The sequence below is a fragment of the Schistocerca nitens genome, chromosome 1 (genome assembly GCF_023898315.1).
Source record: "Schistocerca nitens isolate TAMUIC-IGC-003100 chromosome 1, iqSchNite1.1, whole genome shotgun sequence".
NCBI lineage: Eukaryota > Metazoa > Arthropoda > Insecta > Orthoptera > Acrididae > Schistocerca > Schistocerca nitens.
The window spans coordinates 338,306,910-338,451,088 of NC_064614.1; the positions used below are offsets into that span (position 1 = coordinate 338,306,910).

General features: G+C 40.0%; 1 protein-coding gene, 1 long non-coding RNA gene and 1 pseudogene across 7 annotated transcripts; 2 read left to right on the forward strand and 1 right to left on the reverse strand.

Annotated features, from left to right (window-relative positions):
* Positions 1 to 3,983: 3,983 nt before the first annotated feature.
* On the forward strand, positions 3,984 to 4,704 carry LOC126235598 (uncharacterized). The gene is made up of 3 exons (XR_007544797.1): positions 3,984 to 4,101; positions 4,260 to 4,366; positions 4,543 to 4,704. It is a non-coding gene; the product is annotated as an uncharacterized LOC126235598 (long non-coding RNA).
* A 1,888-nt stretch (positions 4,705 to 6,592) lies between these two features.
* LOC126248576 (ester hydrolase C11orf54 homolog) lies at positions 6,593 to 116,929 on the forward strand. 6 transcript variants are annotated; one of them, XM_049949720.1, is made up of 8 exons: positions 6,593 to 6,731; positions 12,504 to 12,612; positions 53,886 to 53,984; positions 90,486 to 90,661; positions 95,783 to 95,947; positions 102,489 to 102,585; positions 106,625 to 106,791; positions 116,385 to 116,929. In XM_049949720.1, exons 2-8 carry the CDS (start codon positions 12,531 to 12,533, stop codon positions 116,556 to 116,558), a joined length of 960 nt encoding a protein of 319 aa, XP_049805677.1. In that variant the 5' UTR covers positions 6,593 to 6,731; positions 12,504 to 12,530; the 3' UTR covers positions 116,559 to 116,929. The 6 variants fall into 6 exon arrangements, with proteins under 6 accessions (XP_049805677.1, XP_049805650.1, XP_049805658.1 ...); XM_049949693.1 differs by lacking the exon at positions 6,593 to 6,731 and adding an exon at positions 6,787 to 6,975; XM_049949701.1 differs by lacking the exon at positions 6,593 to 6,731 and adding an exon at positions 6,787 to 6,947.
* A 24,768-nt stretch (positions 116,930 to 141,697) lies between these two features.
* Positions 141,698 to 141,847, reverse strand: LOC126205012 (U2 spliceosomal RNA; annotated as a pseudogene).
* Positions 141,848 to 144,179: the final 2,332 nt, after the last annotated feature.

Here is a 144,179-nt window from a genome sequence, read left to right on the forward strand (position 1 = left end):
TAAAGGTAAACATGGTCTTTTTTTCATAAGATGTTCTCATCTGCTATTCAATATCCATTTTCTACTCCTAAAACAGAACATTAATCATCAATATACATGTGGTTTGCAAGCGAATACTGACGATACAGTTTAATGACATGATGGTATATACCTCTCAGGGTCCTTACGAAACTTAAAAAAAGACAAATGCGGTATCTTTTTCTCGTTCTTGCTGCAATTTATTGCGCTACGCTACGTTACCATGTGTAAAAACCATTGTACAAACCAAAATAAACAACTACTATTCGCTTTCGTTTTCACAATCGCGCCGAACTCAACAGTTTAACTTACTGGCCGCTTGGCGCGCTGCCCACACAGTGGTGAACAGAATCGAGGTTTATGTTAGACTGTGGTACTGCGGAGAATGGCAGGAATGCGTTTGCTTGGCGCAGTGCTTCCTGTGCTTCATCTGTTTCTCTTTGTTGTTGACAAGATTTGCGTGAACGCTGGAATGGGCAATAGACAATGCAATATTGCATATAAAAGAATATAGATATGATATGGTTTTGGGATCCAAGAGAGCGACCGCTTCGTTCACAGGTTCGAATCCTGCCTCGGGCATGGATGTGTGTGATGTCCTTAGGTTAGTTAGGTTTAAGTAGTTCTAAGTTCTAGGGGACTGATGACCTCAGAAGTTAAGTCCCATAGTGCTCAGAGCCATTTGATCCAAGAGATCCGCAGCACAAATGGCAAAAGAAAAGAAATATTACTGGTAAAAAATTGGCGAAGTACTCAAAGGTCCTACTGAGGACGTGAGAAACAGGAATGTACCTACAGCTTTTGCATGGGGAGGGGGGGGGGTCCAACACTATCATTTAGGAAGGTAAACCGGTCTTCATCCACCACATAAAAGGGTTTTGCTGTTAGCGCCAATAGAGTCAATCAAGCAGAAATGATAAAACCCACAAATACGTTAGCATCCATATTAAATGCGGGTAAAACTGTAGAGAAACACTAATTGATCGAAGTGTCTTTAAATAAAACCTATGTATTGTAGCTGTTAAGGTATTTATTTATGAAAAAGCAACTAACTGTAAGCTAACATTGGAGGCAATTATATATTTTTGAATATCATTATTAATCATTTATATCAAGCAATAATATTATTATATTAGTCTTTGTATTTAAATTGTGACACTTTGGCATTTTGCCGTAACTTCAGGTCATAAGTTAATTTAAAAATAAACATTAATTACTTTAACTTAAAGTATTATATTTAGCCTTTTACGTCTTGCTGCTAATAATTTCTTCACAATCTAGTTGCGCCAGCAGGGGTGCAAAATTTTTTTATCTGCCACTGTTTGTCACATTTACTTTTCAGCCAATGAACAGTCACCATTTTTGCTGGCTAAAAGATGCTACTTCAACATGGACAAAGTTGCAACCATTATTCAATATTAAACTTCATAAAATTATATCGCACTGTACAGTCTCAGTGATCGTAGTTTCAAGATTAGATATCACAGAAAGAGAGCTCCAAAACAATCACATGCTTTCTATGTTTATATTGGCCATGGAAAACTTATTTTAGAAAAATTATAAGAAACTATTAATAAGTGGTTGAATAATTCTGTAAGTTGAGATTTACACTGCCAATACGTGTGCCTGTAACCACATGAAATTTCATTAACATCAGACTAACACGTTTCAAGAGTTTTGAAGTGAGTAGTTCCTAGGGAAAACGCCCATAATCCGGGCAATTGTTACTATAAATGCAAATAGAAAATATTTATTAAAAATTATAACTACATTCCCTCATATAATAGCCTAACGCAGAGTTAAACTAGAAAACATTGGTATAATGTATTTTGCGATAGGCTTATTTGTTCACTTGTAATTAAATGTTAAACTAGAAGTATCTTCTTTATTTTTTTACAAAACTGCGGCTCAAAATCATATAATCCTTTTTATAATGGTAAATAGGAGACTCTCCCTTCTTTGCTTCATCCTCAGTTTTCCTGGATGGTCCCACTTCTTCATGCTGGGATTCCGCACCACATGGTGACATGCCACTCTCTTTCGAAACAAGTGCATCAGAATTCTGTGTCTCTATTTTAGAAAAAAAACCAGAAGGGATTCTGTCTTGACCATTTCATAGTTTTTTTTCAAACACGACTCTTTTTTAGCAACTAAACACACACACACACGCACAGTTTAAGCTGGCTTAACACACGACGCGCGAAACTACGTCACTCTAATTGTGACTGCTCAAGGGGAAGCAACAGAACAAACTGGATTGGTTCCGTTCAGTGTTGCCAGCTAAAAATAAGTTAATTCCGCTACGAGCACATCCATATTCCACTACAGTTTCAAATGTAATTTATGATATAGTCTACATAATTCCTGACGACATACAGGCTAAATAAATAATTTAATCTATAAACAAATATATTCCATATCTTTCCAGCTGGGCCATTTAACGACCAGCGACAGCTAGGACGACAGTGTCCAGTGATGGATCTGAATATCGTGCTTCATTCAAATAGTTGCTGTTAATATAGTAATTGTAGTTTGATGCGACAGGTGATTTTCCTCTTTATATGTAATCTGAGCTGGATAAGGCGTAATGAGTTAATTTTCAAGTTTTTTTTTAGCATTTTGTGTTTCAATGTTTATTAAAATCACAGGAAATGTATGAATTTGTTGATGCAGTAATATTTTGATCACCTTCAGTTCTCAGATAATAATTGATACGTTTTTCAAAGTTACGGAAATGTTCCTCCGTAATTGTGTACGAAATATAATAATGATCAATAACGGTTCTTGTTTTGGATGTCTAGTCATACTTTCAACAAGTCACTTAACGTTTCTGCAAGTAGCTAAATAAGTCTTTTAGTTTTAATGTCTATCATCATGGAGTAGTACTTGGCAGTGAAAATTGACGAAGGTTTTACATTTCGCCAAAGAAAGTTGAATTCCGCTACATTTTTAACAATTTCAGAATTTTGCCGCTACGCCACGAAGGCCAAAAATCTCCAATATGCGTAGCGGAATTCCACTACGGTTGACAAGATTGCACTCACTTCCGTTGCACACATAGTGAGGGTGGGGTGGACACCCCGCCGCAGGGCACAGCTATTTTTTGCAGACTCATTCACTACGCCAACCAAGCGCAGTGCGCGACTTCTTGTGGCACGGGGTTTCAAAAGCGGGTATTCTTCTAACATTGGCGTTTTTTGTGTAAAAGAGGGGGACCTCCTGGACCCCGCCCCCCTTATATAAGTCCGTGGTGCTAAAGGTGATAAATTTGGAGTGAATAAGCACAAGCTTCATAATTCTTTTTATTACAAATGAAAAGTGCAATAAACATCCTTGAAACCAAAGAAGTGCAAACATGTGTGTATTATGTTGATTAAAATTAAAAATATACGAAAGACCTGATCATTTCTTTGCTTATGTTCATGGTATCCGTAATTCACGGCTGATGTGGCAGTGTTAGTTACAGGTTTTTGATGTATAAAAAATAGTTTACCTTAGATCACGCTATCTGTTATCTAAGCCATTAGTTGCCCTGTTCGGCAGGCCATATGTGCTATTCACATTTCATTAATCACGTTTTATTGACATTATCTTCCTTAAAAATACTCTGATAAAATCCTTGAAATGCTTGCCGTATGTCACTACAGCCAACATAAATTACGGCACATGACGCAGTAAAAGAATGCAAAGTTCGTGCATGCGCACTGCTCGAGATGCCTGAGTACTACCACAGTCTAATATGTTAGACTGTGGTGTAGTGATGGGCTAAACTGCGATTTTCCGATATCAGTGATTTCTGTGAATGCTACTTTTCAGTATCTGTTATTCTTAACTGTGATTTGTCGCAGTTAAGAGTCGCAGTTAAGGAACCTAAGTCGCGTATCCCTCCGCCACTGCTATTTCTGCTACTTCCGCGATTTCTGCGACTTCTGCTACTTCTGCGACTTCTGCTACTTCCGCGATTTCTGCTACTTCTGCTACTTCTGCGATTTCTGTGACTCCTGCGATTTCTGCGACGTACCACCGTATGAAAAAGTTACATCTGTCCACACAGAAAATTGCATCTCAACAAACCTGTCATTGGTAAGTACGTTTTACGTTTATTCTTCCGTTGGCTTTAATTTTGTATTAAAGAAACAACTGTGAAGATATTAATAGTGTAATTAATATGTAAGTAGCCGCACAGTACCGTAATAGTTCGTGTTTAGAAAATGAATTCTAACATATTGTTATGTTCATAGGTACCTGAACTACATTTCAGTCACTCAGTAAAGTGATAATTCAAAATATCATTGTCAACAGATCTGAAGAAATTGCCAGTCTTTAGACCGTTTTCGTCAGACGAGAGGTTAGTTTCTAAGCGTTTTGATGGACTTAATTACTTAAGTGAGATCGTTCTTGCGAATGTGATACAGCAAATATTAGCAAATGTGATATAGCAAATATTAGCAATCTACTCTGTCAATTATATTGCTAGTAATTAGTGACAGCAAAAATTGTTTAATAATCCTTGTGTTTTTGCAGACGCAGTTCTGACTGATTACTGGTTGCTGTACATATCTATCCACATCAAGGCTGTTGAGAGAGACTCGTGAAGATTCAAGACAGCTCTTAGAGGATTTGCAGTTTAAAAGTGAAATAATTATGAAATAAGTGTGTGGCTGATTAAAGTGTTTTATTGAAGTTGTTGTGCGATTTTAAAGGAATAATAAATGTTAAATACATTGAGTGAATAATAAAAATCTCATTTTCCACATGTTAAGCCGTCCTATACCCGTAATTTTCCGCCACTTATTTATTGGTAAACACTTGTTGGATACCGACGTGCCGCCCCCCCCCCCCCCTTTCTCCACAATCTTGGTGTGACACTGACCTGTAACATATCCCGAAGTCTACAATATGCATTTTGAGGCTGTTGATATGAAAGTGGGAAGTACAGATCTTCCAGTTAAATCAGGAATAGCTTAAGTGCATTACTTGAAAGTGACACAGGAAAAGCTTACTTATGTAGGTGGTAGTAGTGCCGGCAAAAAGTTCTTGTGTGTGAAGTTGCCATGTAGAACACCAGGTGTAAAACTTTTCTCCCGAGTCTTGAACTGTGTCGGAACAAAAGTGAGGCATTCATATGACTGTTTTCATTTCTCTACACTTATACAAATGTCTGAGTTCTGCTGTGTTAACATTGCAAAGTCCTGTAGGCATGTGGAGTATTAACCAAAACTGTCATATTGGAAGCAGAATCAAACACATTTGTTACGTTACTTGATATTTTCAGGAGAAAAAGGCAATGTTGCTTCTTATTAATATAATACATTCAGAGTCACAGCAGTATTTGACCAGCCATAACTGATGCTGAATGTGCATGTCGTCATATAATATGAAAGGCTTATTTCAATAGTGGTACAAGTCCATTACCTACACTCTTCTGTCTATAATGCTTCTGAAATTAGTGATCCAAACAAACATAAATAAAGGTTCATCTCTAGCAAGAAGCCATATGTTTGAATATTTCTGGTATCTCAACTGCAGATTTTTCAGCGCTCATTTAACTTTACGACTCTATATCTCAAAATTAACAAAAATGGACTTGTACCACTATTGAAATAAGCCCTTCATATGCACACACAGCACATCGATCTCGTGAGGCACAAGGCTCTCATAACGAAGTACGTACGTCGGTCGACAGATGACACTAGGAAAAGTATGTTAACTGCGCTTTTTAGTTGCTACTTGCGACTCTTAGTTGCGATTTGTCACAGAAATCGCAGTTTGAATCGGTAGCGAATAGCGTAGTATGAACTTTGCTCAACAGATGGCAGTGCTAACTGCGCTTTTTAGTTGCTACTTGCGACTCTTAGTTGCGACTTGTCACGGAAATCGCAGTTAGACTCCATAGCGTACCGCAGAGATGGGCGTAGTACGAACTTTGACCCACAGATGGCACTGTTAACCGCGCTTTCTAGTTGCTACTTGCGACTCTTAGTTGCGACTTGTCACGGAAATCGCAGTTAGACTCCATAGCGTACCGCAGAGATGGACGTAGTACGAACTTTGGCCAACAGATGCCACTGTTAACCGCGCTTTTTAGTTGCTACTTGCGACTCTTAGTTGCGACTTGTCACGGAAATCGCAATTAGTCTCCATAGCGTACCGCAGAGATGGACGTAGTACGAACTTCGGCCAACAGATGCCACTGTTAACCGCGCTTTTTAGTTGCTACTTGCGACTCTTATTTGCGACTTGTCACTGAAATCGCAGAAAGCAGTGCTAAATTCGACCAATAGATGGCTCATGTCTTTGAATGTGAAATACTACTTGCGACTGCTAACTGTGACTGAAATCGCAGTTAGACTCTGTAAAGTTGCTACTGTGATATCTGTGACTTCTCAGTCACGGTGATTTCTAACATACGCGATTTCCTGCCCACCACTACTGTGGTGCTACTCTACTGCTGTAACACAAACAACGCCATCCGAAAGTCGCATGATAATCCCTGATTAATGTTGAGAACATACTCTACTCTAAAAATATTCATTCCTTCATGCGAACGCTGCAATTTTTTTTAGTAAATATCCTATGCGTGAGCCAATAAAGTGCAATTCCTGAGTTCACTTCCACAACTGGCAACAGGCTCCAGTCTACTGCAACGTCAACCTCTCGTATACGCTTTACGGGAAATTTTTGCTTGTTTACGTGACTGGTGGAGTAACGCGGTGAGCGTTTGCTTTCGTTTGAATAGCAATTTTGTCAATTGGGTTATTGGTGAAAACGTGAAACACTATTCTTAAAATTTGATAAGGGATATTTCGTGAGAAGACAAGACTGTAGAAAGTATTGCTTTAAAGTATTTGTCAGCGTTAGGTAATGTTGCAATAGCACCCGGAAGAGCGTTGAATGTATGACACGTGGTTTTCTACTGTGAGAATACGGTTGGTGTTTATTTCTCTACGAATGAACGTACGTAAGTGGTAATAGGATTTCAATGACGTTATACAATTTGAAATGTACAAAATAATGGTTTTCCACAGTAAATAAGAAAATGTAATCCAACATCGTCATTATGTAACCAACTGTCATTTCGTAGAAAATTAACACAGTAAGAAAGCTTTCAATCAATAGGAAATAGCAGTGTACTGCTTGTAACATTTCTTTCAGATGACAGGTAGATCTCCATTTTTCCTTTTCAAACACTAAATGAAGTTGAATGCTATATAAATTGTAATTGCTGTTGGTTTGAGATGGGTAACTGTTCAAGACCTAGGCTCATGTGTTATTGAAAACAAAAAGTCTTAAGTGCAGCGATGTATGATCAATATTGGAATACAGTGTTAGCTAGCTATAATAAGTGCAGCAACAAAATTGAGTTTATGTGTATGAATGTTTCGATTGTATAGGAACGAAAACAAAATACTTGGTGTTGAATAAAGGATAAATGCTATCATTGTTGTTATTACTGTTATTTGGCAGATTGCAGAGACCAGTGTAAGGATGCTTCAGTATTTAGAGCATAGTCACCTGATAATAGATTAAGGTATGAATGGACACTCCATATATTGACAGCCCTCATGATTGTCTCTGTACTTAGTAATTTATTTGTCAAAGGACAATTATTAAATATTATAGACTTCGTCAGCATAAAACGATAAAACCATAAGATGCGTATATTAGATATATGAACACACACAAGTTGAAAGAACAGTACAGTTAGTTGACCGTGGCCTTATTGGAGGAACTATTCTGCTATTTGTAAGAAGTGATTTATAAAAACATAGGAAAAGCTAAATCAGGATGGCCAGACTGAGCACAAGTTTTCATCCTTCCAAATCTGATACCTGTGTTGTAACAAGTGCACTATCTCAATTGGTTATATCTAACAGACAGTTCTCTTACATTTTCACATTCTTGGAACAAGTTAGCATGTTAACAAAAAGATAATTAAACACTGTTTAGTCTTCAACCATTTGCACTACACACAATTCAATACACTTCAGGACCATGACCATGCTACCATGCTTGTACTACACATACAGCATCCCCTTGTGATGAGTGAAATGTTGAACTTTGAAAAATTTTTTTGAGATGTTATTAGCCTTAAGCTGAGGTAATATGTTAGTATTATGCAGTAGCAGTCAAATTTTTATTATGAAAGCCTATTCAGAATCGTTTAAATAGTTGTAATCTGTGTAATACTTAAGAGGTATGCTTTGACTTCCTTTTTGAATAATTATTTTCTAGTTATCATCTTGGGCAAATTATTATGCAGTTTTAATGTCTGATAGAAACTGCTGTTTTTTTGTTTGCCTTCATTGGCTAATGCAGCTTGGCCCATTTCCTATGAGCCTACTGCCACTAACATACACACACACATCCTATAAGGACCGTGAAGGTGCGAAAAGAAAATCCAGAGGCATATGGAAGCATATAGAGTGTCATTTTCCCGTGCTCTGTTTGTGAGTAGAGCAGGAAAGGGAATGACTAGCAATAGTACAAGATATCCTCTGCCATTCATCATATGGTGAATTGCGGAGTATGTTTGTAGGTGTATATTGTGTACAGAACTATGTGTGAGACATATTGTATGCTTTATATGATATTAAGTGTATGTGTGTGCTAAATAAGAGAAAAATTTGGTTAGAAGTGTTCAGATTCAAACATAAATGGATGGATACACAAACAAAAATCAGTTATTCAGGAGAAAAATTCAATTCACGATGGTACATGTAACTAAGAAATACTTGTGGACAACACAGACATCTAAAAGAAAAATAGACGTTTGCACTTTGTGCAAATAAGACATACTTACAAACCTGGACACTCAAAAATTTGTTACATTGTCATCTGTGCATTGTTAATTAGTCTGGAACTTCCTTCCTAATATAACAGAGAGGAATGTTTCTTAGTGACAATCGTAATAACTTTAATTTGTTAAAGAGGTTCACATTTAAATTAAAGGTATATTTGCTCATGTGAGAAGGTATAAAGGAATTAATGAATTATCTATTGAAGAAAGATATTAAAATTACTGCATATATGATTATGGAGAGAGCTGGTAGAATGGAAATAATTTAGGTGTAAAGGTAATGCATCACCTAACAGTAGAAGTATTGAGCCATTGACAGGAACATAAATGAGACTGAAAACTTTGCAAGTTTTTAGACAAATTGTTTTTTGAGCTAGAATAAAAGTGCACAAATACATATATATGTACATTTACAAACACACCTCTGTACAGCTATAATTTGCCAGGTGAATACACTATGCCAGGAATGCAGTTTTACTGGAGTGTGGGGTTATGTTGTGTGGAGTGAGCCAGGGGATATAGGTGTGAGGAAGGGCCACAAGACAGTGTCTGAAGGCTGGGAGAGAGTCTGCAGGTGCACAGGATAGCAGCACAGGAGGGAGAGGGAGCAGATAAATGGGATAAGAATGCAAGATGGCTCTGGCACATCTGAATTCATGAGTGCATGGTAACAGTGAAGTGGAGTGGAAGGGGTGACAGAATAGAGCAAGGAGAGAGTGGGGAAGAGGGTATGAGTGCAGGAATGACTGAAATCAGGTCCGGGGTAGGTTGTATTGGGTGTGGGACAGGGGGCTAGTGAACAAAGGATGTGTTGCAAAGGTGATTCCCATCGAAATAGTTCAGAAAGAGCTGGTGTTGGGGGGAGGGGGGGGGGTGGCAGAGGAAACAACAATCTAAATTTCCTGGTTTGCAAAGCAGTCATTGAACTTGAGCTTGTTGTGCTCAGCAGCATGTTTTGCCATTAAATGCTCAACTCTGCTCTTGGGCACAGTTTGGAGGTGGCCATTCGCTACATGGGCAGCTAGTTTGTGGTCGTGTCCACATAAAATGCAGTGCAGAAATTGCAGCGGACCTGATACGTTACAGGCCTGCGTACACATGGAGAGGGAGCAATAGTATGAGCCTGTGGAGTAGGATATGCTATGTGGGTGTATCAGAGAGGTATTGCATGTGAGTCTTCCTTAATGAAGTACCTCTAATCTGAAACTTCCTGGCAGATTGAAACTGTGTGCCCGACCGAGACTCGATCTGTTTATCACCCACAAGTGCAAGGCTGCAAAGGAGTTAGTTATATGTTCCACAGATAATTTGACTGATTTTTTTATTGAAAGAGTGTGGAGTCACTTTACGGGATAAGTATAAATGCTTAGTTTTTACATTAATGAACACATTCTTTTTTAGCCCTACTCATGCAACTGCAGTTGAAAAAATAGTTTAAAAAAACTGGCTACCAGTTTTTAAATAAAAGTGTAATAGCAGTAATTGTTCAGAAGAAATGAATTTAACTTGCTTCACTACCTGTCAGACATTTTATATTACTGGACAAATTATCAAAGATTTTTGTGGTGCTAACTAAACCTCTTTCTGAACTGTTGGTAGTTTTAGTAGTGGGAAGTAAAAGGCATTTATCCTCCTAGTGTTGTAGGTGTAGTTCCACAGTATGAGTGAGTTATGTGGAATATAAATTACACTGGGTACTAAGTACACGTGATACTGTATTTCTCGTTAATATACAGGATACAAAGAACATTCAACATGTTAACAAGCTAAACACTGACTGCCACAGCCAAAGCGTTGACATCACTGGGTGTTTCTGAGGTCAACAATATGACTGTGGCCTCTGGGTAGTTATACAGTTCATTGAGCCCCCACATAGGCATGCACATCACTGTTCTTTTCAAATTGTGATGGATTATTTATGATGAACTTTGTTATCAAATATGTATATATTTTGAAAGTGCAGTTGAAATGCCAGACTCCTTGAAGAAGTATGTACGAGGATGACTATAAGTCAAAACCACATATTAATCTTATCGTTCACTTTTGTGCTGTCAGTACTTTCTTTACACTAAGTGTTGAGTTACACCAGAAAATTTTGCCATAAGGCATTTTTAAATGGAAATATTCAAAATTTGTTAGGAGGCTGATTCATTTGCCTCCAAGATTAGCATTTATATGAAGAGCAAAAGTAGCTGCACTTAATTGTTTGAGCAGCTCAGTAATATGCTTCTTCCAGTTCGAGTTTTCATTAGTACGAACAGCCAAAATTTGGAGCATTCTATGCTCTTTACTGACTCCTGTTCCTGTAAGAGCATTCTATTCCGTTTACTGACTCCTGTTCCTGTACTGTGTCAGTTGATGTATGACTTTTATTTGTTGTCAGAACTGAACGTAATATATTTTCTGAAAATTTAAGGAATTCCCATTTTCAGAGAAAAATTTAGTAATTTTTGAAAAGCATCATTAACAGTTTCTTCAGTTGGTTCTCTCTAACTGACTGACAATCTAACCATATGTGAAATTAACAAGAAATTAACAATGAACAAAGTTATTCCTGGAACTTTCGGTATTGCAGCTGGAGAACAGCGACTTCTTGCCATGATATTTCAGCTGACAAACTTTCAGCCATCTTCCAGTGAGTGTTTTGCTCTAGAGGTTGTTAATTCATGTCACTACCTTTATACCAAAAATAGGCATGAAGATGCATGTGCGGAGGCAGCTGCTACATGGGCAACCTCTGTCAAGTTATGCCCTCTCTTCAAAAACTGCTCCATCTACAGTGTGCAGGTCCATGCGTAATGTGATAATGCATGCTCTCTGTCGGAATGCAAAATCACGAAATTTAGATTCAGATGTCAAAATTAATAAAATTAAGTGTCACTAGACACATCATTGAACGTAAAATATTTTCTTTTTGAAGAAATTATAGAAATGACTGGGTCCCATGCCTCTTCCTGTCAAAAGCCAATCATGATTGATAAGATTTTGCGCTAAATATATTTCCAGTGATTTCTTAATAATTGAATCTCAGAAAGATCTCGTTGAGGCCAAGATTCCTGTGGCAGAATAATCTATGGGATGTTCTGGGGAGATACAATTCTCCACTATGGCTGACTTAATGGGCTATGAAACATTTTATGACCAATGGCACTTCTAATGAATTAATAATGATGATAAATGTAAGTCTCAGATATAATAAGTGTCCAAGTCCAACATGTTCAGAAATTCAGAATGTGTGAAGCTGGCTTGGTAATATGGCACATTCAGCCACTCAGTCAAGTAATTCATAGAGCTCTTGTTTACATCCAAGTTTAAAATTGGAAATAATACAGCTAGATATCTCTGGACTGTTGACTGAAGATGCCCTGTGTCAAGGTCAGTGGAATATCTCAGTACATGGTGATAAGATAAAAGCATGTTTAAATACAGATTATTATTATGTACATATTCATATTCAGTACCAGACTTCTAGCTGGAGCACAGATGTAAATATCTATGATGAACTGTATTTGTAAATGTTTTATTTTTGTTGTGTAGTTGCAGGAGTACATGTTTTTTTAGAACATTTCTAGAGGTGCAGCTACCTGATCTCACTAAAATGTTGCCATTCCTTACTTTAACCAATTGAAAGCTATGCAGTTATGGCTCATCAGGATTAATTGTGACTCTTATGTCCTATTTACAGCCACGTTTGTAAACAACTTGTTTCAAGATGTCTAAGACTGAAGTAATACAGAATCCACCAATTGAAAATAAGTCTCTTTATGTTCCTCCTCTGGAAGAACTGAAAAAAGGTAAATGTTTATTTTCAAAATTTTGTAGTGTTAATACTGGCTGCAGTTTTTGAGTACTGCAGAATGCAAACTGTATCAAAAGGAAAATTCACTTGGGGGGGGGGGGGGGGGGGAGAAGCTGTTATTCACAGGGAGACAAAATGGCAGACCAGTACATATCTTGAGGTGGTGAAATTCAAAGAAGGCCCTATACATAAGTATAAATGTCTCTCAAAGTATGTCTTATCAGCAGTATTTGGAAGTTTGTCTCCTGAATGTAAAATCTGTCAGAATACAAATTTGCAGTTACAGTAAAAGTTGGTATATGACAGTTATATTGCTTGCACAGGCATTGTTTCTACTCACATTGCACTTTAAACATAGAAACTAAATATAAAAATTTCTTTTAACATGTGGCCTGTTTTAAACACAGCCATCACCACAAATATCATCGATTCAATTACATGTTATACAGCAGTTACTGTCTTTATTGGTCTTTTATGGTTGATGCATTCTATTGATATACATATTTAATTGTTTTGATCTGTTAATGGTAAGATGAAAGATTTATTTAATTATTGCTTGAACAACAGTATGAATATGTCATGATATACAGTGCAAAAATTAATTGCTTATGAATGTAAAGAAAAATATAGTTGTATGAAGATAATATAAAACAATGCACATGCTATGAGGATGTGGAAATGAAATATCCTCAAAGGAACTATTCTGTTATTTGCTTCATCAGTTAGGAAAAAACCACACAGAAAAACGTAATTAGAATGGTTGGACAGGGATGTGAGGGCTACTTATACAAACTGTATTCACTGCCAGGCACTGCTTTGTGGAAAGCTGCAGCTCACATCAACATATATTACAATTAATGTTGTACTATGAGTGCCAACAACAGAAAGCGCAAATTTATTTCTCTGCTACCTGGCATCTTATTTTAATCCCCTTTCTTCTTCCATTGGCAGGGTCAGGTACTGCTGCAATTTGTCTGCTACAATGAATTTAAATTTAAGTATTCCATACAGGTGAACAGACAAATCAGAGTCAGAAGCTGCTTTAATTTAGCTTCGAAGTCAGGAAATTTGGTATTTCTTTTGTTGTGTAGGGGCTTATTGTAAAAAATACTGCCTGACCTATTAGGTCTTTAACCATTAGTTTTAAATGCTTACTTTCTACATGATGAAAATGGCACCAATTTTAAATATTGTTGAGCTGAAATTAAAATGATGTGTATTTTGCTCTTAAAATATATCATCTTTCCTTTTACACCAGAATGTACATCGGTAGCTATTTAACTACCTTTCATTCTTTTATTATGCCTTGATTAAAATACTTATTCCATGTGAGAATGACGATTAACCTTTATTACATGTAAGTACAAACTTCTGATTTGAACAATGACACTAAAAGCTGCATTGGTAGCTGTGTGCAGCACCTGCAGTAACATAGGGATGTTTTGTTGAGCTCCAGCCATTGCACGATATCAAGGAGTACCTCAAACAAATAATAAAATACAAAACAAATATTTGAACATACATAGGATATCATATGCATATCATGGAGAGGATGCTCACATTTGAATGACTGAGGCAGAAAATGTGAAATATATGTACTTTATCGCCTATTAGTAGTTCGTGGAAAAGATGTGTGCATACAATGGAAGCTCAGACCAAACTGTGATAAAAATAAGTCTGCAGCAGAGAGCTGTATTGCTGACCAAATTGCTGCTAAGTTGTCGTAAAGACAACCTCCCCACCCACTATCAGAGTGCGAAGCACTGTGTGGAGGGGGGAGGGGGAGTGGACAGTGCTGTTGTTGACCTCTTCTTGACACAGGTGTGCGTGACCAGCCATGCCACAGCTGGCTACCTAAGTGGGGCATGGGTGGATCATTTCTTGGCACATCAGTTGGTGCTTACTGCAAAAACTCGTTAACTACATTTAAGGATATATTTACAAAACTGATTTTTTTTAGTTTCTTTTTTAAGCCACAAATAATTGTGTAATCACAAGAATTGTTCCATTGCTGTAATTAACTAATGATGATTTGTAGAAAAGCTTAATGCATGAATGGATTACGTTTTAATAATTAAAATGCAAATATTGCTGCACTTATTTTGACAGGCTTCATTCAAATTATTTATCAACTTGAGTAAAGTTCTATTAAAAACACATCACTAAATAGTTGGAATCAATATAACCATTCATTTTATTAGAACAATAAATGATTATAAAACACTGAAGAAGTTATTTTTTCCTGCATTTTATACACCTGCATCACTACTGTCACTATGTTCTATACTAGTTCAGGAAATACGTCAGTGGCTGCAGTTGGAGTGAGAAGAGATTTATACCAAGTGTGAAATTCCTTGGAAATAACTCCCTTTGTGCATAACTGTATCAGGCACTTCTTTTTCTTTCCACTTATTGGCAGAATCTTAGGATGAAGATCTTGTAAGTCAGTACTTTTCATATTTAAAGGATGTCCTTTACCAAGTGAATGTATTTCCTTATAATCAGATGAGTGACTATACCAGTACTCTATCATTCCTAGCTTGCATTTTTGATGGTGAAAACATTTAATTGTTAGCTAGTTAACTTTATTTCCCAGACATCAGTATTTCTGTTTTTAATGATAGATGCAGAAAGTTTAGATAAGTCTTTGAATTCTTTATGTTTCAATTTGAGTACAGCATAAGGTGAACCTTCCTTGTTTCAAATCATTTTCAATCTTGAAACTTCCTGGCAGATTAAAACTGTGTGCCCGACCGAGACTCGAACTCGGGATCTTTGCCTTTCGCGGGCAAGTGCTCTACCAACTGAGCTACCGAAGCACGACTCACGCCCGGTACTCACAGCTTTACTTCTACCAGTACCTCGTCTCCTACCTTCCAAACTTTACAGAAGCTCTCCTGCGAACCATGCAGAACTAGCACTCCTGAAAGAAAGGATATTGTGGAGACATGGCTTAGCCACAGCCTGGGGGATGTTTCCAGAATGAGATTTTCACTCTGCAGCGGAGTGTGCGCTGATATGAAACTTCCTGGCAGATTAAAACTGTGTGCCCGACCGAGACTCGAACTCGGGACCTTTGCCCGCGAAAGGCAAAGGTCCCGAGTTCGAGTCTCGGTCGGGCACACAGTTTTAATCTGCCAGGAAGTTTCATATCAGCGCACACTCCGCTGCAGAGTGAAAATCTCATTCTGGAAACATCCCCCAGGCTGTGGCTAAGCCATGTCTCCGCAATATCCTTTCTTTCAGGAGTGCTAGTTCTGCATGGTTCGCAGGAGAGCTTCTGTAAAGTTTGGAAGGTAGGAGACAAGGTACTGGTAGAAGTAAAGCTGTGAGTACCGGGCGTGAGTCGTGCTTCGGTAGCTCAGTTGGTAGAGCACTTGCCCGCGAAAGGCAAAGGTCCCGAGTTCGAGTCTCGGTCGGGCACACAGTTTTAATCTGCCAGGAAGTTTCATATCAGCGCACACTCCGCTGCAGAGTGAAAATCTCATTCTGGAAACATCCCTCAGGCTGTGGCTAAGCCATGTCTCCGCAATATCCTTTCTTTCAGGAGTGCTAGTTCTGCTTGGTTCGCAGGAGAGCTTCTGTAATGTTTGGAAGGTAGGAGACGAGGTACTGGTAGAAGTAAAGCTGTGAGTACCGGGCGTGAGTCGTGCTTCGGTAGCTCAGTTGGTAGAGCACTTGCCCGCGAAAGGCAAAGGTCCGAGTTCGAGTCTCGGTCGGGCACACAGTTTTAATCTGCCAGGAAGTTTCATATCAGCGCACACTCCGCTGCAGAGTGAAAATCTCATTCTGGAAACATCCCCCAGGCTGTGGCTAAGCCATGTCTCCGCAATATCCTTTCTTTCAGGAGTGCTAGTTCTGCATGGTTCGCAGGAGAGCTTCTGTAAAGTTTGGAAGGTAGGAGACGAGGTACTGGTAGAAGTAAAGCTGTGAGTACCGGGCGTGAGTCGTGCTTCGGTAGCTCAGTTGGTAGAGCACTTGCCCGCGAAAGGCAAAGGTCCCGAGTTCGAGTCTCGGTCGGGCACACAGTTTTAATCTGCCAGGAAGTTTCATATCAGCGCACACTCCACTGCAGAGTGAAAATCTCATTCTGGAAACATCCCCCAGGCTGTGGCTAAGCCATGTCTCCGCAATATCCTTTCTTTCAGGAGTGCTAGTTCTGCATGGTTCGTAGGAGAGCTTCTGTAAAGTTTGGAAGGTAGGAGACGAGGTACTGGTAGAAGTAAAGCTGTGAGTACCGGGCGTGAGTCGTGCTTCGGTAGCTCAGTTGGTAGAGCACTTGCCCGCGAAAGGCAAAGGTCCCGAGTTCGAGTCTCGGTCGGGCACACAGTTTTAATCTGCCAGGAAGTTTCATATCAGCGCACACTCCGCTGCAGAGTGAAAATCTCATTCTGGAAACATCCCCCAGGCTGTGGCTAAGCCATGTCTCCGCAATATCCTTTCTTTCAGGAGTGCTAGTTCTGCATGGTTCGCAGGAGAGCTTCTGTAAAGTTTGGAAGGTAGGAGACGAGGTACTGGTAGAAGTAAAGCTGTGAGTACCGGGCGTGAGTCGTGCTTCGGTAGCTCAGTTGGTAGAGCACTTGCCCGCGAAAGGCAAAGGTCCCGAGTTCGAGTCTCGGTCGGGCACACAGTTTTAATCTGCCAGGAAGTTTCATATCAGCGCACACTCCGCTGCAGAGTGAAAATCTCATTCTGGAAACATCCCCCAGGCTGTGGCTAAGCCATGTCTCCACAATATCCTTTCTTTCAGGAGTGCTAGTTCTGCATGGTTCGCAGGAGAGCTTCTGTAAAGTTTGGAAGGTAGGAGACGAGGTACTGGTAGAAGTAAAGCTGTGAGTACCGGGCGTGAGTCGTGCTTCGGTAGCTCAGTTGGTAGAGCACTTGCCCGCGAAAGGCAAAGGTCCCGAGTTCGAGTCTCGGTCGGGCACACAGTTTTAATCTGCCAGGAAGTTTCATATCAGCGCACACTCCGCTGCAGAGTGAAAATCTCATTCTGGAAACATCCCCCAGGCTGTGGCTAAGCCATGTCTCCGCAGTATCCTTTCTTTCAGGAGTGCTAGTTCTGCATGGTTCGCAGGAGAGCTTCTGTAAAGTTTGGAAGGTAGGAGACGAGGTACTGGTAGAAGTAAAGCTGTGAGTACCGGGCGTGAGTCGTGCTTCGGTAGCTCAGTTGGTAGAGCACTTGCCCGCGAAAGGCAAAGGTCCCGAGTTCGAGTCTCGGTCGGGCACACAGTTTTAATCTGCCAGGAAGTTTCATATCAGCGCACACTCCGCTGCAGAGTGAAAATCTCATTCTGGAAACATCCCTCAGGCTGTGGCTAAGCCATGTCTCCGCAATATCCTTTCTTTCAGGAGTGCTAGTTCTGCTTGGTTCGCAGGAGAGCTTCTGTAATGTTTGGAAGGTAGGAGACGAGGTACTGGTAGAAGTAAAGCTGTGAGTACCGGGCGTGAGTCGTGCTTCGGTAGCTCAGTTGGTAGAGCACTTGCCCGCGAAAGGCAAAGGTCCGAGTTCGAGTCTCGGTCGGGCACACAGTTTTAATCTGCCAGGAAGTTTCATATCAGCGCACACTCCGCTGCAGAGTGAAAATCTCATTCTGGAAACATCCCCCAGGCTGTGGCTAAGCCATGTCTCCGCAATATCCTTTCTTTCAGGAGTGCTAGTTCTGCATGGTTCGCAGGAGAGCTTCTGTAAAGTTTGGAAGGTAGGAGACGAGGTACTGGTAGAAGTAAAGCTGTGAGTACCGGGCGTGAGTCGTGCTTCGGTAGCTCAGTTGGTAGAGCACTTGCCCGCGAAAGGCAAAGGTCCCGAGTTCGAGTCTCGGTCGGGCACACAGTTTTAATCTGCCAGGAAGTTTCATATCAGCGCACACTCCACTGCAGAGTGAAAATCTCATTCTGGAAACATCCCCCAGGCTGTGGCTAAGCCATGTCTCCGCAATATCCTTTCTTTCAGGAGTGCTAGTTCTGCATGGTTCGTAGGAGAGCTTCTGTAAAGTTTGGAAGGTAGGAGACGAGGTACTGGTAGAAGTAAAGCTGTGAGTACCGGGCGTGAGTCGTGCTTCGGTAGCTCAGTTGGTAGAGCACTTGCCCGCGAAAGGCAAAGGTCCCGAGTTCGAGTCTCGGTCGGGCACACAGTTTTAATCTGCCAGGAAGTTTCATATCAGCGCACACTCCGCTGCAGAGTGAAAATCTCATTCTGGAAACATCCCCCAGGCTGTGGCTAAGCCATGTCTCCGCAATATCCTTTCTTTCAGGAGTGCTAGTTCTGCATGGTTCGCAGGAGAGCTTCTGTAAAGTTTGGAAGGTAGGAGACGAGGTACTGGTAGAAGTAAAGCTGTGAGTACCGGGCGTGAGTCGTGCTTCGGTAGCTCAGTTGGTAGAGCACTTGCCCGCGAAAGGCAAAGGTCCCGAGTTCGAGTCTCGGTCGGGCACACAGTTTTAATCTGCCAGGAAGTTTCATATCAGCGCACACTCCGCTGCAGAGTGAAAATCTCATTCTGGAAACATCCCCCAGGCTGTGGCTAAGCCATGTCTCCACAATATCCTTTCTTTCAGGAGTGCTAGTTCTGCATGGTTCGCAGGAGAGCTTCTGTAAAGTTTGGAAGGTAGGAGACGAGGTACTGGTAGAAGTAAAGCTGTGAGTACCGGGCGTGAGTCGTGCTTCGGTAGCTCAGTTGGTAGAGCACTTGCCCGCGAAAGGCAAAGGTCCCGAGTTCGAGTCTCGGTCGGGCACACAGTTTTAATCTGCCAGGAAGTTTCATATCAGCGCTCACTCCGCTGCAGAGTGAAAATCTCATTCTGGAATTTTCAATCTTGCTAGTCTGAATATGTTTAGCCAATCCTGGAGGATAAAACAGGTACATGTGTGACCAGATTCAAGTAATGTATAAATTTGTTGTCTGATCCAAGTATAGGAACAACACAGCTATGTTTTGATTCCTGTTCTGAACCTCACAAGTGTCAGAGAACAATGAAATGTGTTTTATATTTGCTGGAATCTGTTTAATGTATTTCATGATGGAGCTACTGATTTCTGAGCTACCTTTCTTTCCATTTAGCTCAGTCCAAGCATAGTAGAATGCATCACACGGCCCAGACAGTTCATAGATAGCGAAATTGTGTGCACAGATTTTCAGACTACAGTATATTTGACTGACTTCACTTGAAGATGTTTGCAAGACAGATTGTAAATCAAATGTGGAACTCACAAATGTCTTGTGTGCTTTACTTTTTTTCTTTATCAATAACTTTTGCTTTACGGCATTCATTTCTCCTTGCAGTATGCTTGTTATACTACGTTTCCAATGCTTTCTTTTCTCTATAACTCTTTACTTTCTCATAACTCATGCATTTTTGACATTGATCCTTTGTAGGTTTGTAGTAGGCGAGATTGTAGTTCTGACAAAATATTCTTCTTTAAGTTTCTTTTTTTTTCTGACTTGTCTGAAATCCACACATTCTTCTTTGTACAGACTTTACATTTTAGATATACTTAGTTTGTTGTCTAAGTACAGTCGTTTTGTGGATTTCATTGATTAGTGAGACTCCATTGTAGGAAACTTTTCTGTATGTTCTTTAACTTTGTGCACATCATCTAGTTTAGTTTTATTATGTGGAATTCTTTTGCCGCTCTTATCTCTTCCCGTTACATGCAGTATCAATGGCTTAAGCCGAAGTACATGAAGTTTCAGTAAAGAAGTTCTTACAGATTCTGATTTTTTTTATTGTCTTTATTTAAGTACTAAACCTTAGGAGCATTACATTGTTTCAGTGGCTGATCAGTATTTTGTCTTCGTGCTGGAGTTAGACTCACTGTGTTACCAAGAATAAAATCTTTCTGCCTTGCATAGTCACAGTCCCAGAAGCTTCTACAAAAGGAATACCTCATTTCATCTCAAAAATTTTTATTGCGGTTGTATATACATCTTTCACTGGGTTTAGTTCTTTAGATTCAATTTTATACTTTTTAATTATATTTTTCTTCCATCCTTTGGGATCACTTTAATTCCACCTTGATCGTTTACCACTGTTACTCTCTTTTACAGCATTGATATCTTTAATCATGAGATCTGTACTGTCTATATCACTAGAACCTGGATCATAGTCATGATCCTCATTGTCATGTGAGATCGTTGCTAGTTGCAACTGAGGTGGTAATTTCACAATCCTCAGTATTCTTAGGATGTGATCTGGTAACGAGAATGGCATCAGTTAATGTTTGGATGCATATCTAGAATTGAAGCGGTGTCTTAGTGTGTAGATGTTTGTCATAAATAACTTGGTGCAACTGGTGTTCTGTAGTCCTGGCTAATTGCTGGAGTATTACTGTCATCAGCATGCCATATTTATTGGTTGTTGTTGTTGTTGTTGTTGTTGTTGTAGTCTTCAGTCCTGAGACTGGTTTGATGCAGCTCTCCATGCTACTCTATCCTGTGCAAGCTTCTTCATCTCCCAGTACCTACTGCAACCTACATCCTTCTGAATCTGCTTGGTGTATTCATCTCTTGGTATCCCTCTACGATTTTTACCCTCCACGCTGCCCTCCAATGCTAAATTTGTGATCCCTTGATGCTCAAAACATGTCCTACCAACTGATCCCTTCTTCTAGTCAAGTTGTGCCACAAACTTCTCTTCTCCCCAATCCTATTCAATACCTCCTCATTAGTTACGTGATCTACCCACCTTATCTTCAGCATTGTTCTGTAGCACCACATTTCAAAAGCTTCTATTCTCTTCTTGTCCAAACTGGTTATCGTCCATGTATCACTTCCATACATGGCTACACTCCATACAAATACTTTCAGAAACGACTTCCTGATACTTAAATCTATACTCGATGTTAACAAATTTCTCTTCTTCAGAAACGCTTTCCTTGCCATTGCCAGTCTACATTTTATATCCTCTCTACTTCGACCATCATCAGTTATTTTACTCCCTAAATAGCAAAACTCCTTTACTACTTTAAGTGTCTCATTTCCTAATCTAATCCCCTCAGCATCACCCGATTTAATTTGACTACATTCCATTATCCTCATTTTGCTTTTGTTGATGTTCATCTTATATCCTCCTTTCAAGACACTGTCCATTCCGTTCAACTGCTCTTCCAAGTCCTTTGCTGTCTCTGACAGAATTACAATGTCATCGGCGAACCTCAAAGTTTTTACTTCTTCTCCATGGATTTTAATACCTATTCCGAACTTTTCTTTTGTTTCCTTCACTGCTTGCTCAATATACAGATTGAATAACATCGGGGATAGGCTACAGCCCTGTCTCACTCCCTTCCCAACCACTGCTTCCCTTTCATGCCCCTCGATTCTTATAACTGCCATCTGGTTTCTGTACAAATTGTAAATAGCCTCTCGCTCCCTGTATTTGACGCCTGCCACCTTCAAAATTTGAAAGAGAGTATTCCAATCAACATTGTCAAAAGCTTTTATTTATTGGTAGCCAGGAGTAATAGAATGATGTCACTAACGACATCGGTGTGCTTATGTAGAGGGCTCTGCAGTGTGACAAAATTGGAGCTGTCATTGAAATTGCCATGGTTGTAGAAAATACCCTTGGTGATAGTGAACCACTTAACGAGTTGTTCCAGGTGAAAGGATAGTAGCTTGGATTGGGAGCTGGACCTAAAAGAATTGTCATCAAAATTTTGGCATGTATGTGACGCCACAGCTTGTTAAAGAGCAATGGCAAATAAGCCCTTCTGCAGTGGCTGCGATACAAAAGAAATCTCGCAAAAGTGTTTGTGTGTGGCCTGACCCCTGGCGCTGCACATGACGATGCAAACGGGTTTGTCGGAACTGTACTCTGTGCAGTAGATGCAACAAAATACAAATAACATTTCAGTGTGTCTGTCTGTGACAGTCTGTTGAATAGCTTCTTGTTGGTGTGTGGGAACGGATTGCATTTGTACCAAAGTCACACAGAACATCGGTAGTTGGTGCACTTTGTTTGGATACATGGGGTCCTTGTTGACATCTACGGCACTGCCCAAAAAAGTCACTTTTGCATTTGACAAAAAGCAAAGGCTGATACAAAGCACTAAACTGAACGCTATATAAGTCGCACCCTTGCACTCGTTGTTCTTTTGCCGTGTAGTTGCAAGATGGTTCCATTGTTGTCAAGTATGAGATGGGACGAAGGATGCAGGATAATCCATAGAGAGTACTGAAGTTAGTCATGAGTCACCAATGTGGAGAGGATCCGGGGAAGGACACTCACAGTCAAAGATTGAGACAGGAAAAGTGAATACAACGAAAATTCAGACCAGACTGCCACAAATGTAATCCTGCAGCTAAGAGTTGTGCCATTGACCAAAGAGTTTTACTGTATTATTAACACAAACACTGCTGGGGTGCCACAACATAAATAACATCTTTTGGGTCTACTGTGGTCTTATTAAAGTATTATTAGAACTAAAAAAACTAATTTATATGATTGCTCATTTATAAGTGACAAGAGTACAAAAAATTTTGTAAGATCAAATTTCAGAATTCAATTCACCCGAATTCTGTAACTTCACACATGTCACGCCATTTAAATGAGTATGTGTGTTTGTGTATTCTAAATCATGAATTCCTCTAAGAAATACCATAAGAAGAATAATTTTTTTCCATTATACAGCAACTAACTGAGCATTAATCATGTTTGCCTTTTCATCTCATTTATTAATCTACTCAAAACATTCCTACCATTCATGATTTGCTTTTGAAAGCTAGTAATTCATAAGTTACATCAGGTTATGTTTTTTGCTTGATTATTCTTTATACCGGGTGATCAAAAAGTCAGTATAAATTTGAAAACTGAATAATAACACATATGCTTGGAATTACATGGGGTTTTATTAGAACCAAAAAAATACAAAAGTTCAAAAGATGTCCGACAGATGGCGCTTCATCTGATCAGAATAGCAATAATTAGCATAACAAAGTAAGACAAAGCAAAGATCATGTTCTTTACAGGAAATGCTCAATATGTCCACCAACATTCCTCAACAATAGCTGTAGTCGAGGAATAATGTTGTGAACAGCACTGTAAAGCATGTCCAGAGTTATGGTGAGGCATTGGTGTCAGATATTGTCTTTCAGCATCCCTAGAGATGTCGATCGATCACTATACACTTGCGACTTCAGGTAACCCCAAAGCCAATAATCACACAGACTGAGGTCTGGGGACCGGGGAGGCCAAACATGACGGAAATGATGGCTGAGCACACGATCATCACCAAATGACACGCGCACGAGATCTTTCACGCTTCTAGCATTACTTTTTTTTTTCCTAATAAAACCCCATGTTATTCCAAGCATGTGTGTCAATTTTTACCTCTCTAATCTACATTATTCCACGGTTTGTTAAGTTTTCAAATTTATACTGACTTTTTGATCACCTGGTACTCATATAATTATTACTGTCCTTATTTTTCTTTTGAAGTAAAAAACCCATGTGGACTTACACATCATACATTTTGCTAACACCATAATATCTCTATATAATCCTTTTAATTACCTTTTCTTTACAACTGAAATTTAATTATACTCCATGCAACTAGGTTCTACTTTGAGAGACCTATCACATCTGATGTACCACAATTTTCCACTTCTTAAAACAATGAGGTCCTCTTGACTTAGGCATATCACAATCTTCCACTTATCATCATGAGGGAATCAGGAAATCTATCTCCAAAACCATGATTTTCAGCTTTTTAAATATATATTCTTATGGTAATCGGTTGTATGTTGCATCAGAATTATGTATCTCTAGCTCTTCTCCCGGCAAGAATAATGTGCTGCCTGTGTCCAAGCCACAAGTGTATTTTAGAGACAGACATATTGGCACTTATGTTCTTGTGCCTCAGAGTAATGCATCTCAATTCTGGGATCAGCAAAATGTATCATCACTTACATTCTTCTTACTTTGTGATGAAAATTTGGAACTACATTTTAATCCAGCAGAAACCACTATCAGCTTGTTTTGCAAAATGTTTTCTTTCACTTGTGTGCTTCTTTCCTGTGTACAAAAAGAGAGAAGTATAGTAGCAAATAATAAATCGTACCACATCAGGTGGAAATGTTGTGTAATACCACACTACCGAATTGCTCATCTGGCCATCAATTTTTGGAACAGTTTATGTATGATATTTCAAGCTATTGCATTTTCTCAAAGAACATCAGCATGAAGAGAAATACTAGCCAAAACAATACTTGTCCTCTATATGCACTGTCAATGTGATCACAGTGCTTTCATTGTCATGTCACATTTTGTTTAGTTTTGTAAAGGATGCACTATGAAGGGGTTGATGTTAGCGTGCACCCCCGTTAGATATAAAATGACTTCAAAAGGAAGAAAAATGGTGTTCTAGTGATGAATCAAACTTACAGCAATGAAAGTCAACATCCAAGAAAGGCAAGTCATTTCTAATTATAAGAACCTAGGCAAGCTGACAGAGGAAATGAAGTTGAAATGGAAAATAAAATGAGCAAAATATGTAAGAACACAGACAAGTGGAGAAGGATATAAGATAAATGAGTAGGCAGTCAAGAAAACCATATACATCAACTGCTAAGGAAGATGTGCCAGCCAGAACATTCAAGAACAAGAATTGTTCCAAATGCACAAGAAAGTGTAGCGAGGTCATCAGCAAGACTAATGTGAAAGAGATGTTCTATTGATTCTAGATGATGAAAAATGTAGAAAAGCAGCAACAGTACTTAGTTCCACTTGTTAAGAAGATACTTGAACCAAGGTCATGTTCCTCAGGTGCACATTCTTGAAGAAATGTGGCAAAGAAGAACTTTCTCCTGAGAGCTGTTGGTGATGTTCAGACGTACATGGTTGACAGTTCATGCAGTAAATGTCTGTTTAAATACAGGTGTTAGAACTATTAAATATAAAACTGAATGAAGAGTCCCGTAGTCCACTGTAACTGTATTTATTCAAGTCAGTTATACTCCCACACAACTGGTTTTGCAACTATTGAAAATTATGTCATATGGTGTGGGGAGTAGTTACAGAATGCTGTAGAATAACAGTTGGTGTAGCTAGGCAAAGTTGTCAGCCCTCCTCATGATGAATGTCATGTCTGTGTTAAAATCATGAACTGTCATCACTTTACCGAGTAAAATGTATTCTTGTCAGCCCATGTCAAGCAACAGACCATGCCTCTCATAGATGTTATCCAGAGAATTACTGGGCCCAAAAGCCGACAAGCTCACATTTGTTTGTCACCGACATAGCAGCTGACAGAATTTCCGTCACTGTCTCAGTATCTGGAAGGCAACCACAGCACATGCCTCGACTCATTGCTTATGATGTCAGTTGATGTTGGTGACAAACACACATGAGCATGTCGGCTTTTGGGCCCAATGCTTCTCTTCTGGATAACATCTATTAGAGGCACGGTCTGCTGCTTCACATAGGCCGACAAGAACAGATTTTAATTGGTGAAGTGGTGACACTAGTGATATTAAAACACACCTAACATTCATCATTAATTATGGTTTTTTTATCAATTTATGATATTTTTTATCAATTTATGATATTTTTTAACAATTTATGATGGTTTTTTTATCAGTTGATGATGGTTTTTATCAATTGAGGAGGGCTGACAACTTTGCCTAGCCGCACCAACTGTTATTTTTCAGCATTCTGTAACTACTCCCCACACCAAATGACATAGCATTTATATACACCAGAAGATGCCGTGTAATAGTTGTGTGTGTGTGTAATCAACTTGAATAAATACAGCTGCAGTGGACTATTGGACTCGTCATTCAGTTTTATATTTAATAGTTTTAACATCTGTATTTAAACAACTGTCTACTGTATGAGTCGATGAATCGTGTACAACTATTTTAACTGTGGTTGCCCCAGTTTTAAAATTATCGTTTTTTCCTTAGCGCTTTTAATGCAACAGAAACATTTACACAATACATACAGAAGAAAAGAGACAGCAACAACATGATTTTGACTAGAGATTGAAATTACCGCTACAGTTGTAAGGTTCTTTTATTTAGGGCATGACTAGTTTCAGGCTCTTATAACGCCCATCTTCAGGTGTTAGAAGTTCATGCTGTGACCCTGAGTGCCGCATTGGACTCTGTGGCACTCTGGGTCACAGCACAAACTACTAATGCTTAAAGATGGACATATAAGAGCCCAAAACCAGTTGTGTTCTAAATAAAAGAACCTTATAACTGTAGTGATATTTTCAGCCTATGGTATAATGGTCAGTTGCGGATGTTCCTCCTACAGGATTTTTTGTATGATTTTTGACTGCCGACAAGAGAGGTTGTCATAATCCGAGTACAAGGAACTCTGATGAGGCAAGAGAGGGAATAAGGAACCATATAAAGTCATTTCCTACTGTTACATTGCATTTCTGCTGACAGAGCATTGTGTGACAGTTATTACCAGGAGAACTGAATATACAAATAGTACATAAATTATATAAGAAACTTTGTGGAGAGGAACACGTTACTTTTGAAAAATATTAGCTCTACAGAAAAATATTCAATACCAAAGTATAACCTAGGGATTGATGTATCTAGAAAAGATACAGGGCAGAAAAAGACCAGCACTCAGAACACCTAAATAGAAAAGAAAGAGGCAGCTAGAGAGAGAGAGAGAGAGAGAGAGAGAGAGAGAGAGAGAGAGAGAGAGAGAGAGAGAGACAGACACAGAGGTATATATATGGCTACAGTTGCCAGAGACTGCAGTCATGTGTGTGTGTGTGTGTGTGTGTGTGTGTGTGTGTGTTAGTATTTGTGTCTTTTCAATGAAAGGCTTGCTCCTTGCTGGCTGAAAGCTTATTTGTGTCAGTCTTTTTGATTTGCCTATGCGATTCAGCATCTCCGCTGTATGGTGAGTAGTAAATTTCCTTCCATAATATTGTTACATTCTATCTTGAATTTCTCATTGTTTGACACACACACACACACACACACACACACACACACACACAAAAATAGTGATACAAGAAAACCTGAAAATTACATATGGCATGAAGTTCTGGCTAAATGAGGATCAATTTGAATAGGATCATGTATATTTTAAGAACTCCAGAAGATTGCGGATGGCCACCTAGTTGTTTTGTTCTCTGAAACCTGCAGAGGACAAAATCCAAACGTCAGTATGGGCACCATATTTCTTCATGCTGTGCAAACTCTGACAATTCCTGTGATACAGCAATGCTTCTTTGAGCCTGACCATTCTTTCATGAAGTGTGATTCAGTCCGTGCCTGTATAAAGAGGGCTGCAAAAAATGATAGCATTTATAACTGCTTTAAAACAAAGGCCGTATGAAGTTGTGGAAATGGACCAGAAGGACTTCATAGATTTTGACAGGAGTGGTTGAAAAATACAACAATTAGCAATGAAGGAATCAAGTACTATGGCTTAAGGTGATGCACTTTCAGTACTGCAAAAGTGATGTTAATCACTTTTTCCCCTAACATTTCCGTAATCAACAATTCAAAAGTTTGCTAGTATCCAGAAAATCCTGAAATTCTGATATAGTTTCTGAGTTGTAACTGAAATATCGTGGTGCACTGAAACTTCAGGAAGAGAAAATAAAAGACCTCATGGCTCTTTGCTGTTCCAGCATTATGAAGGCACCATACCAGGCATTTTACAGAAGTTTTCAAGAAAAGGAAGCTGGAAATGTGGAATGCAGAAGCAGTGGTTTTCATGAAGTTAGTGAGAAAGAGTGAACATTCAGTTGTGACATTGGTAGCAAAGCTGCTAATAAGCTTTTATTTTAACTGGAGCTGATATAGAATGAAATTTTCATCCTGCAGTGGAGTGTGCGCTGACATGAAACTTCCTGGCACATTGAAACTGTGTGCTGGACCAAGACTCGAACTTGGGACCTTTGCCTTTTGCGGGCTAGTGCTCTACCATTGAGCTACCCAAGCATAAAACATTTACTCCATATTGGCAGACACAAGATATTTTAATATATTTTAATTTGAGGATGAATGTGATTTCGTATTTAGAAAAATGTTATGTTCTTTCTACTGCAGTACCAATTACCATAACTATCGTGACCGGAATCTGTTTGGACATTGCTTCAACTCTTGCAGACCTGTGAAAACATATTTTTAATGTACTGGAAAGTAAAGGGGTGCAGTCAATGGAATGTTTGAATATGAATACAGGGACTGTAGAATGGTACCCTCTTAGGTAAAATAAGAAAGGAAAAGGAAAATTAGGAGTGTTAGAACCAATAAAGAAAAGAGAAAGGTAGTCTTCCCACTCCCCTCCCCGATATCCCTCCCTGCGGGATACTGCAATGGTAGGTCAGAGTATGGAGGTGTGTGTTAGTCCTACAGAAAGGACACAGCTACTTTTCCACCACAGGCTCTGTAAGCTGTTCTAACACCCTACTGTAGAAAGCCTCTGGAGAGTGATGCAATGCAAATAGTAACTTCTCTTCAACATCTGATCCAGATTGTAAAGTGGACTGACTAACTAGTCACACATGCAGCTCCACTCTTAAATTCATTAGGTATGGTAAAATAAGAGCAATAGTGACTACCTATGCTATTCTGAAGCTAACTACTCTTAGAAAATTACACAAACTAAACCATATCATTCAGAAAATTCCAAACCGAAAGTTCCCTTTGTACAAAACCTATATCATTTTAATGTTACTACCCTGTGGAAAACAGTACAAATGCATACCAGATGTCATCATGTAATAAATCAAACCTACAAAATCCTAGTGAAAAAAATGATTATAGACCAGTAAACTTACTCTAGAAACTTGCCAGGGGATTTATGCTACCTTTAATTTAGAGCATGTTTCTCATTGTCGAACATTGCCAACACTAGCATTATAATTTCTGGTGGATTCTCTCATTTGAGCTAAATTCCAACCAGAAAATTAATATCTCATGTAACAAGGAAAAACAAAGATGATGTAACTTACCAAACGAAAGCGTTGGCTTGTTGATAGACACACAAACAAACACAAACACACACACAAAATTCAAGCTTTCGCAACCAACGGTTGCTTCATCAGGAAAGAGGGAAGGAGAGGGAAAGACGAAAGGATGTGGGTTCTAAGGGAGAGGATAAGGAGTCATTCCAATCCCGGGAGCAGAAAGACTTACCTTAGGGGGAAAAAAGGACAGGTATACACTCGCGCACACACACACACATATCCATCCGCACATATACAGACACAAGCAGACATTTGTAAAGGCAAAGAGTTTGGGCATAGATGTCAGTCGAGGCAGAAGTACAGAGGCAAAGATGTTGTTGAATGACAGGTGAGGTATGAGTGGCGGCAACTTGAAATTAGCGGAGGTTGAGGCCTGGTGGGTAACGGGAAGAGAGGATATACTGAAGGGCCAGTTCCCATCTCCGGAGTTCTGACAGGTTGGTGTTAGTGGGAAGTATCCAGATAACCCGGGCGGTGTAACACTGTGCCAAAATGTGCTGGCCGTGCACCAAGGCATGTTTAGCCACAGGGTGATCCTCATTACCAACAAACACTGTCTGCCTGTGTCCATTCATGTGAATGGACAGTTTGTTGCTGGTCATTCCCACATAGAAAGCTTCACAGTGTAGGCAGGTCAGTTGGTAAATCACGTGGGTACTTTCACACGTGGCTCTGCCTTTGATTGTGTACACCTTCCGGGTTACAGGACTGGAGTAGGTGGTGGTGGGAGGGTGCATGGGACAGGTTTTACACCGGGGGCGGTTACAAGGGTAGGAGCCAGAGGGTAGGGAAGGCGGTTTGGGGATTTCATAGGGATGAACCAAGAGGCTACGAAGGTTAGGTGGACGGCGGAAAGACACTCTTGGTGGAGTGGGGAGGATTTTATGAAGGATGGATCTCATTTCAGGGCAGGATTTGAGGAAGTCGTATCCCTGCTGGAGAGCCACATTCAGAGTCTGATCCAGTCCCCGGAAAGTATCCTGTCACAAGTGGGGCACTTTTGGGGTTCTTCTGTGGGAGGTTCTGGGTTTGGGGGGATGAGGAAGTGGCTCTGGTAATTTGCTTCTGTACCAGGTCGGGAGGGTAGTTGCGGGATGCGGAAGTTGTTTTCAGGTTGTTGGTGTAATGGTTCAGGGATTCCGGACTGGAGCAGATTCATTTGCCACGAAGACCTAGGCTGTAGGGAAGGGACCATTTGATGTGGAATGGGTGGCAACTGTCATAATGGAGGTACTGTTGCTTGTTGGTGGGTTTAATGTGGACGGATGTGTGAAGCTGGCCATTGGACAGATGGAGGTCAACGTCAAGGAAAGTGGCATGGGATTTGGAGTAGGACCAGGTGAATCTGATGGAAGCAAAGGAGTTGAGGTTGGAGAGGAAATTCTGGAGTTCTTCTTCACTGTAAGTCCAGATCATGAAGATGTCATCAATGAATCTGTACCAAACTTTGGGTTGGCAGGCCTGGGTAACCAAGAAGGCTTCCTCTAAGCGACCCATAAATAGGTTGGCGCACGAGGGGGCCATCCTGGTACCCATGGCTGTTCCCTTTAATTGTTGGTATGTCTGGCCTTCGAAAGTGAAGAAGTTGTGAGTCAGAATGAAGCTGGCTAAGGTAATGAGGAAAGAAGTTTTAGTTAGGGTGGCAGGTGATCGGTGTGAAAGGAAGTGCTTCATCGCAGTGAGGCCCTGGACATGCGGAATATTTGTGTATAAGGAAGTGGCATCAATGGTTACAAGGATGGCTTCCGGGGGCAACAGATTGGGTAAGGATTCCAGGCGTTGGTGTCTTTGATGAAGGATGGGAGACTGCATGTAATGGTTGAAGGTGTTGATCTACGTAGGCAGAGATACATTCTGTGGGGGGCTTGGTAACCAGCTACAAAGGGGCGGCCGGGATGATTGGGTTTGTGAATTTCAGGAAGTAGGTAGAAGGTAGGGGTGCTGGGTGTTGGTGGGGTCAGGATGTTGATGGAGTCAGGTGAAAGGTTTTTTAGGGGGCCTAAGGTTCTGAGGATTCCTTGAAACTCCACCTCGACATCAGGAATGGGATTACCCTGGCAAACTTTGTATGTAGTGTTGTCTGAAAGCTGACGCAGTCCCTCAGCCACATACTCCCGATGATCAAGTACCACGGTCGTGGAACCCTTGTCTGCCGGAAGAATGACGATGGATCGGTCAGCCTTCAGATCACGGATAGCCTGGGCTTCAGCAGTGGTGATGTTGGGTGTAGGATTAAGGTTTTTTAAGAAGGATTGAGATGCAAGGCTGGAAGTCAGAAATTCCTGGAAGGTTTGGAGAGGGTGATTTTGAGGAAGAGGAGGTGGGTCCCGCTGTGACGGAGGACGGAACTGTTCCAGGCAGGGTTCAATTTGGATGGTGTCTTGGGGAGTTGGATCATTAGGAGTAGGATTAGGATCATTTTTCTTCGTGGCAAAGTGATATTTCCAGCAGAGAGTACGGGTGTAGGACAGTAAATCTTTGACGAGGGCTGTTTGGTTGAATCTGGGAGTGGGGCTGAAGGTGAGGCCTTTGGATAGGACAGAGGTTTCGGATTGGGAGAGAGGTTTGGAGGAAAGGTTAACTACTGAATTAGGGTGTTGTGGTTCCAGATTGTGTTGAAAGGAATTTTGAGGTTTTGGAGGGAGTGGAGCTGGAAGTGGGAGATTGAGTAGATGGGAGAGACTGGGTTTGTGTGCAATGAGAGGTGGTTGAGGTTTGCTGGAAAGGTTGTGAAGGGTGAGTGAGTTGCCTTTCCGGAGGTGGGAAACCAGGAGATTGGATAGTTTTTTGAGGTGGAGGGTGGCATGCTGTTCTGATTTGCGGTTGGCCTGTAGGAGGATGCTCTGAACAGCCGGTGTGGATGTGGGAGAGGAAAGATTGAGGACTTTTATTAAGGATAGGAGTTGACGGGTGTGTTCATTGGCTGAGTTGATGTGTAGGTGAAGGATTAGGTGGGTGACGGCAATGGATTGTTCAGTTTGGAACTGGTATAGGGACTGATGGAAACAAGGGTTACAGCCAGAGATGGGAACTTTAAGTGTGAGGCCTTTGGGGGTAATGCCAAATGTCTGACAAGCCTGAGTAAATAAAATATGGGAGCGTAATCTGGCTAGGGCGAAGGCATGTTTACAGAGGGAATGTAAATAAAACTTAATGGGGTCGTTGTGGAGATGTTGTGAGGGTGACATGGTATTGGAAGGTGGAAAGTGTAACATGAGGCTGAATTCTCAAACCCAATCATCCCGGCCGCCCCACTGTAGCTGGTTACCAAGCCCCCACAGAACGTATCTCTGCCTACGTAGATCAACACCTTCAATCCACTACATGCAGTCTCCCATCCTTCTTCAAAGACACCAACGCCTGGAATCCTTACCCAATCTGTTGCCCCCGGAAGCCATCCTTTGAACTATTGATGCCACTTCCTTATACACAAATATTCAGCATGTCCAGGGCCTCGCTGCGATGGAGCACTTCCTTTCACGCCGATCACCTGCCACCCTACCTAAAACCTCTTTGCTCATTACCTTAGCCAGCTTCATCCTGACTCACAACTTCTTCACTTTCGAAGGCCAGACATACCAACAATTAAAGGGAACAGCCATGGGTACCAGGATGGCCCCCTCGTACGCCAACCCAAAGTTTGGTACAGATTTATTGATGACATCTTCGTGATCTGGACTCACAGGAAGAAGAACTCCAGAATTTCCTCTCCAACCCAAACTCCTTTGCTTCCATCAGATTCACCTGGTCCTACTCCAAATCCCATGCCACTTTCCTTGACGTTGACCTCCATCTGTCCAATGGCCAGCTTCACACATCCGTCCACATCAAACCCACCAACAAGCAACAGTACCTCCATTATGACAGCTGCCACCCATTCCACATCAAATGGTCCCTTCCCTACAGCCTAGGTCTTCGTGGTAAATGAATCTGCTCCAGTCCGGAATCCCTGTACCATTACACCAACAACCTGAAAACAGCTTTCGCATCCCGCAACTACCCTCCCGACCTGGTACAGAAGCAAATTACCAGAGCCACTTCCTCATCCCCCCAAACCCAGAACCTCCCACAGAAGAACCCCAAAAGTGCCCCACTTGTGACAGGATACTTTCCGGGGACTGGATCAGACTCTGAATGTGGCTCTCCAGCAGGGATACGACTTCCTCAAATCCTGCCCTGAAATGAGATCCATCCTTCATGAAATCCTCCCCACTCCACCAAGAGTGTCTTTCCGCCGTCCACCTAACCTTCGTAGCCTCTTGGTTCATCCCTATGAAATCCCCAAACCGCCTTCCCTACCCTCTGGCTCCTACCCTTGTAACCGCCCCCGGTGTAAAACCTGTCCCATGCACCCTCCCACCACCACCTACTCCAGTCCTGTAATCCGGAAGGTGTACACAATCAAAGACAGAGCCACGTGTGAAAGTACCCACGTGATTTACCAACTGACCTGCCTACACTGTGAAGCTTTCTATGTGGGAATGACCAGCAACAAACTGTCCATTCACATGAATGGACACAGGCAGACAGTGTTTGTTGGTAACGAGGATCACCCTGTGGCTAAACATGCCTTTGTGCACAGCTAGCACATCTTGGCACAGTGTTACACCGTCCGGGTTATCTGGATACTTCCCACTAACAACAACCTGTCAGAACTCCGGAGATGGGAACTTGCCCTTCAGTATATCCTCTCTTCCCGTTATCCACCAGGCCTCAACCTCCACTAATTTCAAGTTGCCACCACTCATACCTCACCTGTCATTCAACAACATCTTTGCCTCTATACTTCTGCCTCGACTGACATCTCTGCCCAAACTCTTTGCCTTTACAAATGTCTGCTTGTGTCTGAATATGTGCCGATGGATATGTGTGTGTGTGTGCTAGTGTATACCTGTCCTTTTTTCCCCCCTAAGGTAAGTCTTTCCACTCCCGGGATTGGAATGACTCCTTATCCTCTCCCTTAGAACCCACATCCTTTCGTCTTTCCCTCTCCTTCCCTCTTTCCTGATGAAGCAACCGTTGGTTGCGAAAGCTTGAATTTTGTTTGTGTGTTTGTGTGTCTATCAACAAGCCAACGCTTTCATTTGGTAAGTTACATCATCTTTGTTTTTAGATATACACTCCTGGAAATGGAAAAAAGAACACATTGACACCGGTGTGTCAGACCCACCATACTTGCTCCGGACACTACGAGAGGGCTGTACAAGCAATGATCACACGCACGGCACAGCGGACACACCAGGAACCGCGGTGTTGGCCGTCGAATGGCGCTAGCTGCGCAGCATTTGTGCACAGCCGCCGTCAGTGTCAGCCAGTTTGCTGTGGCATACGGAGCTCCATCGCAGTCTTTAACACTGGTAGCATGCCGCGACAGCGTGGACGTGAACCGTATGTGCAGTTGACGGACTTTGAGCGAGGGCGTATAGTGGGCATGCGGGAGGCCGGGTGGACGTACCGCCGAATTGCTCAACACGTGGGGCGTGAGGTCTCCACAGTACATCGATGTTGTCGCCAGTGGTCGGCGGAAGGTGCACGTGCCCGTCGACCTGGGACCGGACCGCAGCGACGCACGGATGCACGCCAAGACCGTAGGATCCTACGCAGTGCCGTAGGGGACCGCACCGCCACTTCCCAGCAAATTAGGGACACTGTTGCTCCTGGGGTATCGGCGAGGACCATTCGCAACCGTCTCCATGAAGCTGGGCTACGGTCCCGCACACCGTTAGGCCGTCTTCCGCTCACGCCCCAACATCGTGCAGCCCGAACCAGTGGTGTCGCGACAGGCGTGAATGGAGGGACGAATGGAGACGTGTCGTCTTCAGCGATGAGAGTCGCTTCTGCCTTGGTGCCAATTATGGTCGTGTGCGTGTTTTGCGCCGTGCAGGTGAGCGCCACAATCAGGACTGCATACGACCGAGGCACACAGGGCCAACACCCGGCATCATGGTGTGGGGAGCGATCTCCTACACTGGCCGTACACCACTGGTGATCGTCGAGGGGACACTGAATAGTGCACGGTACATCCAAACCGTCATCGAACCCATCGTTCTACCATTCCTAGACCGGCAACGGAACTTGCTGTTCCAACAGGACAATGCACGTCCGCATGTATCCCGTGCCACCCAACGTGCTCTAGAAGGTGTAAGTCAACTACCCTGGCCAGCAAGATCTCCGGATCTGTCCCCCATTGAGCATGTTTGGGACTGGATGAAGCGTCGTCTCACGCGGTCTGCACGTCCAGCACGAACGCTGGTCCAACTGAGGCGCCAGGTGGAAATGGCATGGCAAGCCGTTCCACAGGACTACATCCAGCATCTCTACGATCGTCTCCATGGGAGAATAGCAGCCTGCATTGCTGCGAAAGGTGGATATACACTGTACTAGTGCCGACATTGTGCATGCTCTGTTGCCTGTGTCTATGTGCCTGTGGTTCTGTCAGTGTGATCATGTGATGTATCTGACCCCAGGAATGTGTCAATAAAGTTTCCCCTTCCTGGGACAATGAATTCACGGTGTTCTTATTTCAATTTCCAGGAGTGTATTTTTCCCACGTGGAATATATATATATAACAGAGGGAAACATTCCACGTGGAAAAAATGTATCTAAAAAGAAAGATGATGAGACTTACCAAACAAAAGCGCTGGCAGGTCGATAGACACACAAACAAACACAAATATACACACAAAATTCAAGCTTTCGCAACAAACTGTTGCCTCATCAGGAAAGAGGGAAGGAGAGGGAAAGACGAAAGGATGTGGGTTTTAAGGGAGAGGGTAAGGAGTCATTCCAATCCCGGGAGCGGAAAGACTTACCTTAGGGGGAAAAAAGGACAGGTATACACTCGCACACACACACATATCCATCCACACATACAGACACAAGCAGACATATTTAAAGTTGCCCAAACTTTAAATATGTCTGCTTGTGTCTGTATGTGTGGATGGATATGTGTGTGTGTGCGAGTGTATACCTGTCCTTTTTTCCCCCTAAGGTAAGTCTTTCCGCTCCCGGGATTGGAATGACTCCTTACCCTCTCCCTTAAAACCCACATCCTTTCGTCTTTCCCTCTCCTTCCCTCTTTCCTGATGAGGCAACAGTTTGTTGCGAAAGCTTGAATTTTGTGTGTATATTTGTGTTTGTTTGTGTGTCTATCGACCTGCCAGCGCTTTTGTTTGGTAAGTCTCATCATCTTTCTTTTTATATATATATATATATATATATATATATATATATATATATATATATATATATATATATATATATATTGTGTGTGTGTGTGTGTGTGTGTGTGTGTGTGTGTGTGTGCAGCTGCTGACAGAGGACAGATGGTATAAAGATCACAGTAATTATTACCAGGAAATTGGTCCTTATGGGAGATTTTAATGAAAGAACAGGTCAGAGCTTGATGGTAAAACAGTAGGAAGGAATGGAGAGAATGCTGTAAATGAAAATGGGAAAAGATTATTAAATACATGCACTGCATGGGATTTAAAAGTTTTAAATTGTTTCTTTCTCCTTAAGTGAATACCTAAATACACATGGCAAGAGATTTGAAAACAGTCATAGATTAGCTTATATAAAAGAAAAATTGTAGATTTAGGGTGAGTGTCATAAGGGTATACAGAGGCTCAGAATGTGGCTCTGACCATTTTATGCTTGGATCAAATTTTGTCTTTTCAGTTTGAGGGAGAAAGGGTACATCAGAAAGATAGTGTTCCTATTAAAATTCTGGATGCTGATAAATATAATGTAAATACTCTCACAGATGAAAGTGTGAAATTTATTGATAAACTGAGACTAGCTAGCAAAGTTTTGATGGAGGTGAAATGCTGAAATAGAAGTATCAATAAACTAAAAGATGTGTTCATATGGCAGCATGTGAAGCACTGAGCCAACAAAGCAAAGAAAGAAAACAAAGTCCAGAGTGGTGGACACAGAACAAAGGGGGCAAAATAGGAGTGAGTAAGAAAATGTATAACAGTTGGCTGTGGGTGAGGGATGTTGAGTATAGAAAAAAGTATTTGAAAACAAACATGGAGGGTAAAAAAGAAGCCTGGGAAACTGTGAACAGTTTAAGGAGAGATGTGAAGGAAGGGACAAATATAATATTTATTGGCATTAGAGAATCATAAAATCATTTCAAGACATTCCTTACAGGAGAGAGAACTGACCACAAGGACATGAAAATGGATTTCAGGAATAAATTTTCTGTGGGGGGAAAAAGTGGACCAGAAAACTATAGTGGAAGTTAAAAGATCTGTGAAAGAAATGGAAAATCTCCCAGTGTAATTAATGAAGTATGGGCCGAGTTTGTATGGGAATGGGATTGTTTGAGTAAGTTGTTCAATACATACATGTTGGAGGGAGAAGAAGTGCCCAGGGAATGGCATTCAGCATTTCTAAGTCCTTAGAATAAGAAAGATAGTAAGAAGGTACATGAAAATAATTGTGGAGTCTGTGTTACACCCCCCAGGGGCTCAGCATTCATTTGCTGAGTACGGGCATGGCGACCCCGGGGTCCTGAGCTGGGGACTGGTCGGCGCCGCCGGTCTCCTGTCACCGTAACCCCCGGACATGCTTCAGCGACCACCGTATGGCGCGGCGGTGGAATGTTGTGTGCTGCGGGGAATGGTAATCTTGGCTTGACCGCCTGGATTGCGAGGAAGGCCACCCTCTATAAAAACCCCCCAATCTTACGGTGTGCTCCGCGCCTATGAGATGCATGGCTGTTGGGGTGGAACAGTCGCTAGCGGCCAACCTCTGGGGCACCTGCCGCACCCCAGTTGTATACGGCTTACTCAGGCACGCGGGGCTCTGTCTGAGCGGACCTTTAGTTCCCTAGCTGCTCGTGGGACCGCAATGGACCCTTCGACCTCTACATTTCCCCCAACCAGTGGCTTGGGTGAGCCACTGGTAGGAAAACACACCCCATCGAAGAAGCGACTTCGTGCTGCGAGTCCTCCAGCGCCTAGTGTTGATCGAGATTTATCAGACTGTTGTAACAGAGCACATGCTGATAATCAGAATGTGTTTTTGATTATTAAACGGAAGGAGGGTAGCTTTGAGAGGGTTTCTCCCTTTTACATCCACAAGGGTCTTGAGGGAATTGCAGGAACACTTAAATCTGTGAAGCGACTGCGCAATGGGACTCTGTTAGTTGAGACATCTAGTTCCCGTCAAGTCACTTCTCTTCGGAAGGCAGCCTGTCTCGGTGAGTACGCTATCGAGACCGAGCTCCACTCCACTCTGAACTACAGTAAGGGTGTTGTGACATGTCGGGACTTGGTGGATATCCCCACAGACGAGTTAAAATCTGAATGGGCTGATGAAGGTATTGTTGACGTGCAGCACATTATGAAACGAGTCGATGGGAACCTAGTCAAATCCGACTCGTTTATTCTCACGTTTAGTTGCCCACGACTCCCAGAGCATGTTAAAGCGGGGTTCTTACGTTTGCCAGTAAGGCCATATTTCCCCAACCCAATGTGCTGTTTTAAATGTCAGCGCTTTGGGCATACTACGTTGGGGTGCAATGGGATAGCCACTTGTGGTAAATGTGGTCAGCCTGCCCATGAAGGAGCCGATTGTTCATCGCCTGTGAAGTGCGTGAATTGCTCTGGGAGTCGCCCTGTCTGGAGCCGGGTCTGCCCCATCTATCTCGACGAACGGAAGATACAGGAGATTAAAACATCTAAGCGCATCCCCTATGGTGAGGCCAAGAAGCTCTTTAAGGCCATGCAACCTCCTGTGTTTACGACATCTTTCGCTTCCGCTCTGAAAAAACCGGTACAAATGGCCACTGTTGCTACGCAAACGGAGGTTGCTAGTGTTAGCACTAATACCTGCGTTTGCCAGTGCACTTGTGCTGCTGCGGTTGTTTTGAAACCTGCGGCTCTCCCCGCAACGTCGGACAAGGCCGTGGTTGCTGACATTGGGGTACTTCCTGCCTCTTCCCATATGGCGCCTTCTGCCCAGGCGGGTACAGCTCCACCTGCTGCCAAGGCTCTGCCTTCTAAGCCCCCCAAGACAAAGACGCTGAAAGTGAAGGTTTTGCCACCTGAGGAGACTGGTCAGGGTCGGTCCGATGACGAGGCCATCGTACTGTCTGACATCTCCCGTGGGTCGTCATCGGAGCTGATGGACATTGATGTCGACCGGGGGCGATCTTCTCGCCCCAGGAATAAATCTCCGGCCAGTACGGGCTCTCCTCCAAAACACAGAGGCAGGGTGAAAGTTCAGCCACCCTGATCACTGGCTCCCATATTACAGTGGAACCTGAATGGGTTCAGGACGCATGTGGCCGAATTACAACTCCTTGTACGAGAGTGCCCTTTGTGCTTATGTCTCCAAGAGACACATTTTCGGGCCACTGATGTTCCTTCTTTACGGGGCTATACCGTATATCGGAAAGATGATCTGACGGGGGAAAGGGCAAAAGGTGGTGTTGCGGTTTTTGTCCGTGACATGCACCCCTCATCTGAGCTCCCTCTCGTTACAGACTTGCAAGCAGTTGCAGTTGATCTTCTTGTGGGTCGGAGGCTCACTGTCTGTTCACTTTACTTACCACCTCAGGATGCGATAGACTCTGAGGCTCTCACAGACCTTATTAGCCAACTCCCCCGCCCATTTCTTCTTCTGGGGGACTTCAATGCTCATAATGTCTTATGGGGCTCTTCGACTACTTGCCCCAGGGGTCGCATTCTGGAAAACCTCATGATGTCTGAAGAACTGTGCATCCTCAACTCTGGTGCTCCCACCCATTTCTGTACTGCTTCTGGGTCGTCATCAGCTATTGACCTTTCCTTTTGCTCTCCAGCACTCACGGATTCTGCTCTGTGGGAGGTTGCTGCAGACCTCCATTCTAGTGACCACTTCCCCCTTTGGATTCACCTTCTGGATGAGGCTGAGGCATTACCAGTGCCGCCCCGGTGGCACCTCTGCAGAGCTGACTGGACACTTTTCAGCCAACTGGCTGTTTTGGAACACCTTGCCAGCGTCCACGAATGGGTTGACCATGTTACAGCCGTGATCTCCCATGCTGCTGAATTGTCAATCCCACGGTCATCCGGTCATCCAAAGAGGTGTCCTGTCCCTTGGTGGACCACTGAGTGCCGCTCAGCCATCTGAGTCCGCCGTGCAGCTCTGCGCGCCGCTTCAAGTGCAGTCCCTCCGCTGACAATCTTGCGGCCTTTCGGGTGGCAAGGGCCAAAGCGCGGCGAGTGATTAAAGAGAGCAAACGACGGTCATGGCAATCGTTCTTGAACTCCATCTCCCGTTCCACTAATTCTACGAAAGTATGGGAAGTCATCAGGAGGATTTCCGGGAAACTCGGCCAGCTACCTGTCACGGCATTGCTGCATGAGGGAAGTCTCCTCACGGCGCCGAGAGACATTGCCCAGACACTGGCTATGCATTTTGCGGAATCTACCGCTACTATTCACTGTGATCCAGCTTTCTGCCGCTACCGCACTGCCATCGAGAGGGGTCACTTGGACTTCCGGTCTCCAAATTCGGAACCCTACAATTGCCCCTTCACAATGTGGGAACTGGATTCGGCACTGTCTGAGGCTCATGATACTGCACCTGGCCATGATCAAATCCGGTACAGCATGCTGCAGCACTTGTTACTGCCTTCCAAGGAAGTTCTCCTGAATTTTTTTAATATGATATGGTTATCTGGCACGTACCCTGACTCATGGAGGGAGGCGATTTTGATACCCCTCCTCAAACCGGGGAAGGACCGAACGCATCCCAGTAGTTATCGGAGTATTGCTTTGACGAGCTGTGTCGGGAAGACGTTGGAACGCATGGTCAACCGTCGCCTGGTTTGGCTGCTCGAGACCAGGCAGCTCCTTAGCCCCTCTCAGTGTGGCTTTCGGAGATGTCGTTCCACTATCGACAACTTGACCCTGCTTGAGGCGGCCATCCAGCAGGCCTTCCTGCGTAACCAGCATTGTCTAGGTGTCTTCTTTGACATTCATAAGGCGTATGACACTACTTGGCGCCGCCATATCCTCAATAAACTCCATGAGTGGGGCTTTCGTGGCCGTCTCCCCATCTTCATTCGGTCCTTTCTTTCCCACCGCCTCTTTTGATATAGGGTTGGTAATGTGGTATCTGATTTGTATGTGCAGGAGAATGGTGTTCCTCAGGGAAGCGTTTTAAGTGTCACCCTCTTTGCCGTCGCCATTAACAGTATCACATCCACTGTCCAGAGTCCTGCCCAATGCTCGTTGTTTGTGGACGATTTTGCTGTTTTCTGTTCTTCCTCCAGTCTTGTCACTGCTAGTCGGCAGTTGCAGCTTACGATACAGCGATTAGAGGCATGGACTGCGAAGACGGGTTTTACCTTTTCTGCAGACAAATGTGTGTGTGTTCATTTTAATCGTTCTCGACGTCTTTTTACCTCCCCTGAATTGCGTCTGAGGGACACCATTCTTCCTTTTAGACACACTGTGAGGTTCCTGGGCCCCACTTTTGATTCCAAGTTGTCGTGGTTGCCTCACCTTAAAGACCTCAAGGTGCGGGCCCTGAAGGCGCTGAATATTTTGAAGTGTCTGAGCCATCGGTCCTGGGGAGCAGATCGGGCGCGTCTGCAGCAGTTTTATAGGGCTTTCGTCCGATCGCGTCTTGAGTATGGTTGCACCGTGTATGGGTCCGCACGGCCTTCGTATCTGAAGATCCTTGACGCAGTACACCATAAGGGTATCAGGCTGGCCACTGGTGCCTTCCGTACCAGTCCCATCCCCAGCCTGTGTGCTGAGGCAGGGGAACCGCCGCTTGCCATCCGGCGGAAACTCCTCATGGTGCGACGGGTGTGTCAATTCCTTGCCTGTCCTACCTCCCCTGCGTACCCTACCGTTGCCCGACCGCCTATGGAACGTCTCTTTTCCAGTCGTCCCAGGGCTACGAGACCATTTGGGATTCGTGCCAAGCATTTGCTTGAGTCCCTTGGTGTTGAGCGTGTGGCCCCCCAACGACAAGATTTTACTCGCCTGCCTCCCTGGTTGCTCCAGAGGCCCAGCGTCCTTTTAGACTTGTCGGAGTACCGGAGGAGCTGCACTCCTGCGTTTGTTTTTACCTCATTTTATGATATTTTAAACCAGCATCCCGACCATGTACCAGTATTTACAGATGGCTCTAAACAGGGGGACTCTGTTGGTTGTGCTGTTGTTTTCCCTGATCGAGTCGTCAAGTTACGGCTTCCTGCGGCGTTTACCATCTTTGATGCCGAATTGTTTGCGATCCTGCGGGCATTGGAGCAGATGAGATGTGTTCCCAGTCGTAAGTTCCTCATCTGTTCTGACTCCCTGAGTGCCCTTCAGACCATGCAACACTTGTACCCAGCGGATACGGTCGTCCAGAACATCCATGATGCCCTACTCCACCTGCAACGGCAGGGGAAGGAGGTTTCCTTCTGCTGGGTGCCGGGGCACGTGGGTATTAGAGGAAACGAACTGGCGGATGTGGCTGCCAAAGATGCGTGTTCCCTCCCTCACGTTGTTGCATGTGCCGTCCCCCTCCATGCTGTTACCTCCCTCCTGCGTTTTCGCGTTCTGCGTCAGTGGGAAGAGGAGTGGCTGGCAGTCGGTGAAAATAAGCTGCGTCTGGTCAAGGCCACCACGCGGCCATGGCGTACGTCCTACCAGTCATGCAGGCGGGATGAGGTTCTCCTCACTCGCCTCCGCATTGGGCACAGTCCCTTCACGCATGGTTTTTTACTCCGGCGGGAGGACCCCCCAATCTGCAGTGCCTGTGGCGTCCAGATTACTGTCCGCCACATTTTACTTGACTGTCTTTTATTCTCTGACCAGAGGGCGGCGGTTTCTTTGCCCCCGGATTTGCCCTCTATTTTACAAGATGACGCAACTGCTGTAGTTAAGGTCTTACGGTTTTGTGTCCTGTCCAATTTGTTGCCTCGGATTTTAGGGAGAGGGTTTTGATGTGCTGCTAGGTGACTGGCTCACTCAGGTTTTAGGTAAGAGGTCCGCCAGTCCCGATAACCTCTGTATGTGAGGATTTGAAACTGCGTCATATCTGTGTCTTTTAGCTGTTCTCCTTGTTCCCTGTCCGTCCCTTCACTGCATGTGTTCCTGTTTTTATGCGTTTGGGCGCTGATGACCCCGCTGTTTAGCGCCCGTAAACCTCAAACACACACACTCTGTGTTACAAATTCTATTGGTCAATTGTATGGTCGAGTCCTAAAAGACAGGATAAGAGAGGATGCTGATGGTTGCTGAAGAGTAAAGTTGATTCTGGAAGTGAAGATCTTCTAATGGCATTTTTGCTTTAAGATAGCTGATGGCAAAGAGGCTGGAAATAAATCTGAGTAGCTATTTAATGTTCATAGAATACAAGGAGGTGTGTGAGAGTTGGGAGAGAGTGATCAGTGTGTGGAATAAAATTTGTCACAGCCTTTGAGAATTACAAAAGGATAGAAGCAAGGATGCTGCTTGTCTGCTTTATTGTTTAAAATAACATGTATATCTAGAAAGTCCTAGATTTGTGCAGGAATGGACATTCAGATAACAAAGAATCAATGTTTGTTCACATTGATCTTCACAAATCATCAGATAGCGGCAGCCAATAAAGAGGTGCTTTATGTCAAGAACATTAAGAGAAGAATATATCTAAAAACAAAGATGATGTGACTTACCGAACGAAAGTGCTGGCAGGTCGATAGACACACAAACAAACACAAACATACACACAAAATTCAAGCTTTCGCAACAAACTGTTGCTTCATCAGGAAAGAGGGAAGGAGAGGGAAAGACGAAAGGACGTGGGTTTTAAGGGAGAGGGTAAGGAGTCATTCCAATCCCAGGAGCGGAAAGACTTACCTTAGGGGGAAAGAAGGGGTATACACTCGCACACACACACATATCCATCCGCACATACACAGACACAAGCTGTCTGCTTGTGTCTGTGTATGTGCGGATGGATATGTGTGTGTGTGTGTGAGTGTATACCTGTCCTTTTTTCTCCCAAGGTAAGTCTTTCCGCTCCCGGGATTGGAATGACTCCTTACCCTCTCACTTAAAACCCACATCCTTTCGTCTTTCCCTCTCCTTCCCTCTTTCCTGATGAGGCAACAGTTTGTTGTGAAAGCTTGAATTTCGTGTGTATGTTTGTGTTTGTTTGTGTGTCTATCGACCTGCCAGCACTTTCGTTCGGTAAGTCACATCATCTTTGTTTTTAGACAATACAAACATGTATTGATAAAATCAAACAAAGGTTATGCAGAAATGATGCAAACAGCAAAATATGGGAATTTATAATTTCAAATTGGCGGACAAGGTCTCACACAAAAATAAGCACGCACATTCCACAGATTTTTTACTTAGCTGATTCTGTGACAGCTTCTACACTGGTGGGCCAAAGATGAACACTACAGCACCAATTTACCTCAGTGAAAATTGCAAAAATGTGCAACACAAACAAAGCACATCTTCTGCCTGCAGCAGCTAACAATGCATATCCTCCACAGTGATCACTCAACATCTAATGCTATACATGCCTCTTATACTCTAGCAGTCTTGGGAACAACACTAAACATGAACAACACTAGTGCACTCTGGTGACTGTTCTAGCTGTCAGAGAGAACTGCAACTCTAACCATTTACACACCTGCTGATGGTGTGTAAGTGTATGAAGTTACAGTAAGATCTGGACATGTCTTCTGAGTGTTTCACTTTTCTTGTCAGGCAATGTGTATCAATGACTTTCCAAACAGAATAGGACATTGAGAAAAAGTTATCTTTGCTCAAAAGTAATGCCAAATAGTAATGACTCCAAATTTTTTATGTGAAAACTCTTAAAGCTTTTAAATAAAACAAATCTTATTAACATTCTACATCTTTGTTCTTCCTGTCTACATATTTGTAGCCCTCTGTTACTGGAAGGAGGGCTCCAAATTGTAGCATGTAACTTGGTGGTACGTAATGTAATTGTGTCACTATTTGAGAAACAGCATGTTACAATTGAGTTTTGAATTCAAAGAATTTATCCACACATGAAGCACTCTCTCCTTCAGCATGACAATGCCAGACCACTTATGTGTCCTGTGATATCTGCAACAATCTAATGCCTTGGGGTCACTGTCATTGATCATCCTCCATACAGTCCCTAAATGGCTCTATCCAATTTTCATCTGTTTCCAGAACTTAAAGAACATCTTCAATGACTCCACTTTGAGAGTGATGAAGTGGTGCAAGCAGAGATGAAGTTGTGGTGCCATCAACAAAGTCAATCATTCTACAAAGTGGTCTCTCACTGGGAGAGTATGTTGAGAGACTATATTGAGAAACAAATTAAAAAATGGAAAATCCACAATGGAATAAGAAATGTAACGAGAAATAAAACTGCAGGGAGGCAAGTTCCCCACCATGTAATTACTGAGATGGGTGACAGTGCTAAGTTGGATTATTAGTCTTGAATATGTGAATTCTTCATGGTGGCTTAATAAACACTTTTTTCCCATATGAAATCAATTTATCCACATTAAAACACAGTGATTTAATTTCTTCATATAGTCCATGTAAACCATGCATAATGCTCATAATATGGATCATTTTACGATAACTAACAACAAGACTTGTTGCTGCCTTCTTCGTATGTGCTGCAGCATTGTTGTTAACAGTAAAACATTGGCAAACTCCACACCATCTGGTCATAGAACTTGCACTGCTTCATTAAATAATCTTGCAACCATCACCTGATTCAGAGTAGTCATTTCTTTCTTCCTTGGCAGAAAACAGTTCTGAAAAATCACTTCATCATTTTTAATACCCCAACAACAACATTCCCAACTTTAATGCAAACAGAGTCTGGTGTTTTGTCTAACATGAGACAGATTTTCTCATTTTCACACACAGAATGAAGTAGTTGTAGAGTCTGTTACTAACACTTTGGCAGGTACTTTTTTCTCAATGTTGACTCTTCAGGAACGCCACAGCTGGAATATTTTGAGAGAAACCTCCTTAACATTGGATTATTTATCTTTGAAAGGGGTATGTCAACTGACACAAATGCACTACATAACTCTTCACAATAAACTGAAAATATATCAGGTCCTACTGTCACGGCCGTCAAATTTTATTAATGTAATGAAATGCAAGATGCATGTGACACAGGGCTGGTGCAAAGTAGAGTGAGCACAATTGTCAATACACAGAGGTGACAGGGGTGTGCTCACAACTAGTCACTGCAGGGGCAGTAACAAGTCTGTACACTACAGCAGTAGCAGCAACCAGACGGCAGAGGAGACATAAAAATATTAACAAGACCACTGTGTTTGAGAAAAATTTCAACTGAGGTGGGACATTTCCTTAATAAAAAACAGTCAGGGGGAAAAGAAGCTACAGGAGAAACTCATATAAGGGCCCTGAAAATCAGTTTATAAGCAGCAGTGTGAGTCAAAGGAGTCAGTCTTTGAGTTAGAAGAAGTGATTACCATGAAGCAGAGAGATGTGGTGCTAATGACCGTAGCAGTTTTGCGCCCTAAAACCATAACAAAAGGTAGATGCGGTAAAATAACTGAGTTGGTAGGAGCAGTCACTGTGGAGTGACACTTTGATGCTAATGCGTAAAAACTACAAGAAGTCTGTATGAATCTGATTGGGGACAGCTGAGTTTCTGAAGATTATTCAGCAACATTTATTCTCATGAGTTTTTTGCCTATAAGTAAAAAGCAAACTTTGTAGAGTTTGTCTCTAGCAGTAGCAATGAGTAATAGTTATTATTTTCCATGTGTTAGAATATAAAGAGGAACAAGCGCTGTCTCGAACGTGTCTCCTATTATGAATGGTAGCATACAGTTGCAAAAAGTAATAGGGGATATTTTCTGTATGTCAGAATATAAAGAGGAACAAGTGCTGTCTGTGAAACAGGCAAATTGTCCGCGTCGAAAATGGTCTGTACAGCGCCCACATCACACCACGCGTCTATTTGCGCACCAGCAGCGTGAGACACTTCAAAAGATTGAGCGATGCTGAGAACTTCTGACAACGACGGGTTTGGCAGTTGTAAGGCACATTGCCGAACTTCTTTATCAGGAGCAAGCCGTAGAATAGCGTCCCGAACCATTGAATCAGCATAAGACTCATGATGAGTGTCCGTGACAAACTAACATTTCCTACTCAGACCGTGTAGTTCCGCCGCCCAAGCCCGGTAAGATTGATGGGGCTGTTTACGACACCGGTAGAATGCCATGCGGGCGGCAACGACGTGGGTGCTTTTTCGGTAATAGTTAGACAATAATTCACACATTTCTTGGAAAGACAGAGAGGCAGGTTCCCACAGAGGGGCTAACTGAGATAGCAGCTGATAGATCCGTGGGGAAATCCAAGATAGAAATAACGACTTACACATAGGAGCGTCGACAACGCCGAAAGCCAAGAAGTGTTGCCGCAAACGCTTCTCATAATCCTCCCAGTCTTCAGTGGCCTCGTCGTAAGGAGGGAACGGAGGTGGAGAAGAGGAAGACAGACGATGAGTAAGGGACGTCGACAACGCCTGAATAGCAGCCGTCAGCTGTGTTTGTTGTGCCTGAATAGCAGCCGTCAGCTGTGTTTGTTGTTCAATGAGCGCTTGCATAAGCTGTTCCATGTCTGCCCCGACACGAACACCCAAGTCCACAACGCAGGAAAAAAAATATCCGACCTCGTCGCCAATATGTTGTAACCTTTAATCACTAATAAATTGCGTGGATCTGCAAAAGTAGAAACTCTAGCGGGTTACATACTACTAACTCCGTATCCGTCATTCGACTGCTGTGCCGTGACATGCGGCCGGCGCCGTTCATAGCCAGGTGGTGCTCCCGCGCTCGGCCGAGCTGCGGAGCGCCTCTATCGCCATGTTCGCATACTGACGTAGCGGCACTTTTAAATGTCGTGGCACTGTCACAACTCAGACCACATGGTGTCCATTTCAATCTCCAATATACCTGTAAGCTATCTTGCAGTGGTCATGAATCTGTGGCGGTTTGAGGCTCCGTGTTTCCCTGTGGACTTCGTATGCTTCACAATGCAGATGGCCATTTTGATGCTGCCCAATACAATCATGTTATGGGTAATGTTATGCTCCCTCAGTGTGACAACTATATCCTGGGGGATTAATCTGTTTGCAGTGAGATCAGTCTCCTATGCACATGTTAAGCAGGAGTGGTTTATGAAACACAGTGAGATTTCTATTCTCAACTGGACTCCTGTACCAAGTCTCAGCCCATTTAAAACATATGGTTGCATGTGAAACAGACCTTAAGGGAAACAGGCTTGACCATACATCAAGAACCTGTGATGACCTTTGGAAAGTTACCCTAGCTGTGTGGGAGGAAGTGGCAGAAAATGAGAGGTTTATTACTCACCTCATAAAATTCTTTCCTCACAGGGTGCAAGTGGTTACTGAAGTGTCTTTAGATGGAATATTAAGCAGTGAAAATACCAGATAGTGTATCCTGTTGAGGGTCTAAAAACCTTATTAAAAACTGTGAACTGTTTATCCAACTTCATTAATTTTGAGTTTTCTATAGATTAAAAAAATAATGCAGTAAAACAAAAAATAATTACCAGAAGTTTGATTCAGCCCAAATACTACCATTGCACAGTTGCTTATCAGTCTGTTGACTATGCCACCACAGTGCAAAGACACTATACATAGTGGTATGATATTCAGATATTTTTTACTATTGTAAAGTCCTTGACTCCACTTCAAGATTTCAGGTGCCAGGTATGTTTTTAGAGGGTCCTTGCTGAGTATCGGGAAGCCATAACTCCATCAGTTACATTCATAATTACAAGTGTCCACTACTTTCGTGAGCAGTACTCCACACTGTGTAATGTTATTGGCTTCTCTGTAAATGGTGGGTAACAATTCATATTCCTTTTGCACAATGAATACTTTGTCCCTAAATGAGAAGTTACCTCAACAGTACCCCATTTCTTCTGAATGAAAATATGTCCTTAAAGTCACCAGTTATTCTTATGGCACCAATAAGCATACATGAATGTTTTTGATGCCTAGTATATAGTTTTCCAGTTTGTTTTCATCAGTGTAATTACTTGAGAATGTAGAAACATCCATGTTTATCACCTTTTGTTGCCCCAGTAAATCAACATAATGTTGTCACCGTACATTAAACTTAGGACAGCCAAACTTGGAGCAATAATCTTCAGAATTTGATACCAATAGAAGCCAGCTGGCTGAGGAGACTTGGTCTTAGATTAGCAATATTATGCAAAGGAAAGTTGCCCCGCACTATATAGCGGAGGTGCTGAGTCACAGATAGGCAGATGCGACTCAACATCTTCGCTATATGGTGAGTGGCAACTTTCCTTTTCATAATATTGTTACATTCCATCCTGGAAGGTTGTATACATGGAAGAACCTTGGAGATACTAGAAGGTTTCAGATATATAATGGTAAGACAAAGATTTAGGAACCAGATTTTAAATTGTAAGACATTTCCAGGGGCAGATGTGGACTCTGACCACAATCTATTGGTTATGAACTGTAGATTAAAACTGAAGAAACTGCAAAAAGGTGGGAATTTAAGGAGATGGGACCTGGATAAACTGAAAGAACCAGAGGTTCTACAGTGTTTCAGGGAGGGCATAAGAGAACAACTGACAGGAATGGGGGAAAGAAATACAGTAGAAGAAGAATGAGTGGCTTTGAGGGATGAAATAGTGAAGGCAGCAGAGGATCAAGTAGGTAAAAAGACGAGGGTTAGTAGACATCCTTGGGTAACAGAAGAGATACTGAATTTAATTGATGAAAGGAGAAAATACAAAAATGCAGTAAGTGAAGCAGGCAAAAAGGAATACAAACGTCTCAAAAATGAGATCGACAGGAAGTGCAAAATGGCTAAGCAGGGATGGCTAGAGGACAAATGTAAGTATGTAGAGGCTTATCTCACTAGGGGGTAAGATAGATACTGCCTACAGGAAAATTAAAGAGACCTTTGGAGAAAAGAGAACCACTTGCATGAATATCAAGAGCTCAGATGGAAACCCAGTTCTAAGCAAAGAAGGGAAAGCAGAAAGGTGGAAGGAGTATATAGAGGGTCTATACAGGGGCGATGTTCTTGAGGACAATATTACGGAAATGGAAGAGGAGGTAGATGAAGATGAAATGGGAGGTATGATACTGTGTGGAGAGTTTGACAGAGCACTGAAAGACCTAAGTTGAAACAAGGCCCTGGGAGTAGACAACATTCCATTAGAACTACTGACAGCTTTGGGAGAGCCAGTCCTGACAAAACTCTATCATCTGGTGAGCAAGATGTATGAGACAGGCGAAATTCCCTCAGACTTCAAGAGGAATATAATAATTCCAATCCCAAAGAAAGCAGGTGTTGACAGATGTGAAAATTACCGAACTATCAGTTTAATTAATCACAGCTGCAAAATACTAACGTGAATTCTTTACAGACGAATGGAAAAACTGATAGAAGCCGACCTCGGGGAAGATCAGTTTGTATTCCATAGAAATGTTGGAACACGTGTGGCAATACTGACCCTACGACTTATCTTAGAAGAAAGATTAAGGAAAGGCAAACCCACGTTTCTAGCATTTATAGACTTACAGAAAGCTTTTGACAATGTTGACTGGAATACTCTCTTTCAAATTCTGAAGGTGGCAGGGGTCAAATACAGGGAGCGAAAGGCTATTTACAATTTGTACAGAAACCAGATGACAGTTATAAGAGTCGAGGGACATCAAAGGGAAGCAGTGGTTGGGAAGGGAGTGAGACAGGGTTGTAGTCTCTCCCCGATGCTATTCAATCTGTATATTGAGCAAGCAGTAAAGGAACCAAAAGAAAAGTTCGGAGTAGGTATTAAAATCCATGGAGAAGAAATAAAAACTTTGAGGTTTGCCGATGACATTGTAATTCTGTCAGAGACAGCAAAGGACTTGGAAGAGCAGTTGAACGGAATGGACAATGTCTTGAAAGAGGGTATAAGATGAACATCAACAAAAGCAAAATGAGGCTAATGGAATGTAGGGTGACGCTGAGGGAATTAGATTAGGAAATGAGACACTTAAAGTAGTAAAGGAGTTTTGCTATTTGGGGAGTAAAATAACTGATGGTGGTCGAAGTAGAGAGGATATAAAATGTAGACTGGCAATGGCAAGGAAAGCGTTTCTGAAGAAGAGAAATTTGTTACCATCGAGTATTGATTTAAGTGTCAGGAAGTCGTCGTCGAAAGTATTTGTGTGGAGTGTAGCCATGTATGGAAGTGAAACATGGATGATAAGTAGTTTAGACAAGAAGGGAATAGAAGCTTTCGAAATGTGGTGCTACAGAAGAATGCTGAAGATTAGATGGGTAGATCACATAACTAATGAGGAGGTATTGAATTGAATTGGGGAGAAGAGGAGTTTGTGGCACAACTTGACTAGAAGAAGGGATTGGTTGGTAGGACATGTTCTGAGGCATCAAGGGATCACCAATTTAGTACTGGAGGGCAGTGTGGAGGGTAAAAATCATAGAGGGAGACCAAGAGATGAATACACTAAGCAGATTCAGAAGGATGTAGGCTGCAGTAGGTACTGGGAGATGAAGAAGCTTGCACAGGATAGAGTAGCATGGAGAGCTGCATCAAACCAGTCTCAGGACTGAAGACCAAAACAACAACAACGACATCCTGGATTTTCCATTGTTTGATTTTTGGTCTGAGATTAGTTTAAATTAGGTTAGATGTGATTTTTATTCCAATTTATCCACAGTGAGGAGATCCTCTGGGATGGGGAACATGTCAGAAAATAAATATACAACAAGTATTTACAGAACAAGAGCAGATATGCTAATGTACCTTCCACAGATCCCGAATAAAATGGCCCTTGTTGATGTGGAAAAAACAATTAACAGGATATAAAACTTGTCAGTAAATATTAAATATTCAGTACACTTAGGTACATATGATAATTCTTAGGTTATTGTATCCATCCATCATCAATAAATAAATAAATAAAATTAAAAAAAGTTACAGTGCTCGCATTACTGCACAAAATTTGTACAGAAGTCAGATTGTTCTCAGTATTCACATTAAGTGATATTATTGATGACATACACGCATCTGTTGGTTCTGCAAAGAAATTCATCCACGGAGTCAAAGGTAGAAGTTGTTGGCCACAAATAAATCCTTTCGACTCTTCTCAAACTGATCTTTATTTTTAGTTAAATTTTTTTTATGGCTGCTGGCATGTTACTGAAAATATGTATTGCTGACTAGTGGACACCTTTCTGAACCAAAGTAATTGACTTTAAATTTTCAGCAGCTCTGTGGTATGTTCTTTCCAGTTAAATTTATTATCAAGCTGTAATGTGAAGAATTTAACACTATCAACTTCCTCTATCTGCTTGTCATAATATTTTAGTCATATACTGGCAGGAAACCTTTTACAAGATGTAAAATGCATATAGTATGTTTTTTCAATGTTTAGTGGCACAGAATTGGCTAGGGACCGTTTATTAATGTCCACGAAAAATTCATTAGCCAATCTTCTAAGGCCATACTTGATTTGCTATTCATTGCAATGTTTGTATCATCTGTAAACGAAAAAAACTTGGCACTGTTAATGTTACAGATGAAAGGTCTTTGATATGCACAAGAAAAAGTAAGGGTCTAGGATGGAACCTTGGTGGACGTAACATGTTATTGGTTCTCAGGTGGATGATGCCAAATAGCTTAATAGAAGTCTCTTTCCTGTTGGCAGCCTTTGTTTTCTGTCAGAGATATAGGGTTTGAACCATTTTGCAGCACTTCCTGTTACACCACACTATTCTAATTTACTTAAAAGGATAGTGTGATTTACACAGTAGAACGCCGTTGACAGATCACAAAATGTATCAAAAGCCTGTAATTTATTTTCTAATAAATTAAGTACATTTTCAGTGCATATGTAGATAGCCTTCTAAATATCAAAACCCTTTAGAAATCCAAATTGTGACAGGGATAATATTTTATTTGTGATGAGATGGTTAAAAAGGGTGACTCTATATTACCTTTTCTAAAATTTTTGAGAATGTGGGCAACTGGATGGAATTGATGGTGTTTCTTACATCATTTAGTATTCAAAGACTGAACTTCAGCATATTTGAACAATTGAGGAAAATTTCTACTGATAAAAGAATGATTAAACAAATAAGATAAAATGTCACTAAACTCAGAGGCATACTGTTTAATCAACTTTGTTAATAGATGATCATACATTAACAATGTAGCTCAAAAGTTTCAGTACAAAATTATTTTCTTACAATTAATTTTTGCATGCATTATCTCATTATAGTTGTAAAGCATCTTTGGATGTAACTTTTCAGTTCTTGGCAGTGGCCTCACAAGCAATTTTGCAGACGTCATTGTTGAAGTCGTGGACTGTCCTGATTTAACACAGCAACCTTTTACCTTGGCATGCAAGGGTAAGTCTTGGCATAATGTCGCGTTATCATTATATCATTCAGAAAGGAGTGGCACATTAAAGACTTGGTATATTCACTGGAAAGTCTTCAGAAACAACATTTGTGGTGCAACAAGATTGAGATAGTAATAATCTTAGTTGTGGCCAACGTAATATATAAGTTTGAGTTAACTAACTGGGAAGAGAACGTATCTTGAAATGAATAACTGATACCGGCGACTGTGAAAGACTCATTAGTCTACTGCATCCTAAGTATAGGTATTAGAGCATGAAGTCATTTGACAGTTACAATATTTTCATTCTTAGGTTGTAGCCAGTGTTGACAACAGCCATCAAGACATAAAATTATGTTAAATAATTAGTTTATTTGTTTTCAGTGGCCAGATACAATATTTATTATAAAAATAGTTTCTTAAACTTGAGAAGCTGAGTTGCAGTGGAGTAAAGGAAACATGGCAAGTATAAAAAATGAAACAAATAGATGAGATGTTTGTCTATAACAAATTATGTTTGAGTAACAATGGACATTTTGCAATTCTTTAGATTTAATTTATCACACAGCAATTTCTTTCTCAGTAAGACATCCACAAAATGCTACTGGGAAACTTCCCCAGCTAAGCCAAAGTTACTGTATGGAGCCATTTCATTGTAGCTTATCACAAAGTTTACCTCTTAGAGTAGGTTTAATTTTTACCTTTCACCATGAAATAAACTTCATGCCATAACTTATTTATTTTAGTATTATACATTGATGTAAGTATAAACTTTTTGCTTAGAAAAGTGTCTGTGTAGATTTCATTTTACCTTAGGCAGTGCAGAAAGCCAACTGCCACATAGAAAAAGTCTGGTCCAGAAAATCAGCCATTTACGTAATTTAAAATGTTACTGTCACATCTTAGTTTGATATATCTTAAAAGGCAATACATACTGAAAATACCAAGCTTCAAGGTTTATTTTCATCTTTATTTTAGATCTGTGATAGATTACAAATTTTACAATAATAATGATGGAAAGTATAACTATCCCAAAAAAAATAATAAAAATAAAAAAAAAATTGTTTGAGATACAATCTTCAGCAATTTTGCATGTAAGTGGTCTTTGTATGAAAAGTCTGAAACATTTTGGCATTCAGAGACATATGTTACAATCAGGGCAATACCAACTTGTTTATTTTGTGTTTGCTTTGGCAGTCAATTAAACATATCTTGGAAACCATGTTGGCTGCTGCTTCAACTCAGTTCCAACAGTTTTATAAGGGAAGTGCCGTACTACAAGCCTGTTGCCAATGTTACACTAGGAACAACTTCTTGAGTCAGTGTTGTACCTTTACGGAAGAGTCCTTCACCAATTTCTTCAGACTATTGGCCACTTAGATATTTTTCCCTCCAATCCAGTTCTTCCTCTGGAGTATCTAAAATTTCTTACTCACTCAACAAATGTGATACATTTATATCAGAACCGTAGAGAACATCAAAACCTAGTGAGTTCATACACAAATATCGCAACAACCCTAGCACACATTGACTTAGTCTCGACACTGACTCTTAAGTTTGCTATTGATTCTGTTGACGTAATTCTATGAATTGACAATAGAGAGCAGCACCTGCCAAGGGATAGCTAGTGTGACATCCCTACATTGTTCTCATATGAAGCCAGTCCAGTTTTCGAGTGATAGTGGCTAGTGCATAGTGAAACATCAGGGGCTGAGATATACTTCGGCATGGTCTTTTGAATAGTGTGTCATGGCTGGGTGTGTTCAGGATTCATAGCCAAAGTGTTAATGTAAAATGATGGTTCTGTATTTATCTATTGTATTTTTCTGTTTTCAGTTTCCCAAATATGAGTATCTATAGTCAGACCTACCCATGTTTGTAATTCTTCTTCTTACTGTTTCCACTTACTCTAAATTGATAAGTTAGTTTCAAGGCAGGGATTATTGTTATTGTGGAATATACTGTTTTTATTGTAATGAATAAGTTAAAAGTAAAGTAAAGTTTCCCAAATATGAGTATCTATAGTCAGACCTACCCATGTTTGTAATTTTTCTTCTTACTGTTTCCACTTACTCTAAATTGATAAGTTAGTTTCAAGGCAGGGATTATTGTTATTGTGGAATATACTGTTTTTATGGTAATGAATAAGTTAAAAGTAATTTATCAAAATACTTTAACAGGTATCACAGTTTAGCCATCTGTAACTTTTACTCTAAAGCAAAGTTATGATGCCTTAACATTTGTATGATTTGGTACATTGTTGCTATGTGCAAATCTCTCTCTCTCTCTCTCTCTCTCTCCCCCCCCCCTCCCTCCTTCCTCTCCCTTCCGTCCCTTCCCCTCCCCCTTCCCAACCCTCCCTCCCTCACCCCACCCACCCGCCCACTCCTTCCCCTAGTCCCCATCCCCTGTGGTTGCCCAGCAGAGTGAGTGTGAGTGGGTGGAGAGAAAAATTGGGACAAATGGGGAAAGGAATGCCGTGCACAGCATGGATGGGGTAGTGGTGTATTTGGGTGTGGAAATGGCGGTAACCAATGATTGTTAGATAGTTGCAAAATGTGGATGAATTCTGGTAGGTAACGATCAGTAAACTAGAAAACTGATCAGGTAGAGAAGGAGATAGTGTGTGTGTGTGTGTGTGTGTGTGTGTGTGTGTGTGAGAGAGAGAGAGAGAGAGAGAGAGAGAGAGAGAGAGAGGCGGTGGATGTGGGAAGGCACCCACCACTAAAAGTACCACCAGTTTTGAAAGTTCTCACTGACTAATTCCAAAGAAAGCTCTGCTGAGTTTTAATAACAAGAGTAAATACAGAGAATATGAAAAAATATTCTTCAACAGAAACATACAAATAAATAATGTTTGAGACAGAATATTTCAATAAGATAAAATTGGGGAGAAAGGATAGACAACATCTGGAATCCATTACGCTAAGAGGAAAGAATTTTAAGGACTTTTGTAAATACGTAAAACATATGCAACATGGAAAATAATAAAATACTCATAGATTCAGGTTCATAGTCTTTGTTTGCCATTGACCACATGCAGCGGAATAGACTGTATATTGATGAAATGATACAATAGCAATCACTTATTAATTAATTTTCACATTACATGTGCAAATTATTTATCCTACATTAACCAGCTGTACAGAGTTGCAATCGTAGTATTAAAACTGAGATTCTACACTTCAAGTGTCCAAAATTCTGCTAAACTGTATAATGGATCACACAACTTACTTTCAAAATTATTAAGAGGTGTATTGAGTGCAGAATGTGATAATTGATTAAAAGATTTTCAGACAGTTCACTTTGTGGGAGTTGCCTGCTTTGTCAGCCTGTGCCTAGTAATATCAATATTCTTTCTGTTTCTGGTGTCATGACATAGTATACTCTCTCCAGTGTTAAACTCTTGTTACGTTGTTTTAGCATATATCAGTGATGCATAGATATAAAGATTTATCACTGTCAATATTTTGATCTTAGTGAATAAAGGACAGCTGTGTTCCTTTGGACCAACCTTACTTGTTATTTGTAGCATCTTTTTCTGACTCAGTAGTACATCATTGCAGCATTGAAGAAGAATGGTTCAAGGACAGGGCCATGAGGCACACCAGACATGACTTTCTTCAACAGAAGACACAAGCTGTCTTCTATTATTATCATAGATAAAGATGAGACTTAAATGTCTCGAGGAAAATTTAATTATAAATTCACCTGAGGTACAGGATTTCCCCATTATATCCAATGCTGGTGTGTTATTTCAATGCCAGAAAGCCCTGGCAGTGGTGACAATATAGGGGGAAAATAAGCTTAAGATATGAATTGAAGTTTGTGTTGGGGAGGACATTGGACTTTGATAGTCCTTGCAGTAATGTTAGCCATGGTGCTGTGGTGGTGTAATGATCAGCATACCTGCCTTGTAAGCAAGGAGATCCAGGTTCAAGTCTAGGCTGTGGCACAAATTTTAATTCATTTATTCAGCTTCCATCATTATTGTAGATAAAGATGAGAAATGTCTCAAGGGAAACATAACTATAAGAAAAGTGTTAATTATTTCTAATTCTGTATTATTTTTTCCATAATACTGTAGTTTTGTTAGTAAGATGTGAAAGAAAATACAGTCAAATATGTTACTCAAACCACATAGCTCAAGAGAAATCGTATTCTTATTTTCAGCTCTGTTTAATGTCTGATTAACAAATTTAAGCACTGCAGAAGTGGTATTTCTTCCGCATTCTTCCATGCTGTCTTACTACAAAGAAGATCAGGTTTTTCAGAGTGGTTACTAAGCTCTATGTGAAAAATTACTTCATATATTTTGGAAAAGATTCTAACAGTAGCCACTGGTCTGTAGTTCTCCAGGAGTTCTTTTCCCCCTTTTTGTATGTAGATATATCTTTTGAAATTTTGAGCTGGCCTGGGAAAACTGCAAATTCTAGGCATTTATTCACAATAAAAGCAAGCTGTTTGGAAATATGGTGTATAGTCCTTTTTATTGTATAGTTATATAGTCAGTAGCAGTCCAGACTTTTCAAGTTTGAAAATTAAGTTGAAGATTAAAGCAAACATTTTGTGGAACATTATCAAATTGGAAACAAATAAAAAATGTCAGAAATGAAAACGTGCATTTGCTTCAGCTTTGAGACAAATGGAAGTGGAATGAAATAATTGCATGCCAAATGCTGTGAATTCCATTGGAAAGTGGTTAAATGGTGTGTAATTTTTAGCACTGTTCTAAGAATAGACTGGAAAATAAAAAGTGACAGCAAACTACATGTATGTAACCACTTAGGAAGAAACAGAGTAAATAAAGGGGGGAGATTTGTGATTCATTAAATTACAAAGTAGATTTATTGTGGGATATGTATAGATATACTTATCATCAAAGGGGAGGATATTCATCCACTATGGGATCACGAAATACACTGTGTAAAGTGTGAACATTTATATTACCAAGCTTTGCACAAGGACACTGTTTCTTTCACCATTATATTAAGTCTGGATCTCCCTATAAAACCATTGTAGACTATGTACAAACAGGACTATAATGTCTAGAATCTGAAGTTTAAGAAACACAACAGTGTCTGTTACACACAGCTGGCTGTCATTTTTGTTATCTGGTTGTTGAGTTTTTATGTTATAATGGTATTTACCCACTTTCAGAGACACTATCTTTCAGCATGGCCCTGTCTCCACTCATCTGACACCTGTAAATCAAATCCAGTATCTTTTTAGAAGTCTTATAGTGGGGTATGCACACATACTTCAGACAAATATTTTCCTAATTTTTGCCATTTTTGTTGTGTTTAATATTTCTAACTGTGCGTATTGCTAAGTTTCTTCTCTAGTTCTTTGGGAACATTACCAATTTCTCCTCTTTATCATTTCCTCTTGCCTTTGAATGAAGGATGAAAATTAAAGTAATGATGCCTTTTGCCCTTCACATACCATGACTGTAATGAAGATGGAGGATAGTTTGCAGCCCAGAAGATCTGTTATGTTTTCTCCTCTCATATTCCATTCAGGAGTTATAGTAATTTTGCATCTAAAGACTGTCTTTGCTGTAAAAAGTCCAGAATAATCTTTTTATCTAAGTTACTATATTCCAATAATCCCTAATCTGTTTTTCAACTGAAGCTGGGAATTCCATGATATTTGTTCTTTTGCTTACTGACAGTCCCAACATTTCCCAGTTTCTCAACTGGAAATTGACATGTCTCTTTCATCCATGACAAGATTGTAATTTTACCAGATCCATGCTGTGTGAGAAAAACTGAACGTTTGTATATACATATCTTGAGATTTGATGTGCTGATAGATGGTGGAACTACATACTTGTGTGCTCCACGTTCTAAATTTCCTTTGTGTAGTTTTTGTATAAAATGCATTTAGCCTGAAAAACATTGGCCATATGATCTCAGTTGATGATTTTCATCTATTCAATCAGCAGATTCATTCTAACTCAGTGTGATAAAACATTTCGCAGTTGGCTCCACTGTTGCATAATACATATATGAGGACTATGAAATATGTCTGCCTTCTTTAACATCCAAAAATCTTCTACTCTTTAACTTCAGAGCATCGAACATGGCGGACTTAGTCCAAAATCAAATAAATGATTATATTTTAAACTTCTTACACAGTCGATGAATGGAAGACAATATTTGTGACAAAAAGTGAACAAAAGTTGGTGATTTTCGTGTAATAATTCTACATTTAAGTAATGATCGTTCATTACAGAAAGACAGTTTATAGTTCCTGTGTTTAACAGGCCAGTGGACATGGCTGTGGTAGTTGTACTGAAAATTCTTTTGACAAAATAAATTTTTTAAGTTTGCATTTCTTTGCAAGTACATTTCTGAGTTTTGTATGTTACCTTAGAAGTATACAAATCAAAATATAATTCTGATATCAGTGATATTCTAAATCAAGGACATTTTGAAAGACAGTTCAAATATTTCACAGTTTGATAACAACTCAGTACAGCAAGACTGTCGAGATTTAAAGTTTGTTGCATATGTCCCATTGTAGCCTTGCTGTTACCTGTACAAATGCTGTTACCTGTACAAATATGCCTTCAGTAGCTGTGCTTCCATCAAATCTGATGGAAACCTTAGTGTTGAAAATAGGCCATTTGTCAGTAACATAGCCTGCACCAGATCTGCATTTAAAACACTTTACATGCGTATGGATGTTGAATAAACCACTGTTTACTTAATTTATGCACAGATAAGTGAATAGCCACATACTACACTCTGTTGATGTCCTGTAGTATTGTCTTAGGGCAGAAACCTAAAACTGAAGTAACTATTCATAAAAGCTTATATGTAGCGAACAAATATTTAACACAGTCTCAGAATTATACTCCTAAAACACAGTATGAAGATAATATGGATTGTAATTATCATTTGGAAATATCACATTTCTCAGTCTAATGCCAATGTAACAGTTTTGCATTTGCCGTTATTAGGAGAATAACACTGTTGTTGTGAATAATTACAAGTTCACAGTAAATCATTAAAACCAGCTACTGGATCATGGAGTGAACTGCCAGACATGAAATTTAGATAAAACCCAGTACATTTTCCAACTTGTAGTCTGTACTAAATCATTGGCAGTACATTTCCCAGCATTGATGGACACAGATCTCGTACATTCCATAACCTTCAGCAGAATCATTAAAAATGGCTTTCAACATGCCCCTTTGATAAGTTTACATTAATTAAAACTGAAGTTAGCTATTATTGTTTACTGGAGTTCCATGAATTAAAATTAAAGATGTACATTTCTGAGTAAATGAATAGCGGGGAATTTCATTTTGAAAAGGTCTTTTAGATACAAAAATGATTTCTATCAAATTTTGCTAGTTAATTTGCCTTAATATAGAATTCTGTTTCAGTAACAGCATTTTAACTAAGTATCTTAATTACCTAGAAACTAAATGAATGAAAGAGTTGCTAATATATTTTCATCACTGAGTATATGAATCCTTTAGTTATGTATGTAGCTTTTTCATGTGCTTCATCAGGAAGTTAGTAATCAGGCATATGTTTACATGTGTACAGTGACAACAAAATCTGAAATTACTGATATTTTTAATTAGCACAGTTTTTAGGCAAAATAATCATACTTATTGGATTCTAAATAATCAAAAGAGGGAAATAGATAATTAAGTTAAGATGAATATGTCATTAGACAGTATTCAAGATTTTTAGATACTGTGCACATGTCCTATAAATGGTAATATTGAAGATATCCAAAACTTTCAAAAAGAAATAAATAAATAACTGAGTAAATAATTTTGTGAGGAAAAAAAAAAAACATATCAGCTGGACAGATCCATCTGCTTTGTTACACTGTCTTCTAAGCTTCCTGATAAACTACAAATGCCCACAAGTTGTTACATTTTGTAAATAAGCAAATTTTCAAGTTATTTATTTTGTTAAATTACATTTCATTAATATCATGTATTAATTCAGATGGCCTTTTGATCTATTACAAATGTTATGATTATTATGAAGCTAAACTGAATGCTATTGTTGTTTAAATTGCTTCAAAATCTATTATTCCTATATGTTTGCATGTTCCAAATGTGATTGTAACTACGGTTTCTTAATAATTTCTTTGTGCTAAGAATATAAGCTGAATAGTTTGAGTATGTACAGGTATAGGTAGCAAAGATAGTATTCCAAAAGTTCGCTATTAAAATTATGAGTATTATATGTTGATAACTGAGCACTGAAAATGTTAGTAAGGAATGTGATCCACAATAAAGTAATGCACTCTTCAATATCTGACTGGATTCCTTGTTGAAATATGCGAAACCTGGTCTAAAGCACTACACAGTGCAGTGGTTAATATACTGAGCTCATATTTGGGAGAAACAGCGTTTAAATGTCCATCTTACTATCCACATACAGGTTTTTGAGCACTCAACTGTTCAGGAGAAATGAATTCTTTTAAAAAGTCATATTCAATTCCTCCCTTGACTAATCTACATCTCCACATACACTGTAATTCAATAAACAAAAAAATCTACTCACTAAGCGGCAGCAGAAAAAGACGCATATAAAAAGTATTATGTATGCGAGCTTTGTGAGCCACTGGCTCCTTCTTCTGGCAGAAGGTTTGAAGGGGAAGGAAGAGGGGTGAATGAAAAGGACTGGTGATATTTAGGAAAACGGGTAGAGTTTGGAAAAGTGACCCAGAACCATGGGCTAGGGGAAATTTACTGGACAGGATGAGAAGGAAAAACTGATTGCTGGAGACTGCACTGGGCGAGATCTGAAAGCCTGAGAGCTTAAAGGAGGAAGACAGGATAATATGCAGTACAGATATTACTGCTAAAATATCATGTGTTAGTTAAAAGAGCAGAAAACTAAGTGCACTGGATGTAATAGAGGTTATAGAGAGACAGTGAAAAATAGACAGGTCAGAAAATAAAAGATGTAGAAAACTAAAATGGAGTGAAGAAAGAAAAAGTTACTGTGGAGAAATGCTCAGACCAAAGAAATTAATGTGGTGAGAACCAAGGATATGTTGTAGCTCCCGTTCCCACCTGCAGAGTTCTGAGAAACTGGTGTCTAAGGCAAGAATCCAGATTGCACATGTGCTGAAACAGGCACCAAGGTTACAACTGTCATGTTGTAGTGCATACTCTGCAACAGGATATTGTGTGTTGCCTGTATATATCCTCTGCCTACGCCCATTCACTCTATGTGATAACTCGGTGGTAGTCACGTCGATACAAAAGGCTGAACAGTGTTTACTTAATAGCTGGTATATGACATGCATCGTTTCATAGGTGGCTCTCCCTTTGATACTGTACATTTTGCCAGTTACACGGCTGTTACAGATGGTGGTTGGAGGGTGCATAGTGTGTCTTGCAGCGAGGACAGTCACAGGGTTAATAGCCATAGGTAGGGAGATGGGTGCAGAAGAAACACATGGTCTGACTAGGAAGTCACAGAGATTGGGAGGGCAACAAATAGCTATTCTAAGTGTAGTGGGCAAAATCTCAGATGGAGTGGACCACATTTCAGGGTACGATTTTAGGAAGTTGTGGCCTTGTCGAAGTAGCTGATTTATACATTCAAGGCCAAGATAATATTGGGTGACAAGTGGTGTACTCTTAAGTCATTTTTTTGGAGGGATTGGATGTGATGGCCCCGAAAATTTCCTTTTGAACTAGGTTGGTCAGGTAATGGCATCCACTAAAGGATGAGGTGAGAATGGCGGTGTATTGCTATGAAAAGTCTGCATCTGAACAAATATGTTTGTGTCAAATACCAAGGCTGTATGGGAGGGAACATTTGACATGAAAAGGACGGCAACTGTCAAAATGTAATTACTGTTGTTTGTTAGTATGTTTAATGTGTGGACAGAAGTGTGTAGCTGACCTTCGGTGAGTATGAGATCAACATCAAGGAACATGGCATGGGATTCGGAATGTCAAATGTTCCCTCCCATACAGCCTTGGTGTTTGTGGCAAACGTATTTGTTCAGATGCAGACTCTTTACTACAGCAATACCCCACCACTCTCACCTCAGTCTTCACTGGACATAATTACCCCACCATCCCAGTTCAAAAGCAGATTTCCTGGGCCATCATATCCAATCCTGGTACGGCTGATCCTCAAAAAAAAAAAAAAAAAAAAAAAAAAAAAAGGAGTACACCACTTGTCACCCTGTAGTATTATGGTCTTGAATGTATTAATCAGCTACTTCAACAAGGACGTTACTTCCTAAAATCATGACCTGAAATGAGGCCCATTCCGTCTGAGTTTTCCCACGACATCCAGAAAAGCTCTTCATTGCCCTCCCAATCTCTGCAATATCCTTGTAAGACCCTATGCCCATTCTGCACCTATCTCCCTATCCTATGATTCCTACCCCCCCCCCCCCCCCCTCCCCGAGTGCCCCCACTGCAAGACTTGCCCTGTGCACCCTCGAGCCATCACCTGTACCAGCCCCGTAACTGGTAAAATGTATACTATCAAAGGGAGAGTCACCTGTGAAAGTACACATCCTATACCAGCTGTTATGTAAACAGTGTTCGGCCTTTTACATCAGCATGACTACCGCCAAGTTATCAGTTATGATGAACAAGCATAGGCAGAGGGTAACAACACACAATATCCTGTTGCCGAGCATGCAGTGAAATTTGACAGTCATGACCTTGGTGCCTGTTTCACCACACATGTAACATGGGTTCTTCCCTCAGACAACAGTTTCTCAGAGCTCTGCAAGTGGGAACTGGAGCTACGACAAGTTCTTGGTTCTCGCTAGTGACCTTGCCTAAATTTACATTAATTTCTTTGGTATCAGCATTTCTGCACAGTAACTATGCCTCTCTTCATTCTATTTTAGTTTTCTAGCTTTCCACTCTTATTAACTCATGCATGATTTTGTAGCAGTCATCTCTGTCTTGCACCCTGGGGACTGGGTGTTTGTGTTGTACTCATCATTTCATCATCATTGTCATTCATGACAGTGGGTGGATTGGATTGAGAAAAACTTGACTTGCATAAAAATTGGGACTTTGTATGGGTGCTGATGACTGCACAGTTGAGTGTCCCACAAATCCAACATCATCATCTGTCTTGCGTATTTCCCTATCTTCCACCTTTAGGCCTTCAGGTTTCCAAAGTTGCCTGGTGCAGTCCCCAACAGTCAGTTTTTCCTTCTCATACGGTCCAGTATGTCTCCCCAGACCTGGGGTTTTTGGTGACTTTTCCAAACTGTACCACTTTCCCTATACATCTCACCAGTCCTTTTCCTTCACCCCTCTGCTTTCACCTTCAGCCCTTCTGCCAGGAGGAGGATCTGCTGGCTCTGAAAGCTTCCATATATAATAACTTTTTTGTGTGTGTTTTCCTGCTGCTGCTTAGTGAGTAGATTTTTTATCCATACAATTACATTATGATTTTTAAAAATTGATTATTTTCTTCATATATACGGTGTCAAAAGAAAATTCAGTTAAGAAAACTAATAAATTATGATACAGGATTACTGACCTTCTCGTACCTTCAGAAGGCAAAATTTTAGTACTGCCAGTAGACACAGATAAAAGTAATAACAAATCGTAGTTGTCAAAACTACTTGTTTCTTCCTCTGAGAGAAGGATTGCTCGGGGAAAGTTAAAAAGAAAGGGCAGGTCATTCAGACTACAGGATGAGAGGGACCCACCTGCTGTGTGGATGAGTAGTCACTGCACACTGTATGGTTGGGTGGAGGAGGGGGCTGTACCTCATACCATTTGCAAATTTCATTCCTATTCCATTCACATATGTGGTATGGAAAACATAACTGCCTATAAGTCCTGGTATGCTCATGCTTATTAGGCCTCTGTAAGGTATATACACTGAAGGGCCAAAGAAACTGGTGTAGGCAGGCATATTCAAATACGGAGATATGTAAACAGGCAGAATACAGCACTGCGGCTGGCAACACCTATATAGCACAAAAACTGTCTGGCGCAGTTGTTATATCAGATACTGCTGCCACAATGGCAGGTTATCAAGATTTAAGTGAGTTTGAATGTGGTGTTATGCATGAGCGATGGTACACAGCATCTCCGAGGTAGCGATGAAGTGGGGATTTTCCTGTACGACCATTTCATGTGTGTACTGTGAATATCAGGAATCTGGTAAAACATCAAATCTCTGATATTGCTGCAGCCGGTTAAAGATCCTGCAAGAATGGGACCAACGATGACTGGAAGAGAATTGTTCAATGTGACAGAAGTTAACCATTCCATAAATTGCTGCAGATTTCAATGCTGGGCCTTCAACAAGTGTCACCATGTGAACCATTTAACAAAACACTGATATGGGCTTTTGGAGCTGAATGCTCACTCATATACACTTGATGACTACACGACACAAAGCTTTATGGCTCACCTGAGACTTTCAACACCCACTTTGGATCATTGATGACTGGAAACATTTTGCCTGGTTGGACGAGTCTCATTTCAAATTTTATGGAGTGGATGGACTTGTACAGGTATAGAGACAATCTCATGAATCCATGGACCCTGATTGTCAGCATGGGATTGTTCAAGTTAGGCTCTGTAATAGTGAGGGGTGTGTGCAGTCAGAGTAAATGTGACCCCTGATATGTCTAGATATGTAGCCAATGCTTTTAATACATACTTTGCAAATATTAGTGAAAAATTACTCTCTGACATAAAATCTTCAAATAAAAATCCTGCTACAGCACCATCAAATCAAAATAGAAACTGCAACTCCCTATTTTTTACTCCAACCAACCCTAAGGAAATTATATCAATTAGAGAGTTAAAAACAAAATTTTCAACAGGTGTGGATGAGATTCCAGATTATGTCATTAAAAATGTGGGTGACCTCATTGCAATACCATTAGCCCACATTTTCAACAGTTCATTAACAAATGGAGTCTTTCCTTCCTGCTTAAAGACAGTGACACTGAAACCACTGTTCAAAAAGGGTAAGAAAGAAGACATAGCCAATTATAGACCTATTGCCTTGCTATCTACATTTTCGAAAATACTAGAAAAAAATTTTCATAAGAGGTTGCTAGAGTTTCTAGAAAAGTGCAAAATATTATCCACAACCTAACATGGCTTCCGGAAAGGCTGATCAACAGAAACAGCAATATATGAATTTCTGGATGAAGTACTCAAAAAAATTGATAGTGGACAAAAAGTAACTGGCATATGCCTTGATCTGTCTAAGGCTTTCGACATCATAGACCACACCCTATTGCTGCAGAAGCTTGAAAGAATTGGTATCAGAGGTATGCCTAACAACTGGCTTAGATCATATCTTACTGACTGCAAGCAAGTAGTAGAAATACATTTTCACAAAGAAAATAAATCAACAAGACACTATTCTGATTATAAAGCAGTAAAATATGGAGTACCGCAGGGCTCGGTACTGGGCCCCATTCTATTTTTGATATATATAAATGACCTAACATCAACCAACCAGTACCATAAGAATTCAGATGTCAGACACAGATATTGCAAGTGTGCCTAATACAAAATAAAAAACAGGATAATCTTAGATCGGAAACTCACACCATATGTTATTTAATGAGAGTGCTAGAAAACTGCTGTCATAAGGACTGTCTAATGACAGTTTACTATTCTAATATACATTCTGTCCTAAAATATGGGATCACTTTCTGGGGTAACTCACCATCCTGCCTAAAACCCTTCAGGATGGAAAAAAGAATAGTGAGAATCATGGCTGGAATAAAAAGGAACAAGCCATGTAGACCATTATTTAAAAGGATGGGGATTCTTCCCCTTCCATGTATTTTCCTATTTGAAAGTGCAATGTTTATAAAGAAATATACAATAACAAATCATAGTATCCTCCCCAAAAATGAAAATGTTCATCATCATAATACAAGACAGAAAACTGACTTTCATGTACTCCATACAAAAACCAGTTTGTGCCGAAAAGAAACATTACACCATGGAAAAATTATCTACAATAAATTGCCAAGAGAAATTAAAGTAAAGACTGATGTAAAATTTTTTAAAGGAGCATTAAAAGAATATCTGTTGACACATTGCTTTTATAGTGTGGAAGAATTCCTCCAAAATCCTCGAGAGTCTAAGTGATGATTATGCAAATACTGTAACCATTAATACTGACATATAAATACATTCAGATGTAATTCTCAAGTTTCTAATGGGCTTCAAGTATAAGTTGTATACCGACTTGCCCAGTATATGAAGTAAAATTCTGTGAATGTAATTCTCTAGTGTACATGTCAACTCAGAGTGTAGAAGAGTTCCTCAAAAATCCTTAGACCTTAAGTGAGGATCATGCAAATACTGTAATCGTTAATATTGGCTTATACATGTTGTTGTTGTTTGTTGTTGTGGTCTTCAGTCCTGAGACTGGTTTGATGCAGCTCTCCATGCTACCCTATCCTGTGCAAGTTTCTTCATCTCCCAGTACCTACTGCAACCTACATCCTTCTGAATCTGCTTAGTGTATTCATCTCTTGGTCTCCCTCTACGATTTTTACCCTCCATGCTGCCCTCCAATGCTAAATTTGTGACCCCTTGATGCCTCAGAACATGTCCTACCAACCGGTCTCTTCTTCTCGTCAAGTTGTGCCACAAACTCCTCTTCTCCCCAATCCTATTCAACACCTCCTCATTAGTTATGTGATCTACCCATCTAATCTTCAGCATTCTTCTGTAACACCACATTTCAAACTATTTATCGTCCATGTTTCACGTCCATACACGGCTATACTCCATATAAATACTTTCAGAAATGACCTACTAACACTTAAATCTATACTCGATGTTAACAAATTTCTCTTCTTCAGAAACGCTTTCCTTACCGTTTACAGTCTACATTTTATATCTTCTCTACTTCGACCATGATCAGTTATTTTGCTCCCCAAATAAGTGTCTCATTTCCTAATCTAATTCCCTCAGCATCACCCGACTTAATTCAACTACATTCCATTATCCTCGTTTTCCTTTTGTTGATGTTCATCTTATATCCTCCCTTCAAGACACTGTCCATTCCGTTCAACTGCTCTTCCAAGTCCTTTGCTGTCTCTGACAGAATTACAATGTCATTGGCGAACCTCAAAGTTTTTATTTCTTCTCCATGGATTTTAATACCTACTCCGAATTTTTCTTTTGTTTCCTTTACTGCTTGCTCAATATACAGATTGAATAACATTGGGGAGAGGCTACAACCCTGTCTCACTCCCTTCCCAACCACTGCTTCCCTTTCGTGCCCCTCGATTCTTATAACTGCCATCTGGTTTCTGTACAAATTGTAAATAGCCTTTCGCTCCTTGTATTTTACCCCTGCCACCTTTAGAATTTGAAAAGAGTGTGTTCCAGTCAACATTGTCAAAAGCTTTCTCTAAGTCTACAAATGCTAGAAACGTAGGTTTGCCTTTCCTTAATCTTTCTTCCAAGATAAGTCGTACGGTCAGTATTGCCTCACATGTTCCAATATTTCTACGGAATCCAAACTGATCTTCCCCGAGGTCGACTTCAACCAGTTTTTCCATTCGTCTGTAAAGAATTCGCGTTAGTATTTTGCAGCTGTGACTTATTAAACTGATAGTTCGGTAATTTTCACATCTGTCAACACCTGCTTTCTTTGGGATTGGAATTATTATATTCTTCTTGAAGTCTGAGGGTACTTTGCCTGTCTCATACATCTTGCTCACCAGATGATAGAGTTTTGTCAGGACTGGCTCTCCCAAGGCCGTCAGTAGTTCTAATGGAATGTTGTCTACTCCCGGGGCCTTGTTTCGACTCAGGTCTTTCAGTGCTCTGCCAAACTCTTCACGAAGTATCGTATCTCCCATTTCCTCTTCATCTACATTCTCTTCCATTTCTATAATATTGTCCTCAAGTAGATCGCCCTTGTATAGACCCCCTATATACTCCTTCCATCTTTCTGCTTTCCCTTCTTTGGTTAGAACTGGGTTTCCATCTGAGCTCTTGATATTCATACAAGTGGTTCTCTTTTCTCCAAAGGTCTCTCTAATTTTCCTGTAGGCAGTATCTATCTTACCCCTCGTGAGATAAGCCTCTACATCCTTACATTTGTCCTCTAGCCATCTCTGCTTAGCCATTTTGCACTTCCTGTCGATATCATTTTTGAGACATTTGTATTCCTATTCAGTTGTAAACTTCAAGTTTCTAATGTGGTTTAATTATAACTTACACATTGACTTGCCCAGTATATGAAGTGCTGTAAAATTTTGTGAACATAATTTTCTGGTTTCTAAAGTGTTTTAATTGTAAGATATACTTTGACCTGTCCAATATCTGATGTGCTGTACTGTACATGTAAGATTTACTGGACCAATAAATACAATACAATACCATTTGCAAGAAGGTATCATGTATGAAAACAGAAGGCTATGTTCCACATGAATTTTTTTTTTTTTTTTTCCTCTCTCTTAACATACACTGATTATTACTCTCTTAGGTCTTTGGCACTGTAATATTGTCATAGTCACTAATCCAAGTCTGTTTGAAGACAGTCTTGAAGAGATTGTACTTGTTTTTAGCTAGAAGGTTTTAAATAATTTGTTTTATATGAGAGCTGTTGGACTAGTTGTTCCAGGCAGTTATCTGACATTGGGTTCAGTATTACTTTTCAGTACTGATTTTACTGGTGGTAAGATGTAAATAGTTTTCCAAGTCAGTATTCAACAAATGAGTCTCCCTGACTATTACCACTGACCAAATTAAAGTCCTCTCTGTTGCTACCATTGCTGCAGAATGTGAATCTATGAAGAACTGGGGGGGAGCCCTTGCTTATGACTAATAACGATCAAGGGAACCAACCTGAGTAGATTACAATGCCCAATGCAGATGTGAGCATCTTGGAGCTGTCAGTATGGCTAAGGTAACAATGTTGATAGATTGTGCTATGAAAAACAAAAATAGATGGGCAGCTCACCAACTTGTAGTCCTGGCAATGTGGTAATTCAACCCCTGTTATCCATACAACTATGGCACAGATAACAAACAATGTGACTTGGTAAGTGATAATGTTGAATGAAGAACTGTGAAGGGTCTGCTGGCATGTGATCAACTTGTGAAAGTCTTGCATTGGTCATAGACTCTGAGATTCAGAAACACTTTGGTCTGGAATGAAACTACTGTGAGCACATTTCTGCCAGAGTTTAGTGTTGTCAGCTGTTTTTCCAAATTCTTTAAGCCCTGGGAGGCTAGTCTGTCACAAGTAGGGTTGTTATAAACCCTACAAACATGTGTGAGTTCTTGTGACATAAACACTGTGTATGAAAGAATGTGATAGTAGACTAAAGGAACTGAATTAAGTGCAAGTGAAACCACATTTGAATTTGTGTGAAGTTAATTTGAACAGTGTTCCATAGAAGTAAAGTGAAATGCAGGGAAACCTTTTGCAGCTAAAGGAAAAGTGGATTTCTAAAAACTGAAAAAAAGTGAGCAGCAAAAGTGATGTCAAGTATCTTTTGACTATATCTGCGGTAGTGTTGAAGAAAAACCAGATGTCTTCAAAATATGTAAAAAGAATAAATTCCAAATGCCTCACCACTTGACAGTTTTCTTGGGGTAGCCAATTGCCTTGTCTTTGGTGGTTATCTTGTGGTAGCTAATTGTTATAAGAGTGTCCCAGGATGAATGATCAGTATTCAGGGGTGTGGCAGGAATTTTTATTTGAAGGAAAAAAAAGAAAAAAAACCTCATATGGACATATGCCCTATTCCAAATGGTTTTCATGATAGGACACACTTAATGTACATTTCCTTTTGTTCTGGTGGTGCACATGTAAGTGTCTTACCCTAATTGCTAGATTGGCCTTTGTAGTACAATTAAGTGACCACCAACATTGCCAGACCTTACGCCATTAGTTTTTTGTTTATTGGACTAGATGAAGTGTGAGATGAGGTGTACAAATGAAAGGTGTATATGCAGAATGAACTGCTTTGTCACATCATGGATGCCGCTGTCCTCGTTAGGGAACGTGCAGAAGAACTCAGATAAGCAACACAACATGTTCTCTCAAAAGTGAACAAATGCATTGAAGTTGATGATGGCATATTTGAACTTTTACTGTAACCTGCACAAAAGCTCTCGTATGACATGTTCTTTAATGCTTAGAGATGAATTTGACAAAAAATATGTATTTTTCAACTGATTGGTTGTAAAATTCATGTTTTAATGTTTACTGACTGTTGTACATGAGCAAACATGATGATGTATTGAATAATGCAGAAAATAAATAATGATGTATATTAAATGTGTTTTTTCTCAGAACCCATTTGTAATAGGGCATATGTCCATATGCAATTTCTTGCGTCAAATGATCGTTCCTACTGTATCTCTCAAAATTGACCGTTCCTCCTGAGACACCGTGTATATCAGTTGCTGTGGAAGATGCCCACTCAAACAAACATAATAAAGAAACTGTATATAATGTGGTAGTCCTAAAACACATTAGAATATCAGGTGTTTACTATGAAGCAGGTTAAAAATAGATTTAAAACTGAATTGAAATTAACTCATTAGGGAAGATGTCAGAAATGAAGATGATGAAAATTTATTTAAGAACAGGAAGGTATTCTGTATTAAACTAAGCAAAAAATTCAACATCTTAGAAACTGAAGATTATATATACATAGATAGAATGGCCAATTATTTAACAAATCTTCTTAAGCAAACAATAAAATATGTTGCAAATCCAGAGAGAACAAAGGAAAAGAAAAACATCAAATGAAACATGACAACTATTCAAGAGAAGGCATATTTGTAAGCAAATGTTAATGGAGCCTTGGTAGAATATGCTGAACTATTCGTAAATGCCTTTGATGGGGTGCCGAGGAAATAAAATGAAAATGTGATATGAGGAACAATTGAAAACAATAAAAGTATGAAGAAGACAAAATAAAAATTTACACTGGATACACAACACATTTTGTTAGCTAAGGTGGCCGATGACACAGTAACTAACAGAGACAGTATTTTATAATCATTTGAAGATATATTCAAATACTTGTATAGTTCAGGAGATGAATCAGAGACATGTATAGTTAGTAATGAAAGTAATGATATTATGGGTTAATGCCCCTCATTGTTTCAAAGCCATTTGAGATATGAAGAAACAGTAGGTTCTGTAAGTTAATTGGGCTCCAATAGGAACAGTTGAAACTGGAGGCAAAGTAATAGAAAAGAAATATGCAAAATTCTTTACAGAATGTCTGCGGAAGTAGACAGTCCACCAAAACCAGAACAATGCTGTGCTGATGTTAATACTTGTTTCACGAGAAAGGACATGGACAACACACAAGAAAAGCTGCAGACCTATGGGATACTCTCTCTAAAGTACAAGATATTTATTAAAATTATTTTCAGTCACACCAAAAAGCATTAGATTTTAATCAGCCAAAGAAACAAGCTGACATTAGAAGAGAATATAGTACAGTGGAACACTTGCTAGTCGTGAACAAAGTTAATGAACAGAGTGATGAGTATAAACTACCACTTTGTCTGGGATTCAAAGAGTTTGAAAAACCATTTTGACATGGTTTCAATGAAATCCATACTAACAGTCCCAGAGAAACATGGTGCAGATTCAACCTATGTGAGTACACTGAATAATATATACGACAATGCTACAGCTTCAATTACATTTCAGTAGGATGGAGTGTTATTAAGATTTGGAAGAAGAGTCACTGAACTGATCCTCAGCAGGCCTAGAGGAAGATTTTATATCCTTGAACAGGGAAAAGAAAGAATGGACATACAGGTTAATGGAACATCCCTGACCACCTACATTTTGCTAAAGACATTCTACAGTTTGTCTCTAATGCAGATAAACTTTAACAATAAATAGATGAACTTCATAAAGTAAGTTTGAAAGTAGATCAAGCACAATTACAGTAAGACTGAAATAATATATATTCAGTTGGTGTGTTAGAAACAATAAAGTCATCAGTCAGCTGCAAATAACCAAATGGTTTAAACTGAAGAGGACAGAAACAAACAATACTGTCATAATTCAGACACAGTGGTTTAAACCGAAATGGACAGAAAAATGAAAAACCAGTCCAAAATTCCAAACTTTACTTTTTTTTTCACTCGATGGTGGTTGGACATACAGGTTAATGGAACATCCCTGACCACCTACATTTTGCTAAAGACATTCTACAGTTTGTCTCTAATGCAGATAAACTTCAACAATAAATAGATGAACTTCATAAAGTAAGTTTGAAAGTAGATCAAGCACAATTACAGTAAGACTGAAATAATATATATTCAGTTGGTGTGTTAGAAACAATAAAGTCATCAGTCAGCTGCAAATAACCAAATGGTTTAAACTGAAGAGGACAGAAACAAACAATACTGTCATAATTCAGACACAGTGGTTTAAACCGAAATGGACAGAACAATGAAAAACCAGTCCAAAATTCCAAACTTTACTTTTTTTTCACTCGATGGGTAGTTTCGGGCTGAGACCTATTTTCAAATCATCGTAACACAGTCAAAAATGAGATTACCGAAAATGTGAAAACCATGTCAGAAATGTGCAATGAACAGTTACAGTGCATACAGCATTCTTGAAGCTCTAAAAGGACAGAGGTGAATGAATTACAACTTTTGCAACCTGCAGAAGTAAACTCATCTATTGATAGTCACCAACAAATGGAAGCCACACACAACAAAGACACCTGTAGAAGAAAAAGCAACAAGAAAGGTAAATGAAGCAGCTACTGATGTAGTACAGGAAACAGCAAGCAGACACAAAGGAAGAGAAGCCTCCAAGATAACTGCCACCCTAATGAACAAGCACAGCTTGTCTGTTTTTCACCAAAACGTAAGGGGACTTAGCAGAGTAGATCAGCTATCAGTTACGATCTTTGTGTATAAAGTATGATAAATATATCACAAATGACATTGATCTGTTAAATTTAGATGATTAAAACATAGCTAGCTGCTATGGTAGGGACATCAAAGGAAGAGGCGGTGTAGCTGCATTTATTAAAAATAATGTAATATTTAGATCTGTATAGGTATGGAAATACTATTTAGAACAACAGTTTCAAACATGTGCAGTAGAATCTTGTATGGTGAGTCTCCCCTGACCTGCGATTCTGGGTGACTTTCCCAAAATCTGCCCCTTTTCCTAGACCTCTCCACTCTTTTTTTCTTCACCCTTCTTCCTTCCCCTTCAATAATTCTGCCTGAAGAAGGAGCCACTAGCTTCGAAAGTTTGCCAATCACAACAGTCTTTTATGTGTGTGTTCTGCCACTTCTTAGTGAGTAGATTTTTTATCTATCCAATTAAATAGAAGTAACAGCAGGTTGCACAACAGTAGTAGTAGTGACAATTTACAGGGCAATTGGGGCTAAGTACAGGGTCTATCTGGTTAAAATAGAATTATTGTTGTCTGCTTTATTTTCTAAAAATAATGAAATTATCATACTTGGGGACTTTAATGTACACGTTCCAACTAAATGCAACAAGAAAATAAACCTTCAACAGCTGATGATTCCATATAATCATATATCAGTACTTGACTTTCCCATTATGATCACATCAGAGAGTCAGACTTTGATAGACAATGTATATATAGATTTAAGTACGTGCCATAACTTCACTGTCACCCCTGTCTTGGATGGGCTACCTGACCATGATGGACAGTTCCTTATTCTGCGTGACAGAACATCTCTCAAGAAAGCTACCACCTGGAAATCTATAAGACTAATGACGAGAGACTCACTGGAAATCCTTAAATAGTATAGAAGTAGTGCTGAAGTCCAGTATACAGGGTGGATGAGGTTAGCATTAAATTTAACATGAATTCTCATACCCTTTGAAGAGGTTTTTCCAAAAATGTTTGCCAGAAACAATACTTCACATCCCTCAACAAACTTTGGATCACAAAGGGAACTTAACAGTCATACAAAATACAGAGGGAACTTTACGTTACAGTTAGAATGTCTAAGGACACAACAAAAATTGGTCATTATAAAATTTACTACACGATCATAATGAAGTTGTTACAAAAAGCAAAAGCATTATATTAGTATATTATTAACAAGAAATTGATACGTCTAATAATAAGGTGAAGACTACTTGGCATATCGTTAGAAGGGAAATGGGGAAGAACAAAAGAACTTTAGAAGACTTCCAAATCAAACATAAAGGAAATCTTGTATGCAAACATGAAAACGTACCCAATATTTTCAACAGACACTTCTTGTCAGTGTCAGAACAAACAGGTTGCAAGGCCTCTATTAATAAAGCCTTGAGTCTTATGCAAAATATTATTCCCAAAAATTGCAATAAAATTCACATTAGCCTTGTCAAAATATCTGAAATTGAAAGGACAATCATCTTTCTGAAGAATAAAAATTGCAATGGAGTAGATAATATGTCTAACAAACAATGGGAAAGTCAGGATGAAATGCAACAATGGTACGAAAAGGATAGTTCCTACACACCATATATTGAAGATGCTGAGTCGCAGATAGGCACAACAAATACTGTCGCAAAGTGAGCTTTTGGCCAACAAGGCCTTCTTTGAAATTAGACAAAAACACACACACACACACACACACACACACACACACATCACTACAGTCTCTGCCTCTGGCTGCTGAAGCTGCGAGCAGCAGCATATGGTGGGAGAGGCAACCAGGTAGTGGGAGTAAGGAGGAGGCTGGGCTATCGACAGCCTAACAGATTCAGATATATGGTTGTGAAACCACTCTTCAAGAAAGTTGAAAAAATGGGAGTTACAGATTAGAGCCTATTTCTCTTCTGACTGCCTCTCCGAAGATACTAGAAAGTCTCATGTGCACAAGAATTTTTCAACACCTAGATAAATTTAATATTCTCAACAAAAGACAGTTTGATTTCTGAAAGCATCTGTCAACCAAACTAGTAACCTTTGCTTTTATAAATAAAGTTCTGGGGTCTCTAAATGACAAAATATTGACAACAAGATTATCCTGTGATTTATCAAAAGCCTTTGACACTGTAAACCATCAAATATTATTACAGAAAGTTAACCATTTAGGAATAAGTGGTGTACCAAATAAGTGGTTACAGTCATACCTCAAAGATATGAAATAGAACAGTAGAGACAAATTTTTGAGTGGTCTGGCTTCATCAGAATGGAAAAGAATCACATGTGGAATGTCACAGAGGTCCATTCTTGATCATTTACTGTTTATTTATAAATGACCTACAACATTGTACAAAGATATAGTGCAATTTCACCATTTTTGCAGATGACACCAACATAATGATTGATAGTTATATGTGTGAAAATCTTCAAGGAACTATTAACAATATTCTCATTGATTTAGTAAAATTGCTTAGTGTCAATGGGCTCTCATTAAATTTTAATAAAACCAACTATATTCGGTTCATTGCAACTGCCAAAACTGAGGAGGAGCTAACAGTAGGCTGTAGATCGAATTGTAGAAACCTTTTCTGGAAACCAAAAATGCTTACTATTACTTATCAGTGTATATTTTTTCACTTATGTGTTTCATCACGAAAAATACTGAGTTGTATAAAAGGAATAGTGACTGTAATGAATACAGTACAAGGAGAAAGCATGGTTTACACAATGGTTGTAAAAATCTGGCAGTGTAGCAGATGGGTATACAGTACACTGGCACAGAAGTTTTTTGCTCATCCTCCAGATATTATGTAAGTTTGATAACAAGTCCATGTTTAGGGAGCCTCTGAGGCATTGTCTTCAGGAAAGGTCATTTTAAAGTTAGGATGTGTTTCTTAGTCACAATGAAAAAATCTTTTAGAACTTCTAGAATTGTAAATGGATAGATAAAAAAATTTACTCACCAAGCAGTGGCAGGGGAACACACACACACAAAAGGATTTAACTTTTACAAGCTTTTGGAGCCAGTGGCTCCTTCTTCTGGCAGAAGAGTTGAAGGGGAAGGAAGAGGGGTGAAGGAAAAGGGCTGGAGAGATTTAGGGAAAGGGTTACAATTTTAAAAAGTCGGCCAGATGAGAAGGAAAGACTGATTGCTGGGGACTGCAACAGATGAGATATGAAAACCTGAGCTCTTAAAGGTTGAAGACAGAATAATATGCAAGACAGAAATTACTACTAAAACATTGTGCAGGAGTTAATAAGAGTGCAAAGCAAGTGCATTTTTGTAACAGAGATGTAGAAAACTAAAATGTAGTAAAGAAAGGAGTAGTTACCGTGAATAAATGCTGAGATGGAAGGAGATAACATAAATTATGGTCAGGTGGGTGACAAGAACCAAGGACGTATTGTAGTGCTAGTTCCCAGCTGTGGAGTTCTGAGGAACTGGTGTCTGGGGGAAGAATCCAGGTGGCGCATGTGATGAAAAGGGCACTGAGGTTATGACTGTCATGTTGTACAGCATGCTCTGCAACAGGATATTGTGTACTGCCTGTACACCCCTTCTGCCTCTGTTGATCAACACTCGCAACCCATAGTACAAAGAGTTCCCTCCTATGTTAAAGATACCAACAACTTTCTAGATCGTCTGAAATCTGTGCCCATCCCACTCCTACCACACACTTCGCTTGTCACCGTTGATGCCATCTCCCTCTATACCAACCACCAACGCCTGCCCCCCCCCCCCGCCCCGCCCCCCCCCCCCACCACCACCACCACCACCACCAAGTACGTGGTCTGTCTGCTGCTGAACATTTCCTCAGTCAACGCCCACCTGATCCCAAGCCTATGACATCCTTTGTGCTCACATTAATCAACTTTACACTTACCAACAATTACTTCACCTTTGAGCGCAGACATACAAACAGATCAGGGGTATGGCTATGGGAACTAGTATGGCTCCTTCCTACACCAAGCTTTCCATGGGTTGCTTGGAGGGGACTTTCCTTGGATCCATGTCTTCAGCCCTTGGTGTGGTTTAGATACATTGATAACATCTTTGCCATATGGACTCATGGTTAGTCCCGTTAAAATTCCTAGAGTCTCTAAATACTTTCTCTAAATTAAATTTCACATGGTCCTATTCCAAATCCCATGCCACTTTCCTTAATTTTGATCTCATCCTCACCAAAGGCCATGTACAAACAACAGTACTTACATTTTGACAGTTGCCATCCTTTCCATGTCAAAGGTTCCCTCCCATACAGCCTTGGCAGATGCAGACTCTTTACAGCAGTACACCACCACTCTTACTTCAGACTTCATGGGACATAATTATCCCAACAGCCTAGTACAAAAGCAGATTTCCTGGGCCATCACAACCAATCCTGGTACTGTTGCTCCCTCCAAAAAACAATTTTGGGCCACACCACTTGTCACCTGGTCTTGAATGTATCAATCAGCTACTCGGACAAGGACCCAACTTTCTGAAATCATGCCCTGAATTGAGATCCATTCTGTCTGACATTTTGCCCACCACGCCTAGCATAGCTTTTCGTCCCCCTCCCATTCTCCACAATATCCTTGTCAGATCCTGTGCTCGTTCTGCACCCATCTCCCTATCCTGTGGCTCCTACCCCTTTGGCTGTCCCCACTGCAAGACTTTCCTTACGCACCCTGCTACCACCACCTACTCCAGCCTCGTAACTGGCAAAACATACGCTATCAAAGGGAGAGCCACCTGTGAGACGACACGTGTCATATACCTCCAGTTATGTATTCACTGTTCGGCCTTTTACATCAGCATGACTACCATCCAGTTATCAATCAGGATGAACGGGCATAGGCAGAGAGTGTATGCAGGCCACACACAATATCCTGTTGCAGAGTATGCTGTATAACATGACATCATGACCTCAGTGCCTGTTTCACCACACACACCATCAGGATTCTTACCTCAGACACTAGTTTCTCAGAACTCATCAGGTGGGAACCAGCACTACAACATGTCTTTGGTTCTCGCCAGCCTTCTGGCCATAGTTTACATTAATTCCTTCTGTCTCAGCATTGCTGGGCGCTGTGGCCAAGTGGTTCTAGGCACTTCAGGCTGGAACCACATGGCTGGTAAGGTCGCAGATTCGAATCCTGCCTCGGGCAAGGATGTGTGTGATGTCCTTAGGTTAGTTAGGTTTAATTAGTTCTAGGGGACTGATGACCTCAGATGTTAAGTCCCGTAGTGCTTAGAGCAATTTGAACCATTTTGTCTCAGCATTTATTCACAGTAACTGCTCCTTTGTTCATTACGTTTTAGTTTTCTACATATTTCATTTTATGACCTGTCAAATTTTCGCCATTCCCCTTCCACCTGTGTTACAGACAAAGCACTTAGCTTTTCACTATTATTAACGTGTGCATGAGGTTTTATTAGTAATCTCTGTCTTGCATATTATCCTGTCTTCAACCTTTAAGCTCTCAGGTTTTCAAATCAGGTCTGGTGCAGTCCCCAAGAATCAGTCTTTCCTTCTCATCCCATCCGTTAAGTCTCCCCTGACCTGGGGTTCTGGGAGACTTTTCTAAACTGTACCCCATTCCCTAAACCTCTCCCGTCCTTTTCCTTCACACCTCTGGCTTCCCCTTCAACTCTTCGGTCAGAAGAAGGAGCCACTGGCTCCAAAAACTAGTGAAAGATAAATCCTTTTGTGTGTTTGTTCCCCTGCTGTCTCTTGGTGGTAGACTTTTCCCATTATATTATCAGTAATTGATTATGTTCCTTGTTAATATGATCTAAGAATGAACAGCCTTGTAGATTCTTATCTTTTAGTTTTAACTTTCTAAGTCAAACTTAAAGGTAACACAGTTGTGATCCAGTATTACTATTGTCTTTTTATAACATTATTACCTATGTACTAATTTGTTTAAAAAGACCACACAAATTATTATATAACATGTAAAAAAAGAATTGACACACTCTATATCCTTGTGATCTTATCACAAGTGGATCGAAGAGTAAGAAACAAATAAATAAATAAATAAATGCATTGGGAACAAAACTGTACAAATTAACAATGAAGTCATAGAACCAAATGAAGACATTTTATATTTATGTTAGTTGCATCTGGTGACTAGATGGAGAGTAAAAGAAATAAATATTAGAATGAAAATGGTTTGAATAATTTTGTTAAATAATATATGGTATAATTTGAAATAAATTCACTGTCTGCGAATATCTTGGCATCAGCGATACCAGTGATATTATCATCTTGTGCCTACCTTGGAATGTAATATTCACTTGCATGTCTGGATGGACAGACATTAATGATGATGACAGACATCTGAAATTAATTCAGAATCAATTCCCTGAATGTGAATATGTTGGCATCACCTATGATGGGTATAGATGTTCTAGCTATTGGCGACATGTGAAAATTTGTGCCAGACCATAACTCGAACCTGGATTTCCTGCATACTGTGAGTGGTTGCCTTAACTACTTCGGCTATCCATGCATGCCGCCTGGAGCAACCCAAACGTGCACATGTTTTACTGTGTATACCCCTATACCGTTGTTGTTGCGGTCTTCAGTCCTGAGACTGGTTTGATGCAGCTCTCCATGCTACTCTATCCTGTGCAAGCTTCATCATCTCCCAGTACCTACTGCAGCCTACATCCTTCTGAATCTGCTTAGTGTATTGATCTCTTGGTCTCCCTCTATGATTTTTACCCTCCACGCTGCCCTCCAGTACTAAATTGGTGATCCCTTGATGCCTCAGAACATGTCCTACCAACTGATCCCCTCTTCTTGTCAAGTTGTGCCACAAACTCCTCTTCTCCCCAATTCTGTTCAATACCTCCTCATTAGTTATGTGATCTACCCATCTAATCTTCAGCATTCTTCGGTAACACCACATTTCAAACTATTTATCATCCATGTTTCACGTCCATACACGGCTACACTCCATATAAATACTTTCAGAAATGACCTCCTAACACTTAAATCTATACTTGATGTTAACAAATTTCTCTTCTTCAGAAACATTTTCCTTGCCATTGCCAGTCTACATTTTATATCCTCTCTACTTCGACCATCATCAGTTACTTTGCTCCCCAAATAGCAAAACTCCTTTACTACTTTAAGTGTCTCATTTCCTAATCTAATTCCCTCAGCATCACCCGACTTAATTCGACTACATTCCATTATCCTCGTTTTCCTTTTGTTGATGTTCATCTTATATCCTCCTTTCAAGACACTGTCCATTACGTTCAACTGCTCTTCCAAGTCCTTTGCTGTCTCTGACAGAATTACAATGTCATCGGCAAACCTCAAAGTTTTTATTTCTTCTTCATGGATTTTAATACCTACTCAGAATTTTTCTTTTGTTTCCTTTACTGCTTGCTCAATGTACAGATTGAATAACATCGGAGAGAGACTACAACCCTGTCTTACTCCCTTCCCAACCACTGCTTCCCTTTCATACCCCTCGACTCTTATAACTGCCATCTGGTTTCTGTACAAATTGTAAATAGCCTTTCGCGCCCTGTATTTTACCCCTGCCATCTTTAGAATTTGAAAAAGAGTATTCCAGTCAACATTTTCAAAAACTTTCTCTAAGTCTGCAAATGCTAGGAAGGTAGGTTTGCTTTTCCTTAATCTTTCTTGTAAGATAAGTCGTAAGGTCAGTATTGCCTCACGTGTTCCAGTATTTCTACGGAATCCAAACTGATCTTCCCCGAGGTCGGCTTCTACCTGTTTTTCCATTTGTCTGTAAAGAATTTGCATTAGTATTTTGCAGCTGTGATTTACTAAACTGATAATTCAGTAATTTTCACATCTGTCAACACCTGCTTTCTTTGGGATTGGAATTATTATATTCTTCTTGAAGTCTGAGGGTATTTTACCTGTCTCATACATCTTGCTCACTAGATGGTAGAGTTTTTTCATGACTGGATCTCCCAAGGCTGTCAGTAGTTCTAGTGGAATGTTGTCTACTCCCGGGGCCTTGTTTCGACTCAGGTCTTTCAGTGCTCTGTCAAACTCTTCATGCAGTTTCGTGTCTCCCATGCCATCTTCATCTACATCCTCTTCTATTTCCGTAATATTGTCCTCAAGTACATCGCCCTTGTATAGACCCTCTATATACTCCTTCCACCTTTCTGCTTTCCCTTCTTTGCTTAGAACTGGGTTTCCATCTGAGCTCTTGATATTCATACAACTGGTTCTCTTCTCTCTAAAGGTCTCTTTAATTTTCCTGTAGGCAGTATCTATCTTACCCCTCGTGAGATAAGCCTCTACATCCTTACATTTGTCCTCTAGCCACCCCTGCTTAGCCATTTTGCACTTCCTGTCGATATCATTTTTGAGACGATTGTATTCCTTTTTGCCTGCTTCATTGACCGCGTTTTTATATTTTCTCCTTTCATCAATTAAATTCTATATTTCTTCTGTTACCCAAGGCTTTCTACTAGGCCCCATCTTTTTACCTACTTGATCCTCTGCTGCCTTCACTACTTCATTCCTCAAAGCTACCCATTCTTCTTCTACTGTATTTCTTTCCCCCCATTCCTGTCAATTGTTCCCTTATGCTCTCCCTGAAACTCTGTACAACCTCTGGTTTAGTCAGTTTATCCAGGTCCCATCTCCTTAAATTCCCACCTTTTTGCAGTTTCTGTAGTTTTAATCTACAGTTCACAACCAATAGATTGTGGTCAGAGTCCACATTACATCTGCCCCTGGAAATTAAAACCCGGTTCCTAAATATCTGTCTTACCATTATAAAATTTATCTGATACCTTCTAGTATCTCCAGGCTTTTTCCATGTATACAACCTTCTTTTATGATTCTTGAACCAGGTGTTAGCTATGATTAATTTATGCTTTGTGCAAAATTCTACCAGGCGGCTTCCTCTTTCATTTCTTATCCTTAATCCGTATTTACCTATGATGTTTTCTTCTCTCTCTTTTCCTACTATCGAATTCCAGTCACCCATGACTATTGAATTTTCGTCTCCCTTCACTACCTGAATAATTTCTTTTATCTCATCATACATTTTGTCAATTTCTTCATCATCTGCAGAGCTAGTTGGCATATAAACTTATACTATTGTAGTAAGTGTGGGCTTTGTGTCTATCTTGGCCACAATAATGCGCTCACTATGCTGTTTGTAGTAGCTTACCCACACTCCTACTTTTTCCTTCATTATTAAACCTACTCCTGCATTATCCCTATTTGATTTTGTATTTATAACCCTGTATTCACCTGACCAAAAGTCTTGTTCCTCCTGCCACCGAACTTCACTAATTCCCACTATATCTAACTTTAACCTATCCATTTCTCTTTTTAAATTTTGTAATCTACCTGCCCGATTAAGGGATCTGACATTCCATGCTTCGATCCATAGAAGGCCAGTTTTCTTTCTCCTGATAACGATGTCCTCCTGAGTAGTCCCTGTCCTGAGATCCAAATGGGGGACTATTTTACCTCCGGAATATTTTACCCAAGAGGTTGCCATCAACATTTAACCACACAGTACAGCTGCATGCCCTTGGGAAAAATTATGGCTGTAGTTTCCCCTTGTCTTCAGCCGTTCGCAGTACCAGCACAGCAAGGCCGTTTTGGTTAGTGTTACAAGGCCAGATCAGTCAATCATCCAGACTGTGCCCCTGCAACTACTGAAAAGGCTGCTGCCCCTCCTCAGGAACCACATGTTTGTCTGGCCTCTCAACATATACCCCTCCGTTGTGGTTGCACCTACGGTTCGGCTATCTGTATTTTCTGAGGCACGCAAAAACAATAATGTTTCACTTTTGTTTGAAAGTTTTTGCTTGTATATATAGCCACGTGTTGGGTATGTATAGCCACATGTTGGAGCTGTGTGTTGTGTACAGCAATTGAGAAGTGGACAAAGAATAAAACTGTAAATTTTGGAAATGCAATTAATCTACAACCAAAACTGTGATACTTCAAAATTAATGTATACAAAGATTGCAATCAGATGGGGGGGGGGGGGGGGAGGGGGAGGAGGAGGAGGAGGAGGAGGAGGAAAAAAAAAAGACCAGTTGACAAGCTGTTGGCAATGAGCTTGGGACCATGCTTGATAAAGCATACATAAAAATCTGAAGTCTTTGGACTTTTGCCAAATGCAAGGCGGGAAAGTTGCATAGGAAGAGTGAAAGCATGGAAGCGTAGGTGGCTCTTCATCCATATGGTTTGCATTTGATGTCATGAGTTTCATACTATCTCGAGATGTGCCTGGAGCAGGAATTAACATTATAAACAGTGGTATGTGCCAATGAACAAAAAGATATAAATAACTGTGCTCTTATTTTGTAATTCCCTTAATGTAATCTTTGAGTCCTTCTACCAAAGCATTGCACATTTATGGAACTTACTTGAAACAGAACGTGTCCACAAAGTCCAATTTATCTTGTTCTTTTTAACTTGATTTGTTGTGTGGTTTAAAAGCAGTACCACCAACCACTCTCACTTCCACTAGCTCACATTTTGTGGCAATAGTGGGCCCACTTGTAAAAACTTCTGGCCCTAGAAATATATTGTCACAAACACTGCTGGGGGGGTTAGTGGCCAGTAACGCTGTACTGGTGGATGGAATTCATGCAGCCACACTGTTTCTGAACAACATTGCCGTGGTATTTTATCAGTCAGCAATATGCAATTTTTATGGCCCATGCAAATGTACCTTCTTGACATTCAATATTGGTCCACTGCCCAGCATGCAAATGGGTAAGCATTATTGTGACTGCTATAGGGACCAGATCTAGAGTTTGAACAAAAGGATGCACTTGTTTTCACTTTGGACAATGTTTTGTAGCAGACCTTGCTGGATTTTCCCTTGACAGCATGGGATGTCACAGTGCTGACAGCCTTTTTCCAGAAAATTCTTTCAGCTGTCTATGTGGGGTGGCAAGAGTGCACTCTTTTGGGGGAAGATTTGGCTTGGTGTTTATTCTTTCTCCTATGTGATCAACTCAGCTTCGTCTAGAGGGTCATCATGCTTGTCACAGAGGAGCGAGGCTGTTGAGTCGTTGTCCCTTCAGTGTTGTTACTTTGAATACTCCAGCTGTTGCATGCATCACGCTGGAATATGACTAACTGCAATAGTGAACAGCTTGTTCAGGCTTGTACACAGTACCAGTCCTGGAGCAGCCTTGGGTAGGGTGCAGATTGACTTTGCAGACCCATTTTTTGGAAGTGTGTGGTTGTTGGTGGTTGATGCATTGTAAATTTTCCCCCTATGTCACCAAGCTGTCCTCCATGACATTGACAGCAACTGCTCACACATTGTTGGTCATTTTTGCTATTTAGGGCTCTCACACATCCTCATATCCAATAACAGTCAGCAATTTGTGTTGCAGGTGTTCGAAGACCTTTGCATTCACAGTGGTATCCAGCATCTGCCAGGTACCTCGTTTCACCCAGCATAGCACTCAGATATGGAGCACTACATATTTATGTTCAGTACACAAATGTAGAAGTATATGTCTGCCTCATCCTGAGATTATCACTATTGAGTTTCTGACTGTATACTGGACAACGCCAGTTGATAGGTGCAGTCTAGTGGAATGTTTGCATGAGCACCAGGTGTGGGGTCTTTTGGCTTTTTTGCACCCAGGGTCACCTGGCCCAGACCATCTTGGTGTACCAAATTTTCCTCACAGGGCTGATGTTTGGATCCGTTCTTTCAGTTACCAGCCATCACAAGGGTCGTCAGTTGTTGGTGTTAGTTGTCAGTCGGGAGAAGATCACCCATCATTCCAATTAGTTGCAGCTGTGACTGGTTGGGTCTTTAACACCATCATCTCCAAGCCAGCAATTTCACAGTGTTGTTTCAGTTGGAAGCTCCCAGTTGTGGCAGAATGCTCACCTGCTACCGCCCACTCTGCCCACCCACCTTCGACCACGAAGTAGAGAGGCAGCAGGGATAGCTCCTGCATCCCCTGTTCTGGAGTCCATGAAATTTGGACTGGTGCCCTCTTTTTTTCCTGCTCACGGCAGAGTCCTTGCCCTTACCTGTGCCTGGGACTGACAGTTACCACAGCCTCTGTAGTCTTCCACCCCTCTGGGACAGCAAGCTGTATCAGCATCGCATCCCTTGGTGTTCAATCTACTACCGGGGAATCTTGCGGCCTCTCTGATATTGTGACAGAGGTCACAACACAAACTGGGTCATTTTTGGCCTACATGGCCTTTGCAGGGGGGAGGTATTTAGCATCCCTGCCCGCGGACATAGGGATGCAGAGTAGCTTGTGTGGTTTAGGGCACAAGAATAGTACAGAACACTGTCATGGAGGATGTGGGCTTATAATGGCATGGGTAGTGCCACTGTCCCAAGTGTTTGACTATTGTGGAAATAGGCCTGGTTTGGCAGTTTTAACACTGTTTTCTAAACCTGCTGACCAAGCCCTCACCTCACGCAGTGCTCCATTTCCATGTGCTCAGCTGTCAGTTACTCATGGCTGCATATTGTGTTTTCCTCCTCTAGATGGTGTTTGGACTCTCTGCTTGCCTGAAGGTTGACTCATATGTCAAGATTCGTTCACTCTTCCAGGATTCATTTCCTTGGGTGGTAGTCAACCATCTGTTGGCTAGTATAGTTACATTCATGCCAACAGTGATGATTCTGCTGTGTTGTCACATTCAAGCAGATACTGAACATACTATACATATTATACATTAATTAGTACTAGAATTTCACAAGATTTTCTGTGATGATATGAGTTTTTTGTTGGGGTGTTTAGTTTTATGGGTTATTTGAATCTTATTCAGTAAAATGGTCAAAATTAGTGTTACTGACTCTTACCTAATTTAAATCAAACAAGAATTGTACCTCTACAGATAGCTGTTGTAGTCTGCTATCTGATATTGACACTACACTTACTGTTTTGAATTTTTTTTTTACTTAAATATAATTTTTATGCTCAGAATCAACATTCCACCTAATAATTCAAACTGTTCTTCTTGAATAGAAATAATAAAACTAATTTTCAGTAATTAATGTAGTAACAAAAATATTCAATTATTGATAATATAATGTAAATAGATGGATATAAAAATCTACTCACTAATCACCGGCAGGAGAAAACACACACACCCACACACAAAAGAATTTAACTTTTACAAGCTTTCATTCAGAGGCAGTGGCTTCTTCTTCTGGCAGAAGAGTTGAAGGGGAAGGTAGAGGGGTGAAGGAAAATGACTAGAGAGGTTTAGGGAAAGGGGTACAGTTTAGAAAAGTCACCCAGGATCTCCGGTCAGGGGAGACTTACCAGACAGTATGAGAAGGAAAGACTGATTCTTGGGGACTGCGATGGACATGATTTGAAAGCCTGATAGCTTAGAGGTGGAAGACAGGGTGATATGTGACTGAGATTACTACCAAAACATTGTGCATTAGTTAATAAGAGAAAAAAAGCCTTAATTCATGTTAACTCCTTCTATCTCAGCCTTTATTCACAGTAAATACTCCTTTCTTCACTACATTTTAGTTTTCTACATCTTTCATTTTCTGACAGAAGTATACCCAAGGTAAACTGGATTTTCTCTGCAAAGAACATTGTACTTAAAAAAACTGTCTTTTAGGAGGCTATTGCCATGCTGTAAGAGAGCAAAATTGATGTCAAAAACTACACAATACTATAAGCATATCCTCAGTTTACAATCCACAATTTTTAACACTTTATCATGTGTTAAGTTAAGAACTACTCAATTCCCAATTGGGCAAACAGTAGCCACACACCAGACCAAATGATACATAGCTGAACTACACATCATCTATCTTGTTAGTCACAATACTATCGTGCTCGATTCTGAGCTGCATGTTTTCTTCCACGCACCATCTTTTGGCATGCATCTTGGCCACATCTGCAGCACTTATGTCCCTATAAACACTTTGCTGCAAGGGCATTTGACCAGTAGCTGTTTCTTTTAATGTGCAACATGCTATTGTTTCACCATCTGGTTATGGGAAAGAAATTTGTACTAACCGTCTGAAGGTGTATATTCAGTAAACGACAATTTTTATTGTGTAAATAATTTCAGAATGCTCTGACAATGGTGTGCTCAATCAGACTACCTGTAATTACAGTTACTGACATGAAGCTATAGATACCCATTGTGTTCTGCTTGCCAAAGGAGTATAGTAAACACTGTCATGATTTCTTCCTTGGTGAGTAAGTGTCCCAGTGTTTGTCAATTCCTAATGATGGAGAACTGTTAATTCAATATGTAGAGTCTTTATATTGCTGTCATTTGTTATCATTAATTTGTAAATTTCATTTGATTACTTTCTACTAACACTGTGTAACTTGTATACTTCTTATCACAGTGTATAGCATACAGTAAAATGCTATCCTTTTTGCCATTTTAAGACACATTGTGATGCATTTCGGCTAAATTACACTGAAAACAGTATTACTGTATTTTTCAAACAATCTAGGATAGAAGGTAACAGTATTATGAAAAGGAAAGTTACTACTCACCAAATAGCGGAGACGACAGACACACACACATGACTGCAGTCTGGTATGGTTTCAGTTGCCGGAGATTGCAGTTTTGTGTGTGTGTGTGTGTGTGTGTGTGTGTGTGTTTTATCTATTTTTGACAAAGGCCATACTGGGCCGTAAGCTAACTTGTGACAGTATTTTTGTTGTGCCTATCTGCGACTTAGAACATCCGCTATGTGGTGAGTAGCAACATTCCTTTTCATAATATTATTGCCGTATTTCTGTCATTTAAGGTATATTGCCAGATCTGACCCAAAGAGAAAACTTTCAGCATCACAGATATTAAAACCATGGAGATGTAATAAGGGGGACAATGCTACAGACTTATGCTGTACATTGCTGTGAAGCTGGCACCACCACGTTAGATGTCCCAAAATATTGGCAGAATACTATGAACAATTGCTTCTTGTTCTTAATTTCTGTCATGTGCTTGCAACAGTTGTTTTAGATAGAGAATGTTATAGTGGTTTCATAAATAACACAGCATTAGGAGGGCATTTTATGAGATTTTTTGGTCTTAAAATTTCATCCAGCACTATGACACAGTTTGCCTTGTTCATGTAACTTTTTTGTGTTATACATTGTGAATATGCAGGAAGAGAAGTGTGTGATATGACAAGCTGCCAGACTGACGGAACTGATGCTCAGTGTATGTCCTCTTCCTGAAAATGCTCAGAATATATTTTACAATATTTGGTCAGTTGTTTCTTTCTCACAGCTCTTACCCAAAGAACTTTTCAAGTTGGACTGATAAGAAATCTAAAGTAAAATGACAGAAATAAAACAGTTACAGTAAAAGTAAACAATGCAACCGAAATTTATGTATATGAAAGAAAGTATTGCCTGAATGAGCCCACTTACGAATGAAATGTGATTCCCTTACAGTTTATACATGAATCAGAATGATTAGTACTCCCATAAATGAGGCAATGTAGAATGTTTCAACAAAACACTTTCTCGAGAAGTCAGTGTTTGGAGGAGCTAGCATGGTTGACATGAGCTTCAAGTTCGTGATGTCATAACAGCTCCCCTTATTATACTTCCATAGTTGAAACCAACATTCCTAAAAAGCTTTATGGTCCCTGATTTAGTTGTTCCATTTGTTGATTTGTTTCAGGTCTTTGTGGAAAACCCCGTCTTGTTGAAATTGGTGGTGTTCCATATCTTGTGCCCTTAGTGAAGAGAGAGAAACTGTATGATCTTAAATTACTTGGAAATCATGCAGAGCTTAATCCAGCTTTCATCATTGGTGCAGGTGCTGGACCATGGCCACATGCTGGTGTTAACTGTGAGGTGAACATAAAATTAGTGATTGTTAATGAAGCAAAGTATGAAGTTTACTGTAATATAATTGTAGTTTCAAAAATGCTTCAATATCTATTTAATCATCTGCCTATTACTAAAAAGGAGTAGCACAAATAAATTGGAAATTCTGAAAGAAGTGGGGCATCATATTCTGAGGTAATTCATCGTTGAGTAGAAAAGTATTCATTGCTCAAAAACGTGTAATCAGAATAATTGCTGGAGCCCACCCACAGTCATCCTGCAGACATCTATTTAAGGATCTAGGGATCCTCACAGTAACCTCACAGTATATATATTCAGTTATGAAATTTGTTGTTAATAATCCAACCCAGTTCAAAAGTAATAGCAGTGTGCATAGCTATAACACTAGGAGAAAGGATGATCTTCACTATGCAGGGTTAAATCTGACTTTGGCACAGAAAGGGGTAAATTATGCTGCCACAAAAGTCTTTGGTCACCTACCAAACAGCATCAAAAGCCTGACAGAAAGCCAACCAACATTTAAAAATAAATTAAAAGAATTTCTAGATGACAACTCCTTCTACTCATTGGCAGAATTTTTAGATATAAATTAAGGGAGGGAAAAAAAACCAACTTAAACATTAGTGTCATGCAATATTTTGTGTAATGTAATATCTTGTACAGACATCTTTTATTAACCTGACACGTTCCACATCATTACGAAGTGTCGTATTCATGATCTATGGAACAAATATTAATCTAATCTAATCTAATCAAGTTAGGGACCTAAGGTAGTGAGGTTAAAGAGGGAGAAGGACTTGTGTAAAAGGGTTAGAGGCAGTGGCATGAAGAAGAATCAAATGTAAGAAGTGAAACAAATAAGGAGACTTAATATAAATTAGTGTAGAAGAATAACTGGAGTTGAATACATGGTGGTTGAGAGGATTTCAAGTGCACTTCCTAAACTGCTGGTTCTTTGAAGTGATATAGAAACCTCATAACTGGAACAGGTATCGTAATTTGTGTTGTTGTGCTATAACATGTACTTATGAATATGCTTATGTGTTACAACTGTTATTAAATATCTTTGCCTGTTATTTTGAACAGCTAATTTCACGTTGTCCATGAGGACAGTTTTTGCACAGACATACACTCCTGGAAATGGAAAAAAGAACACAATGACACCGGTGTGTCAGACCCACCATACTTGCTCCGGACACTGCGAGAGGGCTGTACAAGCAATGATCACACGCACGGCACAGCGGACACACCAGGAACCGCGGTGTTGGCCGTCGAATGGCGCTAGCTGCGCAGCATTTGTGCACCGCCGCCGTCAGTGTCAGCCAGTTTGCCGTGGCATACGGAGCTCCATCGCAGTCTTTAACACTGGTAGCATGCCGCGACAGCGTGGACATGAACCGTATGTGCAGTTGACGGACTTTGAGCGAGGGCGTATAGTGGGCATGCGGGAGGCCGGGTGGACGTACCGCCGAATTGCTCAACACGTGGGGCGTGAGGTCTCCACAGTACATCGATGTTGTCGCCAGTGGTCGGCGGAAGGTGCACGTGCCCGTCGACCTGGGACCGGACCGCAGCGACGCACGGATGCACGCCAAGACCGTAGGATCCTACGCAGTGCCGTAGGGGACCGCACCGCCACTTCCCAGCAAATTAGGGACACTGTTGCTCCTGGGGTATCGGCGAGGACCATTCGCAACCGTCTCCATGAAGCTGGGCTACGGTCCCGCACACCGTTAGGCCGTCTTCCGCTCACGCCCCAACATCGTGCAGCCCGCCTCCAGTGGTGTCACGACAGGCGTGAATGGAGGGACGAATGGAGACGTGTCGTCTTCAGCGATGAGAGTCGCTTCTGCCTTGGTGCCAATGATGGTCGTATGCGTGTTTGGCGCCGTGCAGGTGAGCGCCACAATCATGACTGCATACGACCGAGGCACACAGGGCCAACACCCGGCATCATGGTGTGGGGAGCGATCTCCTACACTGGCCGTACACCACTGGTGATCGTCGAGGGGACACTGAATAGTGCACGGTACATCCAAACCGTCATCGAACCCATCGTTCTACCATTCCTAGACCGGCAAGGGAACTTGCTGTTCCAACAGGACAATGCACGTCCGCGTGTATCCCGTGCCACCCAACGTGCTCTAGAAGGTGTAAGTCAACTACCCTGGCCAGCAAGATCTCCGGATTCGTCCCCCATTGAGCATGTTTGGGACTGGATGAAGCGTCGTCTCACGCGGTCTGCACGTCCAGCACGAACGCTGGTCCAACTGAGGCGCCAGGTGGAAATGGCATGGCAAGCCGTTCCACAGGACTACATCCAGCATCTCTACGATCGTCTCCATGGGAGAATAGCAGCCTGCATTGCTGCGAAAGGTGGATATACACTGTACTAGTGCCGACATTGTGCATGCTCTGTTGCCTGTGTCTATGTGCCTGTGGTTCTGTCAGTGTGATCATGTGATGTATCTGACCCCAGGAATGTGTCAATAAAGTTTCCCCTTCCTGGGACAATGACTTCACGGTGTTCTTATTTCAATTTCCAGGAGTGTATACCATGAAGTGTATAGAGGATGTAGGAAGTGCTGTAGTGTCCACTTTGATTTCAGTTTGGTGTAATCTCATTTCTGGACATGATTTAGGAAAATGAGAATGATGGCAGAAATTTCAATTCCAGTTTCAGAATAACAGATAGAATTTGGTCTCAAGTGAAATGCTCATGTTAATATGGATGTGGACTTGCATAATCTTTTCTTACATAAAATGCAGTTTATGCTATTGCTTCTGTGGAGCAGTTGTGGCTGGGAAACAAAGATTGAAACCTTTCATTATAAGTCTTTTTATTTTACAAGAGGATCCTAAGTATTCCTTAAAACATCTGATTTTTGTGCTTGTTTTATGCTATCTTGGTAAACTGTTTCTCTAACACAATTGTCCTTCAATGCCAGATGGAGAAACAGATTAATGGGATGCCTTCATTATCATTGTTGCTCATCTTTCCATTGTATTTCTTGGAGATGAGAGAATGTTTTGCTTGTTTGTTGGCACTATCAGCCCATGAATATTAGTTCCTGTGGGAGCAGTATAAAAATTAGGAAGGGCGCACTTGATGTTTCATTGACTACAAACCCATTATAAATAAGACACTACCTGAGTCGAAGAATGATGGGGAAAGAATTGGCCTTGCCTTCATTAAATGAATAATTTACATCTGCATCTATACTCAGTAAACTGCTGTGAAGTATATGACATGGGATATGTCCCATTGTGTCAGTTAGTAGGACTTCTACCTGTTCCATTCATGTAAGGGGCATGGCAGGAACGATTGCTTACATGCTTCTATGTGGACTGCAGTTATCCTAATCTTGTCTGAAATCTCTATTGGAGTGATGCAAAGGGAGTTGTAGTATATTGCTAGATCCATCACTTGAAGTTGGTTCTAGAAACTTTCTAAGTAGGCTTTCAAGGGATAATTTGCTTCTTATTCAAGTATCTGCCAATTTAGTTCTTTCAGCAGCTTCATTACACTTTCCCAAGGATCAAACAAACTTCTGACAATTCATGCTGCCCTCCTATGCATCTATTCAGTATCCCCTGTTAGTACTATTTGGTACAGGTCCCACACAGTTGAGCAATATTCTATGGTGGGTCACACGAGTATTTTGTATGCCATCTCCCTTGTAGACTAACAGTTGCATTTCATTAGTATTCTGCTAATAAACTTCAGTCTGCCACCTGCTTTGCCTAGACTGAGATTATGTGGTCACTCCATTTCATATCTGTACAAATTATTTCACCCAAGTATTTGCATGAGCTGACTAATCCCAACTGTTATTCATTTAAACTGATTTTTATTCTTTTTGTAAAGTGCACGATTTTACATTTCTTAACATTTAAAGTGAGTTGACAGTCTTTGCACGACATTGAAATCTTTTCAAGATCTAACTGAATATTTTGTGCAACTTTTCTCTACTTTTCCTTTCATACAATGTATCCATGTCATCTAAGTGCCAGTTCTTCTGTCCTGTCCTGTAATGGTTTCTCATCCACTAATTCCTTATGCTCTTATTCCATAACCTGTCCTACTTTGTCTCTCCAGTAATTCTTTCAAGAATTTCCTCACTAGCTTGTATTTTGCTTCTCTGTCTTCCTTACATTATCTAGGTCTCTGAGGCATATGGCAGGATTGTAACATTGTATGCCTGTTATATAACCCTTTTGCTGTTTTGAGGGACATCTGTGCTCCATACCAGGCTCCTAACACTCTTCTGGGATGCTTCTGCATGTGTCCCCCCCCCCGCATTTATTTCTCTGTCATTTCTTCCATTCTCCACCGAGCGAGGTGGCACAGTGGTTAGCACACTGGACTCGCATTCGGGAGGACGATGGTTCAATCCCATCTCCGGCCATCCTGATTTAGGTTTTCCGTGATTTCCCTAAATCATTTCAGGCAAATGCCGGGATGGTTCCTTTGAAAGGGCACGGCCGATTTCCTTCCCCATCCTTCCCTAACCCGAGCTTGCCTAACCTAACCTAACCTCTTCCATTCTCCTGTATTTAGCTTCCCAGATACTTCAAATTCCCCACCTTTCTCAATCATTCCCCATCAACTATTATTCCTGTTGTGACTGTCTTCTTCTTCGTGGCTGTGCTTTTCATTTCACATTTCCTTATCCCATATCCTTGTTCTGTTTGTTGCCATATGTCCAACTCCTTGTTTCCGTAAATAGCCGAATCATCTGCAAACTCCATGACCTTCATCTTTACTTCCCAAAATACTTGTGCCACTCTGGTCGTTATCCCATCCGTCACCATAAGGAAAAGCAATGGTGAAAGTACACTCCTTCCCTCAAGCCATTCTTAAGTTCCATCCAGTTTCATCTCTCTCCTCCCAGTGTCACACAGCTCTTACTCCCATTATACATTTCTATTATCCTCTATACCATTTGCTTTTCTACTCCTTTGTTCTCCAGGGTCTTTCATACCTTGTTTCTACATACTATTAAGGTAATATTATATTATTATAAAAAGTGTAATTGATCTAAAAACTGGAAATCACTAATTGAATCTTACTATGTTTATTTTGTATTTATTACAGTGCATAATGAATTTGCTCTACTTTTTCAGATGATGGCCAACATGGAACTTGAAAATGGTAAAATTAATAATCAGACACGAATATCTAAAGTCAGTCAAGAAGATGACAGCTGCATACTTGAGATCCTCCCAAACAGTGAAACCAGGTGTGCACTTCTGGCAAATCTTTTTTGTTGTGAAGGGAAACCAGGGAAGGTAAGTAATGAGTGTGTGTTTTCCCTCTTATCCTCCTTACACAGTCCAGTTTCTTCCATTTCTGTAGACTGAATCATAATCTTATGGTATCATAATCTGGGACAACTCTTTTTTTGGGAAGAAAGTATTCGTTTTGCAGAAGCATCTAATAATGATAATATGTAGTGTCCATACTAGAACCTCTTCTAAATGATTCTTTAAATAATTGAACATACAAAAAACAGCTTCACAATACATTTACTCCCTTATGAAGTTTTTTTGTGAAGAATAAATAACAATTCAAACAGAACAGTAACATTCATAAATACATTACACAGAGAAGTAACTTACTTTGCCATCAAACTACCCCTGGTGTACAGGACTGCAAGTGGGATTTGGGCAGAATGGATAGTTTAGTTGTAAGGGTTGATTTAGAGTCATAAAATGAAAGTATATATGTGTTTTTATTGCTGTTTTGGATTACAAGGAGACCCTCCAGGGTGGACATAGTTATTCTGCATGCAGGTCACATAGGCAACAGGGGTAGGTGAGCAAAAGTTAAATGATTTTAAAAAGGAACAATGGTAACACAGTGCAAATGTGGTTAGTAAAAATAGACTGACATGGATACATGTTACAAAAGAGACAGAGGTTGAAGGCATAAAGTTGTCTGCCCTGTAGGAGATGCTAACTTCAAGAGACCAGTGACAGACTGCCTAATTAACCATTTGCCCTGGAAGAGATAGGAGGTACTCCAGTCCATGTTGTGACTGACAACTGAGGTTGTACAATCCTTCCCCCTTCTGGAAAGATCCATGGTACATGGCCGAAGGAATCCTATGAGGGGCTTATAGACTCAAGGGTAACAGAGTACGGTTAATGTTTTTAGTTTGCTTTACATCTAAGTAGTATACATACGAAAAGTTGTTACATGGAATAATTTTCTGGCCTTTACAGTAGCTGGGTTAGGCAACATGGGACAGAGACATGAAGTGCTAAGGAGAAGCCATTTCTGAAATACTTGCATGACTAATATTAGAGAATGCCCTGGGGAAAATAATACGAGTTAATAAGGCATTTGGATTCTGAGGGCTAAACATGACAACCAAAATGTTGATTTAACTGTATCAGTTAATGTTAATCGAAATTATAAGTAATAGAGATCATACAAAACAGAATCAAAATGTAAATATGTATGCATTCAGTAGAACACATCCAAAGTAATGATGCTGTTAGAAGTGGGATGAGTTTTAAAGATTAGTTATGTAATCTTAAATTCATAGTACTTTTACATGAAACAGAAATTCTCAGTAAAACTGTACTAACAGCACAAAATGTACCTCTACATCATCAGAACCCTTCAGCATTATAGATCCCATAATATAAACAATACTTCAACAAAGTCCATAAAAAAAAACGAAAATCTGTTTACTCATAGCAGAAGAAAATTAAAAACTGTGAGCAAATACTCAGAACTCATGACAATATACATCAGTACTCAAAATGAGCTTAGAACGCATAACACAGCTATTATGTAAAAGATGAACTTTGTTATAAATGAAAACAAGTATTAAAAACATGTAAACATCATCTTCAAAAGTAGTGAGCATGACATCTCCCTTAAAAAACAACTGATCCAATCCAGTAAAGGTGTGAGGTGAATAGCAAGGACTGCAGTAGTAGTTACAGTATATAATGAACATTCATTTATTATTTGGTAAACAACAACAAAAATTCAACTGTTACCATTGACTATTGTAGAAAACATTCTTCAACCTTGCAGTAGCAACAGGTAGTGGACGGCTGCTGCACTTGTGCTGCCAACTTCACAGTCTTCCATGATGATGGCGCCCCTGTGTAGTATTCATTGTGCTAAAGTACCACAGTAAGCATTGTTGAAAATGAACATAATTCTTGAAATGAACTGCCGATTTACAGTAAATCGTTAAAAACTGTCACTGAATCACAGAATGATATCCCAGATGTGAAATTTCGATAAAACTCTGCACATTGTGTGAGTTATAAGTTCTGCTAACATGTCTGCAGCACATTTTTGAATACAGATCTTGGTCGTTTCATAACCTACTGCAGAATGTCTATAATGGCTTCCAGCAGCGTATCTTTTATAAGATTACAATAATTAAGACTGAAGTTATCAATTGTTGTTTGCTGGAGCTTTGCAAGTTACAGTTATTAATTTACATTCTTGATTATTTGAATAGTGGAGAGAGATTTGTTTGACCAAGGACTTCTAGATAAAAAATAACTCCTATTAAATTACTGTGGATAAATACCAAAATATAGGATTTTACTTCACTATCAGTGATTTTTGTGAGAAATGCTAGTTACTGTGGAGTTAGATTAGAGCAGGTCTTGCTAACATGTTCGCATCATTAACTGTATAGATACTTCACTTACTTATGTGTATTTTTGATCTACTTTATCTGAAAGTTAGTTATTGGACATATGTTTACACACAAACACTGACAATGAAGTTTTATGTTACTGTAATTTTGTAATTAGTAGAGTTCTTAGGTAAACTAGTCACACCAAAGGATTCTAATTAACCAAATTAATGTAAGGGATAATAAAGTTTAGTTGGCTGAGCTATGACATAATATTCAAAATTTTGGGTTCTGTGCACATGCTACATAAATAATACTAGTGAATATATTTGCAAAAGAATAAAAATTTTGAAGGGAAAAAAAACGTAAGTGGGGAACAAATCCACCTGCTTTGTTACGAATGGCTGTACAGAGTGTACAATAAAGATACAGTGATGGTAGAACAGGAAGGAAGATCACTGTCATTATAACAGAATTAGATAAGGCAAGAAAATATCATGAGGCTTAACCATAGAGAGTATGTCCCTAGGTGGCAGATTAAGGAATGCTCGTCAACGCCCCCTGACTTTAGAAGGCAGGAGGGAAATAAAATACTTTCCATTGACCAAAAATGCTGAAGAGAAAACTCCAATAATGAATCCACCTACAGTAGGCCCAGAAGGCCAGTAGTGGATAAAATTACAAGCCTTGGGAAGAACGGATATAATGGAAGACAACCCAGCAATTCCCAAGGACTAAGACTTGGTGCACTCAACATACAGATACTGATAGGGAAGGTGGAGGAAGTGGTGATCTCATGAATGTGAGGAGACTGAATATTTTAGGATTGCCAGAAACCAAATGGAAGGGTAAAGGAAGTAGAGATTTTGAAGTGGACATAGGCTGTATTGGTGTGGGAATAAATAAGAAGGAAAGCACAGAGTGGTGTAGTTATGAGAGGAGGGTTGAAAGAGGAGGTGAAGGGAATAAGTAGTAGGATAATGAATGTCAGAATGGGGTCTACCATCAGAAGTGGAGGTGTTGCAGGAGATGTGAACCTTGCACTGAAGATGGAGTGACTACATGTGCTGGAAAAAAGACAAGTGTCCTAGAGACATCTATTTCTGCACATGGGCATTGTTACCGTTCACTTCCCAAAGTATGGGGACTCTGCAGATGAGTATGTCCACAAAATGGGTGGGTGTGGGGAGGGAGGCAGTGCTCAACTAAAGGCAGTTGGGGAACTGCAGAAAATCCAATGGTACCTGCACATAGTCGTGTGGCAGGCTTCCAAGGAAAGTGGGTTGATGTTACCAAGGAAAGAGTGGAAAAACCACAGAGTCTATTGGTTAGTGATCATCATCTCAATAACCTGTAAACTATAACCTAGGTGACCAAGTATGGATTTTTGTACATATGCATGAAGTTGGACTATTGGAAAAATGAATTAAGTGCTGCTTTGGTCCATACGGAGCCTATGCTGCTTGTCACATAACCTATAAAGTTGAGGATAGTGTTCTAACACTGATGAGACCTGCATGGCAATCACAGTGTGTGACAAAGCATGCTGGAATAGTTTTACTTCCCCTCTTGTTTTGCCATCTGCCTCCTTAAAATTCATTTTTTCATTTCCTACTAATTAACATTAACGTACATGAGTATAATCTGCATTTTCATAAAAGAGGAACGTTGGCCCTCAGTTTTAAAGAATATAACACCAGATCTAATTTTGTGCTTAGTTTTAGGTATGTAATTGATTTTCTAAATTTATTTCGACTATTCCTAGTTAATACTTTGTTATGGTGTGGAATCAGTAATTGTTTCATAACTTAAATTCTATTGTTGACTTATAAACAAATACAAATCCTGTACTAATTGTAAACATCTGGAGGAACAACTAATAGTATTCTTAAAGGATCTGTTTGGCTCTGTTCAAAAACATGTTAGCAAAGCCAGCTGAAAATTAATTCCAAAGTAATTAACAACAATATCTGTTTGGCCTAACTCTTGTAGTAGAAGAAACTGTTAAAAAGATGGAATTTTTTGATGTATTTAGTTAATTTAATCAGTTAACTTTAGATTGTAATTTCTGTAAATTAAACATCAAACAATGTATAGTTTCATTGCGCATTATTGTGAGGATATATAAGGGCCTGATTTTTCATCCCGAGACAGTCAGTCCACGCCTGAGTTTCAGACAAGAAACCTGTGTTCGTTAGAACAACAATACATCAACTTAATGTGAAATAAGTGTTACATCAATAGGCTCTGTGTTAAAACAATGACAGTGTCTGTTCAGTTTATTTGATAGACTGTGAATGTGTGTTTACTATTTTACTGCTCGTAGATGTTCAACAGTAAACTATTGTAGCAGTATGTGGATGTTTGCCAGCAACCTATTAATGAGGCTTATCGAAAGTTAAACAATAGTGCACTGGCCATATAACTGTGTAATATTGGTGCAGGGGGTGGGGGGTGGGGGTTGGGGGGGGGGGGGGGTGGAAACGGTGAAAGTAAAGAACTGTGAAACACAACTGTGCACCTTTTGGCTACATCATTTACAGTAGTCACTACTGCATTTCCACCCCACCCCCTTTTCTTTTTTTCAGCCAGTATCACAACGAAGTACATTGATACCAAGGACAATCAATGAAGAAATAAATCAGGTGAAAGTCACAAGTGCCTCCATAGAAGTAACTCTATTTGAATGTCACAGTGGCAATGAGAACATGAGAAATTGATTAGATTGTGGGAATCAACCACCACTACCATAAGTCCACTCTGAAAAAAAGTGTACGGCCAAACTTTCAGGAAACATACCTCACACACAAAGAAAGAAAATATGTTATGTGGACATGTGTCCGGAAATGCTTACTTTCCATGTTAGAGCTATTTTATTACTTCTCTTCAAATCACATTAATCATGGAATGGAAACACACAGCAACAGAACGTACCAGCGTGACTTCAAACACTTTGTTACAGGAAATGTTCAAAATGTCCTCCGTTAGCGAGGATACATGCATCCACCCTCTATCACATGGAATCCCTGATGCGCTGATGCAGCCCTAGAGAATGGCGTATTGTATCACAGCCGTTCAAAATATGAGCACGAAGAGTCTCTACATTTGGTACTGGAGTTGCGTAGACAAGAGCTTTCAAATGCCTCCATAAATGAAAGTCAAGAGGGTTGAGGTCAGGAGAGCGTGGAGGCCATGGAATTGGTCCGCCTCTACCAATCCGTCGGTCACCGAATCTGTTGTTGAGAAGCGTACGAACACTTCGACTGAAATGTGCAGGAGCTCCATCCTGCATGAACCACATGTTGTGTCGTACTTGTAAAGACACATGTTCTAGCAGCACAGGTAGAGTATCACGTAGGAAATCATGGCGGTGAATCGAGGAAGTACAGTACATACTGAAGAAACTAAAATGAGCTCTAACATGGAAATTAAGCATTTCCGGACACATGTCCACATAACATCTTTTCTTTATTTGTGTGTGAGGAATGTTTCCTGAAAGTTTGGCCGTACCTTTTTGTAACACCCTGTATAGTGAACAATACTGTATACTGTGAGTTGGCCATTGTGGTGTAGTGCTTGTAGCTCTGAGTCAATGGTTGGATTCATTGCATTCTGCTGTTACTTTAACATACTTGATTTCTAGAAAGTTCTGGGTGTTACTTTGTTGTTGTTGTTATTGTAATCAATCTGGAGACTTATTTGATATAGATATTCTCACTAATCAATCCATTGTGAGCTTCTTCATCTCCAAACAACTGTTGCAGTTGTGCTCTCCCATTAAAATTTCTCCACTGTCAAATTTATGATCCCTTGGTGCCTCAGGACATTTCCTATCAAACTATCCCTTCTTTTAGTTAAGTTTCAACATCAATTTCTTGTCCCCCTGATTCTCACAGCATTAGAAATGTGATGAAACATAAAGTTAGGTGAGCAATTATGCACAGAGGAAGATAAAATAACAGAAAATGATGTTTCACAAAAATCACAAAATAAATGGCTTGAAGGCAAGATGTAGTAGGTACACTAGAAATTATGAATTAGAAGTGAAGCTGAAATAAAAGGCAAAGTGGAAACTTGCTTTTCTGTCAAATAACATGAGACATAAATTGAACATACACTACATTTCCAAACTTCATGTACTTTTAGATATGAATCATTCATGCATTTGTATGCTGTTTTTATGTGTGATGCTTCATGCTTACAACTTTCTTTTTTAGGTCCTGAAGATACATTGCAAGAAGAGAACAGGAAAGTTTGACTTTATAGCCAGCATACGAAGAACACTTACCAAGCACTACAGTGACAAACCTGTGGGTATGTTTGAACCTTACAGCATTGCACTTAATGTCTTTCCACTTCTCTAAAGATGATCTTTAGTGAAGAGTTGGAGAGAGGGAGAGGGAGAGGGAGAGGGAGAGAGAGAGAGAGAGAGAGAGAGAGAGAGAGAATCTTCATGTTTTGCAACATAAAGACTGTTCCATAAAATTTTGGGCATGCAGACACATAAATTCAGCTTCTTCTTCTAATATTTCAGCTGAATACCAACCAGCCATCTCCAGAATGAACTGAAGGGACTAACACACCAGCACTTGCTCCGTCCTTTTAAACCCAAGGATGGATCCACAGTGTATAAGGCCAAAGATACACAAGGTGCCAGAGACATTGATAGGTGCCAAAGGGGTGTAACATATGCATGGAAATTAAATCTATGACTGTGCATTCGTTCCACGCAGTGATATCGAGGTGTCATGGAGAGCTGCATAATCGCGACGTCTTTGTGATTTAATTACAGAAATTGCCAGATTCCATGATTTGTCCAAGCTGAAGATGCTATCTCTATTAATTAAATTCATCACTAACCGAATTTCAATTGCTTCTTTCACTACTGAGTCCCAGAAAGATGAAGTCATGGCTAAAATTTTGACATTATTGTACACCATAGTGTGCCTAGTGTCAATAAAGTGCTCCGCCACCACATATTTATTACGTTGTAAGAGACGAGTGTACCTGCAGTGCTCTGTGCATCTCTCCTGGACTGTAAGTGTCATGTCTGATGTAGGAAAGGTCGCACTCACAGGCTTCCGAAGCACCAAATCGTCATTAATGGAACCCAGGAGTGCTGCAGTCTTTGGTGGAGGGCGAAAAATCACTTTTAATTTGTGTTTACTGAGGATCTGTCCTGTTTTCGACAAAAAGCTTCCCATGTATGGCAGGAAAGCCATGGATTTAAAACTTTCCATGTCTTCATTCGCTTTTCTTGTGCCCACTGTCGATTTCATTTGTAGTGCCGTGCGTATCTGCTGTGGAGAGTACCTACAGGCTTCAAAAACTCTTCTCAGGTGTAGAAGCTCATCCTCCAAACTGCTCTCATCACCAATGATGTGTGATTTGTGTACTAGAGTTCTGAGTACACTCATTGTCTGCTAAGGATGGCAGTTTTAAATCCATGGCTTTGCTGCCATATGTGGGAAGCCTTTCATCAGAAATAGGACAGATCCTCAATAAACACAAAGTGAAAGTGATTTTTCACTCTCCACCAAAGACTGCAGAACTCCTGGGTTCTGTTAAAGATGATTTGGTGCTTCAGAAGCCTGGGGTTTATAAGATACCCTGTGAGTACGGCCTTTCATACATCAGCAGACAATACTTATAGTCCAGAAGAGATGCACAGAGCACCAAGGTACATATGTCTCTTACAACCTAATAAATCTGTGATAGCGGAGCACTGTATTGACACTGGGCACTCTATGGTGTATGATAATGTCGAAATTTTAGCTACGACTTCATCTTTCTGGGACTCAGTAGTGAAAGAACCATTTGAAATTCAGTTGGTGAAGAATTTAATTAATAGAGATAGTGACTTCAGCTTTGAAAAAATCATTGAATCTGGCAATATCTGTAATTAAATCACAAAGATGTCGCAATGATGCAGCTCTTCGTGACACATCGATATCACTGTGTGGAACAACTGTGCAGCCATAGATTTGTATATGTTATACCTCTTTGCCACCTATCAATGTCTCTGGCAACTTGTGTATCTTTTGTCGCATACGCAATGGTTCGGTCCTCAGGTTTAAAAGGACGGAGTAAGTGCTGGATCGTTAGTCACCTCAGCTCACTGTGAAGATGACTGGATAGTGTTCAGCCGAAATATTAGAAGAAGAAGCTGAATTTGTGTGTCTGCATGCCTGAAATTTTATGGAACAGAGACACAGACGGTTTTACTCACAAAAAATGTGTTTTATTTGTGTATTCAAATTTCCAGCGATTTCTGTGAGAAGAGAGGTTAGTTAGTTTCATGTTCCATGGATGATTTACTTGATAAATCGTAAAGATGTGGAACAAGGCAGTTTACATCTACATATACTGCCACATATCACAAATTATTTTGTAAACGTGGCTACAGGCTGATCATTTGCAAGCATTTTTTTAAAATGTCATACAGACATTTTATGTCTTGGGCTATTGATCAAGAATTTTGATTGCAGCATTGTGCACCTCTTTTTGTGGCTAAGAAAACCTTAATGTGGTATAATGGATGCCATTTTTTTCTGGAATTGTTCCTTATGAACTGTAGTGGATTATTTACAATAAACTTTTGATGGAACACATATGCTGTGGAGCAGTAGTCAGAATGCCTAACTCTTTAAACAGATGTCTACAAGATGATCATGGGTGAGCACCACATATTATTATTATTATTATTATTATTATTATTATTATATCACATTTTTGAAACATGAAGACTTTCTTTCTTAAAGAGGAGTTAACCCAGAATATTATTCCATATGACATTATTGAATGAAAATATGCGATATATGTCAACTTACTGATTTGTCTCTCACCAAGATTTGCAATGATTCAAACTGTAAATGTCGCTGAACTAAGTTGTTTTAGGAGTCCCAAAATTTGCTTTTTCCAGTTTAAATTCTCATTGATATGGACACCAAAGAACTTTGAAGTTTTCACCCCTTTTATTATTTCCTCACCATATTTTACACTTATGACTGGTGTAGCACCTCTAGTGTGCACAACTGAACATGTTGTGTCTTTTTAAAATTGAAGGTGAAACCATTCACAGAAAACATGGCAATGATACTTTTAAGAAAATTGTTTACCATTTCTTCTGTTGCTGTATGTATGCCTGGACTGACACATTTTTGAGAAACAACAGCAGACTTAAAATTGAGCCTTGGGGAACCTATACATGATTTCTCTCCAGTCAGAATAATATCCTCTGACTACGTTGGGTTGAATTACCAAGCACAACATTCTGCATTCTTTTTGAAAGATACGGCATTATCCATTTGTTTGTTATTCCATGAATCTCACAAAATTACATTTTATTTTGGAGGATACTGTGATTCACATGGTTAAATGCTGCAGACAGGTCACAGAAGATTTTGTTATTCAATGCTTGTAAATTTTGATGAGTGAACATGGAAATGACAGTCTCAGTAGAGCACTTCTTCTGAAATGCAAACTATGATTTACTTAGGATATTATTGCTGCCCATGAGAGATTCCATTCTAGAATACATCATGCTCTCAAAAATTTTGGAAAATGAAGTTGGTAGTGAAACAGGTTGGTTGTAGTTACATTTCTCGTGTCCCCTTTTTTAACAAAAATTTTAACATACACATACTTCAATCTCTTTGGAAAAATGCCTTGAGTTAATGATGCATTACAAACTTCAGAGAAGACATGGCTTATTATACAGCCAGTATTATGCTATACTATATGTATATTAATTTAAACCCTCAACTTTTCATATTTGTGTGTTCATGCTACTTAAAAGTTATGTTGCTATTGGCTGACTGCATCATATGTCCTGTGTTCTAAATATCTGCCATCATTGGCTGGCGAGATCATGTGACATGAGCTTTGATTGGCTGACAAAAGCACATTGTGCAACACAATCTCAATTTCAGTGCTTTGGAAGCTAGTGTGCTGTATTTGGTGGAATTCGTATTTACACTTTCATAATACAAAAATATGCAATGTACATGTTGCCGCACATCAAAGATCTTTTCAAAATGCATTGTTTTGTACGGGGCTTCATTTTCTAATACCAGGAAGTTCTCTACTGGTGTATAAAACCTTTATCTTTCAAAGGATTGATAAGTTGCACAGTTCTGATGGAAAGTAAATTTTCACTTAACACAAAAAAATGTACTTTTACACAGGGTATAGTGTATTAACACCTTGGAAAAAGTATATTTTTAACCAGGAAATACCTCTATTATAGGCCTTCCTTTTATTATGCATGAAAAAATTCTTAATGTGAAGTATTACGATACTGAATATTATTGTTCATTGATTTAATTATAACACTGTCTCCTTTTTTGTTTAGGGCTTGGAGGAACTTTTCTTTTAAAACAAGGAAAAGCTAAACAGCACATCATGCCAGATTTCTCAACAGTGCCACTCCAGTCTGATGAAGATGTTGAACATTGGTTGAAGTTTTATAACATGTCAGCTCCACTAATTGCTGTAGGAACATTAATATCAGCTGATCCGGTTTGTATGAATTTTACGCATACTCATGTACTAAGTATTGTATAATTTTAAAATTTATGAATGCTCTCAGACAGTGGTTGTCTTAACTTATAAAGCTTCTGACTACCACTGAAACAGAGCTGGCCAGATCCTCCTATCTTCTCTTTATACACACATGTTAATAATTAACTTCTTAAACTTTTCGTTCAAGTATCTAGAAAGTACACGTGTAGTGTTTACCTGAATTTATCAAAACTTTAATCAGGCTTTTCCTCAATTAAATTTATTATTCATGCTGTTCTTTTCAATATACTGATTTCTTTATTGTAGTTAGTTATGCTGAAAATCAGTTAATTAAAAATTATTAATAACTGAAAACTTTCCTACAGTTTGAGATAGGAAACTTTGACTGAGCTAATCAGTCAAGTTGAGTATGGCAACACCACTCATTAGAAAGACTGGAATTCCAATCTTGGAGCAGCATACTTCAGTTTCTGTGAAATTAATTAACACAAGAAATAACTGTAATTAAAGTTCAAATACAACCAAAATTACTTTCACCATTTGTACCATTATGTCTGTTAGATTCCAGACATTACCACTACACCTTTGTTGTCCTATTTTTTCCAAATTAAATGATACCTTTCACTAATTAATTAAGTCACTAATTAAGAATTTGCTGTAATTCAAATAACTGATTATAAATCTAAGGATGATGCCTGTACTTGTAAATAGGTTATCTCCAGCATTGATGTATAAAGTGGTTCCATTATCTTTTGCATTTTCCTAAATTACTAGGATTGTGAATTACAATGCGATCACATGCTGCTGTCTCATGGCTGAAAGCTTTGATTTTATTTTGTCTTTATTTAATTATATTAATTTTTCATTCAGTGTGTCTCACATACGCCACATTCGAGCACGAATGGCAATATTTATTTATTTGGATTTCGTTGCCTTTAATTGTACGTGTTTTATTATGCTAAGCCTTCTTCCTAAATGTGTAAGGCATTTTTAAAATGTTCAAATGTGTGTGAATTCCTAAGGGACCAAACTGCCAAGGTCATCGGTTCCGAGACTTACACACTACTTAAACTAACTTAACGCTAAGGACAACACTCACACCCATATCCGAGGGAGGATTCAAACCTCCGGCAGGAGGGGCTGCACGATTAGTGACATGGCGCCTCTAACCTCTAATGGCAGGCATTTGTAAAACTGTTTCCTTAATACACAACTAGCACTGCAAAGATGGTGCTTCTACAAACTGATTATAAAATGTACATACTCATTCATAATTATTCGTAAATGAATATGCATGTGTCATTTAGTGATACAAAGAAATTTGCAGAGCAATAAAACCAGTAATGGTTTGTGGAGTTGAAGGGACCAGACTACAAAGGCCATCAGTCAAACGAGTAATACAGGAGAAATTTGCAGAGCAATAAAACCAGTAATGCAGGCCCATAATCAGTATTTATGGAAACTGCCACTAACTGCATGCCGTAGTATCAACTCAAACAAGCTTCAATATTTTCCTGGGGTATGGTGTTTGAGGTAATTTGTGTCCAAGTGCTAAGTACTGTTGTCTGCCTCTGGGATTAGTACATTCAGTGTATGATGTCTCATGTGCATGGGCTAGAAAGAGAGGCATCAATATTTTTCATGCAGACAAAAAAGCATTGAACATTCCTCACAAGAGTGCGTTGTTGAATAGCACCATCAGAAAATCACCAAAAGGTGGGTACAGTTTTGAGTTCAAGAACTCCCCTGATCCAAGCATTAGTGCTGATAGAATCTACAATTCATAGAAGCCAGAATTATGGATTATAGCCAAAGGCATCACTCTACATATATAATGACAATGGATAATGCACTCTAGGCTACGTCAACTGCTTGGTAGAATACAAATTTAAGTGTCAGACTACAAATCCAAAGATGAGCAGTTGAGCTTCCAGTTGGTCGTAGAATTTTTTCAGTTATCACCAGCCTGAGACACTGTGCACTCAACAAGCAGTTCCCACTGAAATGTTGTTCAGCACACTGATTTGCTGCCATTTCTACATCTACATACATACACTGCAAGCCATCATATAGTGCACTGTGAAATGTACCACTACTAGTCATTTCTTTTCTTGTTCTACTCACAAATGGAACAAGGGGAAAAAAGCTGTCTATATGCTTCTGTATGAGCCCTGATTTCTGTTGTCTTCTCTTTGCAGTTCTTTGTGAAATGTGTGTTGGCTCATGTAGAATCATTATGCAGTCAGCTGCAAATGCTGATCTCAAAGTATTCTCAATAGTGTTTTTTGAAAAGAATGTCACTTTCCTTCCAGGGATTCTCATTTGAGTTCACAAAGTATCTCCATAATAATCACAAGTCAATTGAAACCATCTGTAATAAATCTGGCAGCAGGCCTGTGGATTGCTTCAAAGTCTTTCTTTAATCCAACCAGATGGGGATCCCAAACACACTAGCAGTTCTCAAGGATGGGTCACATTAATGCTCTATATGTGGCATCTTTCTGCAGATAAGCTACACTTCCCTAGAATTCTCCCAATAAACCAAAGTTAACCATTCACCTTCCCTACTATTGTGTTTATGTGCTCGTTCCATTTATATCGCTTTGCAACATTATACATAGATAGCTGATCGAAATGACTGTGTCAAGCAGCACAACACTAATTTTGTAATTGAACATCACAGGATTTTTTTCCTACTTATTACTTAGATTTTTCTACATTGAAAGCAAGCTGCCATTCACCAAAGTAAATAGGAATTCTGTTTAAGTCATTCTGCATCCTTCCACAGTCTCTCAGTGACTGTACTTTCCCTTATAATATAGCATCAATACCAGACCGACATAGATTGCTGCTCACCTTGATAGATCATTAATTAATTTAGAGAACAAAAACAGTTATATCACAATTCCCTCAGGCATTCCTTGTGATCCCCCTGTCTCTGATGAACTCCTGCTGTCCAAGACAAAGTATTTCGTTCTGTCATTGTTGTGGTCTTCAGTCCAGACACTAGTTTGATGCAGCTCTCCATGCTACTCTATCCTGTGCAGGCTTCTTCATCTCTGAGTAATTACTGCAACCTACATCCTTCTGAATCTGTTTAGTGTACTCATCTCTTGGTCTCCCCCTATGATTTTTACTCTCCACACTTCCCTCCAATACTAAATTGATGATCCCTTGATGCCTCAGAATGTGTTGTACCAACCGATCCCTTTTTCTAGTCAAGTTATGTCACAAATTCCTCTTCTCCCCAATTCTATTCAATGCCTCCTCATTAGTTACATGATCTACCCATCTAATCTTCAGCATTCTTCTGTAGCACCACATTTCAAAAGCTTCTATTCCTTCCTTGTCTAAACTATTTACTGTCCATGTTTCACTTGCATACATGGCTACACTCAATACAAATATTTTTAGAAGAGACTATCTGACAATTAAATCCAGACTAGATGTTAACAAATTTCTCTTCTTCAGAAACGTTTTTCTTGCCATAGCCAGTCTGCATTTAATATCCTCTCTACTTTGACTATCATCAGTTATTTTGCTCCCAAAACAGCAAAACTCATCTACTACTTTAAGTGTCTCATTTCCTAATCTAATTCCCTCAGCATCACATCATTTAATTTGACTATATTCCATTATCCACATTTTGCTGTTGTTGATGTTCATCTTATATCCTCCTTTCAAGACTCTGTCCATTCTGTTCAACTGATCTTTCAGGTCCTTTGCTGTCTGTCAGAATTACAATGTCATTGGCAAACCTCAAAGGTTTTATTTCTTCTCCATGGATTTTAATTCCTACTCCAAATTTTTCTTTTGTTTCCAGTACTGCTTTCTCAATATACAGATTGAATAGCATTGGGGATGGCTACAACCCTGTCTGACTCCCTTCTCAACCACTGCTTCCTTTTCATGCCCCTCGACTCTTATAACTGCCATCTGCTTTCTGTACAAATTGTAAATAGCCTTTTGCTCCCTGTATTTTACCCCTGCCACCTTCAGAATTTGAAATAGAGTATTCCAGTCAACATTGTCAAAAGCTTTCTCTAAGTCTATAAATGCTAGAAACATAGGTTTGCCTTTCCTTAATCTTTCTTCTAAGATAAGTTTTAGGGTCAGTATTGCCTCCCGTGTTCCAACATTTCTATGGATTCCAAACTGATTTTCCCCGACGTCGGCTTCTACCAGTTTTTCCATTTGTCTGTAAAGAATTCGTGTTAGGAATTTGCAGCCATGACTTATTAAACTGATAGTTCTGTAATTTTCACACCTGTCAACATCTGTTTTCTTTGGGATTGGAATTATTATATTCTTCTTGAAGTCTGAGGGTATTTTACCTGTCTCGTACATCTTGCTCACCAGATGGTAGAGCTTTGTCATGGCTGGCTCTTCCAAGGCTATCAGTAGTTCTACTAGAATGTTGTCTACTCCCGGGGCCTTATTTTTACGTATGTCTTTCAGTGCTCTGTAAAATTTTTCACGCATTATCATTTCTCCCATTTCATCTTCATCTACGTCCTCTTCTATTTCCATAATATTGCCCGCAAGTACATCACCCTTGTATAGACTGTCTATATACTCCTTCCACCTTTCCATTTTCCCTTCTTTGCTTGGAAGTGGTTTTCCATCTGAGCTCTTGATATTCGTACAGGTGGTTCTCTATTCTCCAAAGGTCTCTTTAATTTTCCTGTAGGCAGTAACTATGTTAACACCTACTGATGTAAGCCTCTACATCCTTACATTTGTCCTCTAGCCACCCCTCTTAGCCTTTTTGCACTTCCTGTCGATCTCATTTTTGAGACGATTGTATTCCTTTTTGCCTGCTTTATTTACTGCATTTTTGTATTTTCTCCTTTCATCAATTAAATTCAATATTTCTTCTGTTACCCAAGGATTTCTATTAGCCCTTGTCTTTTTACCTACTTGATCCTCTGCTGCCTTCACTATTTCATCTCTCAAAGCTACCCATTCATCTTCTACTGTATTTCTTTCTCCTGTTCTTGTCACTTGTTCTCTAATGCTCTCTCTGAAACTCTCTTAAACCTCTGGGTCTTTCAGCTTATTCAGGTCCCATCTCCTTAAATTCCTACCTTTCTGCATTTCCTTCAGTTTTAATGTACAGTTCACTACCAATAAATTGTGGTCAGAGTCCACATCTGCCCCTGGAAATGTCTTACAATTCAAAACCTCATTCCTAAATCTCTGTCTTACCATTATATAATCTATCAGAATACTTTCAGTGTCTCCAGGCCTGTTCCATGTATACAACCTTCTTTCATGATTCTTAAACCGAGTGTTATCTATGATTAAGTTATGCTCTGTGTAAAATTCTACCAGGCGGCTTCCTGTTTCATCCCTTACCGCCAATCCATAATCACCTACCGCTTTTCCTTCTCTTCCTTTTCCTACTATCAAATTTCAGTCTCCCATGACTATTAAATTTCCATCTCTCTCCACCACCCGAATAATTTATTGTATCGCATCATACATTTCTTCAATCTCCTCATCATATGCGGAGCTAGTTGGCATATGAACTTATACTACTGTAGTAGGGGTGGGCTTTATGTCTATCTTGGCCACAATAATGCGTTCACTACACTGTTTGCAGTAGCTTACCCGCACTCCTATTTTTTTATTCATTATTAAACCTACTCCTGCACTACCCCTATTTGATTTTGTGTTTATAACCCTGTATTCACCTGACCAGAAGTCTTGTTCCTCCTGCCTCCAAACTTCACTAATTCCCACTATATCTAACTTTAACCTATCCATTTGGTTCAATTATTTAAAAAATGTTGACGCCACTCACATATCTGGGAATCTGTTTTATATGTTCAGACCTCCATTAACAGTCTGCAGTGGGGCACTGTGTCAAACACTTTCTGGAAATCTAGGAATATGGAACGCGCCTGTAGTCCTTCATCCATCGTTCACAAGATATCATGTGAGAAAAGCACAAGCTGAATTTTGCATGAGCAACGGTTTTTAAATCTATGCTGATTTGTGGACAGAAGCTTTTGTGTCTCAAGAAGTTTATTATATTGAAACTTGGGATAAGCTCAGTGTAGAATGGAATGTAATAATGTTTGATTAAGATACACTCAAGAAGTCTGCAGTAGTCCAATGTTAAGGATATTGGTCAGTAATGTTGCAGGTCCATTTCTTTACTGTTTTTATTTACCTGTCTTTTGGGACTTGATGCAGTCACAATGCTGTACAGTACTCTCTGTAAAAATGAATTGGGATTCCATCTGGACCTGGTGACTTATTTGCATTCAATTCTATTAGTTGCTTCTCAACACCAGGGATGCCTCATCCAATGTCCTCCATACATGAGACTGTGCAGTGGTTAGACAACTGCATTTCTGTATTATCCTTATCATTGTAACTATAATCTATCATAGATCCCTCAAATGAAAAATGCTGCCAATTCTTGGAAAAAAGCGCAGGTAACACCTGTCTACAAGAAGGGTAGTAGAAGTGATCCAAAAAACTACTATCCAATATCCTTGGCATTGATTTGTTGCAGAATCTTTGAACATATACTGAGCTCAAACATTCTGAGGTGTCTTGAACAGAATGACCTCCTCAATGCCAACCAGCATGGATTTTGAAAACATCAATCATGTGAAACCCAACTCGCACTTTCTCATGTCACATACTGAAAGCTGTGGATCAAGGCAGTTAGCTACATGCTATATTTCTTGATATCTGAAAAGCATTTGACTCAGTACCACACCTATCCTTATTGTCAAAAATACAATCATATGTGGCGTCAAGTGAAATTTGTGACAAGATTGAGGACTTTTTGGAAGGGAGGATGCAACATGGTTTCTTGGATGAAGAGTCATCATCAAATGTAGAAGAAACTTTGTGTGTGCCCTAGGGAAGTGTGTTGTGGCCCTTGCTGTTCATGACCTAGCAGACAGTATTAATAGTAAAACCAGGCTTTTTGCAAATGATGTAGTTACCTGTAATGAAGTAATATCAGAAAGAAGCTGCATAAATGTTCAATCAGATCTTTATAAGATTTCAAAGTAGTAGAGAGACTGGCAACTTGCTTTAAATGTTCAGAAATGTAAAATTTTGTCCTTCACAAAACGAAAAAAAAAAAGTAGTATCCTATGACTATAATATCAATGAGTCACACATGGAATTTGCCAACTCAAATGCATGGGTAGGGACACGAAATGGAATGGTCACATAGATTTAGTCATGGGTAAAGCAGTTGGTAGACATAGGTTTGTTGGTAGAATACTGGGGAAGGAAGTACAGTCAATCTATAAAGGAGATTGCTTACAAGTCAGTCATGTGACCATTTCTAGAACATTGCTCAAGTGTGTGGGATCCATACCAGGTAAGCCTAACAGGGGATATTTAATGTACACAGAACAGGGCAGCACAAATGTCACAAGTTTGTTTAATCCATACTGAAGGAACAGAACTGGAAGACTCTTGAAGACAGACGTAAACTATCCCAAGAAAGTCCATTAACTAAGTTTCAAGAACTGCCTTTAAATGATGACTGTGGAATGTACTACAACCTCCTATGTATCAGTCACATGGGGATCATGAAGATAAGATTAGAATAATTACTGCACACATAGAGGCATTGGAACAATCATTCTTCCCATGCTCCATACATGAATGGGACAGGAAGAAACACTAATAACCGGTACAATGGAATGTATCCTCTGCCATGCACCTCATGATGGTTTGCATTATATATATATGTAGGTGAATAATTTCATAAATGTGAAATTTAAAATTATAGCTTTCCTTTTGGTGTCTTTTATTGCCACAGCAAAGTAGTCAATGGGTAACTGTATAGAAGCCTTCAACTCACTTAGTGATTACATGTAGGACTGTAGCTTTAATGGGTTCTTGGCAAGATTTTTCGACAAAGTATTGGGATGGAAGTTGTGTGCTTTAATGGGTTCACTGTAGCTAGAAGCATCTTCAGTGTCACGTCAAGTATATACTTCATGAGTGAATAAGTGCTCGTAGTTCAACTAGCACGAGCCATCCAATTGTGCTGGCAGATAGTGGCATACTTGCCAAATTTTCCCAACATTGTACCAACAGATGAGTAGAAATTCCCATAAGTACCACAAGGATCAGCTGTCCATTGTCATGTGCCTGTGATACATTGTTAAGACTTGTCCCTTCTTTATGTACTTCTTGCACACGTATTCACCACTGCAGTAGCAATATGATTATTGTGGACTATTATTTTATAATACAATAGTCAGAGATTAATATTGACCAGCTATTTATTATTAAGAAGTTTTAATGATGTGAATTTGTTGAGTTCCCTGGCTTGCATAACAGTTTCACTTGCAACAGTTACCGCTTGGTATCATTGATACACTACCTTCAGCACTCCTCTAAACATCTCGTAGATACAACTAACATGACTATTCAGAAGACACAACTATTCTTCAGTTCGTATTTCTAGCTTTTTTTTTTTTTTTTTGTTAGTCCTGCTTTTAGTCCCATGTCATTTATTCCCTTTATGATGATGCAACTTCCACCAAATTGACTGTATAGTACTAAGTTTTTATATGAGTAACATTTTATCATTTAAACAGAAATATCACAATTCTATAGTGACATTCAAATTTTATTATAGAGAGGAATTTTAAATGTTGTAAGTTTGTATAAACTCCTCTCAAAATATTTTTTCACCAGATGCATACCTGTGAACATGTTTGGACTGAGATTCAAGGGCAGCAAGAGATTGAAAAGAAGGCTGAGATGTCACTGTTTCAGCCTCTTGCACTCTTCATTGGTGGCCCTCCTGAGTTCATCATCAAGTTTATGAGTGGTGTTTCTGTGATGACAGATTGCAAGTTTAAACTGGTCTCAAACATTATCAATCGAGTTTGTGTGTCAGCAGAGACCATAGGCCATTTCATTTGGTTGATTCTTGTCCCCTGGATGATGAACTGTTCTGTCCCAATTCTGCACAGCTGCTCAAATTACTTCCCATATTGATGCGAGGCATCCAGTGTACCAGGCCAAAACATGACTGACACACCCCCGTGCTAAACTCTCAGGGCATTGTGCCTGAGGTAGGCATTGGTACGTTTGCACACTTCTGTGATGATTGCCTAGCATTAGATAAACCTTTCACTCTTCAGTGAAGAGTACCTGATGCCATGGTGTTGTTGCCAATGGGCAACCTGTGCGAGACAGATATTTTAACATTTTATGTCTGACAGTAATGGTTGTATATTCAAATGATGTTGCTGTGGTGTACGCCAATTCAGCTGCCAGCTTCCCAGTCTGACAACCCTTCTTGCAATAAAGTGATGATGCGTGTATGGTCTCAGCTTGACATGAACCTTCAGGGCATGTAGAGATATAAATATTGTTCATAATCCACATTGTCCCATCCATAGTTGGAGACACATTTTTTTCTACTGAACTGTACTAAGAATTCAGGTTTACTTCTACTTCATTATATAGGTGAGTGAGATTTCCACTGAAAAAAGCTATACAATATATAATGGAAGCACAAAACATTTTTTGAGCAGAGAGAGAGAGAGTGAGTTTTTTTATAATATGTTAATATGTGTATTTTTTTACAGGGTTTAGATTTACGAGTGCAACATTTTCATAGCTTCAGTCATCATGGAGAAGGTGGACACTACCACATAGACACAGAGCCTGACACAGTGGAGTATCTGGGTTATTTTTCTGTGGCTGAATGCATCTATAGAATTGACAGACCAAAAGAAACCCACATGGTTGGCAGAGACTAGTATGTAACAGTAATCATTTCTGAGAAACTGTGTAGTAGGCAGTTGCAGGATATGGGGCTCTCAGTAGTAATGAAATGTTTTATAAGTACTACAGTGACAGCCTTTCATACCACAAATTAATAATATTCAGCCATGAAATGTATTTTGTTTGCAAATGAATGGGTTTTGGGAATAGAGACAAAAGATTGACTTTAGCCTGCAAAAGCGAAAAGTTTTTGCTGTGTATTAATGTTTTTCAGTGTTTCATGAAGAAATTGGACTATGACTTGTAAAAAAATAAATCAGAAGTGTGTATTAATGTTTTTCAGTGTTTCATGAAGAAATTGGACTATGACTTGTAAAAAAATAAATCAGAAGTGTTTGCAAATGTATTTTTATCTGTTTTGTTTTACCATGAATAGTACTTTATGATACAAGAGCTACATACATTGAAGAACACTGATTTAATCAAGATTTTGGTACAAATATTTTACCAGATTTATTTAGTGCTCAAGCTGTCATAAAACACTGCTTTAACTAATTGCACCAAAATTTAAGTTTCAGATGGGCACCATGATGAAAGTAGATGCTTACATCATTTGCTGTAGGTTCATTTGATCAGTATGTGCAGGGTGATTATATGTGATTGACATGGTTTCAGCAGTGTACTGTAGCTACTTTTTGAGTAATATCTCAGAACTTTGCAGTCATACAGGAAAGCTTTGTACCTTTTATTTTATTACAGAAGTTAGGAAGCACTCGAAAAGCTCATGTTTGCCTTAGTCTGTTACGACAGTGCAATGATAAAGTCTCGTAAAGATGCATCAAGTGCTAATTTCATTCAACAATGTTAGCCACAAGCTGCATATACCAAGAGTAAACCAGTGAGCCAGTTGACAGCACTGAAGGAACAAGTGAGTATGTGTGAATGATCATTCTACAGAAGTTGATGAACATACAATAATCAAACATTTGGGAGATCTTACAGAACAGCATATGAGAGAGATTGTTTCTTTTGTGAAAAACTTTTAATTAGTGAGAAAAGACATTTTTTGTGAAAAAGCCATGAACAAATAATATGTGTGCATATGAGACACAGAAAATCCCTGTACTACACTGGTGCAAGTCCACAACCTGCCAAAATTTACTATGCCCTGTGAAATCTTGTAGTTTAAAGTTCACAGCCCCTTCTTCTTGACAGAATAAACTATTTAAGTAGACATGTCTGAACAGGACACATTTAGAAACTGATATTTCATCTGCTAACAAGATAATGCTTCACCCCATTTTCATCTCAGTGCTCATAAATTCCAAAACAGGGAAGCTGTTGGATATATCACTGTGGTGGCAGTGATAAAAAAAAAAAAATTCTGTCAAGTTCTCTATGCTAACCTGAAACAAGGAATATACAATTTTAATCATTACCCAAAGCATATATGTTGGTCTTTGGTGTACCAACCTACCTATGCTGATGGCATGTTTTCTCTTTGTTGGTTTTTGTGTGGTAGTTCCTTGCTTACTTTCCACTGTCAAAGTATCTTTTCGTAATCATAAGAATACAGTCAGTTTGTTGGGTGATTTGTGTATTACCCCTTGTAATATGGAAGAATCCTATAAATTGGTGATCCCTCAAATACAAAGGAACACAAAAACCCCAATCATTGTAAATTCTAACAGTACTTTGCATCATGACTTCAGAGGGGTTCAAATGGAAAAACAGTTTTTATGACTACAAGAAGATCTGCAAAAGCAGATTAGTGATATCCAAACTCAAACTGAAACATGCAATATTTTATTGCCAGAAGCAGGAGACAAGACTGTAAATATAACAAGCAATTCACCCACCAAAATCAGCACAGTTTCCACATCGCAAATCAAATAGCAAATTCTGAAATTCCTACCACAGAAACCAGAACTGTGGATTGCAACATTAGACGTGGGGTTGCACAAAATGCTCTTACTAGTTATCACATAAAATTATTTGCGGCAGTTAACAATTAGGTGCCTGAGCAGTTATAATGGTTTCAGACATTACATTAACGTCGTCATCACAATAGCAATATCTCCATTTGAGGGACGCTTTAGTCAGCTGTGTGTGTAAATCAGTGGACCAATGCATGTGACTGTTATTCCACTTTGAATGTATCAGTGATGGAATACCATCATAATTCTGGTGCCCCCTAAGAAGCACTACTGGTGCCACCTTAGAAACATAGTTTAAGAAGAAGAAATGTTGGATGCAATGCTATGTCATGTTTGGCTAACACTGTTACCATTACCAGTAAAGACTTCCACGGAAATGTGTGAGGAAGGTGATATTAAGTCTTTGTTATCAATAGCAGACAAAGTTCACGCTATGATAGAACAGGCAAATATTTCGGCAGTAATATGAGCAACTAACTACATCAGCTCAGGTAAGACTGGTGTTATATGATATGAGCAGTAACTGAATATTAATTAACAGCTTCGAAGCAAAGTGAAATGGACACACTTCAGAAGTAGTTTTTGGCACTGACAGTAAACAAACAGATCAGCACCACGCAAAGTAGACAGTCACTCATTCTTTTGGCAGAACAAAGTGGTTGGCCAAATGGCAGAAGAGAAATGTGATCGTTCAAATGGCTCTGAGCACTATGGGACTTAACTTCTGGGGTCATCAGTCCCCTAGAACTTAGACCTACTTAAACCTAAGTAACCAAAATATAGCACTCACATCCATGCCTGAGGCAGGATTCGAACCTGTGACCATAGCGGTTGCGTGGTTCCAGACTGTAGTGCCTAGAACCGCTTGGCCACCCCGGCCAGCGAGAAATGTTCCTCAGTGTGCTGGGACCACAGGCACCTTGGTAGTCAGGCTGGCAGGTGCATATCTCCGTGCGCACTCCCAAATGGCCTCAGCAGCCTGTAGTTGTTGCAGCAGGCCATGCTGTTCCCCGAAAGCACCAACTCATAAATGAGGGAACCATCATTAGTCCTGGAAGCACTGTCAGTGACGTACAAAATTAACCTAGACACAGCACATAGCAGTAATAAATCAAGACTACAGCCACACAAGCAGCAAATCAAGCATGTTTGTTTACATTTTCATACCATTTGTATATGATGGACAGGCATGTAAACTGTTGCTTCCTCATCAACTTGGGTTGAGGTGTAAGTACACTACCATACAGACAGAACCAAGTTGCACCAGGGGATGCATCTCTCCACCCTAATGCAACCAACAGCTCACTCATTACACATATGGTGAACATGAAGTAACTATTGACTTGGGTTTCAGTTGGAAGTTCTGGTATAGATTTGTTCTAGCAAATGTTATTGAGCTAATATGGGGAGTGGATTTCATTCATCACTAAGAACTGGGAATAAGCCACCATACAGCACAGATCAAGATAGCCTGTGAGGTGGCCACAAGAGAATAGGCAAAAGTGCTACAAATGCCACCACCTCACTCTATAATTATGTTATACCAAAGGCCCGACAGGAAGTTATCAGCCACATTGGTAAAGTATTGCATAATATGGTGAACCATTTTAAGACAAAACCTGGCCAATCAGTCTGTCAACAGCCATGGATATTGGCACCTGACTGTTTTTCCACGGCAAAAGCAGAATTTGAAGAAATGTTACAAACACATATCTTACGCAGATTTGATGGCCCATGGGCATCACTGCCATCACCATTATATCTAATGAAGAAGAAAGATGGCACCTGGAGGCCCTGCTGAGATTACCACACTCTGAACACACATACCACCCCTGACTGCTGCCCAGTCCCTAATGTAACAAATTTCACAAATGTGTTAGCCAGAGCTACAGTTTTTAGCATGACTGACTGTAAAAAAGCATATAACCAGATTCCTGTGCCAGGAGGAGACATCCCAAGGCCTGCAGTGTAACACCTTTTGGTCTTTTTTACAAATGCTGTTTGGTCCAAAAAATGTCACCAGGCAGGATTTTGTAGATGAAGTACTATGGAGACTGAGGGTTTTTTTTCTCTTTTTTTATTATCTAGATGATATTTTGGCACCTTCCCAGACAACAGCACTACATGAGAAACACATTCAGCAGGATATAGAATTACAGTTTGATAGTAAATAAAACAAAATATGTTTTGCGCCAAAAGCACTTAACATTCCTTGGTGGCTTTGATGGTTTAAAATAAGGTGGGAGAAGGGACCAAACTGTGAGGTCATCGGTCCCTAAACATTCCTTGGTCGTATGGTTTCTATGGCAAGTATCTGTCCACGCAAGAAGAAGATAGAGGTCATTAAAAATATTCCACATCCAACTGCTTTTTAGCAGGTAAGAAGATTCCTAGCAATCATTAACTTCTAACACTGACATCTGCCGGAAGCAGAATACAGTGGGCCAATGTCTTCTACAGCAGATACCAGACATGCCTTTGAAAAGGTAAAATACAGCTTTCAAGAAGCAGTTCTCTTGTTTCACCCAGCCCACAATGTGCCATTAGCAGTAGTGATAGATGCTAGCGAGCAGGCTACTGGCGCAGCCATGCATCTAATTATTGAAAAGTGTGGAAACTTTTAGATTTAGAAGCGCACACCAACTGGAGTGCATATGATGGAGTCACTGACCATCTATGAAACTGTGCAGCACTTCGGCCCTTATACAGAGGGCAGAACATTTGTGGTCTGCATGTATCATAAACCAATTATGCCTGGTTTTAAGAAACTCAAGGTGGGTTGTTCCCCGAACAATTTCACCAGCTAGAGTTCATTGGTCAATTTACGACAGACATAAGACACATAAGAGGGGCAGAAAATGTAGTTCCTGATTTTTTTTCTTTAGGACTGGTGCCATCTCTTGTACAATAAATTACAGTGCACTGCAGTGCAAGCCACAAACAGCTACAGGAGTCTCTGCAAAGCAATTCAACTGCCTTCCAGCTCAAGCAGATGCAGTCAATACAGACCAAAGATCTTATTTTGTGTGATATGTCTCGAAACTTACCCAGACTTTGTGCCTGAAATGCTACATAAAACTTATAATTATCCTGCACAACTATATTGCTGACAATAATAGACAAAATATGTAGCATGTAACTTTAGTAAATGAACAATGTTTCGCGGCATGACAATAGCCCATTGAGTGACATGTACATAAAAAACTAAATCTCTGCTTACCTTGTGGACGGCTGCTACTTTCCAGGGGCTGAGACAATTAATACATACTTTCTAATATTATGGTCTGGGTTTTTCAATTAATATGACTGAAATACATTTATTGTTGTTATCTCAATGGTTTATTGTGTTGATCCACAAACAGAATAGCCACAAAAAATTATCTTCACTCTCAAAAAACTTTTGACTGTTACAACTCGGAGCATTCTGAGTTAAATATGTCTGACTCCTTCAACCACAGAAAACCAATTTCATGTATGGCAGAAAACTGACTGACATAAGTGTGCTGTTTTGACATGGTCATCAGTTCAAAGATAATGTTACACCAAAGAAATTTATTAGAAAATTTAGATCCAAACAAATGTTCTCGGTATATTACAAAGTCATCTATTGAATTTGTATTCATGCAATGATTTATTTCATTCAAATTATTTTTGCTTTACAAAATGTATGACTTTATTTGTTTTTAATTAAACTCAGCATAAATGGTGTCAGGATGACAGGCTTTCATAGTGCACTTATTCTTGCATAAAAAGCATACTGAATGTTCTCATAATTATCAGAAAGGATAAATAAATAGTAATAATGAATAAATGCAATGATCAACCAATCTCCACTGCCAAAATCACAAATTGTATGAGTATTACCAAAAATAGGTCTGACGATTCATAAGGAGACAGACCAGCATTGATCTGGAAAAAGAAAATCTACCTAGGATTGTTGCTATTACCTCCCTCACAGAAGGTCCTGCATAGCTAATTCTGACAGTTTCTGGTGCTTAGACAGAACATTGTGGTGTTGTTGTGCAAGACTCACACTACTCCCTTGATCATTGAACTTAGGTGAATTTGTTTTGCCGATCTTCTTTTCAGGATAGCCGGCTGCGATGGTCTGCCTCACTTCTTCTCTGAAGATAAGATGCTGTTTTGGAGGAAGTTTCTCTACTCTTAAAATAACTCGATACACTCAAGATACTTTGAACTCAATCCCACTATATTTTCACAACACATAACAGTTTTCAGAGACAGGAATTATTTTTTTTAAGTTCAACAATTTCCAGCCTGTCAAATACTATTACATATTCTGTACCATAAATACAGTACTATAAATCTTTCAAAGTTCTAGTTAGTCCATCATCTGGACTTCACGAAAGTAAGCGAATAATTAAGATAACTGTCTTTTCTTTTTCTTTCAACATCCTTCAACTGTTTTTAATAATGACTGACGTCGCACTGTCACGGAGTATGGTGCGCTTGCTCCTTGTGCTGGATGTGTAAATTCTGAGACGAGTGCTGCGGATACCTGCCTGCGTCTATCAACCGCCTGATACACGCCAGTCCTGTGTGCGCGCACACACACACACACACACACACACACACACACACACACACACACACACACACACACACACAATCATGGCTCAAACACGTGATATTTTATACATGTTCTCTGTGTACATCAATATCATATACATATAACATTAATTTACATTTCAATCAGTTTGCATTACATTTCTTTTAACAATTGTGTATTTAATATATCTCCCTTTCCCCCTTTCTTCTACAACTATAAAACTTGAACCTTTTTATCAATACTGGAGTTAGCTCTTTAAAAAATCTAAAATTTTTGAGGACAAGGATCTTTCTGTTCCCTTTCCAATGTAAATTCCAGGTACACATAACTCTTGAATATTCTGTTGCTTTGTTCTTACTTCCTGTACTACCTTTTCTCAGTATGTACGTAATCATTACTTAGTGCAATCTGGAGGAACTCTGGGTAGAATAAGTGTTCCCTTCTTGGACATTTGTTAACCTGACAAGGCTAGTAGAATAGAGAATTCAAACTTACCAGAATAATCTCTACCAAATTGTGAGAATTCAAACTTACCAGAATAATCTTTATCAAATTGTGTGACTTCTGTCACGATACTGTCCTTCATTTAGGAACAGTAGCTATAGCTTATATGGGTTGATCCTTTCTCCTTCCGTTTTGGTAGGTACGCCACTTTTAACTTCCTAATCTATGGTACAGGTCGATCCCCTTCTTGGTGCCCCTGCCTGCGCAGTATAGGTCAGCCTCTTTTTGGTCCGCCTATCTGCCCTTTTTTCCATTCAATAAATTCTGGGTGCACCCTCCTTCTCCTTCCTGAGTAGGCTTCATAGTTCATTGCCCTAGCATACATCTTTATGTACACTATAATAAAATACCTCCTAGAAAAATTAAAACTCTACATTACCCCTGACACTCACTTTACAATACTTCCTTCAACGCCTTAGAGTCCTCCATTACTCTTCCAGTTCGATGTTTCCAATAGACACCACACTTGAAAATATCTCCTTGTCCCACTATCCTACAACTTGTCAGAATCGTTGTTAGACTGACATCCAATCCAAATATATTCCTATACATTTAAGTATACGATGTAGCATGTTCATAATGAACCACAAAGTGTATCTCCTTCTCCCATGTACACATACTAATGTAATACCATCATAATAACCATGAATACTCTTAATTTATCCCTGTACATACCTGTATATGATGTGGAACTGTCACCTCAAATAACCATTGACAGTTCTCACATTATCTTTTCTGTTTGCCGTCTTTGTGTTTAATTGTGTGTATGCATGAACCATGGACCTTGCCATTGGTGGGGAGGTTTGCGTGCCTCAGCGATACAGATGGCTGTACCGTAGGTGCAACCACAACGGAGGGGTATCTGTTGAGAGGCCAGACAAACATGAGGTTCCTGAAGAGGGGCAGCAGCCTTTTCAGTAGTTGCAAGGGCAACAGTCTGGATGATTGACTGATCTGGCCTTGTAACATTAACCAAAACGGCCTTGCTGTGCTGGTACTGTGAACGGCTGAAAGCAAGGGAAAACTACAGCCGTAATTTTTCCCGAGGACATGCAGCTTTACTGTATGATTAAATGATGATGGCGTCCTCTTGGGTAAAATATTCCGGAGGTAAAATAGTCCCCCATTCGGATCTCCGGGCGGGAACTACTCAAGAGGACGTCATTATCAGGAGAAAGAAAACTGGCATTCTACGGATCGGAGCGTGGAATGTCAGATCCCTTAATCGGGCAGGTAGGTTAGAAAATTTAAAAAGGGAAATGGATAGGTTAAAGTTAGATATAGTGGGAATTAGTGAAGTTCGGTGGCAGGAGGAACAAGACTTTTGGTCAAATAGGGGTAATGCAGGAGTAGGTTTAATAATGAATAAAAAAATAGGAGTGCGGATTAGCTACTACAAACAGCATAGTGAACGCATTATTGTGGCCAAGATAGACACAAAGCCCATGCCTACTACAGTAGTACAAGTTTATTTGCCAACTAGCTCTGCAGATGATGAAGAAATTGATGAAATGTATGACGAGATAAAAGAAATTATTCAGGTAGTGAAGGGAGACGAAAATTTAATAGTCATGGGTGACTGGAATTCGTCAGTAGGAAAAGGGAGAGAAGGAAACATAGTAGGTGAATATGGATTGGGGGGAAGAAATGAAAGAGGAAGCCGCCTTGTAGAATTTTGCACAGAGCATAACTTAATCATAGCTAACACTTGGTTCAAGAATCATAAAAGAAGGTTGTATACCTGGAAGAATCCTGGAGATACTAATAGGTATCAGATAGATTATATAATGGTAAGACAGAGATTTAGGAACCAGGTTTTAAATTGTAAGATATTTCCAGGGGCAGATGTGGATTCTGACCACAATCTATTGGTTATGAACTGCAGATTGAAACTGAAGAAACTGCAAAAAGGTGGGAATTTAAGGAGATGGGACCTGGATAAACTGAAAGAACCAGAGGTTGTAGAGAGTTTCAGGGAGAGCATAAGGGAACAATTGACAGGAGTGGGGGAAAGAAATACAGTAGAAGAAGAATGGGTAGCTCTGAGGGATGAAGTAGTGAAGGCAGCAGACGATCAAGTAGGTAAAAAGACGAGGGCTAATAGAAATCCTTGGGTAACAGAAGAAATATTGAATTTAATTGATGAAAGGAGAAGATATAAAAATGCAGTAAATGAAGCAGGCAAAAGGGAATACAAACGTCTCAAAAATGAGATCGACAGAAAGTGCAAAATGGCTAAGCAGGGATGGCTAGAGGACAAATGTAAGGATGTAGAGGCTTGTCTCACTAGGGGTAAGATAGATACTGCCTACAGGAAAATTAATTAGACCTTTGGAGAGAAGAGAACCACTTGTATGAATATCAAGAGCTCAGATGGCAACCCAGTTCTAAGCAAAGAAGGGAAGGCAGAAAGGTGGAAGGAGTATATAGAGGGTTTATACAAGGGCGATGTACTTGAGGACAGTATTACGGAAATGAAAGAGGATGTAGATGAAGATGAAATGGGAGATAAGATACTGCGTGAAGAGTTTGACAGAGCACTGAAAGACCTGAGTCGAAACAAGGCCCCGGGAGTAGACAACATTCCATTAGTACTACTGATGGCCTTGGGAGAGCCAGTCATGACAAAACTCTACCATCTCGTGAGCAAGATGTATGAGACAGGCGAAATACCCACAGACTTCAAGAAGAATATAATAATTCCAATCCCAAAGAAAGCAGGTGTTGTCAGATGTGAAAATTACCGAACTATCAGTTTAATAAGTCACAGCTGCAAAATACTAACGCGAATTCTTTACAGACGAATGGAAAAACTGGTAGAAGCGGACCTCGGGGAAGATCAGTTTGGATTCCGTAGAAATGTTGGAACACGTGAGGCAATACTAACCTTACGACTTATTTTAGAAGAAAGATTAAGAAAAGGCAAACCTACGTTTCTAGCATTTGTAGACTTAGAGAAAGCTTTTGACAACGTTAACTGGAATACTCTCTTTCAAATTCTGAAGGTGGCAGGGGTAAAATACAGGGAGCGAAAGGCTATTTACAATTTGTACAGAAACCAGATGGCAGTTATAAGAGTCGAGGGGCATGAAAGGGAAGCAGTGGTTGGGAAAGGAGTGAGACAGGGTTGTAGCCTCTCCCCGATGTTATTCAATCTGTATATTGAGCAAGCAGTAAAGGAAACAAAAGAAAAATTCGGAGTAGGTATTAAAATTCATGGAGAAGAAGTAAAAACTTTGAGGTTCGCCGATGACATTGTAATTCTGTCAGAGACAGCAAAGGACTTGGAAGAGCAGTTGAACGGAATGGACAGTGTCTTGAAAGGAGGATATAAGATGAACATCAACAAAAGCAAAACGAGAATAATGGAATGTAGTCAAATTAAATCGGGTGATGCTGAGGGGATGAGATTAGGAAATGAGACACTTAAAGTAGTAAAGGAGTTTTGCTATTTAGGGAGTAAAATAACTGATGATGGTCAAAGTAGAGAGGATATAAAATGTAGACTGGCAATGGCAAGGAAATCGTTTCTGAAGAAGAGAAATTTGTTAACATCGAGTATAGATTTAAGTGTCAGGAAGTCGTTTCTGAAAGTATTTGTATGGAGTGTAGCCATGTATGGAAGTGAAACATGGACGATAACCAGTTTGGACAAGAAGAGAATAGAAGCTTTCGAAATGTGGTGCTACAGAAGAATGCTGAAGATAAGGTGGGTAGAGCACGTAACTAATGAGGAGGTATTGAATAGGATTGGGGAGAAGAGAAGTTTGTGGCACAGCTTGACTAGAAGAAGGGATCGGTTGGTAGGACATGTTTTGAGGCATCAAGGGATCACAAATTTAGCATTGGAGAGCAGCGGGGAGGGTAAAAATTGTAGAGGGAGACCAAGAGATCAATACACTAAGCAGATTCAGAAGGATGTAGGTTGCAGTAGGTACTGGGAGATGAAGAAGCTTGCACAGGATAGAGTAGCATGGAGAGCTGCATAAACCAGTCTCAGGACTGAAGACCACAACAACAACAATGCATATGGGTAGTTGTGTAGCCGATCTTTTTTTCAGGATAGCTGGCTGCAATGGTCTGCCTCACTTCTTCTCCAAAGATAAGATGCTGTTTTGGAGAAATTTTCTCTACTCTTAAAATAACTCCGTACACTCAAGGTACTTTGAACTCAATCCCATTATATTTTCACAACACATAACAGTTTTCACATACAGGAATTATTTTTCTTAAGTTCAAAAATTTCCAGCCTGTTAGATACTATTACATATTCTTTACCATAAATACAGTACTATAAATCTTTCAAAGTTCTAGTTAGTGCACCATCTGGACCTCACAAAAATAAGTGAATAATTAAGATAAGTGTCTTTTCTTTTTCTTTCAACAACCTTCCACTGTTTTCAATAATGACTGACGTCACACCGTCACGGAGTATGGTGCGCTTGCTCCTTGTGCTGGGCGTGTAACTTCTGAGGTGAGTGCTGCGGATACCTGCCTGCGCCAATCAACCGCCTGATACATGGCAGTCCTGTACACACAGTAGACACAGTTCCACTTTGACACATTCATCTTTAAAATAGCGCGTGTTCAAGATGGTGGAAATACAAGTGTGTCTAGAATTTGCCCTGAAATTCTTGAGGCACTACATTATGTATGACATGTTGTGACTCTAAAGAACCAAGTACCTCCAAAAAATGTAGCCATTCAGTAGCTTTATTGTAGAACATTTCATCTCGTGAAATTTTGAATGCAAACTTTTTTGTTAAAGTGATATGTGATAAAAACAAATATATTAACTGACTGTGTTATGACAAAAATAAAGCACAATTTTCTACAATGAATTTTGACAAAATTTTGTTTAAAAATATCTTACCAAGAGTCTCGATTTTTTCATTATAAGACATACATATTGATTCCTGTGTTTGGTGAGTGGCAAATATATTTAAATATACACACCACTTTCAAAAGCGATCTTCAAATGAGTATGCAAAATACTAGTACTGAAAAATGAATCTTCATGTATGTTAAAAACAAATGTTACTTTCTTTCCTGAAAGAGAAAATGAGGTTACAGAAAAAAATTCATACAACACACATGACATTTTACTAGAAAGTTTTGAATATCAAACAAGTGAAAAAGAAACATTGTGAAATTGCAAATTTAACCAAACCTAGTGTAAATGTGATAAGATATAGCATGAGATAATTACTGTAGTCCTTTACTAATCATAATTTTGTGTGTAATCTGATAGCTGCTAATTGAAGACTTAAAAAAACATTTGAGTATATTATAAGTTGACAGTACTAACACAGTTATACCAAAATAATAATGTACGTGCTAGAAAAATTGTATGTAGCTACTTCTTCACATGTTAATTCAATTGACAAATATTTTAATGCAAACATTAATAAAAATGTTCAGTTGCCTTGTGAGTACTATTACAACAACACGAATAGTAACATCATGTCTGCAATCAGCAGGGTACTTACATATCAAGTTCATTCCTGTTTCTACTTATTTTTCTCCTTGCCCATTGATTACTGAAGTCCTAGCTCTTTTGTGTCATGCCTTTGGTTTAGGTAGCTGTCATTCTTATAATGTTACAATTTGGTTTGTGATACTGTTCTGTCCTCCAGGTTATAGCCTCATATATTTGAACCATCATTCTTTGTAACTATGGAAAATCCAGGATGGAATACTGACAATGTTATGAAAAGGATAGATTGGTACTCAACATTTCCACATCGTTTGTGTGATACTAATTGAGTTTACATAAATACATAAAAGTTACATTCTACGATGGAAGAATCAGATATTCAGCTTCTTAAGTATAACCTTCAAGGAAGTATATCTTTGCTAAGTGAAAAAGGTACAACCTATTCTAGTTCTTAATCTAATAATACTGTTTTGTTCCTGCAGAGGCATACATTCTACCAGGCAACAAAAGTCATACATCCTAAATTGTAATGAACTGGTGATGAAATAAAGAGACTAGTATAGGCATTTCACTGTACTACTAGAGGAAATAAAATATATTACATTAAGTTTACTGTATACAGCTTCCTGAGGAGTTTCACTCAAGGGAAATAAGGAAATTTTGATCAACATTATTCTATATACAGTTTTCAAAGGCATTTCTCTTTGAAAGTTTAAAAATAACTATAAAATTTACATATCTTCTCTGATGTACAAGTGGTGTTCACTTCATTAAATTGGGCTCTCTCATTTACAGAAAATAATGTGCAAGAGTTAAGACTGACAATTTTACTGCTGGCTCATACTTCATTTCAGAAACCATAAAAAAAGTTTTGTTTAGAAATTTCGTGCCTTCACAGGATGTGACATAGTAAATGAAAATGGTAAATTCGTGCACAACATTAGAATAATCTTTCCCATAGCTATGACTTCTTCAACCCTCACTTCTTACTTAGTTTTTAATCAGCATTTTCAGCTTCATTCCTCATGAGTATTTCAAATAGTCTTTACACAAAATATCTGGCACTGAATTCATGTTATAGGAAATGGCAATATTATACACTGACAGTTCAATAAAGACGCAAGGGTGAACAATGACAAAATACCAATAAGTAATTTATTTTTAATTTATACGATCATTAAACAATGGAAAATCAAGGATGGAATGTAACAATTTTATGAAAAGGAAAGTTGCCACTCACCATATAGTGGAGATGCTGAATTACAGATAGGCACAACAAAAAGACATTCACAAATATAGCTTTTGGCCACTAAGGCCTTCGTCAAAAATGGGTGACAGTTACACACACACACTCACACAAATGCAACTCACACACGACTGTAGTCTCAGGCAACTGAGGCCACATTGTGAGCAGAAGCACCAGTGCATGATAGAATTGGCAACTGGGTGGGGGTAAGGTGAGGCTGGGCTGGGGAGGAGGAGGGATATTAGGGTAGGGGCGTCGGACAGTGAAGTGCTGCAGGTTAGACGGTGGGCTGGCAAGAGGTAGGGGGGGGGGGGGGGGGGGAGCAGAAAACGAGAGAAGTAAAAAGACTGGGTGTGATGGTGGAATGTGGATTTTGTAGTGCTGGAATGGGAAAAGGGAAGGGGCTGGGTGGTTGAGGCCAATGGTTGAGGCCAGGAGGGTTACGGGAACGTAGGATATATTGCAGGGAAAGTTCCCAACTGTGCAATTCCAAAAAGCTGGTTTTGGTGGGAAGGATCCATATGGCACAGGCTGTGAAGCAGTCATTGAAATGAAGGATGTCTTGTTTGGCAGTGTGCTCAGCAACAAGGTGACACTTGTTTCTTGGCCACAGTTTGTCGGTGCGGCCATTCATGCGGACAGACAGCTTATTGGTTGTTATGCCCACATAGATTGCAGCATAGTGGTTGCAGCTTAGCTTGTAGATCACATGACTAGTTTCATTAGGATAGGCGATGTTTGTGACCAGACTGGAGTAGGTGGTGGTGGTGGTGGTGGGAGGATGGATGAGACAGGTCTTGCATGTACATCTATTACAGGGGTATGAGCTATGAGGTAAGGGGTTGGGAGCAGGGGTTGTGTAGGGATGGACGAGTATATTGTGTAGGTTCGGTGGAAGACGGAATACCACTGTGGGAAAGATAATGGACAGGACATTTCTCATTTGAGGGTACAATGAAACGCAGTCAAAACCCTGGCAGAGAATGTAATTCAGTTGCTCCAGTCCTGGGTAGTACTGAGTTACGAGGGGAATGCTCCTCCGTGGCCAGACAGTGGGACTTTGGAAGATGGTGGGAGACTGGAAAGATAAGGCATGGGATATTTGTTTTTGTGCAGCGTTGAGAGGATAATTACGGTTTGTGAAGGCTTCAGTGAGACCCTTGGTATATTTCAAGAGGGGCCACTCATCACTGCAGTTGCGACGACCATGGGTGGCTAGGCTGTATGGAAGGGACTTCTTGGTATGGAATGGGTGGCAGCTGTCGAAGTGGAGATATTGCTGGTGGTTTGTATGTTTGATATGGACAGAGCTACTGATGTAGCCATCTTTGATGTGGAGGTCAACATTAAGATTTTGGGTGTTTAGAAAGGATTACTCTAGATGGCCCACAAATAGGTTGGCATAGGTGCCATGCGGGTGCCCATGGCTGTACCCAGGATTTGTTTGTAGGTAATGCATTCAAAGAAAAAGTAATTGTGGGTGAGGCGACTAGGAAGGAGGTTTTTGGTTTGGAATCTGTCAGGCTTTGGGAAATGTAATGTGCAGTAGAGGTAGGGCCGTGGGCATTAGGAAGGTTAGTTTAAAGGGAGGTGGCATCAATAGTGATGAGCAGGATACCGTGTGGAAAAGGGACAGGAACTGTGGAGAGCTGGAGGAGGAAATTGTTGTTATCTTTTATGTAGGAGAGTAGATTCCGGGTAATAGGTTGAAGGTGTTGGTCACTGTCTAATGTCACAGCCGCTGGTGCATTTGTGAGTCGAGTAGGAGTACTGAACCAGAGACTTCAAAATTTCTGTCACAGGCTAGGCTGCGACTTCCTGATATTGCGCCATAGGGTTGAGAACTGTAGAGTCCCCCTAAATAGGCAGGTGTTCACCACACATCAGAGGCTGCTACTCAGGTAGCTGACTGAATGTGGGATGCACACAAGGGTGTTATAGATTAGATGACTCTTCATCCAATCCAGATAACGATAGCTGTAGGAAACCCAGAAGTATCAGTATAAGATCAAAAGAAGAGCCTCCCACAGGTGAGAGTATTAAAATCTTTATGGTAAATTGCCAAAGCATTCGCAACAAAGTGCCAGAGTTTGAAACACTCATGAAAAGCGGCTAAGCTCACATAATACTAGGTACAGAAAACTGGTTGAAACCTGAAATTGATAGCAGTGAGATTTTTGGGGAAATTTAAGTATATATTGAAAGGATGGGCAAATAGGAAATGGAGGTGAGTGTATTTGTCACAGTAGACAAAAAACTTCAAATCCATCGGGATGGAAATTGAAGCTGCATGTGAGACTGTTTGGGCAACAATCAGTATCAGTGGTGGGCATAAAATGATAATTGGATCTTTCTATTGTCCACCAGACTCATCTCCTGATGTAACCTAAAACTTTAGAGAAAACTTCACTTCACTTGTAGGTAAGGCGTAGTCCACATCAATTCAGGCAGGCTAGGAAAAAATCTTACCTTCATAGTCTCAGATGTTATTGAATTTAGCATATGTTAAAATGAAGGAATAAGTAAAGAACATGTATTTTTTTGTTTCATCCAAAAAAAAATTGCTTTGAGATACAGCCCTCCAAAGATGACACTGCACATACCATTTTCAAGTTGCAAATTTTGGAAAAAATGTAAAATGCTGTATTTCTGGAACAGTTCTAGATATATTGTTGGTTTTTTAATTTGAAAGATAATTGTTTTATGGTTCCAAAGAAATCCTCCATTTGGACTTACCTGTCAAAGTTCTTTTACTATAGCATTCTGAACTTTTTTTTATAATAATGCCAATCCATAAAATTTTGGTTTTTTTCTGTTGATTAGTACCATATAGTTCTACATTCCCTGAAAAGGAGAGCTTCCAGTTTTAGGTTGAACAGGTTTTATAAACAACTGAAATTTTTGCCAAACATAAAACTTGTTTTATTACCACGTTATCATATAACAGGCTCATAAAAATCAAAACCCAGCCTCAGTTAACATAATTTTAGTTTTGAAAGGTGAGTAAGAGACTCAATTTTCAAGCATTTTAAATTGTTCCAGAATGTGTGTGAAAGGTCCAAAGACTTAAAGGTTTCAATTTATACAACTTCTGTGCACTCTGTTTTGTACTGAAGTTAGCCAGTCAGTTAACTAAAAATGTGTTCCACTGCTTCAGTATCTTCCTTTGATATTGAGTGATGCCTTCCTGTTGAACTAATAGGAACTGGAGAACTTACAGTCTTCAAAACATTGTGAACAGGAAGTGAGCACCGATGGTGGTGTTGCTGCCCTTCGGCTGTAAACCTATATCCGGCAGCTGGTCCATGTGGTAGCATAAAGTTCACTACAATTTTGTTTAACTCATAACTGGTGTCTATAATCTCTGCAATCCACCAGTCACAGTCATATACACACACCACAAACATCCCTGTTCTCAGGTTGTGAATCTGAATATTATCCTACTGTTAACGGAAAATCTCATAAAAAGATGTGAAACAAATACTAACAAAGGGATAGAGGGGCTGGCCAGTACTTACCTCAGCTCAGTACAGCCAATAGATACACAAAAAACAGAATCGAAAATTTACGTTCCAAGCTTGCGGAACAAATGTTCCTTCATCAGGGAGGAGAGAGGGGAAAGAAAGGGAAGAAGGGAAAGTGGATTCGGTTACTCGCAACCCAGGTTATGAAGCAACAGGGAAAGGAAAACAGGGAGGGTAGCAAGGATGGAGGCATGGTTGTCAGAGGGAAGCCAAAGATATTCTACTGTAAGTACTGTGCCAGCTTCAAACCAAAGAGGATGCATACAGAAGTAAAGAGGTATATAGTATAAAGATAAACACAACTATGTAGGATGAAAAGGTGCGTGAATGGCTAAAGAGGAAAGGGAAAGAGAAGACTGAAGAGTAGATGGGAGTGAGGTTGTTTAACGTAGGTTCAGTCCAGGGGGATGGCGGGATGAAAGGATGTGTTGGAGTGCAAGTTCCCATCTCCGCAGTTCAGAGAAGCCAAATGGCACATACGGTGTAGCAGGTTCCTAGGTCCCTAGAATTGTGCTGGAGGGCATGCTCCGCTACTGGGTATTGGACATCTCCTAGGCGGACAGTCTGTCTGTTTCCGTTCATGCGCTCAGCCAGTTTAGTTGTTGTCATACCGATGTAAAAGGCTGTGCAGTGCAGACATGTCAGCTGATAAATGACATGTGTAGTTTCACACGTGGCCCTGCCTTGAATTGTGTATGTTTTACCAGTAGCGGGGCTGGAGTAGGTGGTTGTGGGGGGATGCATGGGGCAGGTTTTGCAGCGGGGTCGGTTACAGGGGTAGGAACCGCTGGGTAGAGAAGGTAGTCTGGGAATATTGTAGGGTTTAACAAGGATGTTACGGAGGTTAGGGGGGCGACGAAAGGCAACTCTGTGTGGTGTGGGGAGAATTTTGTCAAGGGATGATCTCATTTCAGGGGTTGACTTGAGAAAATCATATCCCTGGCGGAGTAATTTGTTGATGTGTTCGAGGCCAGGATAATATTGGGTGACAAGGGGGATGCTTCTGTGTGGTCTGGCGGTAGGAACATTGTTGTTGGAAGGGGAGGAATGTATTGCTCGGGAGATCTGTTTGTGGACAAGGTCTGCAGGATAGTTGCAGGAGAGGAAAGCACTGGTCAGGTTATTGGTGTAATTGTTGAGGGATTCGTCACTGGAGCAGATACGTTTGCCACGAATACCTAGGCTGTAGGGAAGGGAGAGTTTGATGTGGAATGGATGGCAGCTATCGAAGTGAAGGTACTGTTGTTTGTTTGTTGGTTTGATATGGACAGAGGTGTGGATGTGAGCTTCAACAAGATGAAGGTCAACATCCAGGAAGGTGGCTTGGGTTTTGGAGAAGGACCAGGTGAAATTCAGATCCGAAAAGGGGTTGAGGTTATGGAGGTAATTATGGAGTGTTTCTTCACTGTGAGTCCAGACCACAAAGATGTCATCTATAAACCTATACCAGGCCAGGGGAAGCAGTTGTTGGGTCTTCAGGAAAGCCTCCTCCATGCGGCCCATGAAGAGGTTGGCATAGGACGGAGCCATCCTGGTTCCCATGGCCATTCCCCTGATTTGTTTGTAGGTCTGGCCTTCAAAAGTGAAGTAATTACGGGTGAGGATGAAGTTGGTAAGTGTGATAAGGAACAAGGTTTTTGGAAGATCTTCGGGTGGGTGTTTGGAGAGGTACTGCTCAAGGGCAGAGGGACCATGGGTATGTGGGATGTTTGTGTAAAGGTATGTAGCATCTATGGTGACAAGAAAGGTTTCAGGTGGGAGAGGAGTGGGAATGGATTTGAGGCGTTCTAGGAAGTGGTTTGTGTCTTTGATGCAGGATGGGAGTCTGCGGGTGATAAGTTGGAGGTGTTGGTCTACCAGAGCTGAGATATGTTCTGTTGGGGCTTTGAAGCCTGCTACAATGGGACGGCCAGGATGGTTCTCTTTGTGGATTTTGGGTAATAGGTAGAAGGTAGGGGTACGTGGCTCAGGTGGAGTGAGTAAGTCTATGGAGGCCATTGTGAGGCCTTGTGAGGGACCTTGGATTTTTAGGATTTTCTGCAGCTCAGTCTGGATGGAGGGAATGGGATCCTGGGTAACAGATTTGTAGGTTGAGGAGTCAGAGAGTTGACGCAGTCCTTCTGCCACATACTCCACATGGTCAAGTACCACAGTTGTGGAGCCTTTATCCGCCGGGAGGATGACAATAGAGCGGTCTGTTTTCAGCTCCTTAATGGCACAGGATTCAGCTGGGGTGATGTTGGGGGTTGTCGGGATGTTCTTCAAGAAGGACTGGGAGGCAACACTGGATGTGAGGATTCCTGAAATGTCTGCAAGGGATGGTTTTGGGGGAGGGGAGGAGGATCCCTTTAAGAAGGCGGTCGGAACTGTTCTAGACAGGGTTCAACACTGGGTCTAGTATTTGGGGGCTGTGTTTGGGTAGTGAAGTGCTATTTCCAGTTGAGGTTCCAGGTGAATGAGAGGAAATCTTTAACCAGGGCAGTGTGGTTGAATTTAGGCATGGGGCTAAAGGTTAAGCCTTTTGATAGAACAGATGTCTCTGGAGGAGAGAGGGATCTGGATGAGAGGTTTAGAACTGAATTGGGATTGGTGATATGTGGCATTTGACTTTGGTTATAGTTGAGATTTGGTCTGTGTGGGGTATGTGCTGGGATGGGGAGATTGAGTAGGGTGGCTAGGCTAGGTTTGTTGGCTATGAGGGGGGGTTTGTTGAAGGTTCTGTTGTGGTTGGTGTTTGCGAGGGATAGGGAGAGGGACCCCATTTCTTAGGTGTTGCACGGATAGTTTTTTCAGGTGGTGTGTGGCATGGAACTCAAGTTTGCAGCTGCTTCTAGGATGATGTTCCTGAGTGTGTTCTCCAAGCAAGGGTTTGAGAGGTGGAGGACTTTGAAGAGGGATAGGAGCTGTTGGGAGTGGTGGTTACATGAAGTAGTGTAGAGATTCAGGACAAGTTGGGTAAGGGCTAAGGATTGAAGGTTCTGGAAGTCCAGGAGAGACTGGTGGAAGGAGGAATTGCACCCAGATATGGGAACTTTGAAGGTAAGTCCTTTAGGGGTGATTCCAAAGATTAAGCAGGACTGGAGGAAAAGTATGTGGGATTGCAGTTTGGCTACGGTGAAAGCATGTTTCCGGAATGAATGTAAATAATGTGGTGTAGGATTAGGGTACATAGTGGGTAACTGGTGGGTAGGGAAATTAAATAACTAAAGTTAAAATAGTAATCATAAGAAGGAATAAAACACGGAGGGAAGGACGAGAAATAAAGAAATTGTGTTGGTAATGTTCAATACCAAAGGAAGACCACTAAATAAGAAAAATACGGAAAAAGTTGACCAGACCAAGCAAGTATGTCCAGATCAGGGGAAAAGAACACACGTTGCTCAAAAACAGAGATAGCGAGTGGCGAAAAAAAAAATAAATAAAATAAAATAAAATCGCGCGTGCCGCAAAAAAGATCGCGCGTGCCGCAAAAAAGATCGCGCGTGTCGCAAAAAAGATCGCGCGTGTCGCAAAAAAGATCGCGCGTGCCGCAAAAAAGTTCACAGCTGGCGCAGAAATGTCCCAAAAAAAATTTCCTGTGGCAAAGAAAGATATCCAATGGCACAAAATTATCGCCAGCAACACGAAATCAACAAATTACTCCGCCACGGATATTACTTTCTCAAGTCAACCCCTGAAATGAGATCATCCCTTGACAAAATTCTCCCCACACCACCCAGAGTTGCCTTTCGTCGCCCCCCTAACCTCCGTAACATCCTTGTTAAACCCTACAATATTCCCAGACTACCTTCTCTACCCAGCGGTTCCTACCCCTGTAACCGACCCCGCTGCAAAACCTGCCCCATGCATCCCCCCACAACCACCTACTCCAGCCCCGCTACTGGTAAAACATACACAATTCAAGGCAGAGCCACGTGTGAAACTACACATGTCATTTATCAGCTGACATGCCTGCACTGCACAGCCTTTTACATCAGTATGACAACAACTAAACTGGCTGAGCGCATGAACGGACACAGACAAACTGTCCGCCTAGGAGATGTCCAATACCCAGTAGCGGAGCATGCTCTCCAGCATAATTCTAGGGACCTAGGAACCTGCTACACCGTATGTGCCATTTGGCTTCTCTGAACTGCGGAGATGGGAACTTGCACTCCAACACATCCTTTCATCCCGCCATCCCCCTGGACTGAACCTACGTTAAACAACCTCACTCCCATTTACTCTTCAGTCTTCTCTTTCCCTTTCCTCTTTAGCCATTCACGCATCTTTTCATCCTACATAGTTGTGTTTATCTTTATACTATATACCTCTTTACTTCTGTATGCATCCTCTTTGGTTTGAAGCTGGCACAGTACCTACAGTAGAATATCTTTGGCTTCCCTCTGACAACCATGCCTCCATCCTTGCTACCCTCCCTGTTTTCCTTTCCCTGTTGCTTCATAACCTGGGTTGCGAGTAACCGAATCCACTTTCCCTTCTTCCCTTTCTTTCCCCTCTCTCCTCCCTGATGAAGGAACATTTGTTCCGCAAGCTAGTAACGTAAATTTTCGGTTCTGTTTTTTGTGTATCTATCGGCTGTACTGAGCTGAGCTAAGTACTGACCAGCCCCTCTATCTCTTTGTTAGTATTTATTATCCTACTGTTTCTGAGATGTTGGCTGAACAAAGGAAATTTCTTTCTTTTTGCTCTTTAAAGTGTGTTAAATATGAGTTCGCACATCACTTTGAGTCCAAAAATGTGTCTTCTGAATTCCTTTCACAGGAGTAGTTTCTTTGAGGCCATTCTTCTCTTTTCTGCTCAAGGAAGTCTTCAATTTCCTCTTTGGACAAAAGAATGAGGGCTGTGGATGTGTAAGATTTCATGACTCTCATAAAATCCTCAGCATTCTGAATTGCAGCTGTATTTGGCCTGGAAAGATTATGTTTTGTTGCATGGTGCTTCAGTAGGCCTCCTACACAATCACAATGTCCCTTCCTGTGACCAGTAGCACTGTATACTTAGTCGGTTGGCACAAGTGACTTACTCAATTCAAACAGCTGGTAATGATTTTTAAAATGACTAGGAGCACCATCAGAAATAATGATGATCTCCTCTGTCTCTGTTTTCAGTTGAGGAATTTTGCACATTACTAGCAAAGCATGTGCTGAGTCATGTCCTGTGTCATCACTTATAACTGCAACACTTATTTTGAAAATATATCACTCCTGTAAAAATTGAAAACTGGTCATTACTCCAATGACACCCTTGTACTTCTTATGAGAGAATTACAGGTCAGTTCTCAGCAAAATCACAGTGAAGCTCTAAACTTAGTTCTTCAGTCTGTACACACCCTTTCACTTCTGCAATGTGTTGTTGTTGCAATTTCTTCACATGCTGATGTGTTACGGCTTTCACTGACCATTTACCAAGTTCATCAATGAAACTGTCAAAGGCAACAGGTTTCTTAATTAGTTTATTTTCCTACTATGTCGCATATGTAATTTCTGCAAAATTATCTGCTACGTTTTCCAGGCCAAGTTTCTGTAAAGACAGTCCCCCCTTTCAAGGGCAGTCATGACATTCTTGAATGAAACAAGTCTCTCGCTTTATGTCACAGACTACTAATGACTTCACATGCCCAACCAAGGTATCATACGTCACGTGCTCCAGTAAGTTCTTCAATGTTACCACTCAAAGTTCAAAATTCGTGCAGCACACGCATAAACAAACATCTCTAGATGGCTGAGGAACAACCCACTTGGGTCGTAGTGCATAAAATTTTGATCTTCCAATATATGAAGCCATATAGCAGCTCTTCTAAATTGCAAAAGTTTCTTTAATACTGCGAGTCATGTACCTCTTCACTTTCACAACTTTTTGACCATCAACTGTTACAGTAATAGTGTCCTTTTTGTTGGCATTCTGGTGAGAACAGTCCCATTTATCTTCCAGATAAAATGTCTGCACTATATGAACTTGAGCTGCTTCTACAGGATGACCGTAATAGGGATCTGGTCTTCCAAAGACTCCTTTTACAGACCTCAAATTTCTTGATTTGTCTGCCATGTACTTTGATACTGATGGAAATGTGGTTCAAAATTGTTTTCTTTGAAATTGTCTCTGGAATAATAGTCAAAACTTGCACCTTTTCACTGTAGGATGTACAATATTCAACAGCTGAATTGATATTTGTGAAAAATTCCTGGCAAGAGGTGCAAGAGTGCTTTGGTTCATTTTCTTCTGAAGATGGAATTTCTACTTTGAAGAGTGTGGTCAGTTTTGCTGTAGTGTATTCATTCATAGCTTTAGTAATTTCTCTGTGCTTTCTTGATGCATAGAGCTTATGACTTGACATCACTGACCACAGTTTCTTAACATAGTTGACTGATTCAGGGTATTTAATTCTTCCGCTATTGATGCAAAATCTGCACCATCAGAGGCTTCACCTTGTTCAGATACTATCATGTTGTTATTCTGTCAAAACATTTAGAACACAAAAAGTCGTCACTGGAAATATCACAAATGAGAAGACTTATTCCCAACCTGAACAAAGTCTGTTTGTCTTATATATCACTCTTTTATGGATATGCAAATAGTCAGCACACTTCACTCTCTTGTAGCTCCATTCAAGACATTTCAAGCAGTCCTTCTGACAAAACACTCTGCAACTGTGTCAAAACTGGCGAAGTCCTCATGAAAACTCACTGGATGGTCTCAGATGTCTTAGAAGCATCTTCAGTAAACAAATTAGCACAGAACAACTACAATACAGATACCTGCAATGAACAACCATGACAAACAAGCTGACAAGAAATTACAATAAAGTGTAAGAAATACTTGCAACAATGAAAGTGAAAAGAAATAATTGCAACAAAGATGATAGAAATAAGCATTGTAACAAAGAAATTAGTAAGAAACAACTTCAGTGAAGACATGCATTACCCTTGAAAGTTAAAAAAAATGATTTTTAAAAATAAAACCTGCCCAACTTAAAAGTACTACATGGTACTAATCAACAGAAAAAAATCCAACTTTCTGGATTGGCATTTTTGAAAAAAAAAAAAAATTTTCTGTAAATTACATTTTTTTCTGTAAATTGTAAAAAAATTCAAAAGGTGACAGTAAAAGAAATTTGACAGATATGTCCCATCGGAGGATACCTGTGTATTCATAAAGCAATTATCTTTCATATAAAAAAACTCTAACAAAATATCTAGAACTGTTACAGAGCGACACCATTTTAAAAAATTTTCCAAAATTTGCATCTTCAAAATGGTGTTTGTAGTGTCATCTTTGGAGGCATGTATCTTGGGGCAGGAATTTTTTTGGAAAAAAAAAATGTGTTTCTTACTTACTTCTGAATTTTAACATATGCTCAATTCAATAACATCCAAGACTATGAAGGTAATCCTCCTGCCTGAAATGATATGGATTATGTCGTAAGTTCCCCAATCATAGTGTAATCATCAGTGGAGACTTCAATCATCCAACAATTGGTAGGGGAAACTTACAGTTTTGATAGTGGTGGATGTGATAAGACATCCTATGAAACTTTACTAAAGCCCTTCTCTGAAAACTACCTAGAACAGGCAGTTAGGAACCCTACTCATGATGGAAATATATTGGATCTAATGGCAAAAAATAGACCTGACCTCTTTGAGGATTCCTCATCAAAACTGGAATCAGTGACCATGACATGGTTGTGGCCACAATGATTACCAAAGCACAAAACAACTACAACAAACAGAAAAATATATGTGTTTAGTAAATAAGATAAAAAATCAGTAACTTGAAACTTTCAGCACAGATCAGGAGCTTGTTGAGGACTGTGGCTCAAGTCTAAAAGAATAGTTGACCATGCAATGGATAGAAAGGTATACCAGTCACTATAAAGAAACTTCTAAAGGAACAGAGATTACCATGTAATAGGTGTAAAACAAAGCATAGGGCTATAGATAGAGAGATGCTGAATGAAACATGTTTGGCTGTCAAGAGAGTAATGCATGATGCCTTCGATGACTACCATATCAGGATATTGTCAAACGAAATTTCATAAAATCCAAAAAACTTTTGGTTGTATGTACATTCTACACTTTGATCTTAGCCAAAAGGCCGAGAAGCAATGGTCTTATGTAAAGGCAGTTAGTGGCACCAAAGTTAGAGTCCAGTCCATAGCAAATGAGACAGGAACTGAAATTGCAAAGTAAAAGCTGAAATGCTTAACTCAATTTTCAAATGTTCCTTTACAAAAGAAAACCCAGGAGAATTGCCCCAGTTTAATCCTCATACCACTGAAAAGTTGAATGAAATAAGTATTAGTGTCAGTGGTGTTGAGAAACAGCTGAAATCATTAAAATTGAACAAAGCTCCCCGAGTTACATCTACATCTACATCTACATCCATACTCCACAAGCCACCTGACTGTGTGTGGCAGAGGGTACCTTGAGTACCTCTATCGGTTCTCCCTTCTTCTCACCTCCCCTCTTCTCACTGTAATATATTGTAGATCCCTCAAACAAAAATCCATGCCCAGCTCTTGGAAGAAGGCACACATCACACCCGTCTATAAGAAGTGTAGTAGAAGTGATCCACAAAACTACCTATATCCTTGACATCGATTTGTTGTAGAATCTTAGAACATATTCTGAGTTCAAACACAATGAGGTATCTTAAAGAGAATGACCATGTCAATGCCAATCAGCATGGATTTTGGAAACATCAATCATGTGCAAACCAACTCGTACTTTCCTCTCATGACGTATTGAAAGCTATGGATCAATGCAACCAGGTTGACGCAGTGTTTCTTGACTTCTGATTTGACTCAGTAGCAAACCTATACTTATTGTCAAAAATACAATCATATGGGGGTATCAAGTGAAATTTGTGATGAGATTGAGGACTTTTGGTAGGGAGGACGTAGCATGTTATCTTGGATGGAGAGTCATCGTCGGATGTAGATGTAACTTTGGGTGTGCCCCAGGGAAGTGTGCTGGGACCCTTGTTGTTCATGTTGTATATTAATGACCTGCCAGACAGACTTTTTGAAGATAATGAAGTTGTCTATAATGAAGTACTATCTGAAAGAAGCTGCATAAATATTCAGTCAGAGTTTGAAAAGATTTCAAAGTGGTGCAAAGGTTGCCAACTTGCTCTAAACATTCAGAAATGAAAGTCTCACTTCAAAAAAATAAAAGAACATAGTATCATATGACTATAATATCAATGAGTCACTGTTGGAATCGGCCTACTCATACAAATACCTGGGTGTAACACTTTCTAGAGATATGAAATGGAATGATTACATAGTTTCAGTCATGGGTAAAGCAGGTGGTAGACTTCAGTCTATTGGTACAATACTGGGGAAGTGCAATCAGTCTACAAAAGAAATTGCTTACAAATCGCTCATGTGACCAGTCCTAGAATATTACTCAAGTGTGTGAGACCCATACCAGATAGGACTAACAGGGGATATTGATCATATACAGAGAAGGGCAGCATGAATGGTCACAGGTTTGTTTAATCCATGGGAGAGTGTCACAGAGTTACTGAAGGAACTGAAATGGCAGACTCTTGAAACTATCCTGAGAAAATCTGTTAACAAAGTTTCCAGAACCAGCTTTAAATGATTACTGTAGGGATATACTACAATCCTCTATGTATCGCTCACACAGGGATCATGAGGATAAGATTAGAATAATTACTGCATGCACAGAGGCATTCAAACACTCGTTCTTCCCATGCTCCATGCATGAATGGAACAGGAAGAAATCCTAACAACTGGTACAATGGCAGTACCCTCTGTCATGCACCTCACAATGGTTCGGAGAGTATAGATGTAGATGTAGACGTAGATGTACCTCTTTGCCACTGTAGTGGAGTATATAAGTCCACGGCTGGCATCTTTTTGTCTGTCTTCTGACTAACTCTGATGGTATGTGGCCGAAATATCAGTGGAAGGAGTGGTATTTGCACAGCTGCATGCTCGAAATTCAATAGATTTCTCATTACACCATAAGAAGCTAAAAATGCATAACAAGTACAGTTTACTATTTTTTGACAGCTATGTATGCAATGACATTAATGACATTCTCAGTTTGACTCACAAAATAATTATAATCACAATGCATTCTGTACACATACAAAGTAAATATTAAGTTTATCTGCAGAGAGATATAACAAAAGTAACAACCAATGAAATTCAGTTTAAGAGAAGCCTAAAGGATTTATTGGTGGCCAACTCCTTCTACTCCATTGATGAATTTCTTAGTAAAACGAACTGATTTGTATATAAGTACAACATAACTTCTGCACAATTTCAGTGCAGTAATGTGTTCATTGAAAATTTGTGTGTGTGTGTGTGTGTGTGTGTGTGTGTGTGTGTGTGTTAGTATAATCTAACTTCTGCACCATTTCAGTGCAGTAATGTGTTCATTGTAAATAAGTATTACAGTAGTTG

Coding starts and splice junctions, on each gene's coding strand:
- LOC126248576 (XM_049949720.1), top strand. CDS start 12,531: ATGTCTAAGACTGAAGTAATACAGAATCCACCAATTGAAAATAAGTCT. Junction 53,985..90,485: donor TTTTACCTTGGCATGCAAGG/GTAAGTCTTGGC, acceptor GATTTGTTTCAG/GTCTTTGTGGAAAACCCCGT. Junction 95,948..102,488: donor GTGAAGGGAAACCAGGGAAG/GTAAGTAATGAG, acceptor TTTCTTTTTTAG/GTCCTGAAGATACATTGCAA.